This window comes from Caloenas nicobarica, chromosome 1 (genome assembly GCF_036013445.1).
Source record: "Caloenas nicobarica isolate bCalNic1 chromosome 1, bCalNic1.hap1, whole genome shotgun sequence".
In the NCBI taxonomy this organism is placed as follows: domain Eukaryota; kingdom Metazoa; phylum Chordata; class Aves; order Columbiformes; family Columbidae; genus Caloenas; species Caloenas nicobarica.
In genome coordinates, this window is record NC_088245.1 from 76,772,582 (window position 1) to 76,894,477 (window position 121,896).

Below are 121,896 nucleotides of genomic sequence, written 5' to 3' on the forward strand. Positions count from 1 at the left end.
ATCACATCCTTTTATCAGTGCAGCAATCCTTACTGTGTTTGTAAATAGCAGAAACGTTATCAAAAGGTGTAAGTAAAAGAAGTCTCTGTCCTATTTTAACTTCGCACTCCTTCCCTGTCCTTTGGCTTGTCCCCTCCTAGTCTGCCTTAGCCAGCAGGAAGTGGTTTTAAGTAGATTGGAGGGTGCAGGAATCCAAATGACATTACCTTACAGCTCATTTCTGAACTTGGCTAAGGTTGTGAAAGCTGGTTACTAGCTAGATAAAAAGCAGTTATTGGAAAGAAAAAAAAAAAAAAAAAGTATCTTATGTTCTAAGTAGTAACTATGTTTCATTTTCAAAAGGATATGCTCAAAGCACAAAAAAAATGAGAAAAATAGTCAGCATCGCCCAATGGAAAAGCATATAAAAAGCCTACCACTTTATTGCCATGGAGATAATAGAATGTTGTGCTAAACAAATCCGTATAAAGCTATACAATGATTAAATCTTGTCTCATAAAGTAGAAGCTGGAAAACCAGTGAGATCTGTCTCAGCCTCTTTGTGTCCCAAGTCAAAGTCTGTGAGGCGTCAAATGATCGCGAGGCTTGAGTGACTCACAGGCAGAGGAGGGACCACAGGTCTCGAATGAAGGAGGACCCATAAACAACTCCAAACTCTTGTAATGTGTTATAGGCTTTTGTAGCGGACTAGAGACTTTATCTATGCGCACCTCTTACCAATAGGCATAGCTTTGCCAAAGCACTTATTGTAAGCGTAGATTTATTCAAAATTTTATAAGGTTGCTTAAATGTATTTTATTCTCTGTAAATTTAGTATTAATATTTTTAGTAGTGCAACTGTTACTATGTCCTTAGTGGCAGAAATACATTTAATTATAATTATTTAAAAAATAGTTGGGGATTTTTAAATATTTATATTTTCAGCTTATTAAAATTAAAATGCAGTCTTAACAGATATAATAGATTACATGGTTCTTAAGTGTAAAACAGTGGAATACTTCGTATAAGTTCAAAAATACTGTATTTCCCCCTTTCCTGCTTTTATGCTGATACAAATTCAGTAAGCTTCAATTGAGTCATGCCAGCACAAACACGAATTGTATGAAATATAACATATCTGTATAATTATTTTAAGAATGTATTTGTGTGCTCTAATATTGACCCACCAGCAAGCTTTCGTGTCAACTTTAGCATAGGTAGCTGCTTTTGTTAGGGCCGGTTTTGCTGCAATGTCTTCTCATCCTCAAAGTAGGTGCTAAGCCTCCTTAGCAACTTGACACAATTCCTGGGATCAAATTCAGCAAGAGTGTATGTTTTAACATGAAGCCTCTTAAAGAGAGTTAGTCCTCCAAGACCTCGAGTACTTTCCACCTCAACAAAACAGTAAGTTACCTCCACATCTTTCAGGAGGCACTCGGCCCATGGTAGGACTGGAGCCTGTACTGCTTTTTTCAGCATTGTACAGTTCACCTTGAACATTTTTTCTGTGCTATGTTAGGGGTAGAAGGGATAAATCCATCATTAAAATCTTAAATTAACCCACAAGGGAACATTTTTGAAAAGACAAAACAAATATGAGCCAGGTTCAGAGTGCTGGTTCAGCTTCCAGATGCTCTCAAACCTCATGTTTTCATTTTGGGCTCAACCCAAAATTTCCCACGCCTTTGCAATTTCATCCTATCCTGGACTTACACATAGTCCTGGGCTCCTGTGCAGGTTCTGAGAGAAGGCTGGTTGTTAAATTATTCACTTCATCCAAACATGCTACAATCTTGGCCTGTAAAGTGTGTATCTAAATTAATGAGGTATGCAACTCATTCAGGCACGTAAGGAAAACTGATCATTACACTATACAATTTGATCACTGAAGTATATTAAAAAGTAACAAGTAAAGTATGCAGCTTGATCATTAAAGTATGGAAAATTTACTGAACTAGTAAAGTATGAGCCTGGGATGACTTTTATCTCAAATGGCACCTCATAAATAAAACCCACAACCACAAGGCAAACATTCACAAATCCAAAAGCCATACAGGTTTAAGTTGTATTTTTTTCCTTAGAAAACAGCTGAATAAGGAGAGATGAAAAAATCTTGCGGAAATTATTTCTAAATGTTTTATGCGTCACATGGATATTTTGATGGCTTTGACATATGTTGATGAGCTTTACATTCTGATTAGAATACATGCTACAGCAGCTGTATATGAGCAGGATGCCCACTGAAATACAGCTCTGTAGAATTAAAGAAATACAAAGCATTTTAAGCAATATGATTGCATCTTAATATTCAGATGAGAAAGAACCGAGGTTATGGCACCGAGCTTGGATGTTGCTAACCAACTGCAGGAGAGCTGAGGAAGGAGACAGAGAGGACATTGTCTTGGGTGGGGAAGCTATTAACCACCAGTGGACTCTCTGAGGATATTTATAAAAGTCCAGACCCTGGAGCTGGGAATATGCTTCATGAACTTTTCTTGACTGACCTGCCAGTCTTGTGATTAATAAGGCCTGAGTCGAGCTCTTCTGCATTAAAGTAAGTGGTAATGCCGTCCAGCCTAATGAAAGCTGCACTTGGGAATCAGATGCCCCCAAATTAAAATGTACTCACGTCCTTCCCCATTGTGAGCTATTTCAGTTGTGGAATGGGAAAAAAGTAAAGAAAGCGTTAAAAAGCGATAGTTCAGGGTGTACTGGTCAGGTCTAGAGCAGCAAGGTGTCCATACAGGATCAGCACAGCTGCACTATAGAGGGGAGTATATGGGGAAAGATTATCATCAGGGCCAAACAATTTGTTGCTCATCCTTTCTGGAGCCGAGAGTGCTGAGTGGTTTGCTGCAAGCTTAGTAAACCTTCACCTGTCAAGTCCAGCAGCGAGTAGAAAGAGGGTAGGTCGGGTTGAGGCGATGACAGAGAGAAGGGACAGCTCATCGCTTGTGCCCATTCACGGGCCGGAACTGAGATAACAAGGGGTTTGCTGGCACGTGTGTCTTTCAGCTGACAAAGGGAATTACTGAGGTGAGTAGAAACATATTCAGCAAAGCTTTTTTTTAAAAAAAAAAGTGTGATTTCATCTGAAATTATGAAATTTGGAAATCAGATTGACTTCCAGGACTTCTTTGCAGAAAAATTTGCAGAACATTTCAAAATTAAATCAAGCATTTGATTTAGCTTCACCCTGAACTTTCTGATTCCACACTAAATTCTCCATTTTTGCTTGTGTTTAGCTTTCTGTTCTGAGTCTCTCTGCAGTCTGTCTCATGCTGCAGAGTGCCTTCTTCACCAGCTGAGTGCATTTTGTTTTCAGCCAGTTCCAGCCCTGCAAAACTGCAGGTTTGTTTGTTCATCCTTGATGCTCTTCCTGTCACAGATAGCACTGTGCTTCTCCTTGGACCAGTACCCATGAGAGGATTTACCCCAGTACAGCAAGTTCACATCTCTTCTTGAAGCCTGGCACTGTGAGAACTGTACCTCCAGGTACCAGGACTGAGGTCCAGGGCTAGTTTCTGCTGTTTGCTAGTGAAAAGCATGGGTACATCCTCACTGTCTCCAGCTTTCCTGGGCATGTCGCTGGTGGAGAGTCCACAGAACTAAAGCCACTTGCTCTCATATCCCATTGCTATCAGCAGTGTCTGCTACAAGCCCTTCCTGTAAAATGTAAACAAAACAGCTTCCTTGTGGTCTTGGAAATGATTCCTAAATCAACAGAGTGGACAGCACTGGCACAGCTTTAAGCTCCATGAAGCGGGGGGTGGCTGTGCTGTGACTCCCCAAACGCTGATTTGCTCACAAGTGATGAAACACATGGAGTGCAACTCTGTGGTGTATCTGTTGTAACCATGTAGTTTCAGAGCTCAAAAAGCTCGTGCAACAGAGAAGTGACATCCTCAGTCTTTTCACAACCTTGCTTCCTAAATTCAGCAGTGTTACTAACCCAGACCTTGTGCACTGTGTTCATGTGTGGGGAGCTGAAGTTCATTTTGCTACCATGATGTACCTGTGAAATTACAGCAGGAATATGCAAGGACCTGCTCTACAGAGGTGGTGCTTTTCCCTGTCTTGAGGATGGGGGTTTTACAGGTTTATTCGTTATGCACTGTCCTCATCTGTTGAACCTCTGAGCCCTCCTGTTCTGGGCCACTGATTTGAGCAGACAACAGATTGTCACCAGTCATGACCCATTGCACCAGCAGCAGAGATTAGCAGGACTGCTGACTATGTCCCTACCCTCAGCCAGCAGCGCCGCAAACTTTGTCTGTCCTCATGTAGAACAGCAATGCTCCAGAGAAATACCCCTTCTGGGATATCTGCACGTTTGCATCTATTTTCCAGTGTTACATCTGCTTCAGGCTGCAAAACATTAAAGCTTTCCTTACACCACAACATAATTCTGTGTTTCTCTTTATACACAGCAAAACTGGTTTGAAAATTCCCTTTCCTCACCCCTGCTCTCCTGTGCAGTGTCCTCCTCATGACTACAATGTGCCAACCCTCGTTGTGCCGGGATATCTGTTTTGGGATCTTTCCCTATTGACAAGCCTGCCAAAGCTGTACCTCCCTTTCCTTCTCTGTTCCAAGTAATGAAGAAAAGGACCTAACAGAATTTTAAAATGGCAAATTGTTCCTTGGGATGGAAGCCTTTCACTCTATATTTACTAAGAGTAGAGGAAAAAGAGAAAGCAGGGATAGTGGAAAGTAGGGAACATAATATTAGACCATCAGGTGTACTGCTGATGGGCTTAGATACTGCTGGGCAGACAGGGGAGCGGGGAAGCCTCACAGTGGCTGCTACTTCTTTCCCTAGTTCTATAACTATTTCATAGTTATTTAATACAATGGTTATGTTAATTACATTTGGAGGGATGTGGCTTTTTTCCAGACAAGGCAGAGATTGGCATGTGAGCCACCTTTGGCTAATTGTGTCAAATAGTTTTGTCAAGCCATCGTATACCACTACATTTTCTAAATGCTACCAAGAGTATTTTATCCTGCAAATGTGACCTAAAAAACTTGAATCTGTCTGTTTGGAAACAGTTGGTCAAAAGGAAAATGGTACATTACAGACTGACCCTCAATGGAATTTTCATCTTTTATTTATAATGGGGTTTATTATTGCAAGCTCCTGTTGCACACCAGCTATCAAATCCTCAGCAGGCGTAAATCAGCACTCAGGTTAATGGAGCTAGACTGATCACTGCCAGATGAGGCTACAGCTCTACTTGTAACCCAGGGATGAAATACAAGCTTATCTGTAGCGCTGAGACTCTGAGAGTTAGAGCGGGCTGGGTGGTGAGTTACTAGTTACCTGAACATGAGAATAAAATGCATTTCTACCCCAGTCCACACTCAGGCAACTAACTCTGCTGATTACACATCTTTAGGGAAGAGCGTTTACAGAAAACAGCTAGAAAACACATGTTGTTAGGCTAAAGGAGAGCCCATGGGCTAAGCACAGAAGCTTCTAATACTGTGTAAACTGTCAAAAGGATGATTACTTCTGGCAAAGGTCATTCTCATGGACAAAGAGGAAAATGCATCCTTTTTCAGGGGAAGATAGAAGGGCCTTCTTGTGTAAGCTGTTTCCCAAGACCTTTGCTTTCTGTGCCTCCCCAAAAAGGGATGGAGGTCAGACATGTAAGAGGGTGGGGAACAGGACCAAAGAAATTGTAATTTATCTTGAGGTACCAATTGACTTTCTAATTAAGAATTCATCTTAATAGAAAAATCTTCCAGAAACAGGAAGGAGCTGCAGGAATGGAACTTCACTAAGCAGGTGTGGGTGGCAGAGCCTTCTTTTATTACTAATCAGCGTAGTTATGCCATTTATAGAAAAGGACATGAGGCTGTGCAAGGAACTTTCTAAAGAAGAAAAATACAGCTCTGCTTTGAACAGTGAGTGAGCTACATAGGATGGCCCTTAAGAAAAGCCTCATAAGAATGCCTCTCTTCTCTTGGTGAAAGCACAAGGTGAAAGTGGATTCACATGGTCCACATCAATGTGCTCTCGAATTCTGTTAGAAGGGGTGAGAAAGCCTGGGAAGAGCTGAGCAAGCCAGCCAGGTAATCTGGACTTTACAGCCTCAGGTGGCAGCTGGCATTCGGCCGCCGTGTGGGGCAGGTGCTGCTGGGAGCCCACACGGTGGTCGGAGAAGATACGAAGCAGGAGCAGGTTGCAGAGTCCTGGCCCCTAAGCTCTGAAAGTGATGTACAAGACAGAGCTTGATGAGACGTGTGGACCGCAGGACAGCGTATAGCAGGAAATCACTAAAAGAGAAGTAACTCGTTTTCCTATCCAATGGAAACTCTTCCATAAATGACCTGTAAGCACTGCAAGGGCATAAGCTGTGCAGCCCCGAGGCAGCTTCATTCCTCTTGCTCACTTTCACTCATGAGGTTAAAGGCAGACACAGCAAAGCTAAGAAACGTAGCCACACTGTGTATGAGGTTAGTTTCAAATGCAGAAATGGCACCTAAACGTTCAGATGCCCAGTCCAGAGTCTGAGATTTTAGGCTTCAGCTCTGTTATTTCAGCTAAAGGTGATAATTTTAGCTGCAGATCATAAAGTCATAGATACTGAATGTACTAGCTGCATGTGGTGGATGAATGTAATGCAATGAGTGAATATAAAACGCTTTCTAGTTTTCAATCTGTGGTTTGTGAGAGGAACAAGTGATTTATTTTTTATTGGCTCTCTAACCATTTCAAGATCAAAGTGCATTAGATCTTATGAAATAAAAAAAAAAAAAAAAGAAGCTCTTAAAATTAAATACATTAGGAAAGCTTGCACTTCCAAATATGTTTCTTTAAAAGGTTACAGGGCAGTAACACTTTACCTGAGTGTTTGGCTCCATTAGGGTAATTAAAAGCAGTAGTACAGTGCTTTTTAGTTGCGGTAATGTCAGGCAGGCAGAAGGTGTGCCCTGTGCTGCACCGTGCCGGGCTTCTGCATCCTCATGTACAATTCCACTTCCCGTATTTCTTCTCTTAATAATAATGCAGCTGTAATGCCTGTCCCACATGCATGTTTTATGTGAAACATGGTTAATACTGAAAAGTGTTATTTGCATCTGAAGATAGTGGAGTCTTTTCTGATTAGGAGGCAGGTTTCTTGCAGTTCTGTAAGAAACATATTTTCCATCCAGTTATAATGATCATGTGAGACGTGACAAGGAAACAGGAGCTCAGGACCAAAAGCCATCTGTTTCTTTTTTGGTATTTCATATTGCATGGAGCAAGAAGGTGGCAAAGCTTATATGCTTAAACACAAGGGTATAAAATATGATAGCAACTTTTAACATGCAGTAACGTCTTTGAACCAAGAACAGGTTTTTGTTGTTGTTCTTACCAGGACCTCTTGCCACAGCTATAGTAATACTGGCTGCCGCTTGTGTCTGTGAAAACTTTGCTTTCAAGATATTTTACATATTTAGTTTAGACAGCACAGTGGGTGGAAAGCTGGCTTCCATTCCTGAAAATAAGTAGTTTCTTCCTCAAAATTATGATACTGCTTTTTATTAGTCTTATTATTATTCCACATTGTACCATTCCTGAGACTAATTTTGTAAGTAAAACTTGGTTTCCTTTTAAAAAGTGAAATTTACTGCTAATTCTGGTGGTAGAATGTAAGTGTTAAATAGACTTCATTGATATTTAACTTTATGAAATGTAGCCTTTTGCATGCACAATTAGACTTTTGGCATTTTCGGGTATGTCCATACCAAAACCTAGCAGTGCTTTGCTGTGGAGTTTATTCCAGCCAACTGCATTTTGTGTTTTTTATTTCCGCTTGCCATACGACCTTCCACTGTCTTCACCCAAGTGTGGATTTCCACCCTGCAGAATGCCTAATGGGAGTTTAGTCAGTAATAATCTCCAGTGGTAGATTTTAAAAACCATATCCCAGTGCTAGATTTGAAAGCAACATGCTGAAAAAAAAAGGGGGTTGTGCACTTCTTGCGCTAGCATTAACACACTTGTAACCAACCCCTTCTCTGCTTTCCTCTCACACATTCTGTACCTTTGCAGCCTTCAACTGCATCGTTTAGCTGCAGTATCCTTACTGCAGATGGCCAGATTAAAAAGTACCGCCGTAAATATACCTGGAAGAAAGGAAAGGGAAATAATTGCCCTCTCTTTCATCTCAGGGCTGAAGTGCCTTTTCAATCAAAGAGATTTCCACTGCTTGCTAAAGACTATTCAGATGAGAAGAATACATTTGGGATATTTGGGCTAGTTAGCACTCACTTTCCTTTTTTCTGCTTTAGCAGAATAGCCCTCTTTGTAAGATCACCCAATTTTTCAGACCTTTGTAGAAGTTTAGCTCAGTCTTGAATCCTGTGCTTTTGTTGGCCTGTCACCAGTTGGATCACGTTTATAGAGAGTCTGGTTTTTTTCCCTTAACCACTTGCATAGCCCCTTTTCTCTTTTGTGGTGCAAGCCAGAATTCCTGGAAGCAGGTTCTACTGCCTGTGGGATCTCGAAGGCCACCTTCTCCACGGACGTTTCCCTCTTCGACTGGCTGACTGCCACACTGCGATTTATAATTTATTCAGTGGATCCATTACTGATTCTCTGTGTATGTTTTTTGTCTAGACTGAGGAAGGGCAAAAAGTCATTCTGCCTAAATCTTCTTGGGAGTTGTCAGAGAGAGGCATCCTCTCACAAATACAAGACGTAGTGACTGCTGGCATTAGCAGAGTTGCAGAAGATTTTAAAGATATTGACTCTTCAAAAGATAATACAATATCAAAAGAAGAGTTCTGGGATTTTGCCTTGTTAATTCAAGTATACAACTGGGTAAATTGGCTATGGCTAGAGACGTGTTTGCATACTGTTGTGTATAGGCAAGTCATTTAAAACTTTGGATGAAATGAAAATGTTTTAAAACTATCATTCCACGAACATTTGTTGCTACATTTGTGAGAGATAATTTTTTCCTTATCTCTGAGTATGGTTATGAACTATAATAAATCTCAGGCTTTCTAAAGCAAAGTCATGGAGATGCTATTGCTAATAGCGAAGGTGTGAATTTAGAGCACAGTAGTTCTCTTTCACGAGTTCTTTTATCTGTACATTTGCAATTTTAAAAATTTCTTTCTTCAGTTTTAAGTTAATCCACTTCCAGTTGATGGGTAAAACGCCTTCTCAGCATGGTATAAAATGTACTTCCATGGGGACCTAATGCAAATTCCTTTTTCTCAGTAGCTATTTTGTCCTGCCCTCCCTGGACAAAGAAAGGGGCAAGCATTTGACATTTCCCAGCCACCTCTCAGCTACTTCTCTGAGTTAAAGATTCCCCCAGATTAGTGTGAGCAGAGTTTATGTAACCTTGAATTTAGCTTGAGTGACTGAAGTCATGACGTGAATCTGGCAGTACAAACCATTCGATTAGCCCAGTGCTAATCTCAAGGGAATCCGAGAGGCCAGTCTTTCATAACATTCTGCTTCTGCTGAACATAAATGAAAAGAGACATTTTTAAATCTTTGTTAATGCTTGTTCAATGTGATTTTTTCAAGACCCTGTGACTAGGTGAATAATAAAACAGAGGGAACCTTATCTGAAAGATTTCAGATTTTACTTAACAGCATCCTAACCTTCATGCTCATGGTTGCAGCAATGCCGTTTGGCAGCAAACTGAAATACAAGACACAGAGCCTCCAAACTTGTATGCATGTCTGCAATGCAGAAAATTATTTTGGTACTCCATAGAGTGGTTTGTACTAGAAGGGACCTTAAAGATCACCTAATCCCAACCCCCATGCCATGGGCAGGGACACCTTCCACTTTGCCCATTCATATATATCCTTTGATTTCTTGGCCCTGTACTTCCCACTAGCATTTTTGACAATAAATTGCAGACAGGAGTTGGGTCTGCTTGTGATTACAGTAAAGAGATTGTGCAGTCTGCCATGTTATTGGGCACTGCTATGCATGTGTAAGGTTGCAGACAAAAGCACTGAAAAAAAAAATCCACTTCCCCCTTGAAAATAGCAGAAAAAAAGACAAACAGCCTGTGTGCTCTATTCCTAGTAGCCACAATTTTGGTGAGGTACCAAGGGCAAGTGCAAGATCTGAACCTGGAGCCTCAACACCAGGTGAAAGCAAAAGTGAAAATGTGGTGATACCCCTTCGTCATCCCTGTGAACTGCTGAGCAGAAACGCCAGGGTGAGCTCGTGGTTGAGCCCTGGCTGGGGAAGGAGAACACACACCTTCCTGAGCTGTGAAAAATCTCTTGGTTTTTTTTGTTTTGTTTTTTTTTTTTGAAGCAGTAAGGCAAACACCTCCAGCTGAAGAGTCCTCCAGACTAGATCCTGTCTATGCTCAATAAGAAGCAAAGGGATGCGGAAGCTATTTTATACTTAAAGGAGCCTCAGACAAGTGAAGAAAAAAAATCTTGATAGAAACTGTCATCCGTAACAGCAACAAGAAGCAGGTCTGAGGAGCCCCATTTATATAAGCAGCAGCCTCTGTGTGAGTGAGACTCAAGCCCTCTTCTCCAGAGATATTTTGATTTTGACAGGCCTCTCAAAGATATGCCTACGTATATCTATATGAAGATGCCCCAGGAGAGCCTTCCAATCTGAGCACAGGGTTTGCCATTGCTAATCCAAACCCCTGCCGTTCAGGCTGTTGTCGCTGCTCAGGGTTGTTACAGAAGTGTTACTAATAGTCACAGTCTGGAGGACTTCACAGAAAATGCCTTCTTTTATTCTTCTCTGGATGATGGCCACTTACTGTTTGCTATTAGCAAAGCTCAGCTGGAATCTGTATCGAGCAGTGGAAGAAGAATTTCTTCCTGAAGTTTGTCGTCTTGGTCTTCTGAATTTCTGAAACTGTGACCTTTTTCATAAAAGGCTAAGGATGGTAAACATGGTGCAAGCAAGGTGTTCATTAATATCTTGCTGACTGACATCCCCCTTTTTATCACAGGCACTTTTCTCCTGTCTGCTTGAACTCCCTTGACTTGCTTGAACTATCTGCAATCCCCAAAATGACAAAACTTCATTGGGTGTTGAAATAGTTTCTAACTATAACTAACCCAGCTCATCAGGGTATTGTTCTATTTAATTGAAGTTTGTAATACACTTTGAGATTCCTGTATGAAGTGTGAAGTATAATCACAAGCACAAAATAGAATTGTTTATGATTCATAATGTGGTAGCAGCCAGGCCAATGGGGGAAAGTTGAAAGGAAATTCAAAATGTATCCTTTGCCCTTTGAAGTCTGACTGCAACTTGGCACATGCATCAAAGAGGTGACTAGTTTCCTTTAGGGTTTAAGTCTCTGCTGAAAAATATCAAATCAAAAGCAATCTGAGGTTCCAAATTAGATTTATATTAAAAATCAATAATGAAGACCCTAAAAAGGCATACTGATGACTCTTGAAATAGTTGCAAAATGAGTGCAGCTCATTTAAGGGCAGGCTGTGATAATCCTTGCTTTGATTACTAGCTTATATCATGAGTAGTCCCATTTAATTCAGTGCAGCTTCTTACTGAATAAAGTGCTGTTCAGCAGGAAATCAGCCCAGCCTTGTCCTTACAATTCCATACGTAGCTCAGTGTGGGCTACCTGCCCTGTGTCGGGCCAAGCAGACACGTGGACTTCCACAGGCAGCAGAAGCAAGGCTATCAACCAGGTCTTCTGTAGGCTAGCTGCATTTTAGAGGTACCGTTCCTGGCCATATGTTGTGATTCTGTATGTGATTCTAAAGGCTGTAATGATTTCCTGCTATGATTTTCATGCTGATTCATTTTTGCTCTCAAGGTGTAATAATTTGTTGATGCAAATACAACAACTGAGGAACCTTAATGGCCTCCTGAGATGGTGGTATAACTTAGGTGCACCTGATAGCGTGAGAAATTTGCCTCAATGGTACTTAGCCAGGATACAGGTGCACCATGTATTTGATTTACATCTCATGTTAAAGTGTTATTCTTCTATACTGCAGCTCAATCACTGTGTCTAATCACAGGGTTTAGTAGTTTAAACAGCACACTAAGGGCCCAATTCAATTAAAAAATGTCCTGCAGAAATCCTTCTTTCATTGTTTTCCCAGCCTTGTGCAGGCTTCTGCAGAGAAGCTGTGATTTTTTTTTTTCTTTAATAAGATGGGCCCTAGGAATCCTTCTATTCCAAGTCATCCTGTCTCTTCGTTTTGTCATATCCATAGTAGATAAGGAGATTCTGGTTTTTTTAAAAAACTAACATTTATAAAAGTAATCTTTTGCTTCTTCATTAGTCTGAAAATCTTTGGAACACATTGGATGTGAGCACTGGTGGATCGTTGAAGTACCAAGACATTTCAAAGAGATTCAGCTCTAAACTTGTAACGATGCCATCAAACACTCCCAATGCATCCAGTTCTGCAACTTCCACCCAGCCAGCTGCCCATGCAGTGTAGGATCTACATGTGTCTTCTCATCCTGAATGTTCCAAGACATCATCTTCTCTAGTAGGGCAAAAGAGTATAAGTGTGGTTGGCTTATTAATTTTCTAGATTGTCTTTTTTGTGCATAGGCTGAAAACAATAGCTGTGGAACTCCATGCAGGTATTTCTATTAATTGCCCATGAAATCAGGCACAACCATCATTTAAATGAGGTAATTTGCAAAACTGTTACAATAACAAAAATTGGGGCAGATAGTAACTCTGCTAAAGTCAAAGGATACATGTCAATTTATACCAATAGCATTCCCTGCTACATCCATCAGAGCTGTATGACAAATACAATTCCTGTGTTTAAGAACAATCGGCTTTCTGAGAACAGCCTAAATTACAAAAGCTCAAAAATTGCAAAAGCAGCATAAAAAAATATAGACAGCATACCTATGGTCATCTGCCAAAGCTAGGCAGGATTGGCAATTGCAGTTTTCCAACAGCAGTTTCTTGGCCTGTCCAGAAGCATTCTGGAAGTCCAGTCTGCTTTCTGGTGGATGCCAAATTGCTGCTGTTAATGCCTGATAGTCTAACTGTTAAGCTTGTCATACAGGCCAGTGGTCTGAGACAGGTAAGAGAAGTGGATTAAGAATGCAGTAGCTTTGCTTCACTTCTGTATCCATACCTATACCTCACATCAATAATATGTTTTGGTCCTCTCCACTGGTGGTAGAATTCACAGAATGGTGGGGAAATCATTACAGGCAGAAAAATTATATTTCCCCCTTGTGGACCTGCACCTACCTGTTTCATGTTCTTTGGCTACAACCAAACCTACAACAGCAAAATAAAATATTTAGGATTATTCAGTGCCTGGAACACGCTTGGATTTTCTGACTACTTATGCATGGATATGTTTTGCTACTGAAAAAGAAATAACAGATTGAGCAAATTAAAGATGCAAGCAACTTGTCAGGGCTGGTAAATCTAAACATTGTCCCATTGCTAGTTCAGTTATTGCATTAACTATAGGTTCTTTCTTGAAAAGCCCAGACAATCAGCTACATGCATCCTTTGTGCTTTGATCCAGTTCCCAGAGAAGGCAATGGAAGATTCCTCATTACTGTCGGTGAATGCTAGATTGGGCAGTATAAGACAATAGGAAGGGAACTTAAGTCTCACCAAACTTATGGCTGTTGGAAACACCCCAGCCAGCCCAGACACCAACCAGGATGAATGTTCCGGTAACATTCATTGCACAGAAATGTATGTGAGGTCTCAGCAAGTCTGCACCAGTGAGATCCTCAAGAGAGCACTGGGAAGTCTCACTAAATATGAGATTATATGTTGGATCTAGAAGCATAAATACCACTTGTGCGCATATTATACAGTGTTAGGTTGAGCTTTGTTTCCAGCTCACCCACCAGTACTGCTAAGGCAGCAATCAAAAAGACACCAAGTACCAGGATTCTCTCATGTAATTCCTTTTGTGGCTCTGCACAAGACCACTGCAGAACTGAGTCCTCCCAGTAACAAACCAGAACAATGTTATTTCATAATTCAGTGACTTTGCACTGTTTGGTGTTTGGTCTAAGATTGTATGACATAGCTTTTTTTGAACACAGTATCTGTTATTTAATAAGAAACACTTCAGAGAAACTATAAATTATTTACAGATTAAGCCAAATTAAGAAAAAATGGTCTAGGCCCATTAAATGTATAGCGTCATTCTGACACTGGGAGTGTTCTCACATTTTTACCTACTGTTTTGCAGACACAATTCACATCAAGCTTAGAAGTGTCTCAAGTGGTAGATTAACCTCAAGTCTGGAAGACCAGAGTCTGGATTTGTCATCTGGTGGCTTGTCGAGGTGTAACTCTTGTGAATGTGAAATGAAAATGACGTTATCCGTCTCTTGAAGCCCTGTAAGATATGAACTGCCACCCCATCAGTACAGGCATATGCACACACCTGCATATAGCAAGATCTGCATAACACACATATACAGCAGTCACCACAACTGATGGCCTGTCACCATAACCCTGCCAAAGCTTATGAACACAGAACAATGACTGGCTATTTTTAAGAATGACAAAATGAATACTCTTTATTTGCATTTCAGATATAGCAGGGAAGTTAAATTTGAATTTTAGTGAAGGGGAAATTAACCAAATAACAAAATATGATTTAAAGAAAAATTAGAGATTTGCATACTATGACTTCCTTCAGAGTTGTATCTTGTTAAAACCATGGGAAAGCACACTGCTACACAGGGTGATTATACAGAAGCCATAAAAGCCCGTAGGTACAAAGCTTATAAAAATCAAAATGACAATTTTTTTTTCAGTTTCTGCTGTACTGACAAGATATTTCATAGCCTGTTTCTATAGTCACTTTATACAGGGACTTTCCTCCATTCTCTTCTTATCTCATGTTACTAATTGCCTAGTATTCATTTGGTATGTCCTTCAGTTGGAGAACTTAACTCCTCGGGATCATACACTGTATATCCAGGTCATGTGATAAGTTGGCAAAATTTACTAAAATTTGGATAATAACTCCAAATAAAAAAAAACACAGGAGCTGACAGTTTGAGGGTTTTTGTTGAACCAGTACAGGTTAGGGGCAGACCTGCTGGAAAGCAGCTGTGCAGAGGAGGACTTGGGAGTTCTGGTCGACAACCAGAACTCTGGTTGACCATGAGCCAGCAATGTGCCCTTGTGGCCAAGAAGGCCAAGATTATCCTGGGATGCGTGAGGAAGAGTGTGACCAGCAGGTTAAGGGAGGTTGTTCTCTCCCTCTACTCTGCCCTGGTGAGGCTGAATCTGGAGTACTGTGTCCAGCTCTGGGCTCCCCAGTTTAAGAAGGACAAGGAATTACTGGAGGCAGTCGATGACGATTAGAGGCCTAGAGCACCTTTCTTATGAAGAGAGACTGAAAGAGCCGTGTCTGTTCAGCCCAGAGAAGAGAAGACCGGGAGGGGAGCTTATCAATATTTATAAATATCTCAAGGGTGGGTGTCAAGAGGATGGGACCAAACTCTTTTCAGTGGTGCCAAACAATAGGATGAGGGGCAACAGGCACAGACTGAAACACAGGAGGTTCCATCTGAATATGAGAAGAAACTTCTTTACTCTGAGGGTGCCAGAGCACTGGAACAGGCTGCCCGGAGAGGTTGTGGAGTCTCCTTCTCTGGAGACATTCAAAACCCGCCTGGATGTTGGACAAATTCCTGTGCAATATACTCTAGGTGTACCTGCTTTAGCAGGTGGGTTGGACTGGATGACCTCCAGAGGTCCCTTCCAAACCCAACCATTCCGTGATTCTGTGAAAAACAAGTTAGAAATAAAAAGTGCATGGAATGTATCTTAGGGTGGCCTCAACTAGAGCTCTTCTCAGCAAGCTGCGCCTCTGCTCCACACCCAGCACTGTAAGAAATGCCCAGAGGTACCTCTCGCTCACGCTGCTCTTAAATGTCACCAAAAACATCTGGTAACGAGGACTGGCCAGCACACATCGTGCCCTTGCAGCTCTCCCTGCCACACGCACCAGCTCCCCGAGCTGCAATGAAGAGGTAAAAGGGTCCCAGCAAAGCGGCAACACGGGGGCCACTCCTCTCTTCCCACAGTGCCACTCTAGGACAGTAAAAGATCAGAAGAGAAACAGAAATCTGGCTTTTGTGGCCCAGAAAGGAAGGCATCGGTAACAACATCCCAGTCAATTCTGTAGTAGGAACGGTGCCAAATTCCAAATCTGCTCATTCAGCGAGCCTGCTACATTTTTAGGCTGTTTCTGACTGTGCCTAATTAGTTTAGATATGGTTAGTAGCAGCATTTTATAGAGAAATTACGTTACCAAACTGTTTTCAGATGTGGGACGAACAGATTGCTACCAAGGTATGAAGAGAGCATCATTAGGAATTATCAAGTATTCACTACGAGTAGGGAGAATAAGGTAAAACGATTAAGTTTTGCATCAAAGAACTTCATTATTTTACATAAGGTTTCCTTTATATACAAATTTGATGCTGTAAAATTCCATCCTAGTATTCCGGAGTGGATAAAGCAGTAATTTCTAAGTTCCTATGTAGTTGTCTTGAATATTTTTTATTTGTTCTATTCAGAAAAAATAATGAAGGTCTCAGACCATGCTCTGAGCATCTTTATGTAATGTAATATTCAGAGTGAAATTTCCTCATAGACTGCTCAATCCTTTCCACCTAATAATGTACATATACACATTAAAAGGAATCATTAAAAAAAAAAAAATCCTCTTTTTTTTTTTTTTTTTTAAATTTTCTTCTTTGGGTGGCAGGCCCAATTCATTCTCTTTCTCAAAAGTCTGAGAGAATCAATGGCCTAGGACTTCATGGAAGTATCCAGGCTCTTCAACTTGCAGTCACTGTAAAGTGTCCTTTCCCTCCTTTCAGCCCAAAAGGGTACTCTGGGTTGGAAACAGCATTATTCATGTACCCCCTCATTCCTCAGCTACACAGTCTGAAGGAGGAATACACCAAGAGCAAAGAAAGAAGGCGCAGTTGCCCACCAGGCCACTTACAACTTGAGCAGGTGCAGCACAGCCTTGTGTCCATGTAGCGGATGTATAAAGCCAACTGTGCATTTTCTTCACAGGGAGATGCCTGTAGAGACACCAGTGAACACGTGCAACCAACACAAATGGGGCACCATCAACTTCCCCAACTACAATAATAAACAGCAGGAGAGTGTAGAGGAAAGCCAAGATGGAACTGTATTTTAAGAAAATAGTGGAGCAGACCCAAAGCCTACAGGTGGATTGGGGCTTGCTAATTTTTACCAAAGTCCCTTACTCATCACTCTGGTGTTAAAGCTTTCTACAGGTGGAATTGATTTTGCCTTGATTAATAGTTCTGCAGTTCACCTGTGCTCAAGGTACCTCAACATTTAACAAGTTTAGCCAGGCTAAAACAACAGGCCATAACGTGTCCCAAGGAAAATTAACCCTAGGCTCCAGCTGGAACCACAGAAAAGTTCAAAAGCTAGTTACAAGGTGTTTTATGTACTGGGAGATGTGTACAGTAGGTTTTGTTTTTTCTTAAATATTGTACTGCTCCCACAGTTGTCTTATGCACTCACTTTCAAGCAAAAATTTCACTCTGAAAAATTAACACAGCTGAGAATTAAAAATTACTGAAAGAGGAGTTGAAACAACGACAAGAATAATACATGTGAAAACACTCAGATCTGAGCAGAAGTAACACTGACTTCAGAATCAGTTTGAAATAATAAAGAAGTTGGGGCTTTGACAGTGATTAAGTAAACATACCATCTGCACTTCCCAAGAATATCAAAATGTTATAGGTTAAAAGAATCTTGTGTAAACAGCGTTTTGCGATAATTTGTAAACAAGTATTCAGCGGCCAGTCTCAGATTAAGGCAGCATTACAGTTCAACACCTTTCGTTCTGCATTATAGTTGTGCCCAGTTGTGTTCGTGCTGCTGTTAGTAAATGCAAGTCTTTCTCATCCAACTTTGTGACCTGAGTCCTGGACCACGAACCACATCGTTCTTCAGCGCAATGCTGAAAATTCAGCCCCAGATCTTGCACTGCTGGAGACCAATGAAGCGAACTTTTAAATCCTATGATGAAAGTCATACTGGACCATTAAATATTGCAGAGTTCAGATAAGGGAGTCACATTTAGCAATTATTACTCAGAAAATTACAGTAGTCTAATCTGAGCTTCCTGACCGAATTTTGTCTGAAAAATTGTACTGAATCAGAACACATAAACTCATCCTGGCCCCTCTTTGTGACTTTAGCTCTGGCCATTACTCATGGTAATCTTTCTTCACATGTGATTATACTTCCTTGAGGTCTGAAGTCTTAGTGGGGCCCTGAAAAGATAAAACAGAGAAAAACCTTAGCGCCTATACAAAGTTTAAATGCATAACTTTCACGAACGCATGGGAAGGGAATAGAAGTGGACCTTCTGGTAGGTGTCCCTTCAGGCAGTGCTACAGCTGCAGGATCCTGTGACCCTCCAGCTGGTGTGGTCCCTCCTAAATGTGGAGCAGACTCAAGCAATCCCCACTTGAGAGTCTCTGTTTCTCATTTCACTCTCTGCTCTTCTGTGTGCAGCATAATTTTGTACTAGGGAAAGGATACATATCTTTGCAAATATTTCAGTACCTTGTATCGCCTCAAATACACTCCTGCGTATTCCGGATATCAGTGATTCTTCATCTAGATCCATCACAGGTTTGATTTTTGCCTAGCTGTACTGGTGCCAAAACTTTTGATATTGTTTTAAGTTGGAATAATCATCACTATCCCTTTTGGAGTAATTCTGAATATTTGCTATTCAGCTGTAAGAAAAAAAAATAGCATAGGGCCCTAAGCCAAATTAATGCTGCATGCAGTAGGACACCCCTTGGTATTGCTACTGCTTCAAAGAGGTGAGGCAGGTGCTGATCTCTTCTCTCTGGTGACCAATGACAGAACCGAGGGAATGGCAGGAAGTTGTGCCAGGGGAGGTTTAGGTTGGACATTAGGAAAAGGTTCTTGCCCCAGAGGGTGGTGGAGCCCTGGAACAGGCTCCCCAGGGAGGTGTCACGGCCCCAAGCCTGACAGTGTTCAAGAAGAGACTGGACAAGGCCCTCAGACACATGGTGTGAACTGTGGGGTTGTCCTGTGCAGGGACAGGAGCTCGACTCGGTGATCCTTGTGGGTCCCTTCCAACTTAAGACATTCTATGACAGAACTGCTCAGCTAGCAGCCAGGATGCTCAGTCACAGTTGGCAAACACTTGGCTGCAATAAGCAAAGCTGAGGTGTGATTCTGATGCTGCCCTTCCCCTGGAGCTGCAGGAAGCCAGCTTCTTGCCTGGTGGACTATAAACCTGGTCCATTATACCAGTGACAGACGTATTCTTTTAAATCTTTACTTTTTTAGGCCTGATGGGAATGAGATGTGTTCTGGCGCTGCCACATAGCTAAAAACCGAGTCCCTGCCTACCCCTCTGCAAAGGCTGAGGAGCAAGATGGATCAGTGTGTCCATGTCAACCTTGTGCCCGAAGCTCCCTGTCTATCACTGCAGCTTTCTGACAGCTTGGGGACAGCCTCAGCAAACCAGGCTCAGGGGAGAAGGAGTGACAATCAGGCCCATTGCATTTGATTTTAATTTGTCGTGTTCTTCTAGGACATGTGGTGATTACCATTTCTAGTTAAAGCAATGTGGACAACTTTCAGATCAAGCTTCCTAATACGATATAAGCTAAGGAAAAAAAAAGCAAAAAACCAAAAAACCACCACAACAACAAACAAACGAAACCAACAAAACCCACACACAAAAAACCCCAAACCTAACTCCTCATGGATCTAGATCAAGAAGCAATCCTCAGTTTCAAAATCCTACTACAAAGGTGTTAATCTGCTGTTTGACAAGATATCAAGTGATTTGTGGAGGTACAGATCCCTTTATCTCCTAGGTAACTTAATTTACTGAAATGGGGAAATTAGCTCTCTACTAACTTCAGTAACACTGCTATTTATGGCTGTACTGTCTGCGAGGGGTCACTAGTGATTTCTGATGCTGATCTGTTAAGAGGGAGTGGGTAGGCTGAGTCTGCCAGAAAACTGATGACAACTGGCATAGCACGCGAGGACACACCACTTTGCTGGTCACTTTCAGCATTTAAATTCTCAAGTGCATCTAAAACCAGAAGTAATCCTCAAAAATTAATGCAGTCTTTTCTTTCACTTCGGGGCACTGAGAACATTTAAAAATATTGAAGTGCTGAAGAAGTGCACCAGATGAAATATTTGAAAGATGCAGGTATCTAACCTGGCTTTTAGCATCAGGTTAACCAGATGCATGGTGTTCAAGTCAGGTTCTCACTGCGGCATTAGGAAGGCAGGTTTGCAGGCTGAGCATTTGTCCCATGAAAATTAAAAGCATCAAGTGCATCGTTGGCATTATTACACATATAGGGGTTTGCACAGTTTGAGTGACTGGATTATTCCTTCTGTTTCTCCATATGCAAAGAGTGCAGTTCACTCAAGGAGAGAAAGGAAGAAGTTCCACCTCTTTATCTCATTTCCAGATGGCAGTGAAAGCCTTTTAAACGCATACTTCTTGTAAATCAGCTTCTATGCACATGGGTGCTACCCGTTTCCCAATGCTCCCCCAGGTAAGTGCTAGTTGGGCCAGTGAACAAAACCCCTGCGTATGCAGGTTTTCAGACATGCATCCCAGGGAGCCAGTATTGTTGTGGGAAGACTAACAGATAATAGAGGAGGGGTTTATGTTTCTAATAGTTGGAGAAACCTTAGACAGAGTGGAGCTGAATCATCTAGTTATTTTGTAAATAAATTTTAGCAAAGATAAACTAATGTTTTTACTTTTTGCTCACACAGAGCACCGGAATAATTTTTCGACTTGTCTCTGTCTTTTGTAGGTTCTTCGCGAGTACAGCATTGACCTAACTGGAGTTATTTAAGATTTTGTAATATTATGATAAAACTTTGTCTTCAAAACCATTCTATAATGATGTTCTCCAGGCATTCATCCAGTAGGATTTGGTCAAATGCAGGGAACTGCAGATAAAGAGAGTGACTGATTTATAATTTCAAATTTCAAACTAATAAATGAAATGAGTATGGCATTTTTGTATCTATTCATTAGAAAACTCAAAATAATTTAAAATTCTGACAGTGGTCCTACATTGTGGATTAAATCTACATAGTGAGGGAATTAATTTTGCATAATCCATTTATCAAAAAAGAAAAAGACAACAATTAACATTGTCAAAATAATGCTAAGACATCTCCAAAAGCAATTCATTTAAGGAAATTCTTTTTTTTAATTTTATGCATTTTATTAATGTCATACGCTTAACTTCAGTAAAAAGGTTTACAAGGCATACTATTCAATTTCCTCAATTGTCATTTTCCAAGTGTATTACTTTTCACTTGTTATCCTTCATTATTCAGAAAAATCATCCAATTTCTCGGTGCAGTTTTTTCCTCTGCTTGCAGTGCCATGTCTGTACTGTCAAAGACATGTTAATATGGACCAGCCATTGAAATCTGAGCAGATGCCAGCTGTGTGTGGACACCGCAGCTTTCTCTGTTAAAACTGTTCTCCTACATCCTTCAGCACAGTTCAGAAAATAAACTGCTTTACCAATAAGCATCAGCTTCTTAACTGCAGAGAAATACTCGCAGTGTTAGCCGTGAGGTTTAGTTTTTTAAGGATACCAGATATATATTTATAAGATAGACAGTAAACTGCAAATAAAATCTCTGGTTAGATTTCCCTGGTTCTGTTTGAATATTTTGGGAGGTATTAAGAAAGAATTGTTTGACTGTTGTCAAACTCTTGTGATAATTAAAGGATAATATGATCATCAGAGCCTGCTTCCTGGAATTATATCAACAATTAAACACTTACCTGCTCTGAAGAATTTTTAGATAAATATTTCACGGTCTGATTCCTGAATTAGTTTTCAACAACACACCAAAGAGCCCTGTCCTCATTACCTGAACCGATTTGGTACCTTTCTTTCTCCCAAGTAACATATAAAGATAAGTTAACAAAAATTAATAAAACAACAAAAAGAGAGCAAGTTATGCATGCACAAACACATATATATACACATCGATGGAAGGTTTTGGAATGGGAAAAGGTAGAGTAACAAAATCCTGGTTTTCTTATTATTTCTAGTGAACATGTGAGCCATTGAGATGAATCCAAAAGGTTCCCAGTGCAGAACATTTTAATGCATGGGTTTTTTCTGAGAAAATGTTTCATTGCATTCAGAGCTTTTCAGGACATTGAAAATTTTGAGTAAAAAGCATTGGGGAGGTTTCAGGTTGGATGTTCTGTATTGTTTCTCTTCTAGCTTCTAAGATTTGTGTAATTGGTACTCTGCTATAAAATAAATACATTTTGAATTGGATATATCTGAAACAGTAATATAAAAAGTGCTTGCTAGGATGTTTTTCTGAAACTGGTGGCTATTTTTAAGTCCCTGAAATTGCTGCTTAGATATTTGATTAACAGAGGAGACCCATTAATAGAAAACAGCAGGCTTTAAGAACACACGAACATATGTCAGCAAGTGTCTAAAAAAGGGCTGGTCCCAGTTGAGTTGCTCGACTACAGGCCCGAGTCAGCTATTCCCACCTGGCTGCCATGGTGTGTCCCATGTCAGCACTGTCCAGCCCCACAGGAATGTCCCCAGCATTGGGGGCACCCCAAGCTGCAAGAGGTAACTGTGCTTCAGCAACGGAGCTGAGCACAAGGGGCCTTCAGTTTAGCCCCACGTAGGATCCAATTAGCCTATTTTTGTTTAATTTTATCCTTGTAACTGGTGTGAAGCTTCAAACTGCTCCCTTCCTTAATGGCAACTTCTTTCCTCCTCCCCAGTCAGGTGCAACATGCCCGACGAAATGTCTGTTATTATTTCATACAGTTTATGTACTGAATTACTAATTCATATCCATTAAAGAATTGCTATTTTGGAATACTTAAGGTTATAACACAAATTTTACATTAATTATTTTTAAAATAGTCAATTTCACTGTACTGATATAACAGGAGAAAAAAAATAAACTTCTGAAGTGATTATGAGGTAGTGTTGTTTGGCTTTTGTGTTTGTTGGGGTTTTTTTGTGAGTTGTTTGGTTTGTTTGTTTCTTTTTCCTGGTTTTGTTTGCTTGTTTTTCAAACTCTCCTATACTTCATGTTTGATAATGTGGTCCAATTTTGTATTCAAACACAATAAGACCTCCATCCCCGTGCTGCTTTCTGGCATGGAGTGGGGTTGCTGCATTTCATGAAGGGATGCAGGAGTTGTGCCCCTTGCTCCCCCATTTCCAAGATACCCACCTTGTTAAGGAGTGGCAACGTGATGGATGTCTTCAGGTTTCCTGACACATCCTGCCAGAGGATTTCTTATTAGTTCAACTGGCAGGAGTATCAAATCCAACATCTCTGAAGAGATTAAAGAACAATCTTGTCACTGTACAAACAAATCAAGTCCTGCTGGTTTTTTTAGTGAGTTCTTAAAGGCTGGCATGGGACTTATCAACTGTTTATCCAACATCAAAAAACAAAACAAAACTCACAAAATTGAATTGCAACTGCCAGCATTTTGAATAACAGAGGTAATTCTTCATATTAGACTTGCAAACTGCTGGATGGATACACTTCGTAATAGAGAGCACTTGTTTTTTTTGCAGCCACTCCTCCAGCCGTGGGTCAGCCACGCAGCCAGGCGGGGCTGGCAGAGATCCCCTGTATTTCCACTCTGAGACACATAATGTCAGCGGGACTGAGCGTTATCCCAGGGTAATGGTCTCCCGCTGCTGTACATAAACGCTGCGGCAAGGGTGAGGCAGTTACGAAAACAAAGAACATCAGTGCAAAGCTCAGAAATTTCACTTCCACGTGGAGGACAGCAACCCCGTGTCTGCTCCAGAGAGATCGCCATTTGCTCGGTTGCCCCAGGGCCACTGCCTGGGGCAGGAAGCAAGAAGGACAACGCCTTGGAGGGATTTTGGCAGGATGGGATCCCAGAGCCCCCTGCAATGTGACATCTACTGCCACCGAAACACAGGAGCAGGAGATGGCCTCCTCCCTGCCCCTGCCGGCCATCAAGGCGCAGAGAGCCGTCGCTGGCTCTTCCCTCCAGACGTACCTCTTCTGGGCTCCGTAGTGAAGAGCCCTTAAGTGTGGTCTCTCTCCTCTCTCCCTGAGGGTCCTATGGCTAGCATTGGAAGGGAGGCATCAGCCCTCACACACCAGAGCCAGGGCACGGCCTCCTGGCTGCTGCCCAGCCCTCACACTTGGCTTTGTGGTGGGCGGCCATCAAGCATCTCACTGGGCTAATCACAATTAACACCATCAGACACCTTGCAAGGCATGAATGGAGGCCGAGCACACCCCGTAATCAGGGCAGATGTCTGCCTTCAGCAGCCTTACCAGTAAAGCCTGGAGAACGGCAGACACAAATTCGCCAGGGTTATCTCAGCTGTGGTCAAAAAGCTGCTCCCTCCCAGATCGCTGCCAGGAGCCTCCACCCAACGCCAGCATTTCCCTGCTGCTCTGTCCCCAAAACCAGCAGTCCCTGTAACTGCCTGTTGGCCTCTTCTGAGCTGAAGACAAAAGGTTTGCTGAGAATAAAGGAAAATGAGTCCTTCCGCAGTGTTTTAACATCGTTATAAGGTTCGATTCCTTCACTCCAGAGCAGAATAAGCTAATTGAAGGAGGCTGAAGTCACTAACAAATCTGCTGCTGCACAGGAGCCTCATGTCACTGCCAGGTCATGCCCTCACCCACCAGACCCCTCTTGTCCTCCCAGCTACACATCCAAGTTTTGATCATTGCTACATCCCTCAGCAAAACAGCTGCTCACACATAGCAGCTCTAACGGGGCTGGTGAACAGGCATCTCCAGCTCACCATTGCCAAATTACATAGTCTGACTGTTCAGAAAACCCTTTTACAGTAAGAAAGCACCGCAAAGAAATACTGGACACCAGCATGGGGCAAAGCCCCCCACGGCTGTATCTTGCCCAGAGGGACCAGGTCACTACTAGCCATTATGACCCTGCACCACAAGAAAGCTCACGCCAGCCAAGCATCATAGCACTTCCAGGCAATTAAAATACAATAGAAACATCCCTCACCACACAATAAGTGAATTTCTTGTAGGAGTAGGCTGCAAAATAAGAGATAGCATCTGTCCCCAGATTTTCTTCCTCCTCTGTTTTTCTTCTCAGGTTGTTCTCACTTCGAAGCTCCTGCAAATATGGATGCTCACCCAGTAACATGTGCTGCTCATTAGCACGTCCTCAAGCCCACCTGAGCTACTTGGCCTCTTAAAATCCCCCGCCCTGAGGCCAGCCTGCTGCTCTTGCCAAGAAGCAGGGGCTGGTTTGTGGGGAGGGGGAAGCTCCAGAAGAGCTCTTTTGGAGCAGGGCAGAAAGGCTGAGGCACAAAAGCTGTTTACTAGAAGCCTGAGGAAGCAGGGCAAGGGGTATGAAAGGGAGGAATCAGTCAGAGGAGAGAAGGAAGAAGAGGTTTGTAGGCTCTGTACCAGCTATTTCTATCCTAGGGCTTGGTACGGAGCCTGTTAGAGCAGATATAAAGCATGTCTGTGCTCAAAGGATGAAGAAGTAGGGAAGGGCAAGGGGAGGACTGAGGCTAGGCAAAGGCACAGAAGAGAAAGGAAAGAAGGAAGAGATTCATGTGGGCCATCTTCTACACCAGCAACTGGCATAAAGCCCACAAAGCTAGAAATAGACTGTGCTTCAGAAAAAAAAAAATCATACTTCTTCAGAATACAGTCATTTCATTTGTTTGATTAAGGCATTACTGTGTGAAGTGCCTATATCTCTGTGCAATTACTGTTTTTATCTGGATGATATGCAGCAGGTCATGAGCAGTAAGGGATGCTCCAAAAATGGGAAAATGAAAGTCAGGTTAAAAAAAAAAAAAATCCATTTTCTAAAAAAATAACTTTCTTCTGTCTTTGAATTTTTCTATGCTAAAGGCTGTCATGGAATGGAAAGAGCATTATTATGCTGTGAAAAGAGTCTTAAAAAGAATTTTGTATTATATCAATACTTAAAATATGCAAATATGAAATCTTCACAACGCCCCAAAATTATGCTTGGCATGAATTCCTAGCAACAATACAAATATCATCATCTTCAAATAAGCAGGTATAACATGCTGCTCAAATAGCTGTAGAAACAACCTCATCACAGCTCTGGGAGCATCCAGGTTTTGTCTTTGATGTAGGTAGATTTTAAGTGGGAAATGAAAGAAAGTTATCATAAACATCAGGGTGTATTGGGATGATCCTTAGTGGAGCAACTGCATATTTAAAGCAGAAAGGAGACCTGCTGGCATGCATTTACAGAGCCGTTGATCATTATAAAAATCTGGTTCTGAGGGCTGTGGCACAGCCTCCTCATTCCCTCCTGAATCCTCATTGAAACAAAGTTACACCCAGGCTGCCATCCAGTGCATTTGAGCCTTAAGTTAGCTAGTGTCTGTCTTTATCACTACCTGTGAATTGGCTGCAATTTTTTAGAAAAGTGAGGGGGAAATGATAAAAATAGTATAACATGGAAGTTTCATTGTGGGGTGGATACTCTTTCACACCTTCTTTCAGGGCAGGTACTTTTACAGGGCTTGATTCTGACCCCATTAAATTAACAACATACTGTGACTCCTCTGAGAGCAGTGGATTAGTCCCAGCATTTGAGATCAGGATCAGACCTCAGCACTTTTTCTCTTCTCTTTTCTCTTCTCTTTTCTCTTCTCTTTTCTCTTCTCTTTTCTCTTCTCTTTTCTCTTCTCTTTTCTCTTCTCTTTTCTCTTCTCTTTTCTCTTCTCTTTTCTCTTCTCTTTTCTCTTCTCTTTTCTCTTCTCTTTTCTCTTCTCTTTTCTCTTCTCTTTTCTCTTCTCTTTTCTCTTCTCTTTTCTCTTCTCTTTTCTCTTCTCTTTTCTCTTCTCTTTTCTTTTCTTTTTTTCTTTTCTCTGCAATCAGGTTTTCAAAAAAGTAGCAGCTATTTCTGCTCGCTCCAGAGCAAGGGTGGCAGGAGGGTTTTGCCCAAGGAACAATGCATCCTTCTCCGTACACTGTGCAGAATTCCCATCTTGTGCATTAGAATAGATGTTGAAACAGTTCTAATTAACATTTTTAATTTGCATTTTAATTGCCTGACAGGGTGTGAAATTACATGTCTGGGTAAAGGAGCGTTTTTCTTAGTTCCAGTAGTTTGCACAGTCCCAGCAAGGTGACGGGGCAGAAGCACTCTGGCCACTGGTCATTTTTGCAGCGTTCCCCATAATCCACAACTCAATAAGTTAAGATGAAAGGGTTCACACGTGTGTTTGATTGATTGTTTATTATTAATGAAGGGGACTCCCATAATTAATTTTTGTCTGAAGCTACACATCAGATCTTGATTTTAAAATTGCCAGTTACAAAGAATCAGTGCAATCATTCAAGGTTGTTTTAGTGGCTAATTACTCTCTTTGTAAAGAAAACACCATATACATATGTATGAATGCATACATAAGTATTTGTAAGATGATGTTATTTCAGATATTAATTTACCTCTGTGCAGCTTCCAGCTTGTGCACCCTGCAGTTACATAAAGGTCATGAGGAAATCATCCTGAACTTCTTATTTTTTCAGCAAGACAGAGTGAGCTAACCAGATTTTCACCTCTTAGGGCAAATTTTCTACATCCGCGGGTCCTCCTGAACTACTGCAAATCATGCTAGAGTCGGAGGTGTCTGAACTGGGAGGTTTTCAAGTCTCAGCCATAGGGATGTCAAAGGCAGGGGACATGTAATCTCCTTCTGCCGGCTTTGCCCACTCAACCGCTGCATTTGCTCTTCTGGCTGCAGAACTGTCTGGGCACACCAGGTGCTTTCTGCCAGCCAAACCCATATCCAGGTCTTCTTCCTTTTTTTAGAGCTCTTCTCCCCGAGGCAAACTCACTCCAGTCCATGTCCTTGTCTTCAGGGATATGACTTCACACGTGGCCATAGTGAAATGTAGACCAAGTTGCTGTACCTCATTTCCTTAAAAAAAAAAATCTATATCAGAGTGTACCTGTGAGCCATCCTATTCAGTATTTCCTGCAGTCCGAAACTTGGTTCATCTACAAAAGTTTCAGTAACACCTTTTTTTCGGAGGGGGAGGTATGTTTCCCAGTCAAGATCTAGCAGTTAAATCATGTCAGGATAGGAACCACTACCTGGAGGACCCCACAAAACATATAGCCTCTTAAAGACAATTCCTCTTTTAATTACATCAGTTAGGTGGTTTTTAATTCATTTAATGTGTGCCATGTTGAAATTATATCATTACCGTTTCCTCCTCAAAATACTAGGCAATGGTGCCAAATCATGTGCCTTACAGAAGTCTATTACCTTAACACTATTTCATTTGTCATCCAAACTTGTAATCTCATAAAAAGATATCAAATTAGTTTGATGAGATTCATTTTACTTAAACTCACCTCGATTAGCATTTAATTTTATTAGCCCCTTCTAATTCTTTATTACTCAATCCCATCACTGCTTTTTTCCGGGGATCAAAGTCAGGCTAACACTCTCTAGCATTGGCCATTCTCTTTCTCTTTTTCAAATATTGGCACAATTTCAGCTTTCTCTGGACTGCTGAGACTTCTCTCATGTCCTAACGTGTCTGAAAATCCATTATTAACAGTTTAAAAAGCTCCTTGGACAACTTCTGGGATACAAAGTTCCCAATTCAAAAAATTCAGTAGTTGCTGTTTAACATGCTGTTTAAGGACTGCTGGGCTGAAAAGTACTTGGTCACCAGCAGTGTGTAATGTTCCACTACTACCTGGCCTTTTTGTCTGCACACAAAAAAGACATTTATTTAAAAATTCAACCTTTTAAATAGTACCGTTGAGGAATCTCCCATTCCCATTTGCTTTTGTATTCTCATCATTGCTGTTTCAAGCCATTGATACTCCCTGTGCGCATTTGCTTTCATCGTCACTTTTTAACATACATTTTTCACTTCATCGGTTTGGTGTGTATGTATATATATATATATAATTATTATTATTATTTTCCCCAGTGTGCTCTTATTTGCCCTCAAAAACAGGATGGGGTTTTTGAAAACTAGTTTGGGTCTTTCTGGATTCTGGGCCTGTTCTTTGGCAGGTTTGATTAAAGCTTGCAAATACCATCTATATTTTCCTGCTTAAAAATTCTTTCTCCTAACTGATGTGTTAGTATTTGTCTTTGTAAAATTGCCCTCTTGAAAGACAGTTTATCTGACTTGTTCTGTCTCCTTATTTTACGTTTACACAGTGGATGTGACCGAAGTCATGGCAGCTGTTACCTCAAGCTGCTTCAGCGTCCTTGTTCTGTGAACCAGTTCTCGTGTCCATCAGGATGAGACGTGATGTAGATGTTGTTCTTGTTAGAAGTAGCCTTTTTGTCAGAAAAATGAGATATGGGAGTTTTTGAAATACTGGCAGACTGAAATCTCTACTTTAGACCATTCAGAACAAACTGCCTCACAACAACTGTGGGGCATGTTGCAAATGTTATTGGTACATGTGTAAGTAGTAGTCATCCTCTATAGGTATGACTCACAAAGCTCAATTGAATTTAATGGTGTCAAGTATATGTCACCTGGAGGGACACAACAAGCTTTACTTCTTAGGTCCAGTGGATAAATAAATATTCCAGTTGACTGACTTCATAGTTGCCAGCAACACCGTTTTATACTGTGAGCCAGTTTTATTTCCCTTTCTATGAGTTATCTTTTCTAAAGAGATTATAAACAACTTAATCAACATTCCTGTCATGTGTCATCCTATTAGGTTTCATTAATATCAGCTAGTTCAAATGCATGTTTCTAAACAAGCAATTTCTATTCCTTGCATTTATTACTTGGGCTTTTAATCTCGATACATAATCAATTTATGAATTTCTGTGCAGCATAGTTTTTGTCATACATTGCTAACACAAAGATCTTGTACAGCCCAAGGGTTTGGTGGTCTCTTATTTTCACACACCTCTGCTAATTGAAACCCCTCCTTGCAGCTCCAGAAAGCCTGGTCTTCTGCAGAAGAGGAGCTCTTCCAAACCTTGCAGTTTTTCTGGTGTCCTAAAAACCCAAATTCTTTAACTTATGCCGCTAAGTTAAGCAGTATTTTCATTGTCAGGTCTATGCATCTTCTGATTTCTTTCATTTACTTCCAAGAGGATACCTCAGACATCTCTCTCCCTCAGCCCCGTGAATCAGTGCAGCGGTGTCTTCTGATTTCATGAGGTGTTGTCCTTTGTGCTGTGACTCTTCGTGTCAGTTCATCACTCTGGTGCCAGTCTGTCCCTGGAGAATGTTTCTTCCTCCTCTTCTCCATGCAACAGGAGTCCATCTGCCTCCCTGATTTTTGTCCTTTTCTGCTTCTTTCCAGTACCTCATGTGGGGATCTCTCTACATTTCACTGTCCCAGTAGAAAAATTTCCTTAGTCTTGTCTCGTGGAAATAGTAGAGGCTGTGCACTATATTAACTTATCAAAGGCAATAATTGATTGAACAACTTCTAAAGCAAATTCTTCTCCAAAGAATGAAACTTTTTGCTTGACATAGCTCAAGTTCCTGCATTTGAAGTCTCATATCCTGGCTAAATGTGAACCAAACTGCCACGGTTAGCAAATAACTACATAGCCCAGCACAGTAAGCATCTGGGTCTCACAAGGATAAAATTGAGGTGATGCAGGGGCAGGTGCCCATGTCCCACTGATGAGTCGTTCTGCTTTGAAGATGCATTCCCTCAAAAAGCTGAAATGTTCCTTGGAAAATAGTCACAAAAATAAAGTGAAAGTGGGCTGTAAATTCAGGCATAATGAGTACAATCTTTCATTAAATATGATCAGAGTGTTTCCCCTGGAAAGGAGACTGCTATAGTGTGGCCAGGTGAAGGGAAGGTCCGGCACAGAGGATGTTTCTCTTGACAATGCCAGCTCAGCTAGAAAAGGGCATAGTGCAGAGATAAACATGGCTACTCTTGAAAACATCCCCAAAACTGCATAAGCCTTAGGGTGCAGTCATGTTAGGATGCTCTTGGCTCAAACTTACTGAGTTGGACACTCATTTTGCTGAAGTCAGTGCTCACACTTCCACTGACTTCAGTAGGACCAAGACACTTTTTCCAGCACACATTTCTTCAGAGTAGCTTTTCTTCCTGCTCTCCCGAAACAACCAAAGCAAATCAAGTTGTTGCACTGAAGTCATCAGAGAATAAGAAAGGAAAACAGCATGCTCCAGAATTTTGCTGTGTCTCCCATCCAATTTTGGAGCAGCTGGGGCAGCCAGATGGATGTGCCAGCTGCCTGGAGGCCACGTGCCAGCTCTGAGCCAAGCACAGCACAGGGCATCACCAAGCAGGACGTCACCATGCGTGGTGGTCCCTCACCATGTAGCCATGTGGGCTGAGGGACACTGAGGACAGGGAGCAGTGCAGGCACCTTCCCTTGGGAATGCAGGACACGAGCTTTCCCTTCTGCAAGGAGGAGTGGTTTTCACTGTGAGCGTGGTCAAATACCCACACAGGTGCCCAGAGAGGTCATGAGATCTCCATCCTTGGAGATACTCAAATCTCATCTGGAGGAGCCCTGAGCAGCCTACCCAATGGATGGGCTTCAGGTTGGAGGTTGGGCCAGGTACTGCCAGAGGTGCTCCAACCTGAGCAACCTGGAAACCAGACTTGGGTCATTTTGCTCCTCACAGAGTAAGTTGGTTTCCAGATTGCATGAACCTTGGTCTTCTGACAGAGTATGGGATGGGTTACGCTCAGATTTGCGCTTCCACTGACATCAGCACCCTCTTCTTGTGGGAACAGCTTTGCGGGCCTCTCTAGACACGTACGCAGGAAAGGAAATGCCACTGTGAAGCCACTGAGAAGTCAAGAGAAGTAACTGCCTTTTACATCTGTAAGGAACTTTTAAAGGTTTTTTTTCTTTATTTAAAAAAAAAAGCCACATACCACCTTCCGGTTTCAACTCTACATGTGGGCTGTGATTTCCTCACGGTTTTCAGATGAACAGCACAGTTGCAGAAGACAATCACTGTTAAAAACAACAGCACAGAGACTACCAAGACGACACTGTTCTTTAAAGGACACTCTCCTTTTTCACTCAGAAACAGAAACGAAGCCAATAGGGAGCACGAAACGTCACCATCACTTCTGAGAGCCCCATTCAAGTCATTTGCTTTCATACATTTTGTTGCCTTCCATCTCCTGGCTTTGAGTTCCTTTTGTTGTTTCTGCTAGATAACACCAGCTTCAAAGTTTGGAGGAACCATTCTTCTTCTGCCGCTGTTGTCCTTTTTTCTTTTATTCCTTTAACAGATGCTGATTTTTTTTTCCAAGTTAAAAGGAGCTGCTTTAAGAAAGCACTCCCAGGACCCAGGAGATCTGTGCCTCTGGTGCTGCAGCATCTTGAGCTCATGGAGGGGGGAAAGGACCCTTTCCCGACCAGCAAAGTGAGCTGCACCCTTTGCCCTTCCAGTCTACCCAACCTTGGCGGCTTCGCGGAGAAAGCCCTACACTTTAGATTAAAACCTGTGCACTAAAAGTTCCTATGCCTTTACTTTAAGGGATGGCATATGCCCGTGAATTAAAAGCAATTAAGAAATCCTCTCTTTTACCTTAGAAGAGAGCACGGTATTCTCAAGTTCACCTCAGCATTAGTGAGCGCTCGCTGGTTACAGCTGCCGTGCAGCGAGCTCAGCCAGCGCCGCCCCGAGTGCAACACACTGACACAGAGCTAAAGGCAATTGATGAAGTGTCTTCATCATCGTTTGTTGAGTGCCTTGTCTATAATTTTATGATTTATTACTTCACTGACTTTCTTCGGTGTTGGGAGGAACAATGAATCAATCCAGTCATTTTCAGAGCAGGGACTGCTAATTGCGTGAGCTCTGTTTACCACTCAAGAGCTCCAGTTTTGAAAAGTCTCTTGACTGCATGTTAATACATATGATTAATTATTGTTATGGGTATCCACAGAAATGGACCGGATAAGTAACACTTCAGAGCTATTATTTCTTCCTGACCAAGCAGTAAACATAATTATGTACACACTGCGTTACAAGCATAACAGGCAGGGAAAGAAGGTGCTTTTGAAGGTGTGTGGGCAAACCATCACTCCCCAGTGATGGGTACCCAGATGGCACCAGATGAAATGATGGGGTGGCAGGTGCGAAGCAGTTGCTTCTCTTGACTCATTGGTGGCTTCGCAGAGGCTTTTCCTTTCGTGCTGCATCACCTGGTGCGTGAAAGAGGGGTGAACATTCCAGTCAGAGTGCCGCAGGCAGGCCACAAGTTTAGTGAGGTGTCAAATTTCTGCAGTGTTTCACAAATGGATGAGACCTCAATGCCAGGAGGTTGGTGGACCCTGCTGGGCACACCTCTCTGGAGGCTCATCCAGCTCTGCCATGCTTTGCATTGGCCACCCTGGTGAGAAGCTGCCTTTGCTCTGGCTGTTGTTGGTATTTATTCCTGCTGGAGCAGGACTTTTCCCTCCCCACAGAGCAAACTCACCTCATAGGTGGGTACCTGCTAAGCCAGAGAGGCTTGGGGTGATGCTGGGAGATGTCCCAGGCTCACCCCGTGCAGAAGGACCTGTTTGCCTTGTCCTACACCACTCTTGGCTCATTGCTGGTCCTTGGAGTCGGTGCTGATGGGGGAGGCAGTGGGGTTTGTCCGTGAGCTCAAAAGCAAGACAGGATGGGGTAAGGCTCGCACATCATCCTCGGGGAGACCATACGGGTGTCCGGGAGGGGTGACCATGGCAAGAAGCTGTTCAGGGAGTCCTGCCACAAGTGGCACAAAGTGGCAGAGACTGGCAGGACCAACCATGGGAAGCAGAGGAGTCGGTGACAAAAGAAAGGTAATCGGCAGCCAACACACGTCTCTGTGAAGCAGCTCTCTACTCATTTTAAAATATCAGGTAACAGATGCAATCAGAATGGCTGCGCCATGCAGCAGCCTTGTAAAACAGTAGAAGAAATATAAATACAGGTTTAATTGCCCACTCCACTTAAATTGCTTTATCCTGCGTAACTTCATTATTTCTAGAAAATAATGACCCAGGCCATTATGGTGAGCAGTAAAGTTGGCAGGAGCCTATGAAATTTCCCGCGGCAGCAGCAGCAGCCTGCCCCGGTGGGTTATTCCACCAGGTAGACAAGAGTATTTCTGCTTGCACAGATCTCTCGGTCAGCATGCTGGAGGCGAGGCACAGCGCCACGCAGCTGGGGCCCAACCATCACTTCTTCGCGCCCCTTGTGTCTCTTGGTGAAGGGGTAGCACCATCCATCTGAAATGGAAACCCAAAAGGACGGGGAAAAATCCTCTCTCCAAAACCCACAGCAGATGACACCAGGGCTGCCCGGCTTTGCAGAGGTCACACAGAGTCACCCGCCCCATGTTGTTGGCTTTGGCCCAATGCACCCCCAGGAAAGGTCCCCACCAGGGCACTCACCGCAGCATCCCCAGATGTTCTCTCATGAGAAAGGGGCATTTGTTTGGGGGAGGCACCCAGGGCCCTCTGTGACCCCTTCCCACCACTCCGATGGCCTCTGCAGAAAGGTTCGTACCACCAACCCAAACAGCCTCCAATATCCCATGCGGCACTCATCAGGGAGTAGGCCCAGCCCCGGCATCCATCCCAGACCCACAGACAGCCCGCGGCCGGGTTCACGTTGCAGTGGGGAAGGGGAAGCCAGAGCTGGTGAGAATGTGCCTCAGTGTCATCTTCGTCTCTCCCCTGCTTTTGCTGGGTACCGGGTAGCTCAGCTGGTGGGGCAGAACACTTTCCTTACCCTGATTTTGCAGTTTAATGCCACCATAAGCCGTTGCAGCAGGTTTATAGCATACAGCATCTGGCCCTCCCCAAGCTGCTCATCCCATCCAGAAAGCAGAAAGCGTTGAAAGAAAAATGCGATCAGAGTAAGCGAAATGGCAACCCTGTTTGGGTCATAGCTTCCTACGGCTGTACCCCTTCCCCCGCCACTCGCTGCAAGCACAACCTCACAGTGCAGCAAAACTGGGGGAAGCAGCTGCGCTACTGGGTTTGCTCTGAGGTCGTGTGTCAGTTGCACATCCCCTGATAAGATCCGGAGCCTTCAACAGTGCAGCTGATGGCTCTTCAGCACGTTTTGTGCCCCACTGTGCCTGTCCCCACGTACACACCTGGGACGGTACTGACAGTCACGTCCTCCCCACTGGTGGCAGGGTGACTTCACCTCCACCCAGCTCGGGGTGGGACCCTCAATCAATTGACAGGGTCCTCAACAAAGGAGGTGCCCAAAGAAGCTGGGAAGCTTCTGGACCATGTTCTAATGACCACAGCCAGATCTGACTAGGCTACAAAACGGGGCCTCTCGTTTTGTTTCTTGTGAGTGTATGTGTGCGTGTTGTAGATCCTCATTATTCTTATGTTGTCATACTCCAATATCTCCTCAACTGACATCCGAATGTGTTTTATGTTGTCGGAGTGCTAAATAATTTGTATAAACCCTGTTTCTAGTCGGTTTATTTACTATACTTTTCTGGCTAGAATAAAGTCTGGTTTGGAACTTGCCCGCCCTCAACTCACTTTTGCGGTGCCTCCGTGACAGGGAGCGAACGGCATCTTCTCCAGTGGCCAGAAGCACTTTGTCCACTAACCGGGCCTGGACTGCACTGAATCAGGGCAAACGGCACGAGGGCGAGGGCATGTTGTGCACTGGCCCAGTGGCCGGTAGCGAGGTTAATCACTCTGTTCAGTTTTGGGCCATTGTGCTCTAGAGTGAGAATACACTTTGCCGGGCAAGTGAGGAGGGGGAAGCCGACTGGTTTGTGGAAGAGAAAAGCCTGTTCCTTTAATCTATTTGAAAGCTTTTGGTACATCAAAGTCCTGGTGAGAAGAGATATCTCTGATATATAATTGGTGTGGACACTTGCAAAGGTTTTGATAAAGACCTTTGCGAGAGAGCTATTTATGGGAGGCAAAGAAGGGTCATGGGTTAGGAACTAGCCAAGAAACAAAAAACCCAAAAGCAGGATGGGCAAACATCACACCCTACCCGGCAGCACCCCCACCACACAGGGTGGACAAGGGGCCCCCGACAGCAAAGCCCGATCGAGGGTGACAGCGATTGCCAAGGGTACCACCAGATCCAGGGGAATGGGCCAAAAAGGGAGAAGGATCTCCCCATGGACACCGCCTGGGTAGGGCTCCCTGGGACGAAGGGGGTGATGGTTGTGAAAACCGGGGAAGTCCAAATCAGTCATCATCTCAAAGAGAAAACACAGCTAAGGCCATAGGCAGCTCAGTACAGTCCTCCATGAGGGGTTGCAAATATATATTATTACCCTCAAAAATCCTAACCACACAAAGAACAGAACTGGATAAAGATGGGGAGAGAAAGTAGCAGGGAACTGTGTCCAAATGCTCAGAGAGGTCCTCTTCTGGCATTGCTGCCTTGTGCTAGCTCCCAAAGGACACATCGAAAGGAGAGGAGGGGAGTGTTGCTGAGATGGAAAAGTAAGAGGGGTTAGAAATAGAGTCTAGCTAGAATTGAAATTGTTTTAATTTCTAGACAAAGTGAGTAAAAAGCAACATAATGGCAGCATACAAAATAATGAATGGCACAAAGAAGGTACATGTAAGTACTCCAATTTACACTTTTCACAGAAAAAGAGAACAAAGGGACAGTCAATAAACCCAAACAGCAGCACACATACAAGGATAAGCGAAATACTGTTGTTCTAAAGTACTGTGCGCAATCACCTGGGGAGCTCACTGTTCCAAAATATCGCTAAAATCGCAGATGCAGAGAGACTTGCAAGAAAGGGAGAGGAATGTACCTGAAAGAAAAGAACATTTGCAGTTATATTTGCTATATGTGAGTTACGTTAGCAGTGGGCAATAATACAGATTTTAAAGAGAGAAATTCTCATACAAACAAGAATAAATGGAAGGGGGGCAAGGATCCCCCTGGGCAGATTGTTTCAAAAATTGCCTTCTAAGGAATGTCTTGTTCCTTCTTCCTCTGAGGCATTTGCATCGGCTACTGGCAGCAGTCAACGGCTGGAGAAGAACAGCTACTTCATAGCCCCTGTGGCTCCCTCCTGCAGCAAGGCCGGGCACCCTCCCACCCGCTCTGTCCCCGTGCATCGCCCAGAGACGGGGATTTTCACCTTCCCCCCCACAGCCACCTTGCCAGAGGAGCACCCGGCAGGGCAAGCCCTGCGTGCTGCTGCCACCAGCCTCGCTCCCTGCAGCGACTTCCTTGAAGACCATGATAATTTTGGGGTCTCTGGCTTCAGGGGCTACTGAATAGCACCATGTGAAAGCCTAAACCCAGTACCCCAGGCCGGGGTGCAGCTGCGGTGGGTGGGGGCTGCCTGGGCAAAGGCAGCTGCTCAGGAGGGTGCCGAATCCCAGCCTGCTCGTTCCTTGTAGCCAAGGAACATTTCGCATCCTCAGCCACGTGTGACTGAGAGAGGTAAAAATAATCGCCTTTTTTTCTTTTTTCATTGACATGCAGTGATATCTCCTCTATTCGTCGTCAAGATAAACTGAAAGTAATCTCCGTAACAATTCTGCCTGGTGATGGGAAGGCACGTATTGGTGATACACATCAGAACACCTGTGGGAGTGATGGTACCTGGATAGATATCAGTGAAGGTCAGCAGTGGGTAGGTGGGGAGGGAAATGATTTGAGACACCATCCCTGAATTTAAATAGAGCTGACAATTGCAAAACAGCGTTTGCAGAATCCTTCCTTTTTGTGGCCTCGCTAATCTGAGGTAGATCAGGTTTGGGGAACAAAGCCCAGGCTGTCAATTGTGCCACAGTTTAAATAAAAATAATAACAGCCACCTTGTCTTAATTGCCTTCTCTGTGAGGGTCGTGTCCTCACAGACTCAACCCAGACCGTGAACCATCTTTCCCCCGACTGCTGCTCGTTCCCAAAGGACGGCACCCCAGTTCCCCACCGCTTCACCGCTCTGTCGCAGCGTTCGCTTTTCCCTGCACCACAGGCACGTCTGGCACATTCCCCCACCAAAATACCACGTTAGTGGAAGCGGTTGCTGCTTTCCCTTCTCTCTGCAATCCCGACTTCCAACTCGTGCCCTTCTGCAGGAACTGCAGAGACTGATGCTGGCAGATGGATCCAGGCACCTTCTGCCCATCACCCCCATCCCCTCTGCCAGCTGCCCCCCCGCACCGACCCACAAGGGGTGGGTCGTGGTGACAACTTCAGTGTCCCACAGGCTGGCTCCTACCTCTGGAGAAGACAGGCAGCCTTTGCCCACATGGAGCTGAATGCATGAGGTGGATATAAAGAGGCGTTTTTGATTTTGGTTTTTTTTAAGACTTTATTTGTCTAACATGCTTGACCAAAAATTACAACAACAATCAAGTTATGCCAAAATGATTAAATAACCTTTAAGCTTTCATACCTCAAGTACTTTAAATGTTATTTTGAAGTAACAGCTGCTTTCGTATCCTTTTCACATAAAAATACACAGCATTTTGAAGATACCTTAGGAAAAATTATTTTTAAGAGAATAGTTTATGGTCGGCATAGAAATTTTGTTGAGGCTAATAAAAGGACCTCTTCCCCCCACTTTAACATTTTAGTCTCTTTAAGTGCCGTGAGCGAATGTAAACATTTCAGACTTCTTTAACATACAGCCAATTTCCTGCCACATTTGTTTCAAGCCACTTGAATTGTGACTAGCTAAGACACTTTTATTCTAACTACATGCTATTGCTCATCTTCCCAGTGAAAGCGGGAGTTCATATTCAACTACAAAATTCAGCCCTTGCTGATTAAGGAGCTGATCCTGCAATTTCTACACCAATAGTTTCGACAAAAGTGGCCCCATCTGAATTCATGGCAGACTGCTCACGCACTTTGTGAACCATTCACCCAAAAACCAGTTGCAGGCACCACCGATCATTTTGGGTTTCTTTTCAGCAAAAAGAAGTTAATGCAGACTCCAAGTCACCCAAGAGCTTACAAGAAATGTCAGAGCTGTGACATGTCATGTTGTCTGGTGGGTTTCTGGTGGGTCCACAGCACAAGTTAGTTACTGGGTTTGCATGTCACTGCTCCCGGCAGCAGCTGGAAGAGCTGCCTCACACGCAAAGCCAGACGAACACAATGTTTCTGCCCACCTTGCTTAGAATTGAGGCTCACATAGCCTGGTTTTGCAACACAGCTATTTGTAATTGTGTATGCACATAATGTACATGCAGCTGCTACGCGAGGCTCACATTTCCATCCATGTATCAGGCAAAAAGTAACATACACAATTATCCAATGCATGTGTGCAGATGTGGGCTACGCACAGACCTGCTCACAACCTGCTAGCATCGGCACCGCGATGATTTGCACAATGTGTGTGAACGAGATTAATGTCTAGATGCTGCCAGCCCCAAATTCAGGATGTCCACGTTCAGAATATAGCAGTTAAATTACCTCTGTCAGGGCAAAAAGGCTCGTCTTTGAGCATGGAGATGCTTTCTAGTTCAAGGCAGACTTATTTCTTGTAGGGCACGTTGAAGCACTTGGGTTTGGAGGTGGGTTTGTCACCAATTCTCAAGGCTCTGTTTAGGATGGGATGGAAATCCCAGCAGCTTCGACACCACTGTTAACCTGCAGGAAAGCTGCATGGGCAGCCCTAGCTTTGGCCATCCCAACCAGCTGCTGACACTGGCGCCACATGCAACGTGACAGATGGATTTCAACACGGCGGATGATTTTGTCTCAGACCTCTCTCAGCAATGTCCGTGAGCGGGCAAACAGCAATGACAGGTTCTGTGAGGTGACCCCTGCTCGGTACCCACTGCTGTGTACTCGTTACTCATCGCACTTAGGATGCCCAAACTCCACCTTGGGATGACCCCTTCCCCTCGACATCCAGAACGCTCCCCAAGGACAAAACTATCACAATGACATTTAACCACTTCTGAGTGGGGCTAAAATCAAACCAGGAATCTCATCATTGGCTGCATGTCCCATTAACAGGTTTTAAACAAACAGTCCCAGTGGGCTTTATTTAAAATACCACTGCTGAATATCGGGTGGGGTTTTCGTGGTGGTGGTTTTCTTTTTTGCTTTTTATATACAATCACATACCGCCTTACCAGACGAAAACACAGTTATATTTTTTCTTCCTTTTTTTTTTTTTTAAGGGAAATGTAATCTTTTTTTTTTTTCACAGGCGAGGCCAGGTTACAAATTCCTGAGTTTATACTGCACTTAACACAGTCTCCCTTCTTGAACGTTGAGCTGTTTACAGCATGCCGGCAATATGCACCATTTCCCTTACCATCTGTAACGCCAGATGTAGTAAAACTTCATTTCAGTACAGTGAATTAGGGCCTATTGCATTGGTTTTGAATAGATGCAAAGACTTAGACCTGGAGGACTTGAAGTAATAGCTTTCCTCCTGTGACTGGTCATTCGTGCATCATCTTTTATATTTGCCATGTTAATTAAGGGAAAACATCTTTACCATCATTTTTCTTTTACCAAGAGCTCACTGGGAAACATCTGAAATGAGGAAATCCTAGTCTAAACACTTAAGTTTAAACCGCAAACTTTCTTAAAGAGACACTCCTTTGAAAGACATTCCTTTAATAAGTCCAATATAATGTACGGTATATACAAAAGTCCCTACTTGAGAGAGATATATATGTATATGTATATATATATATGTGGAATGCATTCACTTTTCTGTGTTCACAAATATTTTAATGGTGAAATGTTGAAGTCTTTAACCTGTATCTGGCACCAAAATGTCTTTGTTCCTCATCCACTTTTGTCACTCAAAATTTATCTGCGAAGAGCTAGCAGGGAAAAAAGAAGAAGGTTTTTGCTTTTTTGTTGAATGGTTCCCTATTGGGATTCTCAGCCAGCAATACAAAGTTGCTAATGTGTTGGGTACCACTTTAAATCCTCATTATAATCATGTGTTCCTTGGAGTAGGTAAATCAATAACTATAGGTGGATTAAGTGGCTGGTAATTCACAGTGCACACAGATGCATTCACATAGGTAGTAGTTCCATCAGCCATGACACCATAACCTACAAAGAAAGAAAGAACCACTCTGGTTACTCTCATTATTCATTATTATCTTCTTTTATTGTAATTATTCACCTTTATCACACAATGGTAAGTGCCACATTTATTAGTCAGAAGGAATTTAAAAATTCCCTACATGCAAAACACAAAGGTCTCCTGAATTAATACCATCTTTGTTCTACAGCAGAAGCTTCTGCTGTCTTTTAAATTGTGTAAGAAAAGCAAAATGGACCCTCACTAGTTAGTGGCTACAACCCCTGGCAGTGAGCTCAGCAAACCTCCTCAGAAAGACAGATACTCTTCTCTGCAAAGCTTTTTTCTTAAAACCTTCTCAGTTTTGGAAAGGATTAGAAGATAGAGCTTAGGCCATTGCAGCATTGAAGAAAACATACTTCTGGTCATTTAGGTTTGCAGCCATCAGTGCAGCAAACTTTGGGTAATTTTCATCTTTCCGCCTTTTTTCCTGTCCTGTGCTGTACACCAATGAAGAAGAAGCATTGCTGGACTAAGGGGAGTACGTGCGCATGTGCATCTGGTTGGGATTTGTCTAGCAGAAACCTCTTCTTCCCATGTGTTTTAACTTGTCGACCAATTCCCACCAAATTTGATGGAAAGACACTAAAATGCCTGCCCAGGCAGAGGAAAAACAGCTTTATTAGTGCATTCTCTGACAGATAAGGTGAATTCATACCCTAAGACACCATAACATTTCCACAGGAGAAAACCCCCTTCTGTATGTCTCACCAGTGGCGAAAAAGCTTTAACTACATCTCATGCCTGACCAGACACCCAAGCCAAACAATTCCAGAGATAAATCTGCAGAAAATCGAAATTCCAGCTCTAATACTTTAGAATCACAGTGAAATGCTGTTTCAGAAAGTGAAGAAGCAGCCCTTTAACTGCCCTGGTGTTATGAAAAAGTAGACACACTCTCCATTGTCAAAAATCTTTTAATGAATGACTAGGAAAAAACATAAGCTTGATCACACTAAGACCAGAAGCTTAATGCTGGAAATTTGTGTTGAAATGTTATGATCAATATGAAGAAATGCATTCACAATCAAAAATATATGATTTTGGGCAACTCACCTAGTAGAAAGCATTTGTACTTAAATTCAATCTCACCATTAATGAAGTTAATAGTAAAATGTGTGCATTGCTACACACACTGAGTTACAGCTATTCAAATCCTAGTATCCTACAGTTTTTCTGGGTACAATTTTGTGTCTTATAGAAGCATTGATAGTTGCATAATTTACAAAGAAACAGTAGCCAAATTCCTTTCTTTTTTGTTTCTCAAAATATCCTGAATAATGCAGGGCCTCCTGCACTCCCCATGGAAAAACCACACTATAATTAGGGACTGGGGAGGGAAGAAAACTCTGTCAGGTTCCTGTCACAGCCATTTCTTTAAATCATTTGCTATTTGCCACAGAACAATTGTTCTGTGTAAAACACAAACTGCACGGAGGACAGTCAGCATTGCTGCTGGGACTTTCTGTCTCCTCGCCTACACGTTCAGAGAGAACAGGATCAGCTTGCTAATAGGCTCTTTTTGCTGGAAGATTCCTAATGCTACAGTTTTCCCTCCTACCCCACCGCCAACAGAGTTTCCTTGGCTGTGACCTCAGCCCAGCTCTGTCTGTAATGGGCAAACAAGGATTTTAGCCAGAGTCCCTGCCACGCTGCTTGTCACTTCCATGGGTCGATCAGCAGCAAGTCCAAGTGTAGAGGTATTTTTTTGGCAGAGACAGCAGTGCAGAGGGGGAATAGGGAAGAAACATCTCTTCTAAGCATCTCTTCCTCCCGGATGCTCAGTAAATGACTGCTGCAGATGTAGCTATGCTCAGTCAGGGGAAGAACTCATCTGTTCAAATCACGCGTTCTCTCTGCAAAGAGCAGCTTCGTTTGCACAGGCTGTCTGCAATGGGAATTCTCCTCTGCAGAGATTTAGCATCCCACTGCAAAACAGGCTATGCAGTTTCCCATTTGTTTTCTCTAAAGTATGATAGTTAACAAGAAGAGTATCTTGTTTCTATGTTCTGATACCTACCATGCCAACTGTATTAAGTGACCAGATTTACCATTCTGTGGAGGTACCATTCTTTTCCCTTGGGAGCCAAAGTTGGACCTGGTCTTAGCAGACGTGATTTTGTTTACCTGCCTGAAGCTTTGTGGCTTGCTAACTGTTTGCTTATATCCCCTGTAACCCACTTGGCTTACCATTTCTGAAAAGACAATGCATTTGAACTGTATTCACCAGCTCTCTTGTATGGAATCTCAAAGATTGCTCTAACAGCAAAGAGTTAGGAAAAAATACTGCCTATGTGTTGTTTGTTTATTCAGTGATTTAACAGCACTTTGGACATTAACTAGGCATTAACAGGTCACCGCAGATGAGACACATGAGGAGAATGGACTTAATTCCTGAGCTGTAAAATAATGATCTGAATGTCTTCTCCACCACTTTTATACCACCACACCTCTCAACAATGTCACTTCCAACTTAAAGAATCGTAGAATCATTTCAGTTGGAAGAGACCCTCAAGATCAGTGAGTCCAACCATAACCTAACTCTAGCACTAAACCATGTCCCTAAGAACCCCATCTAAATGTCTTTTAAACCCCTCCAGGGATGGTGACTCCACCACTTCCCTGGGCAGCCTGTTCCAATGCCTGACAACCCTTTCCACAAAGAAATTTTTCCTAATATCAACTTAGCGTGGTGAAAGACCCCAGCAGCACGTCAGAGTGGGATTTGTCGGGAAGGGTAAAATGGTTCTTCACAAATCCAGAAGTATCTGATGGCCAGCTACACCAGGTTTTCTATTTGTTCATTTCTACACTGGCGAGACCCACAGAGATCCTACATCAAAGGCTGGAGCAGTCCCAGAAGCAGAAAACTGGCAGTTGTGGAGCACCTTTCCTTTTCCTGACAGTAAGTTAACACTGCCAAGAACTAAGCAGCTGGCAGTATATGCCTACATACCACTGGGTACACTCCTGCACAGCCCAGTGGTTTCTTTTGCTGGGGGCACCACTTGAAGTCTTGTTGCCATGATAAGTGAACGGGACAGACTTCTCTACCTTTTCCTTTGTCTTTAGAGGAACTCCAGCTGTCACTGACTTCAGCGGGGCATATCTGTCACCATTTACTGACTTACGTGAAGGAAACTCATTCTTTTTCCAGTTAAAAATCAAATAGTCAAGAGAACTGCTTTGTTTAGTCTGGGTGCAAAATGTTTTCCCTGCCAAAGCAAATAAATACATGAATAAACATCTTGAACTTCTACACAAGTCAGCGGTGACATCCCTCTTGATTTCAACTTCATATAAGCACTGATGGGGAGAGACAACCTTTATTGTACAAGATTGAAGATTAAGCTTTAGAAGCACCCCTCAAAGCATTCTTACCCGTTTTATAAACAAAGAAACTGAGACACAGAAGGCTTACATTAAATATCTTAAGTCAGAGAGATTCAGCAGAAGAAAATACAATCCATCAATCCTAATATTTAGTCACTTTCTGTAACTACTGGACTTGTGTTCTTATTTTAAAATTCACAGTAATCCTCCCTGTGAAGGAGGCATCACCCTGTTTTATAGATGTAGAAACTGAAAGAGAAGCTTATTTAGCTGCATATATAGTACAAATACCGAAATATGGGTATCAGCCAATTTCACCACTACATATGCAGCTAAGTAAGTATCTGAATTCCGTTAAGTGCTTCAGTTCAGACATTCAAGTTTGAAAATGCTAGTTAAACCAGACAACTTCTGTGTTTGTGGTTTCCAAATATACATAGAAAGCAATGCGTTCTGACCTTCATGGATATGTCCAAAAACATGAAGCCTTGGCTGTATTCGTCTCTGGACTGTGTTCAGCAGCTCAACACATCCTACCCGCTGCATTTTCTTAGGCACCCAGTCTAGAAAACCTTTGGAAAAGAAAGGAAAGCTTTAAAAGAAGACAGGTTATCTGCAAAGCTGTACTGCTACACAGTGTTTCCGAGATTTCATGCCTCATGGCTTTTCATAAGCAGCAATAGAAGAACTGACATGGGAAAAACAGTGTTTGCCTTGGTAAGTAGAGGAGGGAAGGAGGGAAGGAAGGAGGGAAGGAAGGAAGGAAGGAAGGAAGGAAGGAAGGAAGGAAGGAAGGAAGGAAGGAAGGAAGGAAGGAAGGAAAAGTACTTGAGGAAAACCATAAAAGCCCATCTGAAGAAAAAGCCCTATAGCTCTTGCCAGTTGTTTTTCAAGGAAAAAAAGTTACTGCAATTAAAGCATTTTTGCACTGCTGTTAATAGGAAAACTCAATGCTTTATCCATTCTTCTTCCTTTCAGAGAGTGAGGTGTAAAGAGCAGTATGTCCACAGTGAGTCTCCAAAGAATCTAAATCAGCATTTATCTATTTAAATCTAGTCCTGGAATCTAGTTTCTTAAACTGAACACTTTAAGTGATGTAATGGAATCTGTGTTGCTAATAATAAAACCACATTGCTATCACATGGAATCTTACAGGAGTGGGACTCAGGTGAGGAACGCACAGCATGCCTAAAAACAACATCCTCCAGGAAAACTGGATTAAGCACTTCATGACACAGCAAGCCCCACTAGCCTAAATCTGTGGACCTCAGATAGGAAGAGAAACTCAGCCTTTCCTCAGTCGATGTTTTTAAGTGCTATATTTACTTGCACAAAGTTTGTATAAAAATGCATTTTTTACGAATACAGACAAAAAGGTACACCAACTTGCTCAGATGTCTAAGAACATACTGCAGGGGGATGCTTACTGCCAACTGAAGTCAAATGTTTCCCTCAAAGCAGTAGTATAGGAAAGATGCTGTTGTATTAGAGAGTTTGCAATAACCAATCTTGTTTTCTTTCTATTGTTCTGCCATTTTCATCAGGCTCAAATTTTTCTTTGGTTGGTACTTTCCCTGTGTGCCTGTCATAGATTTGTGTCTCTTAGAGTGCTGCAACAACGTCAATATACTGTGCCTTTGAGAAAACAGTTGTCAACCAGAGAGGTATAGAGACTGGACCTCGTTTTCCCGTGTTTACTTTTGATGCCCACTCAAGCGTGGCTAAACAGCAGCTAAGCCACTGGCTTAGAAGACCAAAACTGTGGTATTCAAGCTCTTGGAAAAGCTCTCAGATTTTGCTAGAGTATCAGGGTAGGTTCACACACAGAAATACCTCTTTAGATGCCAGTGCTTGATAACGTACATTGTGCGGTTTTACAAAAATGGTAAAAATTTGCCCTTGCATCATAGTGACTCAGAGAGCAAAGTCCAGTTTTCAGAAATGAATTGGGACTGCAACATCTTAAGTGTCAAAAAGGAGTTCTGATAATGGCCACAGACTCCCAATTCATTCAGACGCCTCTGAAGACGCTGCCGGAGGGATGTGCAAAGAGAAAGCCCCACTGAATTACAGACAGAGCAGAGCAACGCCCAGCCCTGGTAACCAATTTTACCAGTCACTCTTGGTATCCAAGGCAGGCCAAAATTCACTGTAGGAAATAATTAGTATTTAAGAGGTCAAAGTGAAGCCAGCAACTCCTCTGGAATCCAGTCGTGCTTTTTTTCAGAGCACACATGCTATAACCATAGGTTTTGTTACTACAATGATTTGAAACAGTTAATTGTCAAAATGTCTGTGGTGAACATAAAGCCAAAAGTATTTCCACTTCAAAAACTTCACAAATAAATATCCATAAAATTAACTTCTCCATTAAATTAAGCATTATTTATGTTGAACATGTTTTTGTTTACATGCATTATCACCCTTCTGAAGCTTTCCCATATGTTTGCAGCTTATTATGTACACCTGACTACACAAACTAAGAATAATTGATTACACCTAGCTAACAATTAGAGCTCATCTTAGGGGTTTTTTAATGTTTGGTTACTTGAAACAGGTTTCTGCAGCTGTCAGGAAAAGTATAAATCTTTGTCACAGACAATCAAGCAGACAGCGACAAATGAAGACTTAAAGGTGAAATTAAATTAAAAACAAACAAAGGAAAGTGAACTTTTTGAACATAAATAAAAGAATCATAAATGCAGATCTTTAGGAATGAGATAAAAGACTTAAGAAGATATACTATACATAAAAGTAACAAAAATATGCTGATAGAGAAATGAGCATTAGCACTAATCCCATAATCATGAATACTGTATTTCATAAACTATTAAATATATGGCATATCTTTATTAATATTAAACAGGTTACTAATAAAATGGTCAATAATAGCTGGTTTAACCCTTGTTTTCTGTGTGAACCTCCTGCATATCCCTGTCCCGATTTCATCCAAAAGCACTACTCTAAAACAGAAAAAAAACCCAACAAACCCTCAGATTTTTATTACGTGCCTAACTGACTTAAACCCACCAAGTCCATTAACTATTAATGGTGCTTCTGCATCTAAATCATGCAGGCAATTTTAAATCTCTCTAATAATGTAGTATTAACTAGTTTAGGAGGATGCACACTCTTTTGAAGTGAGGGAATGAGAAAGCAGCACAGAAAATGGATGATGGACAGAATTCAGGCAGCCATGCTGGAGAAAAAAGAGGAATTTGCAAGAGCACTGATTGCTATTTATGATCATTAGGAACAGCTCTAGTTATGCTGTCCAAGATCAGAACAACAGTAATCAGCTTTCTGGTTAAAATAATTGGCTGGGCGGGTCAGGAGGATCCTTTCTCCCCAAATGTCTGTGGACAGAGCTACACAATAAGGAGGTTCTCTAAGTTAGGCAGAGTGCTAATTTCTTTTGAAGCATCACGTATTTGTTGCCACGGGTGTCAGGGGGACCAACAGCTGATGCCCTCAGGGAGAGGGTTCTGTGCCTGAGCCATCTATTAATGCATCAATAACAAAAAGACAAAGAAACGGGAACTTCAAAAAAAACCCATCCTTGGAGGACGTTTGAAGCTTAAGAAGTAAAAAAAAACAAAACAGAACAAATACTGAGATATGGAGATGGAGGGAATTCACATTATCCCCTTACCGTTAGTGGAGAGGGGTGGCTTTTCCTCAGAATTATTACTATTATTAAATTACTTTTCAATTATTAAATTTACTATTAAATTTATTATTAAAGCATGTCTGCTGAGTGCCAGCTCTGCAGTGCTCCCTAGAGGTTCTCCTCCCTCTGCTGGTCCCAGAGGCTGCCTGGAAAGGCCTGGTGGCTAAATTAGCAAGGTGGCTGACACTGGGTGGTGCCAACCACTCTCTCCCCTTCCCAACACTGGATTTCAAGTGCTAGGTACAGGGATTTTCCTTAGATCAGGCAAAGGTTGGACTTGTTTACCACTGATGAGCTGGTTTTAAAAATGGCTTTAAAAGTGCTGAAAAAGCTTCTGAAAAAGTTTTAAATATGCCTTATAAATAAAACTATATCAAAGACCCAGCAACATGTCTCGGATCCTAACGGGGATTAATCTCCAGTACTGACTGTTTGGAGCCAGTATCTCAAGGTCTAAACAATTCCTGCCATCCACTTCTACGACACACGTCCATGCTAAAAACAGCCTGTGGCATGGCATGAGACTCCCCTGAGGTGAAGCATCAAAACACATGCCCTTACTGTGAGAAACTGCTCACAAAGAAGCCCTTTCGCCCAGGATTAGTGAGCAGTGGAATGCAAACATGTCTTTCTAAAGAAAACAACAAAACACAAACCCTTTAGATACTTTCTCCTCCAAGCTCTGAAAGAGAAGAAAGGGTGGAAGACAAGAGGGTTTTACCTTCAGGAAACTGAGTAATCTAAAGGTTTAAAGAAACCAACTGCCTTCATTTCACACAAAGGACTCCTCCACAGTAAGACTCAGCAGAACACTTAAGCACATGCTTCATGTTTGTGTCCATTTACTAAACCAGTGAGAGTTAAACACACAGTTGCCTTAATATAGCTTGCTATATGTTAAATACACTGAAAACCACGTTAAAAGCCTTAAGCCTTTACTGAATCTGGATAAGTTTCTGTGACTCTATTATTTCTATATAATTTCACTATTATTAAGAAATACAAGAAATCTCTCTTGGGTTTTACATAACCTATATTAATATTTTTAAAACACAAACACAAAACTATTTCTTGTTGGTCTGTTAGTGTTGCCAGATTGTATTACAGACAGGCAATTCACCCATGCTATCCAAAGAACAGGCAAACAATGGCAGCATTTGGGTTTTTGAAGCAGAAGATGCACCAAGTCAGCATGATGAGGACAAATACAGACTCTGGGTACTTGTTGGTGGAGAATGCTACTGCAAGGGAGAGAGAAAGACAGTGCTAAAAATATAAGATCCAAATCCTTCATTTCTCTTCAAGCAGGCTCCATGCTTTAAATCTACTAATTTCACCAGTGGCAGAGTGGACAGATGCACAGGAAAACTAGACTTTGCTTATTTACAAAGCTCACTAAGGCTTTATCTGTTAAGGCTTTATTTTAAGCCATTATTTAATTTCCTACCATTGAGCATAAGTCATCATGAAACACATAACCTGAGCTGAGGTCCTGGTGCTGCTGAAATCATTATAGATGTTACTTTTGACTTTTCTAAGTCAGGATTGCACTCTTTTCTAAGGAGAGCCATCAGTTACTGTATAATCATCTGAAACATACAGCTAAGAGCACTAGTATTTTCTTACCGAGAGGTGGTCCATGTGTTATAAGAATATCTATTCCATCTGGAATAAGGTTCCATTTCTCTAATAGTGCTTGGCCTCGTGGAAGATTAAAGCCCCAGCCATAAAACCAAGGTTGCCTGCCAAGAGAGGAGGAGAATGTCTTCAGTGCTACTTCCATGTACTGGTTATCTAATTAAAATATGGAGACTGACTCTCCACTAGCATGGAATTTGGAGACACAAATAGCATTCATTTTCTTCATTGTGTGCACAGCAAAACCCTCTTTCCATACAACCAGTGTTATTTAACTTGTGTGGTAAAACAGTGCAGTCCTTACCGCTTTCAGCAGGCAGCATACAGTAAAATATTCACGGTATTCCTCTAACTAGGTGAAAAGTAACTCTTACGAGACCTGGATACCCAGATCTCCACCTGTGGATTAGCATGCTGGACTCTCGCAACATCTAGAAGAACACCTGTCTGAGATACCTGAGTGTGGATACATGTTTCACATCGGCTCCCAGCACCTTTGGCCCTCAGCCTACAACCAGCTGGGCAAGGACAGACCCTGGCACAAGGACAGATCCTGCTCCCAAGTCAGGGACATCATCTACGCTGCTTTGCTTCCCTACTTGGAAGCATCCCATCAGAACACGAATACTGCTGCTTTTCTCACACACAATTTTCTTCTGTCCTCTCGTGTGTGGGCTTGATTTTAAGTAAGACTTTACATATTCAGGATTTCTTATCAGACAGGCATTTACATTTTTTAAAATGTGCTCATGATGGAGCAGTGTGACAGTAACACTGCCAGTCAGAACACAATTTATCCGTATCTTGCTATCCCATTGATTAAAAAACTGTATTTCACAGCAATTATATCACACTGGTAAATTATGTCTTGCTGTTTATGCTCTAATTCTAGGTCATAAAATTGAGGGGTTAGTTTTAGGTTGGAATTTTTTTATAATTTTTTGACTGACACCTTCTGGCCATATCCATATTTGGAGAACAACAAATAGGCTGCTGTGATTTAATAAGGTTTATGGTAATTGCAGCCTTAGTGTTTATAAATACATACACATCAACCAGAATTCTCTTTGAGATGTTACTTTGTTGAAAAAGGCTTTACACTCCCTCACTGCATCAAAAGACAGAAAGAATTCTTTCAAACAAATTCTCTGAACTCCACTTTACATCATGTATGCCAAAGACAAAAGAAAATGCCCATAAAGCTATTATTCATCCTCTTCCACTACTGGTGCTTGACTAACATTTCAAAAATTAGCACATCTTTATGATGATATATTTTCCACTTTTCTTTTTGGAATGCTGTGAAGCACATGCCTGTTGCAAACAGCTTTAAAACCACAGATCTTGCTAAAATACAAAGGGATGTGGCTTATCCGAGGGAAGAAAATAAAATTCTGCTAAAAGGAAGAAGGGGGCTTTGCGGAAGGTTTCCTGCCCTTCTTTCACAGACAAAAAGAGCCTCAACTATTCTAGACAATGACTGAAAGGCTTTCTGTTTCCACAGCTAAGAGCTCATCTCCCAGCTCTTCAACATATACCCTGGATAACCAGGGTCTTGATAAACAGGTGTCCCCGTAAAAAAAAAAATTTAAAAAAAAAATAAAAAAAATAATTAAAAAAAAGGTGACACTTGCACATCTGCCATTGGGACCAGAAACATATCCCAGCCTCCAGAAGCTGTGATGAGAGAGGTGAAGGTGTATGAAGAAAAGATGCTAATACGAGTAGCAATGAAGCAGAAGCCTTGTTCCAAGTCAGGTTGCTCAGAACAAGGCAGCTGGCTCACAAAAGGCATATCCCTATGTCAGGGACATGAAATCACACTTTTCTGGTTACCTGTTCAACTCCTAGTGGCTTTCCTCATAGGAAGAACAGCACCCGACTCACAGGAACATGTTTTCTTATCTTCCTACTGCTGGGGTGGTAACTTATGGTCCATTTAGGAGGCTGAGGGGAGAACTTATTCTCTCTACAACTACCTGAAAGGAGGTTGTAGCATGGAGGGTGTTGGTCTCTTCTCCCAAGCAGCAAGTGATAGGATGAGAGGAAACAGCCTCAAATTGTGCCGGGGAAGGTTTACATTGGATATTAAGATTAATCTCTTCACTGAAAGGGTTGTCAGGCATTGGAACAAGTCACCATCCCTGGAGGTGTTTAAAAGACATATAGATGAGGTTCTTAGGGACATGGTTTAGTGGTGGACTGGTAGTGTTAGGTTTGTGGTTGGACTTGATGATCTTAAAGATCTTTTCCAACCTAAACAATTCTATGATTCAAGTTACTGGCTTATTCTGCAGTGAGCTACCCGTGACATTACCATGTAACACCATCACACAGAACCAAACCCCAGTCTGTGGAGCTTGATCACCCCGTCTTTACATTCAGCTCACCACTGACAGAATGGGAGTGTTTTTATCTCATAGGAATGCCCTGAAAATAAAGAAACTGAAGTCTGCGAGGTGCTCGGATATTACAGAAAAGAGAGGCTTTATAAAAACATACAGATGTTAGGCTTTTTCTAAACTGTACATTCATTCCTGTCTTGGGACTGTGTTTCACACTGTAGATGCCGAGTATGTTTCTTCACCACGATGAAAATACTCAACTGTTTGGCAAACTGTCTTTAGGCTCAAAGCAAGCTTTCCAGGAGCAAAATCTTGCTGACAGAAAATATTTGCAAGGGCAAATAGGAGACAAAGTGTCAGCAGAGTAAATCATGCTTTTAAAGTCACCGAGAGATTCAGTGAATACAGGCCCCCGCTCCCTCCCATCCCTCGCCCCGTTGCTGCTGGGCACGGACAGGATTGTCCCCAGGTCCCCGGTGGGAAGCTGGGCAAGGTGCCGTCCTGCGTCCCGCACGCCTGCCAGACGCAGCAGAATGGGTCCCGAGAAAGAAACCGAGGGGAAAGATCAATATTTGCCCAAGAAGGAAAGGTTAAAAACCTACAGAATAATTATTTTAAGGGCACAACGAACCATTTATAAAGAAAAATAATCGTGACTGTCACAGGTCTCGCCAGAAGTCAGCTTAATCCTGCTGAAATCCCAATGGCACAGGCAGCTGTGAGAGCCTCTGCCTGCCTCTGCCAGGGCTAGCCTGTACACGGCCACTTTTTAAAAATCCCGTTTACCCTTGTGAATAGGCATGATATGGTTATTAAGACAAGCAGCACTTTCCTCCATCCCTCCTTCCCTCCCTCCCTTTGTGGTGACGGCAGCGCAGAGCCGCCTGCGTGCGGGGCTGGTAAGTTATGCATGCTGGAGCTGTTCTTTTGTGAAGGGGAGATGTTACAACTTGTGTGATTTGCCATTATGCCGTCTTTTGTGACAATCCTGAGATCGAAAGAAATGTCTGGAATATTTCTGGTAAAAAAAAAGAAAAAAAAATCTGAAGTCCAAGAAAGGATTCAGCAGAGGATGTTGGTGGGTTTTACATCTGAGAGAAGAAAGACAAATCACACACTTCAGTGCCCCCACCCCCAAAGCAAAACCATCTTTATATGCACACAGGGATTTTATAAATCCCCAAGTCTCTTCTGAAAATTTATTGCAAAACAGCCATCAAAGTTTCTGAGCAGGGGAAAAAAAATCTTCTCTAATACCCACTGATGAGTCTGTGACCTGGGTATCATGCAAAGACAACTTTCTCTAAAATTTCCATTTACGATGGAACCTGAAAGGAAAGTTAAAGTGTTTGTATCACACACCAAATTTCTGGATCCCCAGTTACTGCTTGCTCAGGAAAAGCATCATTTTTAATTTTTTTTTTTCAATAATACTTTACATTTTACCAAGAAAATGCTGTCATGTATGTTCTAGAAGAGAAAAATCCACTGTTCTAAAAAAAAATCCAAGAAAAACGTATTTGGCAATTAAAGACATATATCATGAATGTATTTCACCTCTGAGGTGAAGCACTCATGTGTTGAAATGTACTTTGATTTCTGTCTTATGTTCTTAAAGTGAACAGTTTGAGTCTTTCCACATACTACTGAAATTCAATGGCATTATTATAATGGTAAGTATAATGATTGTCTACATATAAGACTCTAGGGGGAAAATATACTGGAAGTGAATTTGTTTACAGCACAATTAACCTTATGTTAAAAACATATGAACAAGTTTTGCAGGTCAAATAATCTACCACACAAAAAGGGCTCAACTATCAGAATTTGTGCTAGCAATCGGATGTTGCTTTATGTACTGAATTTCTATCTTTCTGTTCTAAAGTAACCATTGGAATAATTTTCTTACAGAATGATAGTTGCTATGACAACCATAGCAAATTTTCCTTTTCTGAAACAGATGTCTCATTTAGTTGAAAATTAGAATGTGAAAAACCCATGGGAAAAATTAATTCAAACTTTAACAGAACACTGACTACAATGTAATCTCTTATAGGTTAACCCCTTAACATCTTTCTACACTCTTATAGTAACCTTCTCATAAATTCTAATTAAACCAGTTTAACCTCACAGGAATGACCTTCTTAGCTACCATTAGTGCTTTAGTTGTCTTTGAAAGGAGCATTTCTGTTACAATTATAACAGAAAAAGTCATACCCAAAAAAAAAAAAAAAAAAAGTGGTCAAACATATTACCTCCTTAATTATTTATTAGTTTTTCTTCTTTTATTCAGCCACTCCTGGAAAGAGCTACCATGCAGACCAATATTTCTTTTGTCGTTTAAATGGGGCATAACTTAGTTTTGCATGTGATTTACTGTAAAGGGCGGTGATGTACTACACAGATTTGACCTGTAATTTACGTGAAAATTGAAGGTTTTCAATTTTCAAGCCACTGGTACCCATCTCAATCTGCTCAGCAGACGTGCAAAAGGGAGACACAAAAAAGGATACTTGACCGGGGACACCTATCAATGTGCATGGATTTTTCTATTACAAGCAGTAAGAGAGTGAAATCTGATTCTCCATTACCTCGATTCAATTTAAACATTTTAACTTCAAGAATGGATTCCTTCCTCTCCGTACACTTACCAGTTCAGGAGGACCCTCCACGGTACTTGGTCAGGAACTACAAATGCAGGCAGCAAGCATTCAGCAGCCCCTCAAAGAGAGATGCCCAGCACAGCACAGCCCGCAGTGCTTGCGGGGTGTCAGCTACCACAAGAACTTCGGGACTGCAAGATTTACTGCAGCAGCTGCCTACAGGTTGTCCAGTTGAATACGACAAATCCTGCCACCAGCAGGCACTTACTCTCTTTGACTTCAAGGGAGAAGTCCCTGGCATAGGCCAATACCCGTGGAGAGCCATGGGTGGTAACTGACTGAATGGCCCTTAGCATATCAAAGGGATTGGTGGGCAGCGTCTTGCAAACACCTTAATAGCAAAAAATGCAAAACGAAAACACAACGCGCCTCCTTGTTTCTGTAGTTTCCTGCAGAAATCTTTTCTGCAGCTCAAAGGCAGGTTGTCTCCCTAGAATTCCTTTCATTACAAAACACACGTAAAAGGTTCACGAACACATGTAACTTGCTCCAGTGTTTCCTCCGCAGCAGTTGGCGTTTTTCTTGGATAGGAAAACAACCAGATATTGGCCAGTGACTGTAAAGAAGCTCAGTGGGAAAACAATGGACCAAATCAGTCTTCTTATTTCTGTTCCCCTTCCTGACAATTGTAGAGCCACATATCTTGAAAGTTTATAAGACTGGACTATGCACACTGAAAGTCACACTGGTAAAAGTGACAGGTCATGGAGCATTGAAATGCAGTTAGATTCGGCAGTGGCGATCATAGGCAAAATTCCAACACATCCTGATTCCCAGCCCAAGAAATCTCACTGTTGGAGACCGAAGTCTAATTTTTCCTGGTCTTGATTTAATCTTACTATTATAACTAGCTACAGACCTGTGAACACAGGTACACAGTACTATATATGCTGTACCCCTGCCTGGCGTTCACATCCTTCAGGTGTTCATATTTTTACGTTACTTTAATTTACCCAATGTCTGCAATTGCCTTTTTAGCCTTTCCTCACTACATAACTGTCCAGTTCACTGAGTCTTTCTACTGCTTTTTACTCAATTTTCCCTCCACGTAAGGATTCATAAAAGTTCACTTTTTCTTTTTTGGGGGGGGGGGCAGCAGTATTGCCCGTTTCTGCATCTAAAGTAGTTGTGAAATAACACTCATTTTTCTGTCTTTTCTTCCTCGCATTTAAGAGGACTGTCCAAAAGCAGGCAGGAGCTAAACTAGCTATTAGGCCATTAGTGCGAAGAAGGACTGGCTGGACACTGTTTGTTTATGGGCTTTGAAATGCCGTTCAACACCTGAGCATTTTAACAGTGAAACTGAGATTTATAGAAAAACAGGTTTCAGAAGTTTCGAGGAGTTTTAGGAGACATAATGATTCACTTCCATGTGAGAGACACGGGTAGTACGATTTTAGAGATGAGGTACAAAAGGAGTGTACAAAAATAATTAAATTCCTCAAAAAAATACTTAGTTTCACTCATTCATAATACCGGAACCAGGGCTTTTTTTAATGAAAGCTAAGGCCTTATACTTAAAACTAATAAATGCAAATGATGGATAATCCCATATTAGATTATCCCCTGGAACACATGGCCACAAAGTACAGCTCAGCAGGGGAAAAGGAGAAAGCAGAAGGGAGGGGAATGTATGTGCTAAGACAGGAGAGTGTTTGCACAGCGTTACTTTGGGGGGCTGTACTGAGAAGCGAATTGAACTCAGACCCTCCATCAGTCTGCTGGCCACAACAATGTTTCTTCCTTGGGAAAGTTCTGCTGTGTTCTTGGTTTTTTGCCTTACTTGCTTTGCATCCAAGGTTGTCATTCTTGAAACTCTGAATCAAATTAAATTATTGCTTTCACAAAAGGAAAGGAGGGTAAAAATCAGAATATGGCCCTTTGTCAGTAATTATTTCTTTTGCAATTTGAGTTACACATGAAATCATTCATCTTTTGTTTAGTTAAGGATTTCATACGTCTCTGACTGGAAAAAAGAAAGAATGAGCTGTGACTAATAGGAACTGATCATTTCCGAACATTACTCTGTTATAAAACAAAGAAAAATACAATGAAATCTACTTTATCTTCATAATAAAAAAACAGAAGATAACAGGTAAGGAGAAAAATTAATGAAAGACTGAATTTAAAGCATGACAACACCAAATGCAAATAATTTATTTCATTCTGCTGGGAGCCAAATGATAATATCCCATCTGATATTTTTAAAAAATAATAAAATAAACCCAACGACAACAAAAAAAGGTAAAAGCTGCTTTGGAATAATTAGCCAAGAAATCCAATGCTGAGGGTACAGAACTGTACAGGCTTTCAGTACGGTCTTAAGCATTTAAAGCAAGGCTAAGGAATTGAGTTGCTGATGTCTCGGAGTCTGTTCCCTCAGTCTCTTAGACTATCAATATGTAAAAATGTAAGTACAGCTAGGTTATGCAGACCGTACTTCACATGCTGACAGTCACAGAAAGAAGAACGGTTAAGAGAGAGGAGGAGTTAACAACCTCTCCATCCACAGTACAGTCAGCATCTCATTTTAAAAGTAGAACTTGCCGGGAATGGGCCAATCAGTAAGGAAAAATAATTTGAGGCTCATCGATGCATAGCATCTTTACAGTTTTTCACTATCAAATGACCTGACAGCTAAAGAAAAACAATGTTCTTCCACCCAGCCAGCTAGTTAGTGTTTACTGCAGTCCTCTCAGACTCCGCAGAAGTTTGCTAACTGTGGAGATGGAATATCCCTTCAAATACAGATCCTATACTTGTGGGGTTTTTAATGACGCAGCTCCCAGAAGGGCTATCCTAGATGAAACATGACTAAAATACATAGGATGTGTAATAGGTGCACTGAGAATCGATAAAAAAGGCCCTCACGGTAGCCACTTCTCAGTTTAGTAACTCACCAGGTTTACATTCTTTTCTCAAAACACCAGGAGTAATTAGACCATATGGACTAACTGTCTGCCAGTTCTTTTCTGTTTTTTCTTCCTTTTTGTTTTTACCTTCTTTTCCTTAGAAAATTCAAAGCCATTGTGAGTTAAACAAGCATGAAAATGCTTCCAAAACAAATAAATCAATCCAGCACATGTGCATATATGCATAAAGTGTATTATTTTTAACATTTACAATTTAGCAACAGATGAACTTCTTGTTTAAAAAAGCACATACTGATACTTCATATGCCATGTTTCCACCTGAAGTGCACAAAATCTACGCAATCCTAAATTCCAAATTCATGTTTTCCTGCAGTCCTAAATTCACCGTATAGTACAGCGGTGGAAACCAACTGCTGTAATGTAACTTTCTACATCAAAAAGGTATAGCCTTAACACCTGGATGTTCATTCAGCTAGCTAGGAATTCTGAGATAACCGTAAAAAAAATCATATACTTATCTGATGTAAATTATGTAATTAGAAATACCTGACACACACAGCTGCAGCCCTCTGTTTTAATATTGGTTCCAATTTATTCTAATTCCTTACTGGGGAAGAAAATCCTCATATTAATTCATATTAAACAATGCTAGTTTATTAAATAAAATTAATTTATGAACAACAAATCCAAAGGAAGTGTTCCGATGTTAAACAGCTTCACAACAAGTGGTAAATTACTTTTCCCCTTAAAATCTGGTCAGGGAAAAGAAAAAGAACTCAGAGAACTGTGCTGCAATTAGTTGCTGTGACTGTGGCTCTATTTACAGTTCTTCACGTCGAGCACAGTGTCATGTCACCATCTACGTCTTGATGTAGTAACACATCTACCGTGTAAAAACCTAGGGAAAATGCACACATACAAGCTACCGTGAAGTAAGGAGGGTGATTTTCACCAGGTGTAAATGGCTCAAAAGCCGGTGGAGCTCTGCCAGTTTACTCCAGCTGAGAATCGACTCCATGCAGATTCTGCTCCAAACTAGTTATCTGTTTGTGTTTCTCTTGGAACATCGCCAAAGGGCTCATCGCAATACCCAACTGTGTTTACATCTTTGAAACATCCTGAAATTGCTGCTGTCTGAGACTACAGCCCAGACTACAGATAGAGCTGGTAGTCCTTTTGTTCAAGAAAAAATGGGGGAAAAAAGCACCAAAACAACAACAACAAAAAAAAGCACTTTAAACTTTAAAATCAGCTCTGTCTCATAAAATTAAACTTTCAGCAAATGTGAAAAATAAAGAGAAAACTGCTGTGGGGGATTGCAATTTCACTCTTGTGGTTTATGAACTGCAGGAAAGTGAAGCCAATTCCCTGTAGTGAGATTACAGGTCTCCTCTTCTATAGGTATTAAATTAAAAACCAGCTGAATCTGAAGTGAGCTAGTTTACTGGATCAGAAGATTTAATTATTTCTGCTAAGTAACTGAATGTGAACTACCTCCTTTTAATAATATACAACTAATAATTACTGCCAAAGAAAGGACTTTTTTCTACCAAGCCAATTAAACTAAAGCAATATTTTTTCAACTGCTCTCAAATTTAACTAAAGCTAGAAACATTCGCAACAAAACAAGCAAATACAAATCTCCACTCACATACAGAAATATAAAGCCACACAATGTGTTCAGACAGCACGAGAAACACGATTTGCTCAAAAAATGTTACAGGAAATCACTATAATTTCTGGTCTATATTCAGCATACATGGACACACTGGCAGCATAACATCCTGTACACTTGTAAAGACAGAGTGGAGGAACACGACTGCAAAGTGGATGCAAAGAACCTTTGGTTTCAGCAACAGATCAAGGTCATTCTGGAAGAGGTCACTGTGGAATGTGTTGAGAGAATTGATCCATATCCCTAATACGCAAACACGTACAAGCAGCATGCGAAGGAGTTTGACTTGCTGGTTTTCCTCTATTGTGACTATTCTAGGATTGAACTGTTCCAGACTCCTCCACCTTGGGCAACATTGGGAAGAAATTTTATTTGGGAGAAAACATTTTCTGGAATGTTTGCTAACAAGAAAAGAGAAAACGGATATGCTAAACTGCTGTGACCTTAAAAAAATCTTGTGGGAAATGGAAAAATAAAATTTCTCAGGAGCACGTAATTAATAAAATTTATCACATTGATCTGACTTTGATGATATTTGTGGGCTAAAGTAGGTGTAGTTCAGTTTACATTTTCATTTACTCGCATTCCTATTGCAGAGTTTAATTATAGTTAATAACAACTAAGTTCCTTTAACATGCTATAGAAACTTCCCTTGGAGTCTGAGAAATTTTTATTTTGTTCAGTACACCTTTTTTTCAGCAATGATAATGATTCTTGCTAATTCATTTCAGTCACTTAATTTGTACAGCGGTGTTCATTAAAAAGACCTCTCCTGAATTCTGTATGATTGCCCACATGAGCAATAGTACCTGTGTACCTGGTGTCTGCTGAATGGGACTGACATTTCCTGTATTTCCAAGTCATGTAAGAAAAAAGCTTTCCAAGATGTGTTTATCATATGAAATGCACCAATTTTATCAAAATGACATTTGTTTGGTTTTTGTTTTGTTTTGTTTTTTAAAAAAAAGGAGGAGAAATATTATCTGTTCCTGATGTTCAAACAACCAGAATGCACTCTTTAAGTCTCACTTTCTGCCACTGAAAAGCCTTTCACACTTCAGGAGTTCAATATCTTCCATTTCTCCCCACCACCTTCCCTGAACAGCTGAATTTAATAGATCAAAATCATTTTGCAGGAAAAACCATTCTTACGATCTTCCATATGCTGCAAGCTAAACTACGGAGTATTGTGGTTTTACGTGTTTTTAGAAGCAGCACTTTCCAAAGTGGAAAATGGTTTCTGATAAGTATAGAAGAGGAAATAAAAATATCACTCCAGCATTCTATTAAAATACAATTAAACCTATATCTATGTGCCTCAGACTGTTAATTAATATATTTTAACAGGATGATGAATTTTGCTTTCTCTCTTCTAAACACATTGCTGCTTCTTACACATCTGTCACATCTTACCTACCTTTTACTGAATGCCTGAAAGAAAACACCTTCAGCATTCTAACCATAGTAATGCAGCCACATCAAGTAGCCTTAGATGCCAACTTCCTCTCCAAAATTTTTGAAACTTGAGATGCCCCAACTCTAAATAATGAGTGGAGTCTATTATTCCCACCCATTATTTTCATTTTCTTCAAGAACCATGTCAGTCTACCTAAATTACCCACATTGCCTGCCTCAAAGTCACCAATTAAAAAAAGCTGCGAATGGTTCCCAACTTTAAAAATCAGGGAACATCTACCATTTTTAAAACGTACTTCTGAGCAAACAAAACCCAGTACTCCATAATATGTCCGCATCCAGTGTTTCCACATCCATCCACACAAAACTATAGCACTGACAGAGCTAGACACAAAAACAAGCCACCTGCTCAAAAATCTATTTATTCTGACGTTTGCAAAAATTTTAGAGTGGTATTTCATTGCTTTAGAAAACAGTAGTTATTTGTATTTTTATCTTTTGAACAAGGGAGGGTGCAGAAAGAACACAGGAGGATCAGCTATTTTACTTAGAAAAACTTCTAGAATGGTTTTGTCCAAAAGTCACAAATTTTTGAGTCCCTATATATATTAGTCCTGTGCAAAGTACTGAAGTTTTTTTTCAGATTTGAAAGGGGGCATAAGAACTCAGAATAGGAGTAGTCACTTTGAGGGAGAAGTTATTATTTTCTGTGAATTTTACAGGAAATGAAATCTACAATGTAACGCCTTGAACTGCTACTGATGCTGTGTCTGGAAGCCACGCTCCCAGCTTGGGATATACATTGTGTTAAATGGAGTCAATATTTTCTATTAATACAGCTTCATTTTAATTGCTGTTCACCTCAATAACTGTAAAGATTTGTACAATGTCTGGGAAAGTAAACATTAGGTGATTCATCACTGGCAAAATGAAAGCGTGTCCTTCTCACGAAATGAATCTATAAATCTTTGCTACATTATTTTACTTATGGAATCTGAGCTCAGTGAGGAATGAAAGAGACTATTATAGCTGTTCTTGAAAAGATGGAGGAGGAAGGCACTGAAACGAAGACCTAGGGTATGGGTGGTCTAGAGTCTGTGTGGAACAAAAAGAAGTTTGCCTCATTTTGCCTTTTGCATGTTCTTTGAAACTACCCAAATTATACATGGAAGTTACCGGCTTTGCTATGCAAAGTGCACACACACACATGTGTACACACACAAAGAAGAGAGAGAATATGTGAGAAGGAGTAGAAAAAAGTCACCTACTTTATGATGAAAAAACAAATCAGACAAGAAAATATCAAATCAGGTGGGAGTTACACACCTGTAGCTAAGCACTCATGATCACACTGGGCTACACAGCTGAAGTAAAGATACTGGAATAGTACAGACGGCTGCAGTGCACCAAGAAAAGGGCCAACAAGTTGGAACAGATTTCCAGCCCTCACACCAAAGTGGGGTGAAGATTTGGAGAATAAGCTCCCTGTTAGGGCTGCTTTGGGCTGATCTGGTGGCTGACACTCAATAAAACAACCTCCAGGTTGATGTCTTTTACACTGGAAGGAGTTCAGTCTTCTTCTCTGACATAGCCAGAGCTCACTGAACGGCCCTGACCCAGAATGCTAAGCTCAGTGAAAATAATACTTGAAGAGAAGAAAAACACTCCCCACATACACACCCCTAACCTCCTTCACTCAGTTGCCATCATCAGAACAACGATGTTGTATGAGAGCTATTGGCCTGCGTGTAAACACGCGGGGGCCACATCTCATCAACGTTGCATTGGAGAGAAGCTGCCAAAACCCAGAGTCCAGCCCAGGCGTCTGTCACTTCAGGACAAATGGTCACAAATGTCTTTCTAGGCTGATATTAATCTTTGCACTCCCATTTTCCCTGACTGGGAAATAAAAGTTTCTGAAGTTCCAGATGGCCTATAACAAAAGAATGAAGGAGGAAATGGGGATACATAGACACTAGAAAAAATGGCAATTCTGCAAAAAGAAAAATGAGGTTCTGTTTCACAGGCATAGATCCCTCCAGATAATCAAAGCCAAGCAAAAATTCACTCTCTGGATAATGAGTCTGGAGGCAATCTCATCCTGAAGGGCTTCTTTACTCTATCCAGGCCAATATGTCATTTAGAGTAATGAAATTGTCATATGTTTGGCAAGAGGGCTTTGATTGTCCCTTCCTTTTCCACATTGTGGAAAAGGGGAAGAAAAAAAAAAAAGCTAAAAGAGATAAAATGCTCTCCTCCCACCTTGTAGACCTGTTTGAGGGCAGAAGGAGCAAAGTCTCTCCTGCAGTTCTGTACAGCTGCTTAGAAGCATTGTGGAGATTCAGTGGCAAGGAAGATGTTTTCCTTCTGCCACCTGCATTTCTCTTGCTATGGCAAGTAAAAGGTGTATTCTTACCCCGCCATTAATGCACAATAATCCACCTTTTAATAGAAAATGCCACTGGAATTCCTGCCATTTTCCACAAGATCAGAGCATACACACAGAATACCTGTTCTTCTGCAGATGCATGCATTTTCTGTAAATTTGGGGCAGGGGTGCAATGAGACATCAGGGGAACAGCCAGTATAGCCTTTGCAGACACAAATAGCAACTGATTATTGATCAATTCATTAGTCTTCAGCTCTTATCAGTAGTTATTGCATGCAACAGAAAAACAGAAAGCCAAGTTGCTTAGTCATTCAGTTGTAAAAAACTCAATGGAAAAAACACGTAGTCCATTATCGGAACCTTGTGCAGCAAAGAACCAGACATAGCAACACTCAGGATCACACATGCAAGCATGAACCTTAGACAGGTGTTCTCACATTCAAACAAAAACATACTTGCACAATTAAAGGCATTTATTTTTACATGGTAATTCTGAATAATGACTATAAAAGGAATAAAATACAGTTGACTCATTCAGCAAACAGAGCAGATCTTGTGCACTGAATGCATCAGGGATTTTTGTGCAAACAAGGTGTGTGAGTGTGGAATTAAAATCTTTGGCAGTGCAGAGGCACAAGTGGATTGGATGGCCTATCTTCATTTCCACTGTAGCCAACGTTTAAACTCTTTCCTGCAAAATAATAACACATTGTAGGGGTAATGAACTATAATTGAAGGCTGAAAACCTACAACTGAAATACTCACTGATCATTTTTTAACATGGTTCCATGAATGACACCAACATAGAGACAAAACCCAGTCTGATGACACAGGAAAGCCCTCCTGCTTCAAACTCAAATTCAAATTTCCACTATTATCTCGGCTTCCTGGCTTCCAAACCACCTGTCAGGCCCATCTACTGCTTGTAGCGAGTTTGGTAACAACAGCAAAGCTCACTATTTTAAGGGCTCTGTTGATACCTGTTCAACACTGATACTAGCTCTAGCCCCACAGAGGGACTAAAAGAATCACAAAAGCATTGCTCGAAAGGGACCTTTGGAGATCTTTAGTCCAACCTACCACTCCCTACCACTCACCACCACCACACCTAGTCAGCCACGCATGTCTAGCCAAGTCTTGAAAACATGTCAGGATGGTATCTCTGTCACCTCTCTACAGTAGAAGGAAGCATGTTGTACTCTTTCTGATGCTCTGCTCATCCAGATCTGGCAACAACACTGGATGGTGCACTGTCAAAAGCATCAGCCCCCTAGGCCCAGCACAGCCACCCTTAAAATTCCAGATTGCGCTAGACACATTTACCATCCTGGTATTCCCAGGTTTCTCATGAAGCATCTAATGTTCTTATACTCCTCTCCCTCATCATCTATACTTATAGTCTGTGGTCCAAGATACCAGTGTTGCAAATACTAATTCCTAAATAGCAGCTTTTGTGCTGTGCAGCTCGCATTTCAAAATGGCTGCTTCTTGCTTGATGATAATACTAGCGTAATTAACACTTAAGGCAGTCAAATTTTCATTAGTCAGTAGAGGGTCAATCTGGCACTTGAAATCTTGCCCTTGGAGCCCAGGAGAGTTAGAGTATTGGTTTCTGAGACAAGACAGTGTCTCATTTCTTCTATGCAATTAAAAATAACCACTGAGTTTTAGATAATGATAGAGGTCAAAATACCCAAGTGCTTTTGAAAATATTTAACCACACACAAATGGTACATATTTAAAAGGCCTTAGAGACTGGCATGTTACGCAAACCAATCAAGCTCTCATGGTTTACTTTGCAATTAAAACATCTTAAGCAGAAGTACAAGCTAATTGTGTACAGGTCATATATAAAAACACAGATGGCTACAGGTAAACACACATTACATTAATGCTGGTTGGCATTCACTCAGACCTCACTCTAGAGTTCTCAAAATACTTTGCAACTACTAGTCAATCTGTTTTATAAAGGAGGGATATCCATAGCTTGTACTTATTTTTATGCAGGGTGAAGTAAGACAGAAGGTCAGGGCTGTAACCAGAAAGGAAAAGGCAGGATCTGGGGCCACAGCCTTTCCATTTCTAGATTGCTTACCTACTCATTAAATAGAGTCATGTATGGACAACAAACATAAACTGCAATTGGGAATTCTCCAGTTAACCAAATCGATTCAAAAGCTAGATGCATATTTTCAAGGCTGGAAAATAAAGTATTTTAGGATACTAGAACAGCAACTGCATGAAATTTAGCTTTCTTATTGAGTTCTGAGATCTCAAAGAGCTCTAAATTTTGAAGTCTTGACTAGGATGTATAAGCATTTTCTAAAGGACTAGCTTCATGATGCAAGGGCAAGAAAAGACTCACCATGGAAAGTTCACTGAAATTCTGTAGTTCTTTAGAGATAACATTACTATGATGTAGAAAAAAACCGAGACTGATTTCTCAGAGAGACTATGACAAATCTCTCTTTTCAGGGTGAACGAAGTACAGACACAAAAAGAAATGCTAAAGAACAGCAGTGATCAGTAGGCACAGGCTTGTACTACAGCCTTCAATCTAGAAGGCAGCAAGTTTAACCCACACAAAATAGCTGTTTCTCATCCTAAGTTTTCTGACTGGTGGGCTGGCTGCTGTGACTTCATTACTTCTGCATCTGCTGTTCTGATAGACTAATGAAGAACAACTACTTATTGTTGTTGCTGTTTTCACTGGACAAGACATCAACTAGCATGGAAACTTCATGCAGTCTTGCGTCATAACAAACAAAAACCGCAGTTTGGCTGGAAGACTTTCATCAAGACTTTCCCTCACATGGAGTAAGCAAAGATCTTCAAAGGACCTTACCGTACTCATCTTCCACGAGCATAAGGGGGTATAAGATGAGTTAGCAACACTGGCAAACATTGTGTGGAAGTTTAGATATAACCTGAAGATGCATAAAAGATGGAAAGCAATCTTTTTTCATGAAGAATAGCTCATGCCAGATAGCTTAGACAACTTGTGCAAAATGACAGGATTAGCGCACAGAGGGAATGAGGCAGATCTGATTTTACAGAAACATTATTTATGGGTTAGTGGGTGGGCAAAAGTTTTCTCAACAGATGTTTACAGATCTAATCATACACAGAAAGTTCAAATGGCTTCCTTTAGCCTCCACTTAGTGCTACTTTATAGATAGTGTTTTACTTTAATTTAATTTATCTAGACTTTAATGAGACTTTTGGTACTTCACTGCCTGGAAAATTATTACTGACATTGGAAATATGGTGCTTGGTTACGAATATTGCAATGAAGATAGGAAGTTGCCAGACATATTGTAAACAGAGCATAATTACGGTATTTACAGTTGAACATCAAAATGGGAAGAGATGCCAAGTGGCATTTCTCAGAAGTTAATATTGGGACTGATACCATCTAATATCTTCCCTAATAATTTGGAAAATGAAGTAAATTGTACATTGATTGAATACAAAGTAGACACAAGAGGATGAACTACAACACAGCAGGTGGGTAGGTTGAAAAAAACCCAGAAAGATCTGGAGATCTAAGAGGGAGAGAGAGAGAAGGGTGCATTTAAGATGGGAGCTATTTAATGTAGACGAATGTAGAATAATAAGCTCAGATAAAATTAACACCCATCTCAAGTAACCAAATGGGAAAATGCCAATTTTCATTTAAAAAAAAAAATCCAAGAGATTTCACAGTTTATTCACACTGAAAATTCACATTGGGCTATATGCATCAGGTTTGACAACTTGTTTGCTACATTCCAGCCTGATGTGATTTTAAAATAACAGATTCTCTTAAAAACCTACCTTTTAAAATATTTTTTTTACTTATTTTAAATATACACCGAATGCTCATAAAAGACCCAATTTCCAGTCCTGTTAGCAGAAATAACACAGTAGTAATGTAATGCAAGAGACACAGATGCAGCACATACAAGGTCCAAGGTGGAGGTCAGGAAGCCAAAGTCCATCTGTCTCCAACACTGTCAAGGACTTCTGAGTGTTCACTCCATACAGTAGAGCAAAATCCATGAAATACTACGTTGCCACTGATTTGTTGACTTTAGTCTAAAAGCTCAACTATACCTTGAGGAAAGCTATTACTGTATAAAAGAAAGTAAGATTCTGAGGGATATTTAAAAAAAAAAAAAGCCTAAACAAATACTGAAACACGCTTGCTGCGTTGTGACTACTGTAGGCACTAATGAACCTTAAATATTACCTGTAGGATGGAAATTGTCAAAAGAATGTACCCTTGCAATAAAATTAACCTGTAATTACACAAACTAAGTATAGAAAACATATTTTATGACACAAAAACCCCCTACACGGACTCCACATTAGAGAACTGCTCCTGGCTGAGAGTTTAAAGAGCACACTACGCTTTTCCCATCATGATTCGGTTAACAGTACCATAGTACATTATTTTGTCACAGGAATGATTAATTACAAGAAAATACAAAAACTTTCTCGAACTGCGTATTACTTTTCTTCCTAACGCAGCAATCCAAATATAGCTGATTCATACAAAATGGTTGATGTGATAGCAATCAACAATATTTTTTATTATGTATGCTTAAAAACCTGCTTACCAAGGGGAGCCATATATTCTGAATCCCCTCACCGTCACTTCAGAGTCTTGAAGATAGATGCAGTTTGTTAGAAGAGACTGTACATTTTCATAGCTCTCTGGCTTCAGCTTAGAAACAGAGGGGAAATAGTAAAAGTCCTGCTTGATTAAGTCAGCCATGAATTCCTGGTCAAAGGTCAATTCATGATTTCCTGCTATCACAATCTTGTATTCATAGGGCAGGCTACCTAAAACAGTGAAAAACAAACAAATTACTTGTTTTATGGAAAATCTGATAAAAGAAAACAGATACTCACAAACCACTATCGATTCCTATAACATGCTCACATATTTGAAACAATCTAGCATATCCCTACAATGTGTTACTGTAATTGCTGGTGATTTCAGGTAAATGACATCACTGTCCTTTTCAGGGCACACTATGATTTAGCATGCCTAGCATTAATGTGTTGAAACTACTTTCAACTCATCAACCTTAAAAACCAGTCTGCAGACTTCTGCTCTACTATTTACTTCTAGTTAATTGCCATTTGTGCTGCACGTATCACTTACTGTGACAGTGATGATAACTCTTTGACAGAAATTAGGCTTCAAAGACAATTGGCCGCAACGCTTCATAAAATAATGTCAGCTCTCTTCTCCCAGAGCTGTGGTCTGGATCAGCTTGTACTGAGGAGGCCTTACAGACTCAGAACTTGGGTCAGCAAGAGGGGTCTGCTGCCCTTGTTGCCCTGACATTAAGATCAAACCTTCAACCAAGACAAGGATTGGGTTTAGCTGTCAAAACTCCCCATCCCACAGAGAAGTCTCGCAGTTTGCCTCTAGCCCATGTTTTTTCCAGCTCCATTTTCTCAGTGACTTCCTCAGATCCCTGGACTATAATTTCAAGCGATTCGTGTTCAAGAGTATTTTACAACCCATATTTAGTGAAAAACCTTATAACAACCTCCTGCTGAAGGCAAGATTATATATATGCCCACAAATATGGGTTCTTCCTGAGAGCAGCACTGAAACAGAAAACTTTCCACCTAACTCCACATTTGATTATCAACTGGATTCTGCCCTTGAGAGCAGGCATCGACTGTCTCAAAAAGCTCATCAGAAACCTTCTAAGTATATTTGAGAGGAACCAAAGACAGAAACTGCGTAAAGCTGCATTCATTAGCTTTGCTTCTGCACTATTAATTTGCATCAGGATGAAGACAGTCAGAGCAGGAGACTGGGAGCAGAAATAAATATTTTATTGAAAATGAGACCCACCTTACATAGCAGCAATCTTGTCATTTTTTATTTAAAAAATGTATTTTTGATAACATAGAAACCTTTAGTGATGACCCCAAGCTTAAGCTAGAGGTAGGATGTTTAGAGAAAGTAAACCACCAGTCAATATGTAATGGCAAAAGTTGGCATGAGTAGGATTTAAGAATAAAATGCAACAGCGTGATTCAGAGTTATGGAAACAGAAAACAGAGAACAGTTCTAGCCCAGAGATGCCACATGGCTGACTCATTATTTGCCAAAGGAAAAGAGCTGGGTAACTCTGAAGTTTAAGTTTCAGATACTTGTAACACCTCTATTAGAAAAATTGATTGTATAGGTTCCAGTCTTTCATGTGGAATATTTAGAATATTTATTAACAGAAACTTTTCAGAAATTTATAATTACACATTGAATATTGGAGATTCAATTATTTACCTGAAAGACTACTTGAGATGTAAATGCTGTCATTTTTGCTTCTGAAAGGCTTAACATTTTGCAGATCTGCACTCCGTCTCTGCAAGTTTTTTGGGTGTGTGCACATACATAAGTTAAAAATTTTACTTACATGCTACAATGTACAGGGGCATCTACAGGCCTCAAAGGGTTCTTGGGATTTAGGAAAATACAGCAATATTGTGTGCCGCACTGTTGTTAACAATCCAATTTCTCTTCTGGTTTGCAAATCTTTTCCAGCTCATCTGATCCATCCATCTAGCAGCCAAGAACCTGTACGAGCTGGTTATAGTTGTTGCTTCCACTAATGTATTTATGTCATGCTGCTGTCTGTGGGTGTTACTTAGGCAAATTAGCAAATTACTCTAAATGTACAGTTACATTTATTATAGTGGTGGCGAGAAGCACTGCTGTAGTTACAGGTCTGTCAGCTTTTCAATTAACAACTGTGGTTTTGATGAGTTTGCAGCTCAGTTTGTTTTCCTTTCATTCCATACCAGGCAGAAACTTGTTAAACCTATTTCCTTGGTTTTGTCTCCACAAGCCCACTTTACCCTTTAAATCTTAATTTTTTTGTCTACCTTAAATCTTGATTTTTTTTGTCTAACATGGATATTTTTTGCTGCTTGCCCAAAAATTTAACAATATTTTGTTTAAACTTTGTTCCTTAGAAGACTTGTGAATATGTTTCACTTTTTACCCCAAGTGCAAAGTCAACCTCAGGAATAAATCTGTGAAACCTTGTTCTTGGCTGGGCACCCGTCATGAACTATATATGCAGAACGCCAGTTGAGCGTCTGCAGATGCAGACCCTCAGCTATCAGACCACAATATTGATTACACATTTCCCATCTTCCCTGCTTCCAGCATGATCCATACTTACCAGTGCTCACTCTTGTCCACATGCAGAAATCAACACTGAATACTAAACATCTCTTTGCACTAAGCATGGTCCTTCTACCACTGCCCTCAGAGGGACCAACACCACCTTACTGCAGCAGCACCACAGTCCAACGTTGTGTGTCAGCACAATCCTGAGAAATGGTGACTGTTTCAAGTGCCTTTTATAGCATGAAGATCCACCAAACGTTATAAATATCTGATCAATATTTACCTGAAAACTGCGTTAAAGCAGAAACTCTTTCCTATTTCTGACCTACAACTTCTTACTTTTCCTTTTTATATGTTATTATTTAAACTCTTCTGTATTTTCTTATTCCATTTTGTCCTTCCAACACAAATACATGGTTTTCCATTCCTAGGCACAGACTAGTGCACAATTTGTAGCCTTGGCTCGGTCCTTGGCTAGGACCAAGACCTGCCCAAGAGCACATAGCCTAATAGAGTCACAGAATCATAGAGTTGTTTGGGTTGGAAGGGACCTTCAAAGGTCATCTCGTCCAAACCCTCTGCCATGAGCAAGGACATCTTCAACTAGATCAGGTTGCTCAGAGCCCCATCCAGCCTGGCCTGGGATGTTTCTAGGGATGGGGCATCTACCACCTCTCTAGGCAACCTGGGCCAGTGTTTCACCACACTCCTTGTAAAAATTTTTGTTATATGGCTGTGTTTCTACATGTGTTCATAGCTTTAGAAAACTGCTTTTCCATCTATTATATTTTGTGCCACCAGCTCTTGATCAGAGATAATTAAAACACTTCCAGGTTGACCAGTTTATTCCCACACCTGCTAGTGGATGCTAGTGACAAGCTTGGTAGAAGACACTGGGCGCATTTCCTGTCCCTTGTTAAACAAACAGCTGAGAATGTTGAATTCCCCCTCATGCAGGTTTTCATGGCTTCCTATAACAATTTTATTTTGCTTAGAAAGACTCTTATTGAAGACAGCAGTGGCTATGATGTACGCATTGCAGTGGGTTACTTTTGTCTTCTGTTTACAAACTTCATGAAAACAAACCTTAGTAAAGGCACTGGCTAACATTTTCATTTGCTAAGCTGTTTTCCTTGGGGTTTTTTCCCTTCTTCTTTTCCAAAATAGACATATGCTAAACATTAAGTTCCCTGGCTCTTCATCCATGTGGGCACCAATGGTACCACAAGAGCAACCTTGAGCGTATCAAGGGTGACTGACAGCCCTGAGATAACAGTGAGGGGGATGTGATCCTGGTGTTACCTCCTCAGTCATCCCAGTAAGGGGGATCACTGCTCAGCTGGGAGTGGACGCATCCCACAGTTAACATGACACTGCGTGGCTGGTGCTACAAGCAGTGTTCCAGCTTCTACGACCACAGGACCCTTTTTGAAGAACAAGGATTGCTGCGCAGGGGTGGCGTTCCCCTGGCAAACTGCAGCAAGAGTGGCTTTGCCAACAGGTTCAATAATACAGTAGGAAGAGTTTTAAATCAGGTGTCTTGGGGAAGGGTTGTCGTGCTGTGAAGGGCAGTGAAGGCATGGAGGCAGTGAGGAAGCAGCTAGGGAGCAAGAAGATGGCAAGGGCTCTTGCATTACCCTTGCAAAAGCAGCCTTGCTGATGCTCCTCTCAGGCACAGCATGGAGAACAACCAGGAGGAAGGAGAGGTCCATACACAGTGGAGAGCCATGACATCTCTGAGATTATGGAGACATGGTGGGATAGCTCACCTGACAAGACTGCTGCAATGGATGGACACAGGCCTGTCACCTATCACAGGTCTATCACCTTTGAAAAGGATTGGAGAAGCTCCCAACGGCTGGAAAAAGGCAAATGTCCCACCCATCCTCAAAAAAGGCAAGAAGGGAAATCTGGGGAACTACAGGCCATCAAGCCTCACATCAGGCCTGGGAAAATTATGGAACAAATCTCCCACAAAGTAATTTTCTAGGCACACAAAGGTCAGGAAAGTGATTTGGAGTAGCTGTCTTTGGTTTAACATGGGTAAATCATACCTACTACAACTGCCTTCTATGAGCAGATGACTGGCTCAGTGGATAAGAGAGAACACTGGATGTTGTTCACGTTGATTTTAGCTTTTGACACAATCTCCTATAGCATCCTTATAGCCAAATTGGTGAGATAAGGATGGATGATAATGTGGGTTGAGTATCGCCTGGAGTACATTGCTCAAAGGACTAGAATCAGTGGTACAAAGTCCATCTGGCGGGCAGTCACTAGAGGTATCCCTCAGCTAGTGATGCTGGGGCTAATACTGCTCCTCATCTTTACTAATAGCCCAAATTATGTGACGGAGTGCACTTTCAGCAAGTCTGCAAACAACACCAAATTAAGGGTGGGGATTTGCTGCCCCACTCTGGAGGGCATGTTTGCTACTAAGAGGAACCTCCAGAGTCTGGAAAAATGGGCTGACAGGAACCTCATAAACTTCATTTAAAACAAGTGCAAGCTCCTGCACCTAGGATGGAGTAACTTCATTCAACAAGCCTCAGCAGTCTGTCTTTGTGGCAAAGACAGCCAACCACATCCTGGCCTGTATTAGTAACAGTGGAACCAGCTGAACAAGGGGAACGATTATTCTCCTCTGTCTAGCACTTGTGAGACCACATCTGGAGTGTGGTGTCCAGTTCTGGGTTCCTCAGTAAAAGCAAAATATTGACAAACTGAAGCAAGCCCAACAGAGAATGGTTGGGGAATGTGGCTTATGGGGAGAGGCTGAGATCTGAGTCTGTTCAGCCTATAGAAGATGAAGACCTTACTGCTGTCTGCAACTACGTGATCCAAGGTTCAAAAGACGGCAGAGCCAGGGTCTTCTCAAACGTGCATAAAGATACAAGAGGCAACAGACACAAGTGGGAACATGGTATAAGGAAAGAATTTTACTATGAGAGTGGTCAAAAAGTGGAATAGGTGCCCAGAGCAGCTGTGAAATCTCTATCCTTGAAGATACACAAAATTAAACTGGACAAGGCTTTGAGCAGCCTGCTCTAATGAGCTGCTTTGAACAGGAGGCTGGACTCAATGTTCCCTCCATCCTGTGTGATTCTAGGTTTCTTTGAAACAAACAAGAATTTTAAAGAGCCTGCGATGCTGAAAGAAATTTAAAACTCAGTGTTGTGATTCTAATGGATCAAATCTATGGTAGACAAGCAATTTAACAGGACTAAATATTATATTCCATTAACTTCAGTATAAGTTTCTTGTACCATCCATTTAGCAGATGAGTAGGACTAAATACCCAACCGATCGCCAATTAACATTTGATGCTAGCATATGGCTTTGCTGGTGGGCAGGTAGCAAACCTGGTATTAATACAGAAGCTCTATGTATACAAAGATATTAAAGAAAATGTATGGCTGTCATAGGAATTCTGCACACATATCCAGGACAAAATTCATTCCTCAGTAAAATTAAGGCAGCAACCATGTAAGAAATAGATCTGCCCTTCAGGAGTGCCAAGAAACACATGCAAGAACATATGCTATGGGAGTCAACGATGTATTTTACAAACCAAAAAAAAAAGGAAAAGTTCTGAATTTGGGGGAAAGTTACATTTTTTTTTTTCTGATCTCTTATTCTGACTAGCCGAAACAAGCCAAGTGGTTTTGCCCAAAGACCGGGGATCCCCCTGTTCTTGGCATCTGAGAAGTTTCTTCTAAAATATCCCTATAACCTGGAGATGAACTACACCTAGAATTGGTGGGAAAAAGTTTACCCAAACAGTTTTCTCTATTGAAATACCACTTGGATGGAATGGGATATATTTGGAAATTCATCTAGTGATTCTGACATTACCAAGGAAACAAATTGAAGCAAAATGTCAGTTTAAAATATTTTGGGGTGAATAAAATAATCATTTCCAAGCAAAATTTCACCTTTTTTTTCTAAAATAAAGGTTTTTTCCCTCCCATAATGTCTAACTTTCAAGAGATTAAAATTGTTTTCCTCCATAATCAGCCTCTAGCCACTTCACCCTATTTGGATTTGGAATCAACAGAAATGTTTACACATCAAAATTCTGTCAGAAACCCACTGGCTCTAATTCTGTCCTGGGCTTCAGGGCTTTCTCTTTCAGGCCACATCCTACTTGCACCTTCTGCCAATTTGGAATGGGGCTTCAAGACACCATCCACTCTTTCAGCCTCTATCTTAACATGGGATAAGAGATTTTTCCCTTCCTTCTCCTTCTCTGCTACATGGTTCTTCATCTTTTTCCTTTCCTTTCCTTTCCTTTCCCTTCCCTTCCTCCTTCCCTCTCCTTTCCTTTCCCTTCCCTTCCTCCTCTCCTCTCCTCGCCGCTCCCCTCTTCCCCTTCTCCTTCCCCTTCCCCTTCCCTTTCCTTTTATTGTAATCTCAACCTGTATGCAGAAAAATGCTGGAGACATATTCTCTTGCACTTTAGCAGTTCCAGCAAAGAGTGTCTTTTTCTCACAGAAACAAAATTTGTAGAAGTACGATGCTTTACACTTCTGTATGCTTGTCTCTCAATAACCCTCTGAAAACACCCAACATATTCAAAAGTCATTTACCATATTTGGCAGAGGAGAAAAGGCCTCAAAGATAATTATGTGCCTTTGACTTTCCTGTAAGTGTCTAAGAACACTAACGCCAAGTCTGAAGGAGAGGCTTCAAAGGAATTGGACACCTTCGGTATCTCATGAGACACATAAGAACCCACAGAAGTCTACGGGACAAACTCCAATAAGTCAGGCAGCAGTGGTTCTGCTCCCAGAACAATTAATCACACAAAACATTCTCCCCCGAATCTCATAAATCAATGTCATTTATCATTCTTTGAGATTATTTTACTATCAAAAAGCCTGGGATGTCATATTTCACTTATATATAGCCAGATGGTATTATCATCTTACTAACTTCTTAACTAGATAACATGGAGTTTTTGGCAGTTGTGGCAAGCCCTCCTCAGAAAGTTTCTTATCCTTTGTTTGTTTAGTGTAAGAATCTGACAGTAGTTCTGGTAATATAACTTGCGTAAGAGTATATATATTGTTTAGCTGGTAACATCTTTGTTTATTCCTTTCATTACCATAGATTACTAATTAAGAAAATCAACTGAACATCTCATTTTTTTCATGTTTATGCACCAATTACAAAATTATTACAGCAATTCTTAACTTCTAAACTACAGTAGGTCCTTTTTATGTTGAACATAATTTTTACAAAATAACTTGAAATGCTTGGAAACCAATACTTGAACTACAAACTGCATAATGCAAAGCACTGCACAATGTGCCTTTGTTTGCTATTTCTCTGCATCTGACTTTGTTCAAAGTAGAATTCTGTGTGCTTAAAGATCCATCCCATTCTATCAGCTAGCTGTCTTCTCCGTAAATTAGATCAACACTGCAAATAATTCAAAAGCAAATGCATGATGTTTATACTCCAGGCTCCTCTTGTACTAAGAGGTCAGGCATCTTTATCAACCAGTGACCTCCTTTGCAGCTTACAATTGTTATCAACTTGCAACTTCACCAAGATAAATGCAAACTTGTACCAGCAGATGTGCTTTGCTTCTCTCCTGCTATTGTACTGAGCAGAATTTTTAGTATTCATTAAAAGCCGTGACAATCATGTAAGTGCCCATTTAATGCTTTTTCCCTCTCATTTCAACCTTTTAGAATAGAGCAGTGAGTGATATAGTAAAAAGACTGCATAACTGTCTCAGATTGCTTTTTTAGCATCTCTTTGACAGTTCTGTGTTTAAACACTAGGGCTGATGTCTGGGAAATTCACATTAACATACTTTTTGTATGGTGTGTAATCTGGAATAACATTGTAAATGAACACGCCCTCCTAAGTCATCCGTAACCTGCTAGCTCTAGACATTCTCGCATTGTAAAAGCCAGCAATTATATCAAACACTAAAACAGCAAACACATACAACACTGCTCACATTTGCAACACAGAATTTCTTAAAATAAATAAAGGCAAATCAAACAAAAAAAAATCCGATAATAGACCAACGTAGGCTCTTTGATATACTGTGTTTTATATGCACGCACACATATGTCTAATAATTGGCCCAAATTACTTCTAAAGGAAAAGTGGCTTTCCTTTTACCCTGGTTTATTTAATTACCCTGTAATTATGCTGAACCAGCCCAATTCATGCTGCAAACTAGGCTACTAGAGTAGCTGTAGTGAGACAAACCAGAAGATTACATAGCTCTGTACCTTCTGTCCACTAGTGGTCAGTAACAGATGCCTAGAAAATTACACGACTGCAGGGTTTGCCTAGGTTGAACCTTCCTTTGTTATGTCCCCTTAGATTATGACAATTAATGGTTTGAGAATCCCCAACTAAGTAAGTCACAGGGTCCATTGTAATTTTTTTTTCTTTTTTACTTCCTGGAATATAGGCTTGAATAATACACCTCTCTGAGGAGATAATTTCTCTACAACAGCTTTTTTGCCCTTTAGAATATTTTAGTTTTGGTTTACAACATGTATCTGGGGACAATGAAAGCAAAGGAGACAGAGAACTGTGTTAAAAAGTAACAATTAAAAAATTCTTTAGACTTCCTACACAGGTCTCTCCGCACACTGATACAGATTCCTATTCAGATCTTCAGATCGCACAAATATCTCCGGCTTGTCACCTCTGGAAGGGAAGAATACAAAGAGCTGTGTGTCACATCACCCTACAAGACGCACCACACTAATAACAATGCTTAATGTTTGTGTGTAGTGCTTTGCAGTAGGTGTTCAAAGCGCTGTACTGAGAATAATTAATACTCCAACACATTCATGTGGTAGGTGGATCAAGCATCATTTTCACAATTTTACAAGCGGGAACAGTAAAGAGGCTGTCAAATCTGAAGAGGACAAACTAGAATGTGGTTGCCTGTCTTCCTCAGGCTCTTTCAAATATCTCTGCCAGAGGCAATGACAGTTGACAAAATGAATATTCCAGATCTTTCAGTTCCCTGGTTGCTCCTTGCACTTCTGGGTTGAAGTGCCTTCCTAAAGCTACACCTGTCTGCTAGTCTGGAATAAGACTGTTTACTTGTACTCGCTTATTTGGGGGGTCAGAGATCTCAATATTTATGAAAATCGCAGGATGTTTTTAGGTAAGTCATCCTGAAGACTCAGAATCTTGAAGTCTGGCTACTTTCCACTCCCTCAGGGGCAAGAAGCAATCTCAGTATTAGTACAAAAAGCAAGAAATCCCCCCAAATCATATCTGTGTTTGGAAGGAGGGGATGAAGGAAAAATCCTTTAGCACCTACCACTCCTATAGCTTCTACAGCTTCTTACCACTAGCGTGGGAGGAATACCTGGAAAACAGTTGTTCTGGGTCATCTTCCCAATACAGGGATGTAACTTAAATATTCCCTGAGAGTCCTGGCAGCCAGTTTAACCATCACAAGTCTTCAAGACATACTAACTCCCCAGAACTGGAGAAATACTGGAAGTGCGTGTTGCAGTGCACTTTTCTGTGCTGCACTGTCTGAGCCTTAGATGTACAGACAGATCTGAGCGATCACACATTTAAGAAATGCAATAAAAGAACCCAACACTTTTTTTAGTATGCCCAGTCTTTTAAAAATGACATCTGTTCTAAATCCCTACACAGCTCAATGTTTTTTCACTGCATTTCCAAAGCCATTCTTTTGTAAATAGATAATTAGTGCTTAAATACTTCTTTCAAGGGGTTTCTACATTAACATAAAAATAGTGTAATTACCGATGGTCAAAATGGCATGACTACAATTTATAAATTCTAATTTCTTTTGCTGCTCTGAGCCCGATTTTCTTTCTTCTTCAACACAATTTTGATCTGTTTTAAATGTATTATTGAACCTAAAAATATAAAATACCTGTTAAGAGATGAAGAAAAATAACTACCATCATTTTGCAAGACTGAACAGTAAAGCAAAAGTAAAGCTAAGCCTAGTCTTTCAGGCTTTGCTGAAGGTATTTTATTTTTTTATCAAGAACTTAAAAGTAGGGATGACATTTATTGACCAAAATTAGCTGATTTTGTTCTAAAATCTAATACTAGAAACAGGTAATTCTAGTACCGCTAGTTACTATAGCTGGGAAGGCATCTTCACTCTAAAACACTTTTCAGTCTGAAACAAAAATATTAGCCTTTGAGCTGAATCTAACCAGGTCAGCTCCTGAAGTACATGCCAAATAATTTATTTTTTTTGCTTGTTTGTGTACAATATGCAAATAACATTAACATTTTCAGGAAAATACTCTGAACAGCTAATTATTATTTACAACTACAATGCAAAGGCACCTTCTGTTTTTTATTTAAAATTTAGCTTGAACTTGAATTTCAAATAGGAAGACTGTCTTTGACACTGGAAAATCTCAAGCAAACACACTGAAACAATGCGTAGTTTAAAATGTGCTGGCTTAAGTCATCTTTCCAATCCATGCACAGAAGAGAATTCTCAGAGAGAATATGGAAGCATGTGTTGCAGCTTATATCACAGATCAGCTATTCAGTTAAATCTCCAGGAAAGTAACCCACAAGCTCAAAGTGACAGTGAGTCCTGGAGTATACACAATTTGGAAATTATATTACAGACTTCAGCAAGGGGAATTACAAGTGCTACTGAGCCAAGTGGGCAATTTGCAGTGCCAACAATATGGGAGATAAGAAATAGACGGTTTTGGAGTCATTGTTTGACGAGTGCACTAAAGCAGGACGTGTGTTTGTCCTACAACACATTTGATTTATATGCAGGTAGAGAATAAGTAACAAAACCAAAAATAATGATAAATCTGAGGACAAGAGTAGCTATAGTGCATAATGAGCTTGATATATCTTATGATATAATCTACCTTATTTAGCCTTGATTACATAGAATCATTGAATGGTTTGGGTTGGAAGGCACCTTTAAAGATCACCTAGTCCAACCCCTCTGCCATGGACAGGGATATTTTTCACTAGATCAGGTTACTCAAAGACCTGTCCAATCTGATTTTGAACACTTTCAACAATGAGACATCCACAACCTCTCTGGGCAACCTGTTCATTGTAAAAAAAAAAATTTCTTTATATCCAATCAAAACATACCCTCTTCCAGTTTAAAACCGCTGCATCTTCTCCTGTCACTACAGGCCCTAGTAAAACGTATTTATTCATCTTTTTTATAAGCCCCTTTTATATTAATATATTGAAAGGCTGCAATAAGGTGTCCCTGGAGCCTTCCCTTCTCCAGGCTGAACAACCTCAACTCTCTCAGCCTGTCCTCCCAGCAGAGCTGTTCCAGCCCTCTGACTGTTTGTGTGTACCTCCTCTGGACCTTCTCTAACCATATTTAGAAATTACTCCCATTAATTATTTTCAGCTGTTTAAAGTGATGTCATTAAAATCTCCTGGATACACTGGAAAATTAGCCCATGTTCAGAGGTGTCATACCATGCATGCTTACAATGTCATTAGAAAGTTTCACTGGCCTCATGGCCTTCTATTTGACCCTGCCATGCTACATTTTTTGCACTTCATTTTTTCTGATCCTCCAAAATTGAATGTTCAAATTTGGAAGAAAATACAGTCAGACAAGAAACTAGGTAAAAAAAAAAAGAAGGAAAAGATTAAATATAAAAATAGGAGAAAGGTCATTTTGGGGGAAAAAAAAAAAAGAGAAGGAAATTACCAGGTTGGCACCATTGGCAAGTTTTGTAAACTGACTATTCATCCCTTTTTCCCTTCTTTTTCTAAGCTACTTTGCATAAGGGTAGCAAAATAGAAATCTGACTTACAAAAGTACAGCATGATACTGAATGACTGGGCAATAAAAGGACAGATGAAACTGAATATAAATTTATGCAGAATAATTCAAGTGCTGGAAAAAATATACCAACTATAGATACACACTGACGGGTTCTGAACTAGGTATTACCATTCAGGAAAGAGTTCATAGAGTTATAATAGGCAATTTTATGAAAATGCCATCTCATTGTTCAGTCACAGTCAAATATAAAAACAGAATAACCCACAACACTAGAAAGGAAAAGAGAGCAAACTAGGAATGTCATTATTCCAGGGGATAAATCTGTAGTATACTCAGATCGTGTGCAGTTCTGGTCTCACCATTTTTAAAAGGATATAGAACAAAGAGGTACAAAGAGGTACAAAGGCATTTAAGGACTTCTAAACAGTCTTCAGCCTGAAAAATATCTTAAGGGCAGATATTGGGAGAACCTATAAATTCTTAAGCAGAATGAAGAATGAAATTGTTCCCTTGCCTCTTCCTGTATTAGGAAATACCAAATGAAACTAGAAGATGACAGGTTCAAAGTAAGCAAAGTTCTTCACACAATCCATATCACATTGTGGAACTCTGATGCAAGACTGTGTCAGCACTCAAAATTTGCATTGATCCAAAAGGCAATTAAAAAACTCAGAGAAGAAAAATCTATGTATTAAATACAAAGTAATGCTATGGCTCAGGAAGTCCTTGGACTGCCTACCAGAGAAAGCTGAGAAAATATGCACAGCCAGTTATCACCAGCATCCAATCTCCTCCATAGAGTTATGCATCAACCTAGCCCTAGTAAGGCTTCAAATCCCTCTCTGGGAAGGCAGGAAGGGGGCTTTGAGAAAAAGAAAAGTGAAGGAAAACAACTAATTACTGAAAAGGACAAAGTGAAATGGAATGAAGTGGAGGACTTTAGGTGTCAGAGGATAAGAAGCATAAAACCAGGTGACTAAGGGGCAGACAGAGCAGAGCACCTTGGCTGCTAACCACAAAGACAACACTGGGCTAGAGAGACATATTATCTGAGCTGGTACAGGCCTTCCTGTGTACCCACATACAGTTAGCCTAAAAAAGAGAGAACATATTTTAGGGTATGACTCAACAAGCCAACGTGCCTCTATTAGCACAACACTTGAGCATGTGCTCGATATAACCATAAGGTTCATGGAAGTTAACGATGTTAATGTAAAATATACTTTGCATCAGACAGGCACAGAAATTTTATGTAGAACAGAAAGATAAAATCCAAACTTGCTGAAAGGCCTCTTGAAAAGATGTAATAGGCCCACAGCCCAGAGTGGCACAGACCCTAGAGGGTATGACGGAACAGAAGGCCAAAGGTAGGAATCAATGCTACGTAGAAAGATATGGTGCAAAAGCAGGAGGAGATGTCCCTAGTGCCTAAGAGAAAGCTGAGATCAAGGGAAGGTGTAACAAACAAATATTTTAGTGTGCATTCCAAGGCTTTAACAGAGTTCTAGTCTAGTAATGGCAGAAGACATAGATCTGACACAGAACAAAATACATGGGAAGGAAGGTGATCCCTGTGCTATGGGATGAAGGAATGGACAGGGAAATTGGGTGGCGGCAAGTAAGAATGATTGTGGAGGTAAAAGTCTGTGCCAGGGTCTGTCAATTACTTTCTCAAGAAACTAGTAATATGTTAAGACAAGGAAGAAGGAGAAGGTTGAGTAGGCTGTGGGAGATGCAAAATCATGGCAGTTACTTGAAGCAGCTACCTAGAAAAATCCAAACTTGGAGACTAGTGCCTTTCACAACACAGGAACAACCAACAAAAACTTGAAATTTCTTCTTCTCAAGGAGAACACCTTTAACCATTCTGCCATTTACTACAGATTTTGCTAACACTCGAAGTGAATATTCAAGAGTTGATAAACTGTTCATTTAAAACAAACAAACAAAAAACTTTCAAAAAAAGCTAAAGTTTCCATTTTGAAATCTCATCGTCTATAATAAAAAAAAGTTTACAATTTTGAACGGGAACAAAACTTTAAATGCTAGCTGAATGAAACCCATGCAGTGACCCCAAAATATTTTTCTACTGGATTTTCCAGAATGAACTAAAAATTAAGTTTCCCATTTTTTCAAATGGCCAAGAAAGTGAAAAAAATCTTTTAACTTGCTAAATTTGCCTATCTCAAAGATGCTCTTTCAAAAATATAACTCAAACCACCACGATCACCTTTTCCCAAAACGCACACTACCATGAAATTGGAAGCATGCCTGAAAAGTCAGAAAATTAAGCCTTCTTTTGGAATAAAAATGATGAAGAGACCATCACAGAAATGCCTTGGGAAATCTCCCCACCATACTGAGAGGATTTCAGCTTAAGGACTTCTTCAGAACACTGTGCAGCTGTGACCAGCAGGGAGGCAGATGGAGAACTAGGGAGAGAAAAACTGTGCAGCAAGTAATGTGCATAGCCCCCATCCTTGCTCGCTAGCAATATCCCAAAGCACTTTTCTTCCCACACTAGCAGATAAATAAAATGGGTATTATTTAGAAGGGACAGCCATATGGTTTGTATAATCTTTATATGCTATTTTCAGTACAGTATTATAATGCATGGTAGAGATCTACAAAATAGGATTAAAATTCACTTTCTGTTTTACAACCGACCTATGCACATTTGGATACAGAGACAGAGGTGAGGGCACTATGTGTTATGTTACTTTTACATGCTGTCCCTACCCTAATACTCATAAAACAATGCAATTGCTCCATGTGGGGCATATTATTGGGTTCCCAAGCTCTAATAAATATTTATCAGCCTTGCTGATAATTATTTGCTAGTAAATATTTGTTCAAATTGTGAAGTCCTGACTTTTTTTAATATTCCATTTCAGCCTACATGCACCTGTCTGCTTTATGCCTTCCTAGTGTTGAATGCTGTCATATGCAGCAATCAGAAAAAACCAGGAAAAATGCAAAAATATCAAGTACAGGAAAGAAAACCTTAAAACTGAAATCCATTACCCTTAAACTGTGTCCTTGCTTTCTCCAACTCCTTCATTTCCTGTCACCCTTTTTTTGATAATGAAGTATCAGAATCAAGAATCCCTTTTTATTCTAAATTAAGGTACCCACATTGCTGCAGGAACAATACCGATCAGGGCTTTTGTCTGGATACAGTCTATGCTTTCCAATTTTCACTGTCATTTTTTTTAGCATATACAAAACATTGCCGAAGCACATGTAAATCACTGCTCTCTTGCCCAATGGAACAGAATTTCAGTTACCAATGCCAACAGTTGCCTACAGAAGGCATCTACATCTGGTCTGCTACATCCAAGACAGCAACCACAGGCACATGTTTCGCTTTGTTTGGGAATTCATCATTGTGCTGCAGCTGAGCCTCAGATAAAAAACACTATGAGCCTCCGGGGTTAAACAGACAAATGTTTTCAGTCACAACAACTTTTTTTGCGGGGAAGCAGAGCCATAACAATGTATGTAAGAGGTTTCATGTAAATCATTAAAGGCCTACTGACTTAAATTGTTGCTAACACCAAGAAGTTGCTTAATGTACACTTGAGAGTGTGAAGGCAGAACAGATGAATAGTCTCACAAATCTTATTTGCTCAGTTGGAAAAACGCAAAAATATTTGTTAAAAAAAAGCTGATTCCTGCTCATTGCCATTCAAATTTAAAAGTCAAATTAATATTCATCATTTTTGAGTGCATGATGGTTTTTACTGGGAGGCAGAAGGGGTAGATACAATCAGTAAACAAATTTACTTTCAAATCCACAGAGAATTCAATACCTACCTAGCCACTCGTTGAATTTTTTTACTTCACTAGGAAGTCCCAGCTCAGTAAAATCACCAGCATGTATTAACACATCTCCATATGGCATTTGGATGGGATCAGTTCTTGAGTGAGTATCAGAAATACAGACAAATCGTGTATATCCTGGAGGTTTGGGAGCATCATGGGGCACCGGATCAACCCTGTAGGAAACGCATCATAACAAGGTTATGTACTTCTTAGTGTCTGCTTTGCAATTCTAATACTATTTTTTGCCTTTACAAAAGATTACACAGACTCCTAGATCTCTCTGATGGAAGGGATTTATTAAAACAAACCTAACACTAATGGGAGGTGTAAAAACTCTTGATGTTCACATCACAACATTTTCAGTATTTGTAGGGTAGATGGATTAATTTAAAGAGATTAAGGAAAGGCTGCAACTCTGAAACAAATACTTACAAATAAATCAAAGGCATTGCCAGTTTCAAAGGAACAGTAGTATCCCCCTCCATTGTTTAAATATGATTACATGGTACACAGAGAAAAGATTTATTTAGATACATAAATACATTTAAATGCATTTTTTCTAATCATAACTTTTTTTCTGCAAGTTATATAATTGCAGCAAATTTAATTAACACATTTTGGAGATATGTTTCAGTGTATTAATGCCAAGTAAGATAAGAACTCTCCTGACAACAGCTGTAAATGTATGTTCAAGCCTGACTATTGTCAGGACAAATGTGGCAACTTTCTGGGCTTAATTATACTAAATGAAATCAGATGCTATGAGGGGTGAGGCTGCATTGTTCAGAGCCCAATTTCGATATTCAAAACTGAGGAAACGAAAAGATCTGACCCAGTTTGATGAGACTTGTGATTTAGAAGAGGAAAGCAGAGAACACCTCTCTGCTATATGAGGAATATTTATTTTCAATTCAATCTTTTTACCCTCAATCCATATTTTATTAGAATATATAGAAGCACATGTATCTATATGCAGCTATAACGTATCTGCTATTCCAGTCAGGGAATTCTGGTGGAATAAAATCGAAACGCCAGATGCACAAGACTTACATTTATGTCACTAGAAACTAGAGATATATAGAGAATTGTTATGAATTATTTTACTTTTACAATATTTATTTTGAAAAGACAAATAAAATTAGTTTTGTTCACTGTTGTAGTATGTAATACATATTCCTATTCCTTGCTGGTTATGCTTCAATTTAGGAGCTTACTTTCATTTAAACAAACTCAGAAAAAAGTTTGAGATCTTTGCCATTAATAATATTACTCCTGTTTACTGGGTAAATTTTCAGAAGGCATTTTATTGCTTGAAAGACGCACAATAATCATCTTTAATCCCACAATCTTTTCTCTAAGTCGAAGAAGAATTCCATAGGCAGGTAAACTGAGGTGTTACTGACAACTTCACAAGATTAGTGAGAGGGTGAGGAATAAATCTAAGACACTCAAGTCTTGTTAAATACAGAAAAAGTTCTTAGCATTTTCTACAATATAACTACAAAATTAGAGTATAACAAATTATTTTGTACCCATCTTTCCTGTACCTTTTTAGGAAGAAGAAATGATGGGTTTTTTACAGCAGCACTGGAGAAACAGCCTTTTAGTACCAGTACCTTGTAGTTGTCATTCCGAAGTTCCAGTTTTTGAGCAGGAAGTAACCAAGTATGAGGTAAGGAGTAAAGCCAGCTGTGATCAAATCACACCTAACGAACACCCAGCACTATGTACATGCTAGCGGGACATGTAAGCAAGCACGTACTGGAAACTGTAAAACTTGGCTGACAAAGAGTGGAACGTTTGGACCTCAAGAGAGACCAGCTGCAAACACTGTGTGTCGGGCTGAGGGAATGTGTGTGTTGGGAGAGGACCACAGGCATGTGTAGAAGGACAGATGGGAAAAAAAAAGAGATGCAGAGGGAGTTAGGTATAGGAGGTCACAACCCCAAAACAGTGCAGCTGCATGACTGCCATCGCATGTTAAAAATGCCTGTGTTTTGGAGGGAAGATAGCTGCCGCAGCACGAGTTCCATGGGTGGTGAGTGTGGAGGTAGCAGGGGTGCAAAGGCATATGGATGGCGAATGGTAGGGTTTACACTAGTGAGTCGGGCTTGTCATAAGGTGCGAGCTGTGTGAAGGGTAAATGCATTCAGTTCACGGCATTCCTCCACAAAATGAACTGGGATGGCTGGATAAAGATGATGAGGAGCTGACCCTGGCTATCACTGCAGCCATTCAAGTTAAAAGATTAAACATCAGTTCAGTAAACAAATTTCTGATTACTGCTCTCCCTGCCCAGCACTTCCCAAAGTGAGTTACAGGACATATTAGTAAGCCAGGTTTAAATTATGCATACTACCCTGGCACAACTTAAGGATATGGACCGGTCTAAACTACCACTTTGGGGCTTTTCATGGTAGGGTAGCCTTTAAGGAAGGTGCTGCTTCTTCTGAAATCTTTTGAAGCTCAGCACACCACTAAATTGCACGTTGGGGAGTAGCATGCATTTCACATGTTGTTCCTCTGAAGCTGAATGGAAAAAACACCAGACTTACCATGGCAACCCATGCAGCACATAATACATATGCTTTTTCTTATAGTTTGGGTGGGGATGAGGAAGATGTGGACAGCACTTTCCTGGTTGCTGAGGTATGTATAACTTTTAAATCTGTGCAATGGGCCAGAGAATTTTCATGGCAAAAAAGCGTCAGTACAAAAAAAAAAAAAAGGCAACAAATAAATGAGATGCAGATTTTCACACTGAAGTAATATGCACACACTGAGGCCGGATATAGGTAAAAACATATGTCAAGTTTCACAAGCGCATCTAAGTTGTATGACTGGAAATAATTTCTGAAGGCTCCATCCCCATACTCTTGCGTAACGCATTCCCACAGCAGCTGTCACACCAACACCCAATGCACTGCTTGCAGCACAATCAGAGGAATAAAGATCTGCTGATTATTTTTGTGCTAATGCTTTTCCTTTTCTTTAAAGCAGGATGAAAACTTGCAGAGAAATTGAAAAGCAAAGTTAAAAAATCCCAGAGCAAAATCGCTGCCAGAAGTTCCTTTATACACTACATTTCAGCAGTTCCACAAAGGAGCAAGACAGGAACTTCCCAGAAATGACTGATGGACTTGAAAACACTATCAGAATTTACCACCCTTCTTGTCAGTGGCAAGCCAGTCATCTCACAAGCACAAGCACAGGAATGGCAGAGTAAGATGAGGCTAGGAAAGGGGTTATGGGTGCTAAAAAGTGAAACAAGAAATATAATAACTGCACGGAGGACCAAGGAAGAGCTGCAAGACTGTGCTTAAAGTAGTTTACTATGAGTTCAGATGTTAACAGGTCTATGTGAAATCTGTTTATGATCATCTGCAACATCACTAACCTACCCATTTTGAACTATACATAATGGCAAAGCCTTCACCTCCCTAAAGTTAACAAAAAAACTTGCATGGAGTAAAACAGGGCTAAGATTTCACTCATAACAATCATGTGAATAAAAGGTGCTTTTGTTACACTTTTTCTGTCTATTTCTCCCTTCTTTGTTACTAGTCTATTCATTGGTGGGAGGCAAAAGCATTCCTGCTGGTATTCAGAAACATTACTTAAAATTTCTGTACCAAGAGGAAGAGTAGGTCAGATTGTGGCAAATGTTTCAATTGATTTAGCCTGGTTTTCTATTTGCACAAGCTTCAACAGTATTAATCATTCATGAGAGACCTCCAAGCTCTTCTGAAGAGCCTTTTTCTAAGGACAGTTTATTTCTAACTTCTTGCTTAGGGGATGAACTTCTATCATGCAGTTGACTGTCCAAGCCCACCAGTAATATGATTTGTTATTGGTTAGATGTTTAGACAGCATATTGTTGAGTAACCAGGCAAATGCTAATAACTTATTTTCCACCCAGTAAAAATATTCAGCTTTAAGTCCAGTGAAAAAATTCATGAGTGCCCAGGAACTGCCTGAATACTCACAGAGAATGGCTAAGCCTCAACAAATACAGCAACCTGCATTTGGCTTTTTCATTTGCAAAAGTATTTCTGAACCCACATTTGTTTGTTTGTACTTTTGCTACCATTTGCCAGTTCTATAAATAAAAGATGTTTCCCAGTGCTAACACTCAACTCATTTTACTGTTTGCATTTCAATAGTACCTAAAAAGCCCCAACGAAGACCATAAGCTAATACACTGCCCCCAAAAACTGTGTTTGTTCACCACCCTGGTATATATGTTAGTCTTCAGAATTTTTTAATATAGTATTTCATTTATGCCAAAGAATGCACATAAGCATTCACTAAACAGACGAAGATCATTCAACCAGTCATAATTGCTGGGGTTTTTTAACTGCAGAAATCATGGCCTACGTTTGTAAATTACCAAATCATATTAAATATCAAAAATGTGCACAAGGTGATTATTTATTCAGTCTTCCTAAAGGAAAAAAGTTTCCTTTAAAAAAATGAAAACCAGCCTCCTGATCTAAAGATAAGGCTGCTTCTCTCTTTAATAAACACAATAAAATGGTGCAGACATTTTTATTCCCTATAAAAGTATTTTACAGTAGAATTTTATACTTAATTTATTTGTAATAGCTTTACTGTTTTGTTCTTCCTTCTGGCTTTAAACTTTATGGCAGGTTTCATTTTGTAATTATAATTCTCCACTTTACATTACAAGTAAATCATTTAGAACAGTTAATTTTACTGATGTTGTCATTATATAAGAAGTCAGAAACAAACACATTATTTTAATTACTCTTTAAGCACTTGGCATCTTCGGCACATTGACAGGAAAGGAAGTTGTCGGATGGGTGCCCACACTATTTTATTTATTGATGTGATTTCTCCCTTGTATGTAGCTGCAATATAACTAACTAAACAGTATGTGTCGTACAGATACAGGCTTGGTATTTTCAACAGCCATTTACATCAATAAGCAAGTGCACAATGCAAACAAACGTTATTAAGTTTGCAGAAAGTATAATCCTTGAAGCATCTCTTATTTTATTACCGCTGCTTGTTGTTTATCTCTTTTTTTAATAAGTATTATGTATAAAAGTTACATTGGTGGAGTGATCTTTTCCCCATCCTTTAACAAAGTACTTATACTTTCCAAACAGACTGATTTTGTATCATTATTGTAATTATTATTAGTAAGGCGGCAAAACAGTGTTCTTTAAACTCTTTTTGACTGGTCCATCAAATACCACATCGACAAGGCAATAACAATTCAGAAGGCTGTGCTGGAGCAATAACAAAACTATAATACTTACATTTGCACATGTGGGGGCTGAAAACGTCCCTGGTTAATGTTGTAGAACGTGAAAGCCTGTGTGGGGTTGGAGCTGTATTCATCCACTTCAATTATGAGTCTACTGTGCTGATGCCTTCTAGCTGCCATAATGTGCGACTGGGCGAAAGCCATGCTTGCACTGCGGGGTTTGTTTTGTTCAGGCGGTCATATCTGCTATCTTCCTACATCGACGGAAGAAGACCATGACATCTCCTTACCTACTCAGCACGCTCCTCTTCAAAAAACCTAAAATCAGATTGAAGAGATGGAGCATAACTGTTTGACAGTTAATCTGTTTGGAATTTGCTTTATTTAATATGAGATGAAGATAGATGAAGATGAAGATGAAGATGTAGATGAAGATGAAGATGAAGGGGGGACGTGGAGGGATGAAGACATACAACTCAAAGATCTCATCACAAATCCTTCCAACTCAGCATTTTGATGAACTTACTTTAGTTGGGGATGGGAAGCAGGGAGTGGAAGTAAACTTGTTGAAGAAACACAGGGGCAACTTGCTCAAATATTTCAGACATCTAATACAAATCTAAAAGACAAGGCAGTCATTCTTCAGAATGGTGTGTCAAATAATAATGCTTCTTCAACCGAATCATTTAATTTCTTTTTTTTCTTTATTGCATTGCTGAATGTTTATTCCCCATCCTCTTTCAAAAAAGGCCCACCAAACCCAAAACTGAATACATGGCTGTGCAAGACTAAAATGCAAGTTAATTAAACAAGAATCAGTTTAACTAATTCTTCAGAAAGTCTGTGCCGTTTATGACTGGGAAGCATTGCAAGCGGTTGTTCTTTACATCCCAAGCAACAGAACAAATGGCCTTCTGTGCACTCTCTCCTGGTTTTACAGTATCACCGAAGGAACTCCTGACACAGATCCAAAGAGCTCTCCCCTTCAAACATTCTCTTCTCAGACAGCACTAGCCCAACATTCTGGATTCACTGGAAAAGAAAGTGATTCAAAGGCTAACACACAGTTAAATGTTATTAAATATTTAAAAAGTAAAATCCGTACAGGTTTTATGTTTGGGAATAAATTTTTCCCTGAAGGTTATGCAAGTCTAGAGCAGCAGCACTGAAAATGGGTAGAAGAACAGCAAAGTTAAACCAACTGGAATGCAAAGAGCATCCCCTAGAAACAGCAGAAAGTAATTTACATGTGAATTTTAGTTTTATTTCCCAGTTTTAATAAAAAATGGATTATAAGCTATAAAGGTAGGTATTTCTACAGTATAATTTTGCATCCTTTTTAAAAGTTGCCTGTCTTAAATATTTGCTTTCATGCAAGCGAGGGCTCTTTTCTTCTAGGGAATATAAATAATCTGCTTCAGAAGATGTATTTCATGAAAAGCCATGCTAGAATGCAGCAATTCACTTAATATGTGCAGTCTCTAGAAAGCAGGACTACAAGTATTTTATATGACCTTGCTGATATGCCTTACTTCCATTCTGAAGGGATCACTGCCAAGGGTGATAGATGAGGGAGGTCTTCACAGTCACTCAGATTTTTAAAGCGATTTACAGGTACTTAGGTCCAATTCAGTTCTAGTGGCAGTCAAGCACCTAAGCATCTTCAAAAATCTGGGCTTCAGTCCTTTGCTTAACTACTACAGATGTTAAGTGCTCCAAGAAGTGGCTGCGTATTTTTGTTTTGGGAAATCTTGTCCTTAGGAAACTGAAATGAGAGATTCAGCTCAATTGTTGAATGGCTGCAAAATTATGACAACTTGCTGTCACTAACAACCCACAGGAAAACAGTTTGAGAATAAAAGAGCAGATCCCTTCATGCTGTCCCCTAGAAATGAGTGGTAAGGAAATGGCGGAATAACGACAAAGAAAATTTTGGATTTTAAACACTGTCAGATGCTGTGTTCAGGCTACAGAACAAGCAGCAGCACAAAGGAATGTGCCAGAGCAGGCGGATGGATGGGAGGCACGATCCTTGTAAGAATAACCAAGTACAAATTGCTGCATTTAGGAAATAAGAAATTATGATGGCAGATGTGAAGAACCCTCCCTGAGGAGCTTCCTGTATTAAATGATGCATTTGTAAAGAAGTTTGAATAGGCAAGGTCAGAGATTTTATAGGAGGCAAACTCTTCTAAGTGAACCTACTTCTGTTTGAAAGAAACTGTTAGAACTGGTGACCTCTAGAAATATTCTCTAGTAAGATTAATAATTTATGATTCCACAGCTCTACATAAGGATTTCGAGCTACCTGAAAAACACAGCCTTTGTTTTATAATTCAGGGATTATGCCCACTTTACACACAACTGAACTTGAAAAGGAGTTAGGGCACTGCCTCGGGGACCCAGAATCTCCCTTTGGCCTTAGTAAGTTCTTAGGAGCTCATAGCAGCTGAGAAAACGCCTTCTGTCAGCCTTTTCTTTGGGTCTTGTCTTTTCTGACTTCTCTCAAGCTATACATCAGATCTGCTGCAGAAACAGCAGATGTATGCAGGTACCCCAATATCCACCCTTAAGCTCTGCTTCCTCCTTCTGGGTAAGTGGAAAAGAGCACTTACCCAGGCAAACTAACTCAAAGGAACAAATTTGTTTGCAAACAGAAACAAACCACAGCCAGCACACCACTGGTATACCCTTTAGTGCTGAAGAGTTCTTTCAAGCAGGGAATCGATCCTTGCACATGGGAGAGTGTGTTAATCACACCATTAGGCCAGCTTGGGAGGATGCTAGCCACAGACATTCAGCAAGAAGTTCACCATATAAACATTTAGAAAATGGGACGACAGCATATTTCACAAGAGGTAAGGAAAAATAAAAAAGATGCCACAGCACTGCTAAGCCTTCTGCCAAATGACAGTCACCCAACATCAACCCTGGACGCATAAAAAGCATCCAAGACTGAAGAATAAAGAGCCAGATCCTGCAATTTAAAAAAAACCAAAAACAACTAGCAATCATACGAATAGCCTATGCTAAACAAAAATCAGATCTGTAACACACATAATCAGTAAGCATAATTCAATAGCAAGCTTAATTCAAGCTCATTTCAGAAACATAGACAGATGTCTTTGAACCTTACCTTTCAGTCTAGGGCTTTCTTCCTGCATAAGTGGTTGGCTGACTACTAACATGCTTGGTGTTCGACAGAACAAGCTGTCTCTTTCCAGCTTGACTGATAACCAGACTGACACCCATTACTCCCCTCTTTCTGTTTCCATTTCCAATAGTCCCCCAAATCGTAACTTTTTCTTTCTTTTAATATTCTGAAAATTCTTCTTTTCCCAAACCAGAGTATAAAATGCAGCAGGGAAATAGTTATCTGCTTCTATAGCATGCAAGGTTTTAAAATTATATGCCCAGCATTTCCAACACAGAGCTTTAAGACTCAAATCCCCACAGCAACAACATGCTAACCATCCTCTTCCCCCAGACTTATGGAGCTGCGGGATGTCTGCCAGGGAAAAACAGAGAAATGTAAAAAGGACTGCAAGAACATGAATACTAAAATAAATATCACAAACCTGGCTGTTAGAATCACAGACTGAGAAAAAGCTATTAAATCCGCTAAGCCATCTCCCTACCGATGGCAGGAATGTTCTCCAATACACTATTTTTCTGCTGCTTTCTCCAGCACGTGTTCAAATGTTCACAGAGCTCTGACCCAATGCCCACTGCTTTGGACACTGCTCTACTGTTTTCAGAAGGCTTTGCATCAGGCCATAAACTATGTGGATTGAAACATCTCTCCAGAGGAATTACTCGACTAGGCAAGCGCTTAAACCCAGACATATATTTAAGTTTGTTGATGAGATCCTCAAATAAATCTTGGTCTTAAGATTTTTTTACTTTTTCACCCTGAAATTTCTGGTATTTTCATCTCACAGCCTTCTTGTATAGCTGGCATAATTATTTCCCTCTTTTACATGAATCTTCCGGACTTTTTATGCATCCTATTTCTCTTTTTTTTCCATTCCAAGCCAACATTTTATTTTAATCTCACTTCTTCACTCACAAATGCTGTTTTATTCTATGTTCATCCTTCAGTTCACTCTCATGTCCACTGTCTCTCACCACATCTCATTTCATCGTCCCCACTGTTCCCTCCATCACCTACCCTTTGTTTCAAGCCTAAAAACAACACTGAGACTTCTTGAAAATGATTCCAGCAACACGGAATACAAGTCTAGACTTGAAAACAACATGGTTTAAGCGGGTGTCATAGAAATAATAATTAGAAACCAAGATAAAATACTGATGATGATGATAATAATAAAAAAGAAGATATAAATTAAGAGATAAAATTGTGAAGGAGTTATCTGTTGAGCAATGAACTTCACTAAGTTACAAAAAATCTGGAAGTCAAGAAGCACAACATGGCTATAGCACATCCCGGCAAAAGCCAAAGAGAGGCAGTTGCCAGATTCTGCACTAATAACAGTGAGATGACATAAAGAAAGAAGAGGATGCTGGAACTCTCGGCAGTACCAAGATCAGTGGCAAAGAGCTAGCTACAGAAAACATGATCATTTTGTTCAGAATCTGACAAGGTGGGATTTGGGGAGGCAATGAAGAAACAAAATGTAGTATCAAAAAAAAAAAAAAAAGGTATTTTCATGCAGCTATAAAACATCAAAGTCATATTTTTTTCAGGGAAAGCCAGTAAGACAACAGCAGTAAAATACCTTAAAGAAGTGCGTGAGAGTTTGGGATAGACCACATAGTGACATCCTTGCTTCTTGTGCAAATCTTGGATACTGTTAACCAGAAACCCTCCCAAGAGCTTCATCAAGTGTTCAGATCTTTCCGTATACTGCACTACGCGCTCTTTATAAACTGCCAGGTCATCCTTTACGCAGGGAAGTAGACTTTTTATTTAAACCCCCCAAAAAGCGCTATAGAATATCGTGCAGCAATCGTCCAAATTGTCATAGTAACATTCCTATAACCACTAGTGATTGGCTTCATTATCACAAATTACTACTTCTGTTTTAACCCACCCCCCAAAAAGCTTGTTATAGACCGACCAGCGATAAGCAAACATACTGGAACCAGTAAAGCAATCACTTACTATGAGACATATGCTGAAAATGCAAAAGGTTTTTGCTGTCTAAAACACCCATTTCAGATAGTTCAGGTAGAAGCCAATCAACAGAATTACTCTACTATCTTCAGTTCTGCCATCAGGAAATGAATACTGAAATAATCCTAAAAAGGCATTATTCTGTGGGAAAGGATGAGCCAAACGAATCACTCTGCAGACGAAACCTTTTCCAACATGATACACTCTCTTCTTCCTCATCATCATTTTCTGAAACAGAATGGAAGTCCTGGCAGATCAAAACCACCGAGTCTCCCCTTAGCAGACTGGTTCGGACTCACTTGACAAACAAGGATTTTAAAGTGAAGGCAGCATAATCAAATGTCATTGAGACACTTGTAGATTTTAAGGTCGATCGTGTACCTTTCTACTGATGGAATCATCAGGCTTTCTAAATGAATACAATTTGTCATAGACAGAAACACTTCCCACTGCATTTAAAGAATCAAGAAATAAAACTGCAATGTGTTGAAGTGAAATACACATTTATAAGCCCCCTTTTCCCAAAGCAAAAGCTTTATGTACATGCAATTTCTGTCACTGAGAACTGAACAACAGCCTTAAAAAAAGAACAGACTCCTCAAGGATATCTGAATTACCATCTCATAACCTCTGGTGCCATCTAAGGTGTTTCCCATCCTTACAAACCTCCCAGAGCTCCTCGCAATGAATGCAGTGACACAGAAATCCTGCCAGGAAACCTAACCCCACTTCAGCTACAAAGGCAGTACAGCACTGGAGCACGTTAGTTTTCCTAAATGCCGGTTTAGCAGCGGTGAAACGTGCCAGGGTGACGGCCTTCAAAAGCCTGCAGGCCTCCATGCCCAGCACAGACAGCGCGCAGGGCCAGCCCTCGCGCCAGGCCTGGCCTGCCGCCCCAGCCTCCGCTGCCGAGACTGCCGGGGAAGGGCAGCTCTGACTTCACAGCCATGCTGGCTAAAAAATCCCCCGGTTTAAGCAGTCAATAAATATAATGCAGATTTCTCTCAGGAAAAGAAAATACAAAACACTCATCAATAGATTCTGTGAGTACCATGAGATGGCAACATGCACTGCTCCACCTGCTCCTCGGGGCACAACATGGATATATATTGCTGTGCAAGTTCCTGAAGTTGTCTTAGGGTCAAAAATCGGAATAAAACCTTTACAAATGCCTCTTTACCATGGCTCTTACCACAGATTTCACAATCCTCATCTGGTAACTTGAACACATATGCTCCAGTGCAGTATGACCAAAGACCTTTGCCCATAGTGTATCTTTAATGGAAAGAGATCTTAAGCATCCTGTTTTTCAGTCTCCACTCTCTCCTGCTGAAAGAGGTTTTACCATTTCCATGATTTATTAAGGCGACTCTTGGGATCATACTTTTAAAATGTGTTTGAGATGGTTTGCTGTGCCAGCCAACTCTACCAGTCAAATAATACTCAGTTCTGTGACCATATCTTTTCCCTGGAAGTCAGAGCTATTCCCACATGTGTAACCAAAACCAGGGGGCCTAATTCTGAGCTAATTGTATGCCTCAAAATCCTACTGAGTTCCATAATAAGAAATGGAAAATCTATCCTCTTCTGTTTAAAATCTCCTGTTTCACCTATCAATGAATACTGCAGTGCCTCATCATATATATATCACATACCTGTTAACTGCAGATCTACAGGGTACCGCTGAGCAATCTGTTTTGTAACACAAAAAAATCAGTGACTTAAGTAAGACCTCTTATTTCTCTGTAATTACAACTACCTTAACCTGCATTAGAAAAAAACACAACAAAATCTCCCAAGATATTTCTCACCATGCTAAAATACACATCATTGTTCTCCTCTGCTGATTATAATGACCTGTCAAATACAGTATGACAAAATTCTTCAATGAAATTAATTTTTTCTTCAAATTAGTTTTCTTTCATTGCTCTCAAACACAAGCATTATACACACTTCTCTCATTACCTTATTTATAAAGAACACTAACGTACTTGTTAGCTTTAGCTGTCATAAAAAGATTATATAGACACAGCAAGTAGGAAATGAGATCAATTATTTGTCTTTTGGAACTATGCCCTAACATCTACTTCTGTGGAGCTTCCTCCAAAAATATATTGCACCTACTATATGCCAAAGTACTGATCGGGCAGCCAGAAAAAGAGATACATGAATGCATCCAGAAAACACCAGAATTGCACATTTGCCTATGAAATCTAATTCTGAATTTATTTAAAGCAGTTACCATTTAGACACCTTCCCAGCTAGTCTTAATTTGAATGATGATTGTATGATTTTAAATCACTTTTTCTCATTTCCCTACCTAGGCTCCCAAATCTACAGTAACTGAATATTCTATTTTAAAATATTTAATTTTATTTTGGCTCATCAGCATTATCATTTTCCGAATCAAATTCTCATCCATACAAATAACTGTTCATTTATTAAATTTAAAAAATAAACACAACCTAATAATATTGCTTTGTTTTCACCTTAAATTTTCCCTTTACAATATATCAAATATATTTTAGATTTCAGCACTGCAATACTCTGAAATTTACAAACGGACTGAACATTTGTCAAGGCTAAACGCATTATTGTAATCCTACATGCGATCTTGCCTGAATGTGTAAAACATTATCATATTTGGATAAAATACTTAAATTGATACATTTTTCTTGAGTAAAACTGAAGCTTTTCCCTGAAAAATATACTGGTTTGGCTCGATATTAATTGTATTTATACCAAAATACCTTCAGAGGTAGCTAATCTATTCAGTAATTACCTTTAGGGAAGAAAATCTGAAATAAATAATTAAAAGCCACAAAACTCATTCCTCACTCTAAAACATTTGCCTTAATTTCTGGCAGTATTTCAAAATCTACTACTTTACTGAAAATCATAAGTATATATTCATAAGAGATAAATTACAAGTCCCAAAATGGTAAGTCATTCTAAAGAAAAATAGCTGAAAATACAGCTTATGTGGGAAAATTATCAAAAATGGGCATTCCAACAGGAGTAAATTAGGGTTGCAGGGACTTGATTCTACATTTCAGTCTGTAATTCGGGCATGTTGTCTGATGAAGCTCTTGAATCTCTTAAAATATTATTTACTGAGAAGAAGATTATTAAAGTACTGAAACAGGATATATTTAAGAAATAGCTTGGCTTAATTTTTAACTGAAAAATGTTCTTTTTCTTCATCCTTTTGTGATAACTGGCCTCACACTCACATCCTAGCCTTTACCTGTACAAGCCCTGCTGGGTCAAATCCCATTTGCCTGCGACACATACTTTATCCAAACCGATTTCAACGGAAATTTTGTATGAATGCAGAGAATTTGGCCAATTTGATCTTTCACACATGTCTGAGAGCAGAATACATCCCATCTGGCTTAGCTGTTCACTCCAATACCAAAATTACATCAGAATATGCCAAAGCTAACACTGAGCAGCAGATTATTTTAGCAGACAGCTCGAGTAGTTTTCACGCACGCATTCAAAAGCAGCGTTGGTCACCAGCGGTGCCAGTCGGTGGGGTCGGTGAAGGACAGCAAAGGTGCTGGGGTGGCTCAAGGCAGAGGCGAATGGCACAGAGCACCCCCGGAACAGCCAGCAGCAGAGGCAGCGACTCCCCTGCTCCAAATTTAGCAGGAGCTGGGAGCTGCTGCTTCATCCACAGCCATGTTAATACTGGTGAGTCAGTTCCCAGGGTATTCCCTTTTTGTGCAGCCGCACCTCTCGGCTGTGGATGAGTTTCTATTGCCAATATTGTCATCTGATTTCAGAAAGAAACCTAACACTAACAGCTCGTGAAAGGTTGCTGATCTCTATGTCAATACACAAGAATGGAAAATAGAAGTGGCCAATCTATTCCTGTAGTTCAAGATGAATGAAATGCCAAAGCAGCAGCACACAAATACATATAAAGTGGAATGTAGAACACAGCTTACATGTAAATGTATTTATAGTGATACTACTTCTGAGATCAGTGTATCTTTTTCTATTAAGGCCAGGAGTTAAATTATAAAATGAATCAAGCAAATCCTTAACAGCTACATTTTTTTCTCTTAGACACAAAACTTTGAAAATTAGGTACACTGTCCTATTGATTTTTTTGTTTCTGCTTTTCACTCATTTAGCTGCATCCATTCCACTGAAATCCTGCATGTCATCTGATTAATGTTCAGGGAGGGAGTCACTTGGTTTGTTCTGTTTATTTTTCCAGATATCCTCCCCGGGACTCATATAAGGAAAAAATACTCAGCAGTTGTTTGGGCCACTCACTCCTCCCTACCCATAAAGTCATGTCCACAAGGAGCCCCCCTACATGGTCCACAGGAAACTGAAACAAAGGCAACTAAACCCTTTCCTTTCCTTCAAAGAAAAAGAGATAGTATGGGGGAAGTGCCAGACACACAGTCCTGGGAGGGGAGCATTTCAGGTTGAAGACCTCTGGATATTCTCTAAGACCTAAAATGGATCCTACTGATTAGCAAAGCATCCAGTCCCACAGCGCCTTTCTCACTCAATCACTCTCAAATCACTGCTCTCCCTGAAGCTGAAAAGGCTACTCATAAAAGAAGCAAAATTCAGAAGAGCTACTCGGAGAGTGCGCTCCCGGTGCTCCCTGGTAGCCAGGCTGGCTCAGGTAGAAGTCATCACGCCACAGAAACCCACACAGGCTGCGCCCAGCAACAGGAATAGCTGGTCAGTGGCGGGGCTGGCTGAGCAGGCTCTGACTTGGGACTCCAGGCTGTGTGCACTGTGCATCAGCTGATGCGCTGGCTGCCTGAAGAACTCCTTGGCAAATTTTATTTGGAGTGACTACAAATTCTTGTGTGATACGGAAGATGCTAAAATAAAGCCAAACAGTTCAGGGGTGGAAAGTAAAGGGAGATCAGAATGAAAAAATATTTAGGAAGAAAATATCCAAGTAGTGAAATGCACTCACTATACAGTTTTGGATTTTCTTTTTGGTTGACCTGGTGAAACCAGAACACTTTTTTTGTGTTGCCAAATCTGAGGTTTCCACTGAAATGTCTTGAAGATGACATTTTTTTGTTTCATTTCTTGTTCAAGGTACTAGACTGCTAGCTACTGGCAGTGGTTGAGTTATAATCCATCCCACTCTTCTGCATTAGGCAAGTCATCTTAAACTTCACCAAAAACTATTCATAATAGGGACGAAGTGTTGAGGGTCAAAACTGAGATATACCTTGGAACCGCAATACAGTGAAGACAAGCTCCGAGTGAGCATTTTTTTGCTTTACTATGAAAGAACCAGAAGAAAGGCTTTCCACAAAGTTGAAATAATCCTAGTATTACTATTTAGTATCATATGAGTGTCCACAGACCAGACGAAGTCCAACAGCAAACTATGCCAGGCACTGTACAACCATAGACAGAGTCTCTGCTCCAAACAGCCTGCAGTCTCCAGAAACTCAACAAAAGATACGGGAGAAAAATAATACAGCAACGCAGAGAAATTATCAGTGCCATGGCAGAACACTATGTTCCTATATTATTTGATGGAGAAAGAAAAATTAAGGGGGATTAGTGTCACAAAAGAGAGAGAAGACGGGATATGATAGAGTCAGTGAGAGGAAGAAAAAGGTGATAACAAATAAAGTGGCATGCAGGATGTTTGAGCGACACAGCACGTTAAGCAAAGTGAAGCGACTGCGAGAGCTGGCAAAGAGGGAGCTTGAGAAAAACAGCCAATTAGGAAAAGGCAGAGAAAACAGTAAAAAATATCAGTAACCATCGGTCTCCTTCATATGCCGCTTCTACAGCTGCTCTGCTGGCTTCAGTCTCTGGCTGAATGGCAAGACCCTCATCTGCCATAAGGGAAGCTGTGCTGGCTGTATGGCAGAGGAACTGAATTTAAAAGGTCGAGGGACGTGCCGTATAAAAAATAGCTTTCAAAAAAGTGATACATGCTAAATATAGTACACTCGGTTTTAGCGGAAATGTATAAATTAAAACTACGTAACAAGTAACAGCAAATACTTGCAATTGAAATGTATTATACATATGTGTTAGGCTTCTGAATCTGAGTAAAAAAGAAGACAAGTCCTTATTACATTAATATTAGTATGGCTCCCTATATTTACACACAGTACAGCATATTTAAATGGTGTTATGAACCAAATCTTACTCCTATCGTAAATAATGGCATTTTAAATAGTGACTGAATGGAAAACGCTAAGCATTTTGTATTTAGGTTAGTGTAATGAATCCCAAATCAGTTACGACTGCAAGTTACTACATATACACCCTAATGGTTATTTGTTAATCCTAATACAATTTCCATTGTTGTTTCAAATCACAACAAAACTGTCACACTTGTTGACAGTTTCAACCAGGAGGTCAAGCAGCAAGCAGTTACAAAGAATGAACTGCTTTACCCTCCAGAGGTGGTCACTGGAAAAGTAGGTGAATAGCCATTCACGCAACAGCTCTGCTCCTTCTTGCGATACATCTCACACTGGACAGTCATTCTGCAACCTTGCCCAAGGATTACATTCACGTTATTTTATTTGTAATAATATGAGCCTGACAAAATGACTTTCTAAGAGGCAGTCAAAGGATAACAGTCCATCGACCTTAAAGGATCCCCTTACATTACTAAGCTTCCTTATATTTCGAAACATAACCTAGAATATTCAGAATTTAAACGGAAGCATGTATTTAAGTTTGAAATAACAATGAGAGACTACCTTGCCCTCAGACACTCTCACGCAGGCACGAATTACCTACTAACAATGATGGCAGAATCCAAACTAGTGTATGAGCCAGAGCATCCAAATTAAGGTTTGCAGCATTATACTTTATTCTGAGAGCTCAAACTCTACGTTGTAATATTCTAATATATCTTAACGTTACAGGAACATGTGAAAAGGCTCTTCCCTCAGATTACCTTACACATTCTCTCTGAATTCTTCAGAACAAGGTTCAGCAAGAATCAAATGGACTGCATTGATTTATTTTTTCTATGTTTAGTAATCATTTGGGATGAAAACTGTTTTCATGGACAAAAATATTAAAATTCTCAATTATAAATGCACTTTTTAATTTACTATTTTATATTGTTTCCATATGTCTGATAAAAGAAACTGCTTGGATGACCGACTAAGCAGCTACCTGGCTTCAGGGGATTTGAGTTTCCTTCCTTGTAATTCAGCAGTAAAACTCTAGCTGACTTAAAACAGTAACCTTTTTATACATCTCTACGTGTTCTACTGTACAGAAGAGCCCACTCTGGTGTAACTCTTCAGGTGAGAAGAACTGCACCTGAGGCAGCAGATCTGATCATGTGGTTCCAAAAATGACATAATCTGGACTTTTTTCTAATTCAGTATAATTAATTCCATTAAATAAATATGATCACAAACAACACTATATTCTATGAATCATTAACTCAAGAAGCAGACACATCAATGTCAGAATTGGCTATGTATGCCAAATCAAAACTCCAGTTCGCTTTACATTCCTGTTGACGGTTCCTGTAATGACCACACAGCATTAAATAAAAAGCATGACCTGTTTAAACAAAGATCAGAGCACCAGCGTTATCTGTGCATTCTCTCATGTTTGCTGTTTGGCACCACAAACTAATACCAAAACAAGTAGCTTATTAATACCAGCTCAATAGGTTTGCATACAGGGCATGAGGGGTTTACTCTCATCCACCAAGAAGATCTGTATATCTTTAAAATGGGCACTTTTCTTCACACAAACATGTACAGGTATTCTCAGCAGTTACTCTGCTTTAAACTAGACTGAAGAAGTGCAGGGAGAGAAGAGATACAGGGAATAATGTACAAGCAATAAATTTTAGGATTCTTCCTTCTCAGATAGCTTGAGACAATGAAACAAACCAGAAGAGCTAAGCTAAAACTGTTTACACATACTATTAAAATTTCATGGGTAATAATTAGTAGAAATCAATTCATGTATATATCATACATGGGATAGCCACTACATTTAATAATTTTTTTAAAATACATAAAATATAAATTAATCCCCCTCATTTGTTTAGTACACTACCAGAAAATTTACAGTGCCTGGCATCACGTAACTGTTTATTACGAGTGGGTGCGACACGGAGTACCATCATTTAATGACTCTAACTTGTCTTCTCAAAAGATACACTCTTTTTTGGTAGTCCTATTTCAGACATGCACATTTAAAATGTAGTCTTGCATTTTAAATATCTACAGATATTCTTTTGTAAAACTGAGAGTGCACTTCATCAGGAGCAAATCATAAAGTTTAATAATCTTGCCTAGTTATAAATTTATCCAGAATACCCAAAGATTCTTTATACTAATCTAAATTACCTACTATGTTCATTAAGCCTTAACTGAAGTTGAAATGGCTATCAACACCGTACATTATCAGAAGATCTCTTAATAATGATATCGTCAAGGTATAGATTGTGTAAGCAGAAATCTTCGACTATTGATCTTCTGCCAAAGAGAATGGAATGTTTAAAATCTGTCTAGTTTCTGCATGTTCCCATCCTTATCCTCTGTGATATTCACAGACAAGTATATGCACTTTTAAATGTATTCCACAATACCCATCTGAAAGTGCAAAATGCAGGTATTAAGAAAGCAATGTCTTAAAAGCAATGCAATTCATACCTAAACATCCCTGATCTTTTTTTTTCTGCTCCACTGCTTTGAGCGTGCTGGACACCAAATAACAGTGCCACAAATTACAGGAAAATTTGCATGAACCCTGAAAAACTTATCGAGCCGCTTCCTCCCGGAACAAAACTTTGGAGGTCACTAAATCCTCTCCTACGACAAAGGAAAGTTCTTCCACTTCCATCACCCCTTCCACCGGCTACGTAAGGGGAAGCTATCGGGGAAGGCACACACGGATTTTCCTCGGGGGGCTTCCCTACCGGGAAGTCCCCGCTGGCGGCCGGTGACACCTGAACGCGCGGGGATGAGAGCGGCTCTCCCGGGCCGAGCGGGCGGGCTGGTGGCGGTGCCGGGCGCCCGCGGGGGGGGTCACCGCCACCCGCCCGCGGCAGCCCAGCCTCCGCGGGAACTCAGCGAACAAAGTAACTTCCCGGCTGGCTGGCGGGAGGCGGCTGGACACGCGTGGGGCAGGGGAGCTGCTCTCCCCCTTCGCCAGCCCGCACTCGGAGAGGCAGGCGCGGGCAGGGCAGCGGCAGCGCGTACTCCCGGAGCGCGGTGACAGCCCTTACCTCCACACACCCCCTTGCTGACGGCCGGCGGCAGGCGAGCGCCGGCAAAGGAGCACGGAGGCTGAGCGAGGGGAGCTACGAGGCTCTCGGCGGCTCTCCCTCCGCCTCTCTCCCGCTCCTCAGAGAAGCCCTTCCCCCCCCCCACTCCCCGACCGCCTCACTCTCTCTAGCTCTGGGGCATATATATATATGGTTTTGGTTGGGTGTTTTTTTTAAGGCGCAAAGAAAAGCCACGGGGAAGCTTGGTTGGGGGAAGCAAAACCCTGACGCGCTTAGGGGTGGGTAGGTGGGGGGAGGTGAATGGGGGGGGTTCAGACCCATCCCCCGGTCTCCTCAGTCCCCAGCCGGGGAAGACAGCGCTGAGGCTTGAACCTCGCCGCCTTGAGCCGATCCTGCATCAGGGAACGGGCCCTGCGCACAATTCCCCCGCCCCGAGCTGGCGGAGAGACCCCGCCCGGGGCGGCCGCACGCATCTCTCCCCCGATCCCCATCTCTGCAGGGGCAGGGGGGCGTCCGGGGCGGGGGGTGGGGGGGAGGCTCCCCCGAAATACTTACCCTGCCCGCCGGGGCTGCTTTGAAGACGCAGGATTTTGTGCGAGCGATCGTCTCCTTCTCCGGGAGCCCAGCCTCCCCTTTCCCCCGCCTCCCCTCCCCCGCCTCCCCCACCTCCTTTGGGGGGCCAGGAATCCCCCACTGCCGGCCCTCCCCTCCTCCCCGCCCGGCCGGGGAGCTCCGCCGGCCGGCTGTGCCCCGCGCCGCCGGAGCCGTGAGCTGCCGGGGCTGCGCCTGGGCCGCGGTCGGGGCGGCCCGGCGGGCTACGGCTCCCGCGGTGCTCCATGGCCACCGGCCGGGGCCGCGGCCGGGACGCGCTGCCGGCCCGCGCTGCGGCGGAGCCGCGGGTTGGCGCCCTCCCGCCTCAGGTGGGGGTCAGCGGGGGGCGGTGCGGGGCCGCCTCCGGCAGGAGGGGTGGCTGCGCCCCCCCGGCCCTCGCCTGGGGAGCCCGCCGCAGCCCGCCGGCGGGGCTGCCCGCCCCGGGGCAGAGTTGAGGCAGCACCCTGGGGAGCGTGTGTGTGTGTGTAGGGGGGGGAAGCAGAACTCCGTGCCGGTCCTTCTGGCGGATTGGCGGGGGGCGGCGGGGGGGTTCCCGGCCTCCAGTGCCCGGCCGTCCCTCCTTCTCCCCTCGGAGACCAGGGGGAAGTTTGGCAGCGGGCCCCTCGGCGGTGCGCGCCCGCAGCCAGGCCGCGCCGCGCCGCCCGTGAGGCGGGCTGGCGACCGTTAGGCGGGCGGGCGGGCGGGCGGGAGGCCCGTTGGGGTCAGCGCCAGCTGTCCCGGAGCCCGCGTCCCCGCCGCAGCCGAAACGCGCCTCTCCGGCCAGCGCCTTGGGGCCGGGGGAGCCGCTTCGGCAGTGCAGGTGGTGGTGGTGGGCGAGAAGGACGCGGGGGCTCCGAGGGGGCTGAGGAGGTCGGGTCCGATGCGAGGTAGCGGTGCGGAGCTTCGGGGTTACACGAGGGAAGGCCCCTTCCCTGCCAGTGCCTGGTGTGTTTCTCAGAGGCACTGAGCATGCACAGCTTCCCCTTCGCTTCAAAACCAGGCCATGATAGAATCATAAATATATAATATTACACTCCTATGATATTATGAGTAGAGAGCAGGAGAGTTAAATGCATACATCGAGGAGAGGCGAATTACATATGAAGGGCTTTCCTGCACAATTGTAGCGCAATTCTAAAATGAAATGGTTTTATATCCCTCCAAGAATAAATTTAATTCCTGCACGCCTGTCCCCATATCGCCTACTAGGCAAGGAAGCATGCTGGATATCTAGGCAACAATTAGTGGAGTTACGTCTGCTTTTGGTGCACATGGTGACTTCATCACCGATCAAACAGTCTTTTTAAAATTCTGAGGCTGGAAAGTGTCCATTCGATAAAAGAAAGTTGAGGTTTGGGCATGTGTTCTATGTTAGAATGAAATAGACAGAGTTAGGACATTTTTTTGAGGTTGTGGAGTCTCCTTCTCTGGAGACATTCAAAACCCGCCTGGACACCTTCCTGTGTAACCTCATCTGGGTGTTCCTGCTCTGGCAGGGGGATTGGACTGGATGATCTTTCGAGGTCCCTTCCAATCCCCAACATTCTGTGATCGTGTGAAATAAAGGAATGCATCCTAGCCTAGCCCCGTGGTCAGTGTATTACCAAAGCAGAGGCCAAACCTGAACACAGGCCTCCGCACACGGAGGGGATACCTCAGCTACCCACTGAGCTGTTACTTCTGCATGCAGATGGAGATGAGGCTGGACTGTGTATCAGAAGCCAAAAACTGGACCTGAGAGCCCTCCCGCACAGTTTCTGTTACTGGCAAAACATCTATTTATCTTGAAAGTTTTCATTTCGACATGTCAGCGTTTTTACAACAATATAAATGTGCTTGAAAAATTTTTGATCAGCCTAATGGTTAGGACCTATTAGAGGCTGCAGAACATATTCACAATCAATTCACTTATTCAGATGCATGAATATAAGCTTAGAAAAGTAATTACAGGCACCTTTTTTGGAAATCTTGAGGCTGTGTAGTTTCCCTATGGGAAATATGAGTAATAAATTCCTACTAAAGAAAAAAAAAAGGCAAATGTGCTAAGCATTGTTCTTATTTATTTTTGTCTTTAATATTAAAAAATGTTGATTAAATGTTCCAGAAAGGGTAAGGGTGGTTAGATGTAAATCCTTCATTTTAACTATTGTTTAAAAGAACAAGCAGAAAAAAATGATCTTGGTAATTTAGATCTTCTTTTTAGTTTTTAAATTTTAGTTGTCTTTCTTAAAGAAATTGATTTTCCTTTTTTGGTGAACATGTAAACATATATTTGCAACTGATCAGTATTACCAAATCTGGCAATTCTGTTTCTTCAGCTAAGAGATGACATTGCATCTGTACACATTGAATTAATCTATGTTAGCTTTAAGATCTTTTATTCAGAATGTTAATTTCTTACCCTTTATTGCTACAAAATAGTGCATGGTACTTTACGTTTTTAGTTATTTCTTTATTATTTCTGTCAAGTTCTGTTTGTATGAAAACTGACATTCAATTAAAATTTACATGACATAATTTTAAATTGTTCATTAAGACCACCTTAAATATGCTTGATGCATTTCAAAAGCAGGTTTGCATTTTAAAATGTTTAATGAAACAACTGAAATAATGATCTGTAGATTGGCAATTAAATTGGAAGCTTCTAGTGGCCATGCCCTTAGCAATCTTGAAGCAAGTAGATCTTATCCTCTCATACTTAGGTTTAGCTGTAGATTGACAGAAGAAAATAGGCAATCTTACTTTTTCTACTCTTACGTTGATTTTTCAGCTTTGAGTTAAATAGTTCTTAACTGAACTACGTGAATGGATTGAAACAAAGAAGATATTCACCCTGCCAGCAGAAGATACCGCAGCTCTCAAAAATTGCTTTCCTGCATCAGTTACATCCTGTTCATCTGCTCAGCCAGTGACTTCAGTCAGTTCGGTGGCATCACCTTCAAAACTTCCACAGCAAACTTATCTTTCGACTGACTGTCTTAACTTGCTCCAGTACATGACAGCAAGTGTAAAACCTAAGTTAGCTGCAATATCAAGTATAAATCAAAGAAATACCAACAAAGTGTTATTTGATTTTTTTTAAATAATGAATTTGGGGGAAAAATATTATGAAATAATGTTGTCCAGTTAAGACAGTACTTATAATGCGATTTTGATCAAATTCATGGGATAAGCGAAGGAAAGAACCCCTAAATAGTTACCTGTGGTTGTACAAGGAGATTGTTACTTTTAGGTGGAAGAGGCTGTATGTCTTATTTTTGAATGATTAGTTTTGACAACAGAAGGTGCTCTATGCGAACCTTCACTTGCATAGCAATGGACAAAAATTAATTTCAAGTTATATGGGAGGAAATTATCCCCTTTTCTGAAGTGAAAGGTAGTTGGGCAAATGAAGTTCAGGAGAACACTGGGGAAAGCAGAAACGGAAAAGAAATATAATCCTGTATAACAGTGCATCACTATTTCTGCTGAATTTTTGGACTTAATTTGCTTTTTGGTGGTTGACATTTATGTGTAGTTTAATTTAAATCGGTACTTCAAAATCACCCATTAAGTGAACAGATCTAGTCTACTTTAAGGGTTTTTGTGATTCTCAAGCGGTTTGATTTTTCCAGATAAGAATTCGTGCAGACTTCTGTCAGCACTGTGTCACTGCAGACGAGGAGCAGTAGACCACTGCTGAGTGACAGCCTGTAGCTCTGAAATCTGCAATCCATCCTCTCTTACATTATCCAGTTCCCATCCTCTGTGCTTCTTTCACATGTCAGACTTCCTGCACGTGCACTGCAGAGCCAGTCTACACGTGTGCACTGAAGTCAATACTTCCTAAATTGGACTGACTTATGCTCCTATGATGCTTTCTTGAAGGGTCAGATTTAACACACATGTGCAAGTAACAGCTGACCTGTACATTCAGCGTGGTCTTAGCCAGGACACCTGCATGTATAATGTGCAAGTCACAGTTAGTGTACGTGAGCTCTGATGTGTTGCTCTATGTCCATAAAACGTGGAAAAATACAGAAAAACATCAGGTTGTGCCTGGGCATAATTACACACAGAGAGAATGACATATGTAGGAAGCCTTGTTTATAAAGTAGCCTTACCTCTTCATTGTACAGAATGGAGACACCTGTTACTGGGGCAGCGGAACTTCTCTGCTAACACAGAAAATGTGTTACAGAGGTTTTGCCCTAAATTTTACATATTTTCCACAGAAATTTAAAACTGGGTGTGATACATGACTAATATCCCATTGTCATTTCTTTAGTGGGGAGGAGGTCTCTAACATGCATTTTATTATTAATCTAATAAATTCATGGCTAGTTCTTAACACTAAATATATCAATCAAATCAGTCTCATGTCATTATCCAGGAAACCTCAGTGATCTTTTTTCAACTGTGGTAAAGTGTTCCCTCCAACTCCTCATAAAATATGGAACTCTGGTACTCTGCCTATGGGGAAAAAGCACATAGTGGTGTATCTGTTCAACAGTGTGAAAGAGAAATTCCCTATTCACGGTCCTGCATAGTCAACGTTACCTGCTGGTAAATGTTAAATTGCCTGAGTTGCTTAACATTCTAATTAAAAGCCGTTTGTTTCTTGTATTATGTTGTGTTTGGCAAAATAGAAGAGACACAAATCTCACAATTGCTTTCATATTGAGCAAACAATTGTACATTGTCCAATTGTACAGGTTTTTCTTATTCTTAAAACTATGGTCTAGTAATACTGTAGGTACCATAAGACCTTTTAATTTATCTATCTCGAGCAAAATGAAAGGCCGAAGTCTGGAACCCCAAAGCACAATTATGTGAATTGGGAAACTGAGTAGGTATATCCAGCAGCTACAGAAAAATGACAGGACAAAACCTCAGACAAGCCAGCATTGTTTCAGCCCAAAGATGCCAAAAATGGCTTTGGAATTATATTCAGCTTTTAATTAAGACAAATTAGAAATGTCACAAATCATCCATTGTACAGGTCACAGCCAAACCACGTAACTACTGTAGAATTTCTCCTTCTTAAACACTGATGTAGTTCCCAGTTTCATTCAACTGGAGTTTTTCTTGAAGTTTACTGCTGTGTCAGAGGCTGGAGTGCTACAAATAATTCTAAAGCCTGAATAGCACTTGCTTATGTTACTAATAGTAAGACAAAATGTCTGCATTCTCCTGTATTATAAGGCGAAAATCAAGTAGAGTAACAAAAAAAAAAACCAAACCACAAACAAACAAACAAAAAAAACCAACACAGAAAGTATTTGTATTTTGAAAGATCTAGAGTTACATATTTGGAACAGCTCCAAAGATTAGCTTCTTTTCAGTGCTATAAATTTTAAAATATGACTGAGATGCCATCTATAGCAATGAAAGGTTGGGGTTTTTTTTACCAGTGATAAGTATCCTTCAGCTCAGGGGAAAAAGTCCATTTCAACAATCAAGTGGACATATTTGTGCTTCTATTTTAGGAACACAGATCCCTTTTATAGACATTAAACAGTTTACTAGTGGAAATTTTTCATTTATTATAACTGTTTCATGTAGTGTCTTTCATGTAAACATTATAAAAAGGATTTAGTGTTGGATTTAGAAGTTGGGGGTTGGGTTTTTTTGCCCTTTGTTCTTGTTTTGTATTTTATTTCTTTGGAGAACTCTTTTTTTCCCCCTTTCAGGAAATTTCACATAATCTTTTCCATTCGTCATCAGCCAGGTTGCTGATTACCAGAGGAACTGCCAAGCTTTCAACTCCTTGTCATCAATGGGCTGTGAATGACAGACAGCATTAATGTTGGCAAGCTCCCACTCTCCTTTTCGCCTTTCCCAAATGTAATTAAACTGCACTAATACAGCAAAAGAAAAGCTGCAGCTTTATTTTACTCACCCTAATAACATAACAATTAAATCACAGAAGCACACAATACAGTCAAATAAACCCATAATGACAAGGAAATTCAGAGGTAAGGGAGATGTGTATCCATCATTTAAAGAAAAACAGGAGCGAAGTCTTCCTTTCCTAGCACTACGGCGACCACGCTGTTTGACCTTCAGCAAGATAATACGGCCAACGTCGGAGTAACCACTCTGTTGCAGCCTGGTGAAAGGCCTCAAGTGCTTCCTCTTCTGTTGCACCTTTGGTTTAAGCATAAAGGGAATCATTAGCTTCTCCTTCAAATGATCTGTTATCTCCCTAGTAGGGTACAGCTGGATATAACAGAAAGGATGTGGGTCATAACATGGAGTTCAAATGGAGTTATGCACTTTGCCCACCAGAAAGAAGTGGAATTATCCTGGCCTTCGAAGAAGTTCTGGGCCTTCGGTTTAAAGTCTGTAGGGGGTAGAAGACAGCCGAGGGTCAGGAAGAGGGAGAAAACAGAGTCCTCACTCACTTGCAGAGGATTTTGCAGGCTTGTAGAATGCACAGATACCACTGAACATTTCTGGGGTAGACAAATTGTCAGTAGATGAATTTATATATGTTTCTCTGGACCAAGGCAAGTGAAGGAGCTGCTGGCCCTCAGAAAGGCAATGGAATTTACCCACAAAACCATCATTCCTCACAGGAGTGCTTTAGGATGGGAAGCAAGCAGCACAAGGAGGCTGAAAACTCATTGCCATGAGCTTTGTAAGCACAGCCTACATACATAGCCTGTCTCACTTTTCAGGCTATCAATAAAAATGATACAGTTGGCTTATAACACGAAGTAAATTTGCAGTAATTCAAAGAAATAGTTAAACCAAATGCAGACAGAAGAAGATACACAGCTAGCCAGAAAGAAAGGACACGGTACTCAGTAGGGAAAGCAGGGAAGGGCCAGGACCATCCCCAGCATCTACTTGGGCAACAAGAAGGGGAGCTTGGTTACTGACCAAAGTAGGCCCAGCTTCAAACATGACAATTATTAGGCCAGCCAGGCTAAACAGACTCTAAATGAGTCTGTCTGCTTGTGCAATTTTGGTGACTAATAGTGGCTGCTGGTTGACAGGTGGTACCTTTTAAATCCAGCCCGTGCCAAATTTTCTGAAGATCTGTTAGTGTGGAGTAAGTAATCTACCAGTGTGAACAAACTGTCCTGCAATACTGAATGTAGTTCAATATTATGGTAGACTTCCAGAGGAAGAAACCTTTGGTTGAAACCAGCTTTTAGACTAAGTTTGCAGCAGGATCTTATGTGTTACATGTTTAGTAGATCTGAAGCAGGGGTGAATTTTATTTTTGATGATGTGGCTAACTTGTAGTGAACAGCAAAAATGGGAAAAGAGATGCATGTAAAATGTAAAAATGTAAACCCGCTGAAGTAAATGAATAGTGTATAGGAGGAACACTAAAGAGATGGAGTTGAAGGTTTCTGTTAGATTTGTTCTGACGCAGTACTGTTGCTTTAAACAGACAGTTGCAAAATGGCCCAAAAGACCTTTTGGTTAAGTGTCACGATTTTCTTCTTGATTCAGCAAAGACAGAGGCTGCAGTGTTCCAAGCCAACTTCAGGCCATTGGAGGGAGAACCAGCACATCAAACACCCACCTCATCTGTTTTTGCTATCAAGCAAAGAAAGAAGAGGCCACAAAGGACATAGAAAAAAACATATCAAAAGAGCATGGGTGAGCCGTCAGCTGTGTTTGTGCATCAAGCACAATTCTTGTTAGAAAAAACCATTATGGTAGACTTGGTTCCTGTGTAGAAACTACCCCGAACACTTTAAAAGGCTGTCTGAGTGACCATGAATAGATGATTCCCCAGACCTATAACAATTAGTCTGATTTTTCAGACTGAGTATTAAGCCAAGATTGGCAATAGAAATGGGCTCTAAAGATGAGAAAAAGCACTTTATTGCAAGCAAGGTTTGCAGCATTTCAGTGTGATGGCCTTTGATTTTCATAGTGGGCAGCTACATTTGAGGGACCACCAGAGGAGGCTTTGGTCCAGAACTCCTCCTGGCCTGTTCACTACACCTAGATAGTACCCTGGGCACATGCTAGTATCTTTGGACAAATTTAGATATATTTACAACTATGCTAGGATCAGCTCAAGGCTGCTGGCCTGAAACTGTACCCAAAGCAATAGGAACTGTGTTAAAAAGAATTAATTTAGGTCTGGCACACAGAACAGCGAGGAGGAAAAATTTACTTTTAAGATCTTTGAACACCAGCCAGCTCCCCAGAGACTCCCAGATGTGCAGTTTTGTAGGACTTTAATCCTACCAAAGGAGGTTTATTTGTGTGTTTCACAATATTACATAACATCTGCATAAAAAGGGTAGGAAAAGAATGTTATTTCAGTGGTCAGTGTGTGATTTAGCATTCAGAGATTAAAAGGTTCTTCTGACTTTGTTAACTGACCAGGGCTTCAAGCCTCCTTTTCAATTGGACACAGATGCTATGGGCTGGGTATTGATACAGGAACATAAATGACTCGAGAGGATGACGGTTTATTAAGAGTCAATGGATAAACTCTCCTGGAAACAATTATCGTATGCTCTGCCAGTGATTAAAACTATAGAACATGTTCACACCTACTTGTATGGAAAGAAGCTTGTGATGGGAATGGACCAGCAGTGGTTCTTCAGATTCAGAACCAGAGAGGCAACTTACTCCAACCACAGACTGGAATAACTGTGGTGTTATGGTTTTGTAGTAACCCAAAAGCATGGGTGCAGGCTTGACATTGACTGCTATTGATGTTTTGTCCAGATAGCTTCATTGTGGGATTGATTGCAAATGTCAGTCTAAACAAGCAAGGAGCAAAGAATTGATTGTTCTGGGGAATGAGCATATTTGGGAAGAGACTATTGTTTCCTCCCTTCCTGTATCTTGCAGAAGTGCAAATCCAGGGGAACAGTGGCTACAGGGATTCCTAAGAAACCAAGCGATTTCCACAGAGAGAACCTGATACCGGAGTACTGTGCTATTGGCAACAGCTATCCTGGAATATAGTCTCTTCCTTAGCATACCGCAGTGAAAACTGTTCGCACTGGAATGGCTCGGGGTTTAATACAAAGTTCTGTATAAAAGATGGGAAGATAGCAGTAGATTATAAGCTTTATTGGCTGGCTCTAGATCCATTGAAAAAGAAGGCTGCAGTGTAATATCATTTAAAAACTGCTGGATATTTGAGGGGTTGCAAAGTAGTATGATTTCCTTTGCATGAGTTACAAAATATTTGTATAAAAAGTGGCTAGGAACTGTTGAGACAGGGAAAGTCTCTGTCAGGCAGTATTTTGCCAAGCAGATATTTCTGATGTTTTCGAACAAGGACTAGTAATCATTATTTGCTTGGGGTTTTTGAACTAGTTCACAAAATGGCATAAAGATTACTTGGGATGGCATTATCAGGGCCCTGAGTGCACTAATAAGTCCACTAATAAGACTGGCCTCACTTGAAGCCTCCACCCACGCTCATGGGCCCAGGAGCTCTATTTAAGCTCAGCCATGGCCCTTCAGTATCTCCCTAAGCTTTGCTGGAGAATTAATGGGTCATGGACACGTTGTGCAACCTCTTGATCTGGATTTCAACCTATGAGCTGAATTCCTGGCTTGACCTGGGACCTGCCTTGTTGCTGTGGACCTCTCTGGTGATCACTGGGCCCATATTAACTCTGACCTATGGGCTGACTTTCTAGCTAGACCGGAGACCTGCCTCATCACCACAGACTGCCTTAAGATGCGGATTCTTGGTTGGACCTGGCCACCGTCTCTGGGTTTGTCCTGCTATGTCCCTTGAGTTGTGTGGAATGGGCCCTGGCTAGTTAGGCACCTGCCTTGGTGGCCCCAGCATTCCCCTTGGTTTACCTTCCTTTATGGAACAGCCTGCCCTGCCTGCTCCCTTACAGATAAACAAGTAGAGCAGACTGTAGCGAAGAAGATAAATTAGATTTGGAATTTTTGGGGTGGGTCATACACAGGTCAAGGATGAAATTTTGAATCGAAGTGTTTCTGTAGATTTGTGAGACTATAGGAAATCTATTAACTACCATCTCAGTGCACCAACTTCTGATGAGATAGAGGAATTCAGAGGGGATACTGGCAGTCTTTTGTCAACAAGAGGCAGTAATTAGCATTTTGTGTTCCTTTTAAACTTGTAGGAGTAGGCTAGCACTCCTTGCTCTTGGTTGCGGGCTGGAGACTTCTGGAAATCTTCTACCTGGTGTTCCTGTAGAGTAACAAATATGTAGGTCATTCAGAAGATTTTAATTCCAAAAGAACAAACTGAAGTGTCCTGTGCTTGCTGGAATATATTTAAAGCCAATGTCTGATAAATGGGACTGTACTACTGATGCTTCTAGTGTGTGAGCCGGGAGTGCTTCCCCACTCTTGAGTGTGGATGCTGTGCTGGGACAAGACCCAAAGTGCACCAGCCTTTTACATACTCATTTTCACTGAGAGATTCGAAGCAAGCTTGGAGAGATCAGGACAGAGATCTCAGCTGGAGAGATCAGGACTGCTAGGTGTGCCACAGATGACACTTTTTCAGCAGTGTTGTGGCTTAACCCGAGCTAGCAATTCAACCACGATAGCTGCTCACTCATCTCATCCCCCCCGCCCCCTCGAATAGAGGAGAGAATCGAAAGGGAAGGGAGAAACTTGAATTGAGATAAACACAGTTTAATAAAATAGCAAAATACTAATACTCTACTAGTATATATATATGTACAAATAGAATATAAAATAAAATATAATCAAGGCAATTCCTCATGAGCTCTTTCCACACTGAGCAGCCAGTCCCAGGAAGCAGCACCTGGTCCCAAACAGCCGATCCCGAAGACAGAAAAGAGCAAAAAGGCAGAAGGGCCCAGAGACCTCTGCAAAATGGCAAAAGGCCTAATTAAATGTTCCAAACAGAACTCCCCTGGCACCCGCAGAAAGAGCAAAGAAGAACGCACGAGAGAGAGAGACCGGAAGATCCCGACTCTCCTTAAATAAGAAGCATGACACCAATGGGATGGAATACTCTTATTGCTCAGTCTGGGTGTCAGTCAAGCTCTGCCCCATCCATGCCCCCCTTCTCGATGCCTCACACCTGTGGGCAGAGCGCTCAGAGTGTCCTTGGCTCTCAGACCAGAGCAATTTAAAAAATTAACTCTGTCCCAAGGTGTTATCTCTTGTTCTCAAACTAAGTCTAAATAGTGACCATGCTAGCTGTGAAAAAGCAAGGTTTCTAACTGCATGAAGAAAATTAACTCATTTTCAGTCAAACCAGCACAAGCAGCAAGATTGCCATTCCTGAAACAGAGATGATTTGCTAGAAACATCTCAAGCCCTGTTCAGTTTTACTGGATCTAAGACAGTTCCTGAGTTTCTAGTAAACTTTGGAGACTATCGTGTCCTCCCCACAGAGCAAATCACAGATGGAACTACTTGGAACTGGGAGTTTGAGTCCCTATCACTGCTTTGTGAAGTCAATGCTCATTTTAGCTGTGATAATCACTGAGCAGCTGAATGGTTTGGGGAACTTCCAGTTCAGAAGAATTCCTGAAAATATCTCACTTAGATTTGATTTGGACTGCAATCAAATCTGAAAAGCCCCCTTAAATTTACATTGAACTGCAAATCTTGCCTATGAGCCAAATCTGACTGGAAACTTTAAACCGGGTAAACCTTGGATAGGACCCCACATAGAACTGGTATGAATACAAGCAATGTCACTGTAGATAATCTGGGGTTCAGTCTGGGAAATAAATTGTCATGTTCCACTGAAAGCATTTCCAGGGTTAACATTATTCTTCTCCCTCTCTCATCCTAAAAATGGAGAGAATACCTGTCAATCTTCAAATTGCAAAAGCTGTTTCAGTAACAAACCCCTTCCCTTAGGATACTGTGGGGGGTGCCTCAGCCAGCAGTTTCCACTCATACAACAGACACTGTTCAGGAGCCTGTTGAAAGGGGTCCCTACAAATAGGCTGAAAGAAATCTGGGTGAGGAATGGAAAGCTCCAAAGACAGATGCAATGAGGTACAATTGGTTTGGAGTGGCACATGAAAGCATCCTAATAGAAAGATAGGGTGCAACTGCTTAAAATTATATAGTTTGTAATGAATCTTCTATATAGACTCTTTTATTTTCATTTCCTTATAAGGTGACTTGTAGGTGTCAAACTTCTGTTCTGAGTTGCAGTGATGAATAAGTGAGGTCAACTGAGATGTGGCTATGAACTGCCATGAGTCTGATCCTAATTGCTGCCTTATACTTCTAGTAAGTGGTAATAAGCTGTAAAGCTCCCTCATGAAACACTGTAGCAGAAGTGATGGAGATTTCAATCCAAAGCTCATTGTCCAGAAACAAAGATACAAAAAGCAGTTCAGGAGTTTACAGTATGTGGCCAGAGAGTCTTCAGTGGGAATCCCTTTGAAGGGAATGCAGTATATGTGTATAAAAACAGAGAAGAGAAAGCTAGGTATGCAAAATGAACAGGTATTAGGAGTATGGTCCTAACAGAAAGGCAAAGGAGAGATTTTGGGGCTGAACTGTGTCAGATGACTGGCATTGTAAGCAAAGACAGTCTCCTGCTCTTTGAGTCCTCTTCTGTTCAGGCAAATAGGGTGGCACCAGAGAAGCAGCCAACTCCTTCACCAACCAGTTTCTCCTCCTAACTGGAACAACCTGCAATGCCCAATGTGATCCAGAAGGTAAGAGGGATTATAACACATATGCGTTACTTGCTAGAATAGTTATGATAGTTTATAAAATAGTTTCTCTCCTCGATTCAGCGTATGGATCCAGTCTGACATCTCATTATTTGCAAATGGACAGTGAGGGGAAAAAATACTGGCACAGGGAGAAGTGGATCCTGCACACTGAAGTTAAGGAATTGGGACAAGTGCAAAGGAAAGTCCACAGTAGGAACATTTTTGTTCATGGTGCCAAGAAAAACCATGAAAGATGATACTATTAAGCTTGGAAAATAGGAATCTCATGCCAGTGATGTTAGAACCTCAGAAACGCGTCAAAGATGTTGGAACATTTAGAATACAATCTTTTACTGTTTCAGTGTCATCCACATGTTGTTCTCACTATTTTCTATGACAAGAATTTACTGAGTCAATTTGTCTTCAACACGTTAAATGTACTATGTTTAGGCAGGTAAGCTAACCTTACTTATATAGTATTACAAGGCAGAATGCTAACTACACTCACTTTTGCACTCTTGAAAACTGTATTTCTTCTAACAGAAAATACCACACATCCATTTTTCAGAGTTACGGCACTTCAGCAGGTATGAGAATGCTGTTTCTTAAAAGAATGGCTTCTACAAAGAAGATACTGAGGGAAGAGGGTAATCCTATCTGTGGTATTGAAGTTACACTGAAAAGTTTGGCTCTTGTTACTTTGCTTGAACTGCTCTCAGACCAGATACTGGTCCATCTTTCCTACAAAAATGCTCTCTCAGAATGAGACCCCAAGATATCTTTCCTTGCTGACCCTGAAATATCTGTTGCATTTCTGCTTCATGCATTCCTTTAATCTTCTCAGCTCCACCTTTTTACTTTGTTGCTTTTCTTGACTTACAGGGAGAATTTCTTGTCTTTGCCTTTATGTTAATTTATTTTTTGTGGTCGTTCCCCTTGCTACCTCTAGGTACTGATAGAACAAATGAATACTCAACCCTGTGCATTTTCCTCATCTTTAACCCTGACCACTTTAAATCTCCTGTATGCTCCAAAGGGTCTCAGTTCTCCAGCCTGCTCCTTTTGACTGAGTTGCTTTTTTGCCACTATGTGGTATAGCCTGTGCAATACGACATCCCCCTCCACCACTGCACACGCTCAAGTCCAAGTGCAAACAGGGCTACTTTGTGTTAATTGCACATCTTATTGCAATCTCTAAGGGACTGTAGCTCTCTAAGAGTTGCTTCTGACTCAGGTGGTCTTCATACTACTGAACTTAGGTAGCTGTTCTTTTCATTTTTCTCTACTTGGTGTCTGCCTACCATCTTTGTTGTTTTCCCTGTCACTTTTCCTATATGTCTGTTCCCTGTACATACATACAACTGAGATTGTGACTCTGTGTATTCCTGTACCTGTATTCCCTGACATTTTCCTGCAATATGTTTGAGATCAGCAGTTATTTATGAGAAATCTCACTCTGAATATCTAGTTTAAATATATGCTCTTTACCTTTTTGAACTTTTGCCCTTTCATTTTTCTCTGCACAAATTTCCTGTTCTCAAAGTAGATAATTCCTCCAGTCTCATCTTTTTTACTTGCTTACTTCCGTCTTTTTTTGCTCTTCAAAGGGCTGTTGGTCAAAACCCAAGACATACATTTCAGCAAAGTAGTCATCCTGTGCAACTAAAATCTCATAATAGCCCTTTTCCTCCCTAGCAAAGGTAGGCTTGTAGTATTTCTAGACAATTAATGAACCTTTAAGCACCTTACTGTTTCTGAGAGGGGTGCCATATACTGGACTTTCTCTCCTTCAAGCAGAGGTGATGTAGCTGCTTTCGCTTATCATATGAAAGGTGATACTATATGTGAAGATAGGATAACAAGCAAACTGGAGCCAGACTGGTCCGAGGGCTTCACAACTTGAGAAGCAGGGTCTGATGCCTCATTCCTTCTCCTCCCCAGTCTACCAAATATTTCTTCGAAACATTACATTGAATTCTTCTCTCTCTACGACAGTGGTCCTTGCCATACCATATCTCTTGTCATAGATAATACAGTCTGCTGTCCTTTGGCTTTATAGCAATAACCTCACTTATCCAAGCTAAGCCATTAGAAGCCACAGTCCTTGCATGTTAGTCTCATAGTCCAGTCTCTTTTCCCTCCCTCCTTTAAATCACTGCATTGGCTTTCCACACCAAGCAGAAACTCATCACTGTTACCTTTCAGCACTTGGTACCAGTCTGCTGATGTATCTGTCAGCTTGAACCCGGCAAACACCTTACTTTGACAAACTGATACGGAGCATCTTCCTTCCCTGCTGTCCTTCCTTTAAGCAAATCCGTGTACTGAGAACATTGTGCTGGATGTTGTGCCCTGCAGCCTTGCCCTCAGATCCCCCCGCCTCGGTTGCACCGCAGTAATCTCTCTATTCTTCTAAACTGTGCCATGATGATATTAAATGTCCAAAAGAAACAATCTGCTCCTTAAGTATGAAAATTACTCTGGCGCCTCATGGAGGTGTACATCTCATCATTCACTGACTATCCTGTCTAAGGAAGAGCAATCTCTGATTGAAACTTTTTTCATGGTTGAGATGCTTGTATTGTCACTCTCCCACACATGGATATTGATGTCTAAAAATATCCTAACCTAAATGACACTCTTCTCCTTGACAGAGGCAATTGTACAGTTCCTGGTCACTTGAATTCACTAATGCAAGAATTCAGTTACTCAGTTTGGGACACTTGTTCTCTGACAAATTTGGTTAAAAGCTGTTAATGACTTGTAGAGGTATTCTGGGAGGGACAGACGTGCCTGTGCACACCAAGAACATGATTGATCAAGTAAAAAGCCTAGAAAGAAGCTTCTAATGTTTGTAGGCATGGTATTAATCTCAAGCTGTTTTCTTGTTGCAGACCTTGTTTATCTTCTCTCACTATCTTACAGTGTCATTCCTGGTAATGTTGCCTCCCCTACTACACCTCTAATTAGGTGTAATGCATTCTTATACAAGCACTCCCTTCATTAAGTTTACATGGGTATAAGATTATAGGTCACATCAGCTGTTTCCCTCTTTTCTGTTGTTGTTCAGACCATCACCTGACAAAATAGGTCTGCAAAGAAACTAATGTATGTATCTTTTGAACATAACATTATGTATGTAAACTGCCTTTGGGAAGTTCTACTAGTTTGTAGATTTGAGGATTTCGTAACTTAGAACTAGGCAATTAAAAAAATAGTTCTGTACCAGTGTGTGTAGATGGAGAAGTAGGATACTTCTTTTCTCAGTTTTATTGTTTTTGTTGAAAGAACAAAGAGCTCTGGTGGCAGAGGTCACATCTGTGTCTGCATTTTGTACAGTGGCAAGCACTCAGCACATAGTCATTGATACATGGGCAGGCCAATTTGCAAATAGAGATGCTTTAATAACATGTCTAAACACAGAACTTGGGGACTCTATTAAGGTCCTCCAGGGCTGACACAGTTTGAATCAATTTGACAATAATGTTGGGCACTTTATAAAAGCAAGACTAAACAAAAAGGAATTTTAAAGAAAGACTCACTTGAGACATGGAAATTTGGATATTATTCAAACCACAAAGCAGAATGGGTACAGGGCAGTACAACTGTTAGCTGTTGAAATAAATCTGGAAGTTGGAAGAATCTCCACTTGGTTTCACTGATGCAAATCCTTTCAAAGGCAAGAACTCAGTGCACTGCAACTTTCCGAAGCTATAGCAGGTAAAAAGATTTGAGTGATTTCTCTAAAGTGGATGAAATGACAGCAGCATAGAAACATCTTTCCAATATCTTCTTGTTAGGGCTTTAGCTAAAGTGTAATTACCCTAAGAAAGCATGACTCGTAATGGGACACTGTAAAATATAACAGAGGTATGTGCACACATTGTAACCTTCATGTTGTTTGGATTTTACTGTGAATGTAATGAATTACAGAACTAGCTTTGTCTAACTATGGACACTAATGAGAGAAGTATTTAAAATTCAGGGTTAAAGAAGAAAACGAGAAGATGGAGTTACAGTGTCCATGTAAGCTCCATGGGGCAGGGTCTGATTCTTTCTTGGCATTTGCACCATGCTCAGATCAATAGAAGGATACTGATTATGGATCTGGAACAAATAGAATTAGAAGATACATGAACCTTCAAGACACCCAAATCACAAAGAAATTGCATCTGAAAATGTCATTAAATACACTCCATACATACTAAAATTAAATCCACTAAAGGGATGTTTAGTCAGAAGATTTTACGAAGTGGGGGGCTTTGTATACAAAATGCATATTACATTCTGCATGTGTATTAGGCAATAATTTCCAGGTTCCTTAATTTGTTATTTGCTTACATTTTTCCTAATTACCATCCTTAATTTTCTTTCATTACTTCCCACAGTGTTAAACCACATAAAAGAACATCTACAAAGTGAATAGTACTTAGCACTATCCCAAACGAAAGCATAACAAAACCTAAACCTGTTAATTCTGCAACTGTGCCGAGGCATCTGTGCAGTAGCGAGGTCACAGCAGAAGGCCTGAGGGAGGACTAGGTCTAGTCTCGGATATGCCAATAAGCGATTCTGGATGCTGTCCAGCTTTCACTGATGTTAATGTTGAAACTCGCACTGGGTTTAGCGACTTGTTTCAAGTCACTCAATCTTCCTACGGCTTGATTTACTCCGACTAAAGAGGAATAGAATGAAGAATAAAATGGAGTGAACTTTTTTCCCCTGCAAAAGCATTTTCTAGGGAGAGGAGACAAAAAAGGGGAATAATCAAACTACTGGAACAGGCAAAAATATATCTAAATAGGAGAGAAACTGAGTGATTTGGACTGCAATACAAAGGACTTGTAAGCAATGTTCTGATGCACCCTTTAACTTTCTGTATTGTACTTAAAGGACTTGTGGGGCAAACCTGAGTTCATACCTCTGGTGCCTGGCTCTTGGGAAGTTAATGAATTCTCTGATTTCCTGGAAACGCCCTGACTAAAGAGAAGAGAATTTTCTGAAATAGACTCATCTTCAAACTCCCTTTCTTATTTTTCCTTTTTCTCCAAAGCTGTCCTTGCCACTAAACTACACAAGGGCTAATAATAACCATTTTATTTGAAAAACTTTCCTTATGAATGTGGCCGCTTCTTTCCAAATTTTTCATTTTTCAGAATTAAAACACTTCAGGTCAAACAGAACATTTCCTTTCACTTGAAAAGGAATGTTTTCCCTTTCCATAAAGACCAAAGTGTTACTGTGGGTCATACTGAAACCTAAAAGTATATTAGATTCAGCT

At 41.0% G+C, this 121,896-nt stretch overlaps 1 protein-coding gene across 2 annotated transcripts; it reads right to left on the bottom strand.

Annotated features, from left to right (window-relative positions):
• Nucleotides 1-38,338: 38,338 nt before the first annotated feature.
• Nucleotides 38,339-104,038, bottom strand: MPPED1 (metallophosphoesterase domain containing 1). Of its 2 annotated transcripts, XM_065639952.1 has the most exons (7): nucleotides 103,960-104,038; nucleotides 89,094-89,359; nucleotides 83,796-83,981; nucleotides 67,666-67,887; nucleotides 49,692-49,807; nucleotides 44,854-44,967; nucleotides 38,339-41,031 (listed from the first exon to the last, which is right to left on the bottom strand). In XM_065639952.1, the coding sequence occupies exons 2-7, from the start codon at nucleotides 89,243-89,245 to the stop codon at nucleotides 40,913-40,915; spliced, it is 909 nt and encodes a 302-aa protein (XP_065496024.1). In that variant the 5' UTR covers nucleotides 89,246-89,359; nucleotides 103,960-104,038; the 3' UTR covers nucleotides 38,339-40,912. The 2 variants fall into 2 exon arrangements, with proteins under 2 accessions (XP_065496024.1, XP_065496033.1); XM_065639961.1 differs by lacking the exons at nucleotides 89,094-89,359; nucleotides 103,960-104,038 and adding an exon at nucleotides 86,364-86,475.
• Nucleotides 104,039-121,896: the final 17,858 nt, after the last annotated feature.

Excerpts from the sequence above, each read along its gene's own strand:
- MPPED1 (XM_065639952.1), bottom strand. The coding sequence starts at position 89,245 with ATGGCTTTCGCCCAGTCGCACATTATGGCAGCTAGAAGGCATCAGCAC. Across the intron at positions 83,982-89,093 it reads CAGCCCCCACATGTGCAAAT|GGTTGATCCGGTGCCCCATG; the intron begins GTAAGTATTATA and ends CGTTTCCTACAG. Across the intron at positions 67,888-83,795 it reads TTCAACGAGTGGCTAGGTAG|CCTGCCCTATGAATACAAGA; the intron begins GTATTGAATTCT and ends TGTTTTAGGTAG.